At 43.5% G+C, this 144,179-nt stretch overlaps 1 protein-coding gene across 1 annotated transcript; it reads right to left on the reverse strand.

Annotated features, from left to right (window-relative positions):
* Positions 1 to 10,871: 10,871 nt before the first annotated feature.
* SLC24A4 (solute carrier family 24 member 4) lies at positions 10,872 to 105,607 on the reverse strand. The gene is made up of 16 exons (XM_056851693.1): positions 105,501 to 105,607; positions 41,988 to 42,064; positions 39,276 to 39,350; positions 38,554 to 38,638; positions 37,219 to 37,322; positions 34,625 to 34,699; positions 32,071 to 32,096; positions 30,657 to 30,710; positions 27,391 to 27,533; positions 20,717 to 20,886; positions 19,496 to 19,634; positions 16,457 to 16,623; positions 14,233 to 14,347; positions 13,673 to 13,785; positions 12,781 to 12,846; positions 10,872 to 11,024 (listed from the first exon to the last, which is right to left on the reverse strand). Exons 1-16 carry the CDS (start codon positions 105,547 to 105,549, stop codon positions 10,872 to 10,874), a joined length of 1,611 nt encoding a protein of 536 aa, XP_056707671.1. The 5' UTR covers positions 105,550 to 105,607.
* Positions 105,608 to 144,179: the final 38,572 nt, after the last annotated feature.

Genomic DNA, 144,179 nt, shown 5'->3' on the forward strand with positions numbered 1-144,179 from the left:
CTCCCCCCCTCCCCAGGCAGGAGCAAAAAAGTATCACAAAAATGCTTCTCTACTGAGAGGAGTTTATGCTGCAAGAGCCAGCCAGTATAAGATTTCAAGGGCCATCTTGGGGGGGGGGGCAGCCTCATTCATACAGTACTGGTAGGACTCACTTTAGTTCCAGTATCACCACAGCATAGGGTTGCCAACATCTAGGTAATAGCTGGAGATCTCCTGCTATTACAACTGATCTCCAGCCAATAAAGATCAGTTTACCTGGAGAAAATGGCCACTTTGGCAATTGGACTCTATGGCAATGAAGTCTCATTCTCCCCAAACCCCGCCTTCCTCAGGCTCTGCCCCAAAAACCTCCTGCTGTTGACGAAGAGGGACCTGACAGCAGTTACTTGTTCATCTTTTTTCCTTTGGGAGCTTAAAGCAGCCTGATAATGCCATTTACATTCAAGCAAACAGTGCAAAGGCACAGTTAAACCATTCTTTACGACTCTTTTTGAGTACTGTGGTAGTGCTTCGATGTGGATACAGATTGAAACACATACATGTAATTTGTCTGTGTTGATGTCAATAGCCAGTCTGATGACAACAGCTAGTCTGTGAGAGGCAGGCTTTCCACACTGTGTCATCATGGCCAATCTGTGTGTGGAGGTTTTCCACACAAAGAGAGCAATGGATCTGATATTTCCGTACACAACAGGCTCCCAAGGGATTTTGTAAATCTGGACAATTTCTTCTTCTTCTTGCAGACGTGAACACTTCTACCACATGCAAAAGAGGATTGCGGGGTTGGGTGGATTGTTTTTATTTGTATCCCTAGTATTACGGTAACTATTTCCATCTTCTTTCTGAGGAAGGGAGCTTTGACACTCAAAAGTTTATACCCTGGAAATCTTGTTTGTCTCTAAGGTGCTGCTGGACTCGAACCTAGATGTTCTACTGCAGATCAACACAGTAACTCTCTGAAACCATCTTCTTTCTGCCATTCTTATAAATATATACAGACTGGCTGTGGATCTCATCTATTTCAGCCTTCCGTCTAGGTTACACATATCCACTTCCTTCCTCTTTTCCTTATATAACTAGCAAAGTGCTCTGATATGCAGGAGGGGTTGTACTTTGATGACATCCATGAGGGGTGAAGCCATATTGCATTTCCACCAGAAGCTTCTGTGGTATCCCTGTCAGAAAAGACATAGGCTACCTGGTTTCACAGGTGGCAGGCTGGTTTTGGCCTCAACATAACAGCATCCTTTCATTGAAGTGCTTTATTTCCCCCCTTAGAAGCAAATTATAACCACCCACTTAGATGGGAGCACTAAGGGGGTGTTCTCAGAGACATCATTGGGATGGGCGTTAAACCTGCTCCCTGCCCTTTGTGACCCCCCCAATCAATTAAGAATCAAATCTTCCCCAGTCTGCATAGCACTGTCCCCCCACCCCCCGGTTACATTTCTTGGCCATGCAGCAATGCAACGGAAGATTGGAGAGAGATGGGATGGAATGTTGGGGGCTTTTTTGTAAAAGGGCTGTACCAGTATTCCAAAGCATGGACAGCACACATGCAGAGGGAAGCAAGATTGCACCTGCAGGCCCCAACCTCCACACATGCAGTCAAGAGACTGCAGAGAGCCCTACGCATATACAAATGCATGGAGGTAAGTTCTGTCTATGTGGTCAGGTTCCTTCTTTTTGCAGTATTTCTGATTGTGTAGAGAAGCATATGCATCTACACACTCAGGGCTTTCTGCAGATAGTTGGTTGAATACATATTCTACATGCCGATCCCTTCTATACGCATACACCATGTGCATTTTTGATGCCTAAAAATAGAAGATTTTGTCCTTACCCTCTATTAACGTCTCTGTTTTCGTCTGAATCAATTCTAGCTCACGAACACATTTGTGATGCACAATGCTTATTCTTGATTTTTTAAAAATATTAAAATTCAAAGGCCCGACTCACTCCAAACATCACAATCTCCTTTCCAAACCTGTGGACATGTTTTTCCTGAGAAAGACTTCATCACTGCATTGTCTGGTTGTCCCTATATATTTTATTAAGCGTGTACATATGTTGGTATATAGTACTTTACAATACTGACTGCTAGGTTTATTTTAAATATAAATCTTCAGTTCATATTAACTATTTTTTTCTTTTCCACAATAAAAATAATCAAAAGTCATGCCAAGATCATGTAACAAATTATCACATTTGGATTTTTTTTTTAAATGACATACAGATCTGTACAAAGAACCCCATATCACAAAAGCATTCACAGTGCATAAGGTCACGGTCATTGAAAAAATAAATAACATGATAAATAGATCTGTGTAAATGTACATTTTACAAAGTTCTCGCTTTCCAATCTCTGAGCAGCACTATAAAAAGCGTACCATCGGGGGTTTTTTTTGGAAGAGGTCCCCACCACATCTCATTGTGCGGGATGTACATCTCATGCACCGGGTGAGAGAGGATCGAAAGGAAACAGACATAGACCAAAGGTTAGTTCTGTGCTCAGACTGTCCCTGAGTCACTTCACCCAACAAAGTCAAGCTTTACTGGAGAGCTTTAGCCACTGGGAACGTTAACTGCTGCTTTTTGAAAAGTTATGTTTTTGTGTTTTGTTTTGTTTTGTTACACATAGCTAATGAATAAAAGGCCATGATCCTGCTGCAGTGAAATAGTTCCCAACGGGCATTGGTCTCCTCTCGTTTGGAGACCTTGCCTACCCTGTTATGTCAGCTTCTGATATTTTCAGCTTTCACCTAAATTCAAAGTTACCAAACATCTCAGCAAGCGCTGAGAATAAGCCTTATACAACAATAGTTAAGTGCGTCAAACTTTAACCCAAATTTACAAGGCCCTGGCACTTCCTGTAGTCAATCAGACTTGCACTCATTGGTGTTTTAGGGCAGTGGTTTCAAACCAAAGAAACCTTTGGGGTTCCCCCCAAAAGCCAATCAATGGTTCCTTAACAAGACCAGTAACAGCACTTGTTAAACAGAACTTGCCTGCCACTATCCATCTTCCCCTTCAATGTGCAGCCACAGGGAATTGTTGGCTGGGTTTTTGGTCAGCGGTCTTCAACCTTTAATGATCTGGAACCCACTTTGAGCCTCAGATGGCAGCATGGGACCCGTTAAAATGCAACCACATGTCAGGAAGTCACATGGTATTGTAATCATGGGACAGGAAGGAGGAGCAGCCAGAGAGACAGGGCCATCTTAGGCAGCATTACGCCCTTCAAAGTCTATTGAAAGTGAATAGATTTAGAAGGGTGTAACTGCTTAGGATGGCATTGCCACTGTACTAGTGCTAAAGAGGAGTCCTCTCCACTGGGTTGCCAGCTCCAGGTTGGGAAATACCTGGAGATTTTGGGGATGGAGGCTGAGGAAGGTGGGGTTTGGGGAGGGGAGGGGATTTTGATGGGGCATAATGCCATAGAGTCTACCTTCCAAAGCTGCCATTTCCTCCAGGTGAATTGACCTCTGTCACCTGGAGATCAGTTGTAATCCCAGGAGATCTGCAGCTACCACCCAGAGGTTGGCAACCCTACATTCATGCTAGCAGCAGGTTGTTCCAAAAAGTAGCAAAAATCGGCAGCTCTGAAGGGGAGCTCATGCCCCAGCATGTGGGACTCTATAGCCATCTGAGAGTCCTGACATATGGGCTGAAGATCACTGTTTTAGGTCACACTTGTTGAAGAGTGGTGATAGGAATGTTTAGCAGGCCTGGCCAATATCCTGCCCCCCCCCCAATTCACCTTACAACACTCTCATCCCCACAACCCTCTAGTGTGTGCTGGAGTTCCTTGGCAGACAAATTAATGGGGAAAGAAGACCCTGTTGGTAGATTTAACAATCATTGCTTTAGGGAAGTATACATTCAAAGAAGCTAGGAGGGAGATGTAGAGCTGACATGCATCTAATCCCTAGCACAGCCTTTCAGTGCTACTTGTGTGCAGGGTCAATGGCTTTTTAAGTGAGTAGCAAGTGAGGCCTGCTTGCTTTGTTCAAGTTAAACTATACATATAGCCAACAGGCAGACTACTTCTGGTATAGGGCACTGGGAGGTTTCTAACCCCTACCAAAAACTATATCTATCAAGCAGAACTGAAAAATAGAGGCATATAACCTGGGACTGTGTATACCAAGCAGCAAGGAAAGTCTGCCTCTGAAGAATTGGGGGCTTTTAAGGTGCTGTAATGTTACCTAGAAAAAGTCTTTGGTTCCACAAAGGTACAAACATTATTAATTTTTTTTGTTTGAAATTGACCTTGGATTTGACTTTTTCTTTCCTGCATCAGCGCAAACATTCAGGTAGCGTTTATGATAAACTCAGTCAAAAGTCCATCGAAACAACCTACTCTTTAATATTTGACATCCAATTTCAATCAATCAAGGAAGAACTTTTGAATGGAAAATGACACAAAATCTGGGAGTCCTGAAGGATGAAAAAAAGAGGAGAAGAATGCTGATTGCTACAGACATTCACAACAAAACCTGGAGAGGTGAATGCAACTTTCTATCCAACTGTCTGTAAAAACGACTACCAAAAAAAAAAAATTGCACTCTTTTCTTTTTGCCAACTTACGAGTGACCAAAAAGTAATAAACAAAAACCAATATCTGCAAAAGTATTTACTGGTTACAACTGGGTTGAATATAAGAAACCTTATAGAAAAAGAAAATAAACTTGGCACAATGAGGATGAGCGAGCACGGAGGTGGTGAGGGGGAGTCACCAGGAAAGATGTGGGTGGGTGCCATGGTGCCCATTGGCGCCATGTTGGAGACCCCTAGTTTATTTTTTGGAAACAAAAGGAGATGATGTGTTTGAGAATTTGGGAGGGTCATCAAAATGTTCCCAAAACGTTTCCTTGCTCGCCTTGTTTACAGCCTTGGCACTTCCTTCCCCAATTGACTGCTTTCCTTTTGTTTTTATCTTTCTGGTAACAACTAGGGATCATATTATGAAATTGAGGGTATTAAGACACTGTTTAAGATGCTGCTTAGCCAATTACATTTGGCTATGTTTATGAAGTTACATTAATTCGCTAGTTCAGAGCCTTGCAGGTTTGGTATGTAAATTGACTTAAATGCAAAGTAGTACAGGTTTATTGGTTTGTGAATCATTATTTTGAGGATTTCAGTGCCATACGTCAAAAGTCATCCATCTTATACACACACAAACACCTGAAATAAAGCAAATTTCAATCTTTATTCTATTGGCCACTTTGGTATCTCAGCAGAAAGCCTTCTGTCTCATTCTGTTTAAAAAAAACTATGCAATACCTATACAATCAACAGAACTTAACTGTCTTGGCTAATTTCCCCTAAGAAACATACAATTTACATAAATGGATTTAATGGATGTGAACATCTTACCAGTTTGTAAGGGAAAGTGCACATACGTCCCTGGAAGTACAATTTTATTGGAACCCTCCCCCAGTTGTATTTTCCCCTCCAGATAACAGGATCAAGCTTTTTGTGAGCAAAGGCAAGGCACAAGTTTGATATCAACCAGGAGATTCTTGGCAAAATATTACAAAATTATAGGAACTTCTGGGACTGGCAACGTGGCAACCAGTTGAATTATAAGGGGATTTTTGTTTGGTAGCTCAACTTGTCTACATGGCTTGGATACTGTAGGCTTTTGCATATGGATTAAGTATTATGGAAATTTTCAGCATTGAATGCTCTATATGATTGTTCATCATGGCCCTCTCATAAAGTGTATACATTCTTTGGCAAGTCATTTATTTCTCTCTGTGTGTGCGCACGACAGACAGACAGACACCCCTATTTATCAGACCAATTGTTTTTGGCATCTGTCAAAAAGTAACCAGCAATAAAACAAGCTTAGGTGCAAGTCCAGATTTCGTTGTTTTTTTTTGGTGTCTCAATCCAGACTCCTTTAAAGTGCAGGCAATTTGCATTCTATTTTGTCATGAGAATGATGACAAAATGACTATTGTGTTTACAGAGTTTTGGTTTGGGTCATGAATTAGGCCCTGAAGCAAAGGACGAGCAGGGAAAGGAGCTCTGATACAATCGTATGCATTTCCCTCCTCTGGGAGGATAAGAGAATAGTGAAAAAACAAAGTGCCTCTTTTTACAATTTGAATCTTTGCAGTCTCAGTCTTAGTCTAAAATGTGGTGTTCTCAGAATATGAGGAACGTGGTTTTAAATCCCCCCCCCCAGGGTATAGATCATCCGGAAGTTCTCTCTCGTGTCATCTTACAAAGATACCTACTGTCTACAAGGTTATATACCCAGTTAAGAAATAACCAAACCCTCCCTGGTACTACTGGAATTGTACACCATCCTTATGATTGGCTCATTCAGCCATAGAAATGGGTGGAGACTTACCTATGGGTGGAGTCTTTGCACTGAGGCCCAAAGCAGGTGTGAGGGCATCCTCGTGGCTGCCATAAAGATGCCATTGCCATTTTAAAGTTATTTTAAAATTTCGCCAGGGCCTCACTGGGCCTGGGGTGGGCTGAGAGACTCTTGTTCCCTCCCCCTGAACATTATCAAGTGCCAAAATGGCTGCACCCTGAGGCTGTTTTAGCGGTTGAGAAGGAGTGCGTGTGAGAGAACAAGAGCACCATGCTGTAGGCCCGCAAGACATTCTACAATCACTTACAAATGCTGACAGTGCCCTCATAGCAGCCACAATGATGCTGTCTAGTTTGGACCTAATTAGTTGGTACCAGCCCCATGGAGCCAGGTTGTGGGGACAATGTTCTGCAAAAAGAACACAATCCCAGCCCAAGTGCTGGCACAGTGGCAGCAATCTCCACCGCGTCACCAAAACCTGCCTACTTCCTCTTTGCAATGATAGGATTAGTCCAGAGAATGGAGAAAGGGCCAGCAAACCATCTTGAGCTGCAAGTCCAGAGCCAGGGAGAGGGACACAAACTCTCTCTCTCTCTCTCTCTCTCAGGAATAGCATGATATCTCTGCCCAACCCTCCCCAAGTGCCAAGTGCAGGACGAGGGAGGTTTCAGCTTTTATGACACAAACCACCGTTGGCGATATGGTCGCTAAAGCTGATTCGTGGGATCAGGTTACCTGCTTAGTTAATACTGATATTTGTTACCAAGAGCAAAAGGAGATCAACTGGTGAATTTCTCCCTTTGCATAAAACTCTTGAAACAGAGCAGAATTACTCACACTAACAGCAAAGCAAACTGTGAAAAAATAGATTCTCATTTACAGTACACTGTCCAATATAATGAATTGTCTGTGTACAATTTTGCTTTGAAAGGGCTCAGCGGTTCTGCACAACTGAAATGAATAATACATTGCTAAAACATAGGCTGCAAGGATGTTTACACAAGCAGTTCTAAAAGTTTCCCCGCTGCCTGCATAAGATGCACATCATTTGATTACTTTGTATTTAAATATAAGCCAATTTGTACATTATATTTGTAGGTACACACCTCACATCACAAAAGAGTGAATGAAACCGCTATGCGCAGAGGCAAGCACGTTTATCATACAGGGACACTCAATACTCATCAGGGAGCAAAGGTGAGCTGCGGCTATCCGTAAAGGTAACCTACATTCATTAGCAAAATTGGGTTTGTCACCATGTAATGTGTGACTAGTCACCCTGGAGTCTAGATCTCAAAGGATTCCCTTGAGAAATCATGACTAAGGTGAGGAGATATGAAAGTTCTGAGATGGCGTGGTGTAGTGGTTAAGAGCGGCGGCCCCTAATCTGGAGAACTGGGTTTGATTCCCTGCTCTTCCACATGAGCGGTGGACTCTTTATCTGGAGAACCATGTTTGATTCCCCACACCTCCAAATGCAGCCTGTTGGGTAACCTTGGGCTAGTCTCAGAACTCCCTCAGCCTCACCTACCTCACAAGGTGCCTGTTGTGAGGGGGAGAAGGGCAGGCGACTGTAAGCCGCTTTGAGACTCCTTCCGGTAGAGAAAAGTGGTGTATAAAAACCAACTCCTCTTCTTCATTTGGACCTGATGGTGTGAAGTGATGGAACATGCTTTTATGAACCAGTCATTACACAGCTCTGTAGGTTCAGGCATCCCCACGGCAACGTGGGAAGGAGGGCTAAAATTTGCACCTCAACCTAAATGACCTTCATATGTCCCCTATGAGCAAGTGCTCTATCTGAAGCATGCTATCAGCCCTCCGTCCATCATTTTAATCATAGGGATAGATAATGAGGTGAGTTTTTTTTCTTTTTCTTTTTGGTATTATTGCCTCATCTCCCATTCTAGAACAGCCTCTATGGTGAGCACAACCAGGCACTTCTGTGGGCATGGGGAATAGGGCGTGATGGCCTAAAAGAGACTTGGAGAAGGGTTGGAAAGCTCTACTTTGTACCAGCTTGAGTGGGGAGCAGCATCTGCATCAGGAGAAGATGAATTTGTGAGTGGTGCTGTTAATCAGCATGAGTGTGAACTTTGGAATAAAGGATGTGCAGGTGATAATTAAAGTGAAGTTCAAGTTGCTTGGGAAAGGGCCTGTTGGCTTCTGTATAATATCCTGTTGTTGCTGTGTTTATTGTTTATCTGCTGGACAGTTTTGCATGCAAAAATATATTTAACATTTTTTAAAATCCACCCAATATATTTGTTTTTTCTCTTATCAGTGTTAAAAAAATAAAGCGTTAACTTGTGCTTTTGTAAAAACTCTGCGTTCATAAGCAACTTTACAATACATTATTTTGGAATTAAGGGAAAACTGTTTCAACGTGCTGAATGTGTGCGGAGAATTTTGTTAGGATCACCATTTGAGCCTGTCATGGGACAGGAACCACTCTGGAGGTTACAAAGTGCTGGGGGGACAGAAAGGACCAGTGACTTGCGCTCCCTGGTTTTGACCTCCTTTCTAAAAGAGAGTCTCTTATGCTTCCTTCTCTTGTGAGAGGCACATGCAGGCACAGCCTGACCATAGCCAAGCATGGGAGATGCACAAGCACTTCCTTTAGGAATTAAACGCGAAAACCAAACCCAGGCGAGGCACTTGTGCTTCCTCTCCCCCAATCTGTTGTAACATCCAAAGCCACCCATGAACTGTTTTACAGGTCAGGTTATCTTCTCAGCAGTATAGCTATAAAATTCCAGACCTATTTCATTCAATTATATATGCTGGTGAAATGGAAACCAGATTGTGGCACTAGGAGTGTTAAGAGCCCGGGGCTGCAAACCAAAGCCCATTTGCTAGGGAGTAAGCCCCGCTGAGCTCAACAGGCCTTACTTCTGAGTAAACAAGCTTAGGCTTGCTTTTGTAACTCTGCTGCAAAGTCATAAAAATATCTTGCATGTCAATCAAGCTAACAATAATTCTCAATGTACACCTGAAACACAGCAATGTACCCTGCAAAATGCTAAGCTGTCTAGGGCAGCAAAGACCTTGTTTTCCTCCAGGTAACTGCCCATATGCTTCTCAACTGCTTTACTGGACCAAAGATGGGAGAACTTTGGGGTCTTATAGATCTCCAATTATAATGATCTTCACAGTGCTGGCTGGGCAGACCTAGCTTTTGGCCAGAAAGCAGGCTCAAATTTGTTACGTAGTAACAAGTGTGCATCTGCAATACACCATGCAGTGTTATGTGATTCATTTGATATATGTGGAGATTCCAGTTTCGCAAAAGAAGTTAACGGTGCTACTACTGAGCAGCTCACAAAAACCTTTGCTAAAACGTGAGCCTGCTTTGAAAAGTGGGAGCTAGGGCGCATGGCGAAGCGATCGCACAACAGTTTCACCATCATCTCACGTCAGCACACATCCTTCTTTCGGGACGGGACAGAGTGGCCCTCAATCTGGAACAATCTCCCTTGGGATTGTGCAGCATTTTTTGAAGCACATATATCAATTATGAAAAGTAAAGTACCCCCAAAGCCATAGTGCATCCACTAAGACTGGAAGGCGACTGGATTGAAGACTCACATTTTCCCCACCAGGTGATAACTCACACTTAGTTACTGAGTACCCAGGATTTCAGTCTTTCCGCTTTCCTCTAAAATCACAAAGTATGCTTATGGGTGCTGGCACAAGTTTTGACTTGCAAGCTTAATGTTTCATATATAACCATGCTTGATATTTGCAATTGTTCCTCATCAACGGTAAAACAATGTTTTTTTCCTTCAAGTATGGTTATCCAGTTTGCAGTTATTTCAGGTTCCATAATGTACAGTGATAGCGTACATCATCCGAAGTGCTGTGCCATCCATCTTCCTTGGTCTTGGTGCAATTGTTCTTGTGTCTTTCGTATTTTCTTTCCTTTCTTTTTTTAAGTAAAAAAGAGTAACAAAGTACTATCAAACACCACCAAAGACTCCTCAGCGTCACTGGAAGTTGTCTATAAACAGAGCACTTGAAAGGGGAAGGAGAGTCCTTAGCAGTGCACGCCAAAGCTCACTGTAGCTCATTGCTAAGATGCTTTAAATGAGACAAGACAAAAATCTGCATCCACTTGCTTTTCCTAGTATTTGGAAAGCTAAATGTCAAAAAAAAGAGGATTTCCCCCCCTCTAGTCTTCATATTAAACCTGGTGCTGATGAATGATTGTCTGCCTAAAAAAAGAGAGAGATACTTGAAAACCACCACAGGAGATAGTGCTGAAACTGCACTTTTGCAAGTTCTGCATGAGATCCAAAGAGCTCCACGATGCAGCAGTAATATCCCAAAAGAGAGAAGATGAAGAAAATGCTTTGGTTGCCTTGAGCTTGTATGTTGAAATGTCTGTTTTCCTTGCCGGCGGAGGAAATGTGCTCGCAAGGTGACGAAGCAGGAAAGACACTCAGATTTTGGATAAGAAGCAGGCAGAGATGCAAATGGCTCCTGTCGTTTGTAGCACACGTAGGCCCAGGTGACATCCGCCCCTTGTTTTGTTTCAGTCATCTTCTCGGCACATTGGAATGTTCACAAAAGTGAAGATGTTAAATTCAATCATTATCGAGAAGCACAGGAAGATGACGTAAAGAAAGAGGACACAGAAGCCCAGTTTCTTGTCAAGTTTCCATTTATTTAAGTGGATCCCACCCACCTGTAAGAACAGAAAATATGAGTCAATTAACATACAAGCTAAAAGAAAGCTTCCGATTCCAATTGCAATAACTGCTCCAGGAAATAGGCTTCTGTGGTGCAGTTCTTCTGCTGTGTGGACAACTCTCACCATTCCCTATATAATAAGGGTCTTTGGAAGATGGGGGGGAAATGTGATTTGATGGCTTAGGACTGACAAGCTTGTGAGAATGTGACGTGAAGCATCAAGTAAGCTCCACTGAGGCTTGACAAGACACACCTGAAGTTGCCTTAGACTGGATCAGACACTTGGCCCAGCCAGCTCAATACTAATTATGCTGTGTTTCCCAACACCTTCTACCCGAGTTCTTTTAGCAGACACGTCAGGGTTTGAGCCTGAGAACTTTGGCATGCAAAGCAAGTGCTCCGCTACTGAGCTACAGTGCCTCTCTAAAAGATGGCATCCCTAGCTTCAAGGCTGTCCTTGAACAGGACTGGGAACCTTCAGTTGGTGCAAAATGCAACAGGCTGTTTGTTATAGGGCTCTGTCCATTGCAACTACATTACACTGGTCCTGAAGCCACTAGCTGCCTACATCCACTGGTCCAATTTAAGGCGCTGGTGCTCACATCTAAAGCCCTTCGTACTCTGGAGCCCACATACTTAAAAGGAAGCCTCTCCCGACACGAAGATTTGTGGCAATTCTGTTTCTCACAACATGGTCTTCTAATTCTGTTTCTTCACAACATGTCAAAATCAACTGTTACGAGGACCAGATAATGACATAAGTGTCACTTGGTCAGGCCGGGCAATGCCTCGCCAGCCCAGATCAAGAGTGGGGTGTGTGCCTTGGCTGTCTCGCAGGCCGCATAAGAGCTCTCAAGGAGCCAGATCCGGCCCATGGGCCTTACGTTTGACACCCCTGCTCTAGAGGATAGGATTATGCCCAGGTCTTTTCTGTTGCTTCCTGGCTGCTATGGAACAGCCTCCCAGAAGGGGTAAGGCAGGCACCTACCCTCAAGACTTTCTGGTGTGGCTGTGAGACAGAAATATTCAGAAGAGCTTGCGGGGCAGCTGGAATGGACTCTGGCTTACCTGATTTAATGATCTCTTCTAAATTATGCATTCTGTGTTTTAATTATATTAATAGATGGTTCTTTTTAATAGAGGGCAATGCATTGGTGGTTGTCACCTGCCTGAGGTCCTGACGGTATCAGGAGAAAGGCAGTGTACTTAAATATTCTAAACAAACTGGCAAATAAATAAAAGGAAGCCAGTTTTTAAAAAATTATATCATTTTTTTTAATTGTGTTTTTCTTTCAAAGAACTTCGAGAAGCATCTTGATGATTGTCTGCCCATCTGTGTCCCCTACTCTGTGAGGCGGGTTAGACTGTGAGAGAGTGGCTGGCCACAAAGTTGGCGGGAAATAACATTAATAGTTCATCAAAGGAAGCCTTGGGGAGGGAAGTGAAGACGACCCTTCAGTGATAGTAAAGCACACAAAGACCTGAGCGAACGGAAGCGCTCACTCCCATAAGCTTTCAGCTAAAATTAACTGTCCTTTATGTTCTAATAATGGAAAGTTTGACTGTTGGTTTTAGAGCTGCTTAAAATGTCAAGGAAATACATCTCTTGGGAGGCTTCACATATTTCAATGAAGCTCTGGCACCTAAAAATACCTGAATCGGTAACATCTCTAGAGAGCACACCTTGAAATATCATCCTATTAACCTGACTGGATGCAGATACTTGCTAACATAACAAAAAGTGCACTTACAGTGAGAGCGACTGATCCTAGGAGGAGCACAACAGAGTAGACTAGGCCTTTGCTGTTGATCTGAACCTGTGAAAAATCAAAATGGAATATAATTTTAATCTAACCTAATGCTTGTCTGCACATCTGTGTCCCCTACTCTGTGAGGCGGGTTAGACTGTGAGAGAGTGGCTGGCCACAAAGTTGGCGGGAAATAATGTTAACATTTCATCAAAAGAAGCCTTGGGGAGGGAAGTGAAGAGTGTAATTTTAATCTAACCTAATCAAGGAAGCATTAACTAGCACATTGCTGTTTGCCATGTAATATTTCTACACTTGCAAATAATTAACAACAAAGTTCTACACTGACTAAACATATTGCGTGGGAAACGCACAGGTTATTTATAGCCAATGGGATTTCCCCTCCTTTGCTATGTACTTCCAGTAGCAAAAGATTTGATTAGGGAACCAAAGAATCATTGAGAACCCGATGGGAGGCTTCTGGCTGCTAGACAGAGGGACTAACACAACAGCAGAAGCAGCAATCTTTATCCAAGCCTGTCTTTCTTTGTTTCTTATCCTGCCATACACATGTTTCCATATTCCTCTCTGTTCTAGTTCCCAGATAATACTACTTAGGTATTTATTTACTTGTTTGGGGGGAAATGATTTAAAAATGAATAAATAAACTCATCCTACAGGGGATCCTCCCAGTAACAGAGACTAGGGTATTGCTGATGGCCCCCAGACAGCTTGGTCAAAGAAGATCCAGCCCCCAAGTTGATTTTGAGAAGATTCACATGAATTTAGTTTTCTGAGGATTGTGCACACAAGGAATTTGAACACCCAGGAAATTCAGCCTCTCCCCTGTAATAAAGAGGTCTACAAAGAAATTTCTAAGTGTATATATACATACAGCTGTGCCGTAATTGACCACCATAGTCTGCATGCCCCATGGTATTCCGAGGCCCACCAGAATGTCAAACACATTGCTGCCGATGGTATTGGACACAGCCATATCACCAAGTCCTGAAACACAAACATTGAACAATTAAAAGCCAGCATTTGCCACTAATATAATGATTGTCTTCATAACAAACAAGGAATATGAAGCATAAAGAGGAGGAATGTCTGGACAACCGTCCTACACAGGCTTAGCTGTTGTGATCTCGGGCATCGTAGGCTTGTGAACTGGGTAGAGATGCCTAGTGAGAAATCTCCACACCCTCACAAAACTAAAATCCTCAAGGTTTCTGGAGGAAGAGAGGAGATCCAAACGATCTGAATTAGTTTAAAAACTAGAATATATTCTATAGTGCTGAACTGCTGTGTCAACAATGTCTGGAATGTCAGGAATGTAAAAAGACACATCATCATTAGCAAAGAAGTATTTGTTTCTTAACTAGTTCCACTCCCATAATAAATATTAATGTAAAGGCCACCCCACCGTCTTTCTGAATGCAATGCAGATGATACCTTGTTTTGCTACGATTAAACTGGCCATGCAGTCTGGTACGCTGGTTCCTGCCGCTAGGAAGGTAATGCCCATGATAACATCTGGGATCCCCAGAGTGTATCCAATTATCGTAACCTATGCAACAAGCGGAAAACAAAGTAGGTTGAAAACAATAAAGGGGCCTCTTCTCGCTACTGTATTCCTGCTTAGCATCGTGATTCTTGATTTACTTGTAGCTTCTTGAACATGTGGGTGGTAACATGAATCAACAGCATAAACATGAGCATTTCAGTAACGAAACTAAATTGCAGTGACAATCTGACTAACCACCTAAAAAAAGGGAAAAACAAAAAAAGCACTTGCAGATAGCAGTGGTAATCGCAGAGAGGAGAGTGGTCTGGTACAAACTTCTGGCATATTTTCTGTTCATTTAAGAGTAATTGCATAGGAATTTCCCACTGGACTGTTCCTGTGAGAGCTGCCAAACAATGTACGAGGCAACAGGTGGTACTAAGGTTATGTTTGGCTCACTTTCACGGCACTATTCCTTTCCTAAGCACATAAACACTTCTCCTTCAACTTGCACACTTCCCTTCTGCCGACCAGAGAAAATGGAGAGTACAAAGCAGGAACAAAGAAAAGGGCCGGATGCTAACATTACTGGTTACTGGGCTATCATAGCACTATCATAATCATTGACCTCCTGTGTGTCGTCTACACTGTTGCCTTGGGTCAAGCAAGTTTTGTTTGTGTGAAAAAGAAAAATAACAGAGCAAGTGTGCACTACGGCACCTTCAACACTCTGAGAGAACACTCACTTGTGTCCTGCCCAGGAGAGAGATTCCTTTGCCGCATGCAGGCCTAGGCGTCTTCCAGTATACCTGTCATGGCCCCCATTGAGCTGCATCTGGACTCTGATTCAGAAGCCTCAGATGAGGAGCCTGGGGGAGAGCAGGAAACTTGGGGAGATCCTCGCCCGGTACCCCATCTGTTCTAGAGTCCCTGAGGAGCCTGCAGTTGAGGCTCTTCCACCAAAACTTCCCTCTGTCCCCTCACATCCTGGGGAAACTAAGCACCAGCCCAGGACCCAGCCCACCAGCTCCATCCACTAAGAGCATCAGAGGCTGTGGGCTCCTGCTGAGATAGCTGAGAGGAGGCGCAGTGCCTGCTTAGCAGCCCGTGTCCCGTCTGTGGAATCAGACTAGACCTAGTTCTCTGCAGGATTCTGGCCTACTTGAGACCTCACCAGGGGAGTTCTGGAAACTGCCCACAGAACAGGTGGGGCTGCTTTTCCTCAATCAATTTAAGCAGAAGGCAAGGCAGGGAGCATCAAAGGAAATGTTAACAAGACTGTGTTTTAGCAGAAGCTAGTTTAGAAAAAAAATTAGGTCATTAAAAGTTGTGCCTCAGAACAGGTGTGGAACACTTGCTGCCATTCTCTGACAGTGGACCCTAGAGATAATATTATCTCCTGAGCATTAAGGCAGATATAACATTTTAAAAAGGAAGTTGCAGGAAGTTCATCTCCTTTTTTCATTCATTCACTTACTCATGAGCCTAGCTTCATCCTGGCTTCTGCCAGAAATCGAATATTGGCTCAGTCAAGAGATGAAAGATTCGGTACAGCTGGAGTCATGTTTGGAGTGTGTCTGTCTAGGATCTGGGAAACCCAGGTTCAAGCTCTCACACTCTTCTGAAATTCACGGGGTGATTTTGGGCCAGTCACTTTCTCTCGTGGAATTAAATCATAGACAGACAGACAGACAGAGCACACTTTTAATGCCCACCTGAACGTGGCCCTATGTGGGAGTCCTTTCATAGTCTTTTAGCAGTGTTTAAATGTAAACCAGAAGTGTATGTATCTCATATATTTCTTGCTCAATGGGTTCTCAAGGACTGGTACACCATCATATTTCCCACTCGGCCAACCAGAAGACCAGAAGCAGGATATAAAAAAAACACTGTCCTCACTGTTGCCTCCCCCAGCAACTAAAGTACACAATGAACTTTTCATTTCGTAAGACAAATATCCTTGCATTTTAATACAGATTAATGCTGCCAGTTTGATGACGATGATGTTTTATACTCTTTTAAAGCTGATTGTGCTGCTCAATTTATATTGTCTGTCTGTGTTGCTTTGTTGTGCATTGTAATTTAATCTGCTTTTACTGGAAACTGCCTTGAACAATTTTGGGGAGGTGGCATATAAACATTTTAAACCAATAAATACATGAATTCACTCACCAACCACACCATGAAGTAAGAAAACAAAGCAATCCACAGAGTAGATAAAAGGAAGGTCAGCATGAAAAATTTCTCCCACCGTGGTTTGCTGCAGTTGGGGACGGTGAAAAAAAGGAGGACTATCAACGGCCAAGTCACAATCCATCTGGCTTTGTTCATTTTTCCATCTGGATAAAGAGAAAGGAGTGATTTTGCTTTTGAGGTTTACTGTGCAAAATCATATTTATACTGAGACACAATCCGGTAAAACTTAGAAGGAATGTCGAGGTTGGTTATGGTTGTACATTTTAAAGGAGAGGGATCGGAGGGGGGTGGGGTTCATACCCAAGGCTCAAAGTAATGTTATTCAACCAGCACCTTTCCAGGTTATGTTTTGTCTTTTGATGACGCTGATTTATGCTAAGTTGGCATGGCTCTGTTTCTCAGAATAGCAAAGCCACTAGAAGCTTCAGCAAGAAGTACTAACATGAAATTGATTGCCTCCCATTTGGTGACTGTTACAGAACATCCCTTTCCTGACAGACAGATATTCCTTCCCCTACCCATTTGTTTTTAGTAATTAACACATCCAGCCAACAGAAAAATTAGCTTGAAGCTGGATTTTTTTCTGGTGTTAAAGACCAGATTCTAAGTTAAGGTCCTTATTTCTTAGTGCCAAATTTTCCAGTGATGCGACACACCGGGAAATAGCTGGCCAAGACTCCCAAGGCAAAATTCCGTTTTCAAAAGTATCCTTTTGAAAAAGAGGGGCTTTTCCTACAAGGATTTATTCACATATGCCAGAGATTGCCCATCTGGGGTAACTCAAATGACCGCTTTGTCATAATTTTGACTCAGATGTAAGTAACCGGATGTTGACTTTTGGCTTAGCAATAAAGCAACAGTCAGCAATAAAGCAATGCAAGCCTCAGTTTGTTTGGGATGAGAACAAGCCACAGTCTTTAGGCTAGCAATCTCTCTTCCTCATCTCCTTCCTTGCAGAATCAGAATTGTAAACTACGGAGTCTTTCATAAACTACAGTTTGGTATGACATTCCAGTTGGATGCTTTCACCAATTACATCATTTCTTTCTAGCTTACAAAATGGGATTCTAAACTGGAATTCAATTGAGTTGAAGGTTTGTTTGTAACATCTGAACACAGCCTTATATTTGGCTTAGGAAACTTAAATGGGTGCAGAAACACAGCGGAGAGGTTTCCTTTTGGCTTCTTTCTTCAATTTGCACCTTAATAATTTTATCAGTGTTTAGATTTAAATGTTGTAAAGTGATACAGCACTACACACTTGGTAATAAGGTAATAAAAAGGACTGCCACACTTTCTCAGGTGAGCAGGTTCATGGCACTATGAAAAACGGTGCCTTTCCTTTACTGAGATATTACAAGAAGAAAAACAAAAGAAAAATATGTCAGCTAAGTAATGAATGTAGACCTGAATTATACAATATTAGCATCAGACAACAGAGGAGGAATAGATGTTAAATGTGGCTGGGGATTTTAAACTCCTGAAGTCTTATCTGAGCCACTGGCCTATTGCAGTATGAAGCATGACAATTGCTATCCTTTTCACCTGAGCGTCAAATATCCTAAGGGATATTCTTCCAAAAATCCTGCATAAACAAATCAAAATTATGCTAGCAGTATAACCAACGCCCCATCTTCTTAGTTCAAACTATTGGGCCTCCTGTACAAAGCAGTGGGTACGAACAGTTCTATTTAATTTCTCTCTCTTTCAGTTTGTATTTCTAAATCAAAACTTCTCAAGGAAACCCATAACTGGGGGGCTGCGGGAGAGCGGGAAGCAGACTCCACCAATGTAATTCACTGGAGGTACTTATTTCATATTGTCGCATATATCTAAAGGCTGGACGTTTCGCCAAGTAACTCAGTAAGTAGGGCTGGCATTTGGAGCTCAGATGAATCAGCAGCCAAAACAGTTTGACTTTAAGCTTTTGTAAGGAATTTCTTTCAGCCTCAAAGCACCTAAAACACCTTATGTCTTTTTTCCCGACACGGCAGTTTTTATACTTGCAGCTGGCAACCCAGCATTATGTTGGGAAAATCCTGGAGATTTCAGGGTGATGCCTGAGGAGGGAGGGGGTAGGGGTGGGACGTATGTGGGGTATAATGCCATAGATTCTGCCCTCCAAAGCAACCTCTCTGTAGTCTGGATATCAGTGGTAATTCCAGGAGATCTCCAGAGCCCACCTATAAGTTGGCAGCCCTAAACACAGGTTAGTGATAGTTGGCCCCATCATGAAGCAAAGATAAGTACCCTTCACAGGTGGGCAGATTTTGGGTTCTACTTTAGATGGCAGAGTAGGATACAGACGTGCCATTAGGAAGTTCTTAAGTGAACCTTCCTGAAATCAACAGGAGTTGCTCAAGCATAACAATATTCTCATGCATCTGGAATTTCTTTCAGTGAGGTCTTTGCAGGCCCTTGTCGGTTCTGTTTCATATTAAGGAGAAGAAGGAGGGAGAGGGTTGCATTCAGGACTGCTCCCTTTCATTCCTTGTTCTGTCATCAGCTTGAAGCTACCATTCTTCTCCCCTCAAAAAAGGGATGTTGCTTATCTATTCTAAAGTAGAAACAACTAATTTTCAGCAGTGGAGCAAGCAGCCTCTATGGTTCTAATTTAGTTTTGCTGCAAAAGAGTATTTCTATATATCAGAACCGCCTCACAACACTTCCCCCCTCATATACTTGTTATGCATACACCATATCAGTGATAGTCTGCCAAAACCACATTTGTACGCAAGTTCCTTTTACACGGGAAACTGATAATTTGCCTTGGATACCTGCCCTGAGTGGAGGCATAACTCTGAATACTGCTGTCGGGAGCCTTCACTAACTGGCAATGTGCTTATTCCCTCACCTCCTGGACCAAGCAGACAAGACAGGCTAGAGCAAAAGAAAAGGAAGTGATACAATAACGGCAGAATTAGAGGCAGTCTAAAGACTTGGTGGTACCCTTAGGACTTTGGCAAACTAACCTTGCTCTCTCATTCATACTCTAAAACAACGTTCTATGTTTACCTGGTGGTGAAAATGGAGACAGGTTGTTATGTTCATGTCCCTCTTCTTCGTTATCAACATGGATGGCCCCATTTTCGATATTCTCATGCTTCCCATTCTGGAGCACTTTGCCGTTGGCAGAGTGGATCAGTCGCTGGCGCTAGAAGATGTAAACCATCATTTTAGGAAAGTTTTCCAGTCTTTTGGGAAAGTCTCCAGGCAAAACATCACCTGGTAAATGACACCCCTCCGTTAAAGCAACAAGACATTTTTCTCCAGGCATGTTGGCAACCCTACTGCTGAAAGAAAAGCCTGAAACAAAGCAACTCCCCCCCCACACACACACACATTCTCTATGGGAAACAGGGCACTAATTGCCTATGCTTAAAAAAAGGTGATTTTAACACCTGATCACCCCGTCACCCTCTTCTGACATTACTCCAGTTCTGTTTGCAAGCCTTTCCTGCTAGAGGTCCCCAACCTTTTTTAGCTTGGGGGCACCTTTGGGATTCTGACAGAGTGTGGTGGGCGCATCCACGAAATGGCTGCCACAAAACAACTGCTGCAGGAGGCGAAGCCAGCCACAATACAGCCACTGCGGCTTGCCTTCAGTCGTACTGTGAAGACCCTTGTGCTGTGCTGGCAGCTGTTGCCAAAGTAACCTTTTTAAAAAAATCTACACAGCCAATCAAATCTCCAATAGCCAATCAGAATCCTTTCTGAGCAAAAGCCTCATCTGGCCCCACCCACTTTCTAAAAACACTTGAAGGGCACCAGGAACAGTGTCGGTGGGGCACTACGTCAGGGACCCCCGTGCTAGGGGCTCTCCTTTAGCCATGCAAGATTAGTGCATCCCTTCCAAAGCATGCCCCTGAAAAAGGTAGCTGGGACATTTGTTGGGCTGATAAACATAACAAATCTGATCTACTAATATGCTTATGATAACACATGAAGAGACCCCGATTGCTTACTTAAGTATCACCCCTCCCTCCAAAAGGCTGAGCAACTTTTCCTTTTGTCCTTATCTCTCCCACCCTTCACCTTTTCTCTCTGTTAAACATCAGACTGAAAGTTCCTTCAGGCAACAGCCTGTTTGGTTTGATTTTTTCCCCCTTGATGGTGCTGCAAGCACTGGATACATTTGTGGCACAGTGTAAACAGTACATAACAATAATTGAAACACTGCAAAAATTAAAAAAACAACCTGAATTAGTTGTTCAGCTCTCTCACTTGCAGGCTCACCTCATTAATAATCAGCCGGCTAGCCATCCGTAGCCTGGTCCTTGGTCCAAATTTATTCGTTATCATTATTCGTAAGCCAGCTTCAGGAAAACGGAATTTCGGAGGACTGGAACAAATTATCTCGTCGACCATCACCACGGAGTTTCGGCCATATTGTTGCGTTCCCTTTACTATTGACCACAATGCCAATGGTTAGCTATAAAGTGTGCTTCTTTCTTTATGACCCTCTTTGCCCATATTTACCTTGGAATGGCTCCTCCCATTTGCTTAAATTAAACAACTTTACTGGATTTCTATCTGCATGCAAACTAAACTGGATATCGATGGAAATCTATTGCTTTTAGATTGTTATGACTTCTGATTACATTTTAGATTGGACAATTGCATCAAGTTGCGGTTGTGTCGAAACAGTTTCCTACTAATTCTTCACTCTAGTCAATCATTCTCCTTGTTTGCATCATATTGAGGTTAGCATTATCATTTTATTATTGTACACCTCTAGTATATTTTAGGCAAATCAATAATACTTAATCATGGAGTTGAATCCTATGAATCACTATCACAAGGAATTTGCTGAGGCAGATCTTTCCTGTCTTCTCTCAAGATCCTTCTGTACCCCCACACACACTCGGTTGCTGAGGGTCATAAGACTCTCATGTTAAAAAAACCACTTGGCACCCATGAGAAGAGGAAGTGGGTGCAATCATCCTTCCTCCTTTGCGCTAGCATACAGCACAAAAGAGAGAGGACAATTTCTGCCAATTCCCCCTCTTCACTGCAGCCCACTGCGCTGCATGACTTTTTGTCCTTGAGGCTCCTTTGAACGTCAATATTAGCTTTTTGGAAGTCAGAGAGGAATTTATTGGGGGGAGGAGATGCCTATGCTTATAAATACTAATAATGAGCCAAAAACTGATCCCAAGAAAGCTTCTTAACAATTAGTGCTATTTGACAAAAGCACCAATTTTAGAAGAATGCTATCACAGTATTTATTATTCAATTCCAGGCTACTGCACAGCTTAATAAAAACAAGTTTTCTGACAACTTGTATAAATTGGGAGTCTTGCTGTTCTAACGTTCTGTTACTAAACCAAGAGAGACAAAACATGCAGTCCTGATAATTAATAAAAAGAAAACACAATAAATGCATGCAAGTATTTTCTTTTAACAAATGCTACCATTTATGTAGCACGTAGTAAGGCTTAGCAGACAGGAGACGTTTGTTGTTAGAATACACACTGCAACGAAGTAAATATTAACTCCAGAGAAAAAGAGGGGTTGGTGGCAGGGGACAGATGGGGGAATGAGGGGCAATATCATTCTTTATTGCCTCGGTTATTAGATAGGATATACACGTATATATCTACAGCAGATTACATACATTAAGAGGAACAGAAATGTTTAGTGGGGTGGAAGAAGAAAAAATAATTAATGCATCATTTCAGCCTGAAATAGTCTGAAATCTGGGGAAATGTTTAGCTTAAGCAAAAAGAATCAGAGGCGATCCCCTGTGACACATGATGACAACATGCCTGTTATTTAAACAGATAGAAGAAATAGAACTGGAAGAGGTTGAAAACAATATGTTGTTTCAGACTGGATCATGGACGGCAGCTTTGTCATGGACAACATCTTCCAAGGCAGAGTCCAGATGGCAGGTTTCTGTCTCCACTAGTTGTGCAAATCAGTGCTAAACTGGGCATACAGGAAGCAATACCAGAAAAAAAAGGAAATGCAAAGTTCTGTTGTGCTGGGACAATCATCTGCCTGGTCTACACATGTGGAACAGATTGCTGGACTTGATGGACCTTGGTCTGATCCAGCATGGCCTTTCTTATATTCTTATGAAGAATGTGATGGCAGCCCCCCCGCCACCTCAGACTGTAGGTAGGTTTTTCAGTGTTCTTATTTAAAAACTCCCTGCTAATAGAAAATTAGCCTAATTGGGAGAAGGCTAGGCTGGAATCTTCCTTCCTAGTGTACTCACCTTCTACTTGCAAGGAGTTGTTGTTTTTAACATAGAGAGCACTCAAAAGTGACGCCTCCACTTTCGCCCTCACAGTCTACTCTATGATGCCAAGATTCTGTTAACTCATTCTGATGCATTTAGACACATGGCCATCCTTGGCCAATCCCTAGTCTGAATTGTATTGATCCCCACACTCACTGTACACCATGTGTTCCAGGATAATTAGTGTTATCAGTTTGGATTGCTACATTCAATTATTTATTTCTGCTGTCCTAAAAAAATATTCTTTTACAAGCAGCCTAATATATGTTTGAGAACCAATTTCAACAGATCTCAGGCTGCAACTGAACTCTGACGGTCCTCCAATCCCTAAAAGGCCAAAAGGTATTTTGAGTACTTCCCTCTTCTTGAAGGGATAAAAGAAAGTGCAAGAGTTACTAGCTAGGTTTTCCCCTTCCCATCTTCAGAGGACAAAGACTGAACCAGGCAACACCTATTCTCAACTTGGCAATACCTATTATGTACAACACTGGTGACCCTCCAGACTATGTGGATGTCACCAGTTCAAGTATCAGCTCAGTCACAAACTCACTTGAATGGCCTTAGGTGTGCCACACTCTCTCAGCCACCAGTAAAGGTAAAGGTAGTTCCCTGTGCAATCACTGGGTTATCACTCACCCATGGGGTGATGTCACATCCTGACACTTACTAGGCAGACTATGTTTACAGGGTGGTTTGCCATCGCCTTCCCCAGTCGTCTACACTTTACCTCCAGCAAGCTTCAGGCTGGGGAGTGCAAGGTAAAAATGCAATAAAATAAATAAAATAAACAAATGGAAGGCTGAGTCAACCTTGAGCCGGCTACCTGAAATCGACTTTGTCAGGATCGAACTCAGGTCGTGAGAAGAGCTTTTGACTGCAGTACAGCAACTCACTACTCAATAATAATAGTCACTGGTCTTATAAGACTGTTGAGGGCACTGCTGAAACGATCTGTGTGGAATCACTTCAGTGAAAGCTTGACTGAAAATACTAAATGTCATTAAATATGATGATGATGATTAACAGGACCTTAACATGGGGCTTCAGCAGGAGCAGAAGGGAGATAAACTTCTCTCCAGTGAATTACTTCTGCCAAATCTCTAAAGTGCAGCATGTCAGTGAAAGCAACACAGAAGCATCAAGGCAGTTGCTATGGAACTTATTCCTGGAGTCCTAATGAGAGTGGGGAGGGGGAACAGAAGAGCTTGGGAGGATGTATGAGGGTGGAAACAGCATCTTAACTGCATAAAAGGTCTTGGGTTAGAGGCAATAAAATCTAACTGCAGGTTTGCTGCAAAGTACAGCTCATTACCACTCTGTTTTAGCAAGTTGCCTTCTTTCATTGCGCTGCTTCAATCGGTTTCTCTGCACCTTGAGGGTTATCATCTGCGGAGCGGATAACCTGGAACAGAGGATACTGAAGGTACAAGTAAATAGGATCAGAATTAAATGGGAGAAAGTGGGCAGGGCTGGCAACAGGCTGGGAAGGCAGGTAGACAGAGAGCTTGGGGAGGGAATATGGCGCAGTGGTAGAGCATCTGCTTCGCATGCAGAAGGTCTTAAATTCAACCCCCTCCATCTCCAGTTAAAGGATAAATTAAAAAAAAAAACAGCTTCATGTGGTGAACACACAGTCAAGCTGGGAAGTGCAATGACTTGGAAAGCATCTGGGGAGCTTTACAAACAGTGCCAGAAATTGTCTGGTACCCACGACATAAAATCCAGGGCTGGGGTGACTGGAGAATCATTTTCAGCCAATCCAGGTCAGAGGAACCAATGTCTTGCCTGGGTAATTCAAGCTATGGTGGAACCTGGAAGGACAACACAAACTGTTTCAGGCTTCTCTCTCCAGCCTCAAGTAGTTTGCCCCAAAACAGTGTAACACAGATCAGGAGGCCCCCAGAAGATAGCCCAGTCCTTTCTGACACTATTGCCCCAGGTCCAGTTTTACAAACTGCCTGAAGGAGTTTGAGAAAGAAAAAAAATGAGCCACTTCTTCTGTCCGCCTCCGATTCAAAGGTTTTATCCAGGCATTAAAAACACAAACGAGTAAGCTCCAGTGCACCAATGACATTTGTGCATATGTACCCTGACTTAACCAAACGACACATATCAGTGCATGTACTGAGTGCCCCACAAAAGTGAGTTTGTCTTTACTTGGGAGATTATTTACCAAGGAAGATGCAGGAATCTAACATGAACCCCATAGGGGTGGGGCTGTGGCTCAGTGGTAGAGCACCTGCTTTGCATACAGAAGGCCCCAATTATAATCTCTGGCATCTCCAGTTAAAAGACTCAGGTAGCAGGTGATGTGAGTGACCATGGAGGGCCACTGCCAGTCAAGTAGACCAACACTCCTCAACGTGGTACCCAATGGTGCCATGGCACCTGCCAAGTGTTTTTAGAAAGTGGGGGGGGCAGGTGGGGGGGACCCCTGGACTAGACAATACTGACCTTGATAAACCTGATTCAGTATTAGACAGCTTCATGTGTTCAACACGCTGCTAATTCAAAGAGGGCGGGGAGGAGGCAATACAAGAACTGCCTCTATACAAGTGCTACAGGAATACACTTGGAATACAAGCATTATAGGCAGGTGTCTGGTACTCTGATACCCTGGATTGTGTTGCTTTGAAATCCTTTGATAAAAAGTAGGCTAGAAATTTGGCTAAATCTAATCAATTTTAAGAGTTAGAACAAGTTAGGGGTGTAGTGCAAAGAGGGCTGTCCTGCAAAAGTATGCAAAAAATTCAGAACCCAAAACCAATGATGAAAATGTCTGCTAGATTTCAGTTGAGATTTGGAGCTCCTATAACTTGCATATTTGCGTAGAGGAAGGAATTTCAGAAGATGAACATTTTTTTCTCATTGCACATCAGCCAGCATGATGTAGTTGTTGGGAGTGTGAGACTAGCATCTGGTAGACCCAGGTTTAAATCTACACTCTGCTATGGAGGCTTGCTGGGTGACCTTGGGCCAACACACTTTTAGCCTAACTTTGCTTCACAGGATTGCTGTGAGAATAATACAGAGGAGAGGCTAATGTTGTAAGTCACTCTGAGTCCCCATTGAGCAGAAGCTAAAATTCCTTAATTTGCATAGCAGTTAAAGATACAGGAACCCCCATTCTTTTTTTGTTCTGGTCACCCTGGCTTCCTTGGGATCTGTTATATCTGATGATCCAGGCTCCAGTACTTTAAATCTTATGCCACAATAAACGTATGAGGACTTTGGGTTTTCCATTGTGTTTTTTTGCTGCAACAGATGAACACGACTACTGCTCTGGAATCTGGAGAAGCTGTTAGAGCTACCAGCTTCTATTCTGCCTAGGCTCACTTTATACACTGAACTTCTAATGACCGCACAGGCAACAGAGCCGTTAGGCACGTGGGGTCAGCACAATAAAAGACAGAGGTGCCCCACCGATATACTTTTACTGTTAAAACATGAAGATTAGCTGCAAAAAGTACAAATCTTCACTTTGGCTTGTGAGACTTGTTTTTGAAATTGGATTTTCCTCCGTGTGAAAAGCTGTGTGTGTAGATATATATATAAGAGAATCCAGTAATAGAAGCTTTTATGTTTTGCCAGTTGAAGCTCTTGAAAGCAATAAAAGTTACAAGCTTCAAAGGCAACTTGGCAGTCTGTGAACCTCCCTTTTATCTGCACCCACGGTAATAGCATTTTTGCTGTGGCGCTGTAGAATGCAGTAGGGAGAGCGCAGGTGTTCTGTTTTTGAAAACAATCAGACTCAGCAGTCATATACCAGAGAAGATTAAAGGTGAGATCTAAGCCCCACTGACCCAGGGAAGGTGTTAACTGAGGAGCCAGGTATCTTTGGCCTCAACTTAGAGTCAGGCAGAAAGCAGAGCTGAGAAAAATGAAATTTTGCTCCAAGAATCTGTGAACAGACCATCAGGACAACCAAAAGAGGGAGCATAATCTGGCCATCTGAGAAAAAAATAAATAAATCCAAGAATAAAATAAAAAGAATAAATTCGCCATCCTGCTTTAAAAGTGAGGAGATTATGTATCCGTTTCAGATTAAAAGAAATCTGGCAGGATTAAAGAATCAGACAGAGAGAGAGAGAGACATACAGATTCTTCCATGCAGAGTTAGTAAAAAGGAGACTATTCTTTCCCTGACCTTTTTGGGGAAACTTCAGGGCTCTCCGGAACACAGTTTTGAAATCAATGTCTTAATATGTCCTAAGATGACACTACATACTAAAATGTAATATTTTAGGAATATATGACAATTGAGAGCATGTGGTACTATGGATGACCCAAATGGTCACAGGGGTGTGACAATCCAACACACACAAAATCCAAGATTCCAAGAGAAGCTGAGAAGATCAAATGGGAATGCAGAAATACATCACTGCAAGTGTGATCCTCCCCAGATGGGCAAGAAATTCATGTTACAGGCACAGACATTATTATTATTAGCACATTAACACATGCGCTAGAACAGTGTAATAATGCCCCAAAGGCTCGGTTGCACTGAATTTGTCTGGAAGTAGTTGAACAATAGGGGCTATTGGGGGAAAATGTACTTATGCTGGTTAAGACTGTACAAGTAGGTCATCAATGCCTGAGCCACTATTAGGGTAATGGTACTTCAGCTCAATCTTTGGTCCAGCTCCTGTCTGCTTAGCCTTACCTTTCCACAGCAATGGCACTGATGGGTCATCACAGCTATTGTCATAAGATTCATTACCATCTTTCAGTTCACTATTGACAGTGTTGCCATTCCCAACATTCATGCTTTTGATCGTGAAGAACTTCTGCATCTTCACATTGAACCTAGAAGCATAAAGTAAAAAGAGAAAAAAATGAGAGTTGCTTAAAGCTTGAAGTTAGGCATTTACATTGAGTTATCTTTCTTCTGTGTGTGTGTGAATTCTCATTGCTCTGATCCTCACAACATACCTCAATGAAGTTGGCTAGACTGGGAGACAACATGGATGGCATTCCCTCGATCCAATAAGCTCTCACTTGATCGAATAAGGAAAGGAGGTTGGTCCGGCAGGACCTGTTGGGCACAAATTTGCCCCTAGCAGGTCCTGCCCGACCAACCTCATTCCTTCTTTGATACAAGTGACGAGCTTACTGGACCGTGGGAACATCATCGATGCTGTTTACCTGAATTTCAGTAAAGCTTTTATCAGGTTTCCCATGATGTTCTGAAGGGTAAACTGGAGGACTGCAGACTGGACTCTAGGACAGTTGGGAGGATAGGGAACTGGTTGGAGAACTGCACCCAAAGAGTAGTTGTCAATGACATTTCATCTAATTGGAGGGAGGTGCCCAGTGGGGTGCCAAGGGGCCTAGTTCTGGGCCTGGAACATTTCAATATTTTTATAAATGATCTGGATGAGGGTGTGGAGGGACTATTCATTAAATTTGCAGATGACACCACATTGGGAGGAATAGTGAACACAGTGGAAAATAGAGATAGAAATCAACGAGATCTGAACACACTGGAAAAGTGGGCATATGGGAACAAGATGCAATTCAACAAGGATAAATGCAGAGTTCTACATCTGGGTTACAAAAATGAGAAACATACATACTGGATGGGGGATTCAGTTCTGGGTAGCAGTGTGTTTGAACAAGATTTTGGGGTATGGGTGGACTGTAAACTAAATATGAGCAATCAGTGGGATGCAGTGGCAAAAAAGGCTAATGAGGTCTTGTGATGTATCAACAGAGGCATAACATCCAAAAAGCAAGATGTCATAATCCCACTGTACACTGCATTGGTCAGGCTGTACCTGGAGTACGGTGTGCAGTTCTGGAGGCCTCATTTCAAAAAGGATGTGGACAGAATCAAGCGGGTGCAGAGGAGAGTGACAAGGGTGATCAGGAGCCTGGAGACCAAGCCCTACGAGGAAAGGCTGAGGGACTTGGGAATGTTCAGTTGGGAGAAGAGGAGGTTGAGAGGGAACACAAAAGGTACAATATACCACTAGAGTGACTGTGAAAAGTCCTTAAACTGGAAGAGATAAAAACAAGACTGACAGAATATGAAGGTTCCCCCTCCTTCTGTGCAGTGGGTAAGAGCTGACTAGGGACTGATATCATGGCTGACACTTTAAATTGTGCCACATGGTGGCTATAGTCCTGCAGCAACCCTTCTTTATATAGCTGCTTAGCAAACGGGGCAGGTTTTATTGTGCAAACATCTCAAATCAACATCTTATCCTACTTTGGTAAAAACTGCCCACCCCACATAGTAAACCACTGTACAGCATGCAACATATAACGTTATTTTCTTCCAGCAGTTCATTGTTTTAGTAACTCTCAGAGACACCAACCTCATTTTAATTCTCATCCTTTGCACATTTTCTTTTGCTTTAAACCCTATGTGTTGCCTACCTTTATCTAGATTGCCGAGCTAGGGATCACAATACACACACCCCCATCTCCTGAGAGAGAACCTACAAAATTATGTATTTTACACTGACAAGCCATCAAATGTACACTAATTTCCTGAATACAGGAGTATGTGGGACAAGGAATCAGGGCATTCAGCCCCACATCTACAGACCCTATCTGCATAGGGTATTTTTAAGAATCTGCCACGAAGAATCGCCGAGGGCAATGTGTTGGTTCTGGCTTGCATAATGGCTTTCCTGAGCTTAGGATTGTCAAGGTGTTCCAGGTATTTTGGACCAAAGTTTGGTGGGATTCCGAGTACTCCTGGAATTCCATCTATACGACACTTCAAGAGACAACTTAATAAAACCTTTAATTCCGAATTCCTACTCAAACAGGGAAACACTTCAGAAACTATTAGCTGATCGGGACCCAGAAATTACAGAAAGCGTGGCGAAATTCCTGATGACAGCAATCAACCAATGGGAACTCAGTCAGAAAGAGGATCTCAACACTAAAGAATAAACTGTATTTAAACTAGCTTTTAACATTCAAATTTTAATTTCAGCTTTTGTATATTCCTTTAAACATATTATGCCAATAAAGGTATTTGTATTTGAATACAGGGGGAAAACAGGTTGGTAAGTGAGTTGTGGAATTCACTGCCACAGGATATAGTGATGGCCACTAATTAAGATGACTTTAAACAGGGACTAAATTCATGGAAGATGGGGGCATTTACAGGTAGAATACCACTATTAGGATAGGGAAGGCAGGTCCCTAGAATACTCCTTTTAATTTATGACTTTTTAATTTATTTAGGAGGTTTTTAAACATAGCCTCTTCTAAGTCCTGCTACTTTTAACATTGCACTAGGAAAAAGAAAGGTAAGAGAATGGAGCATCCTTTATCCATATCAGCTCTCTGGTCTTCCTCAGAGGAAAAGATTCCCTCCACTAGTCCCTCAGAGCAAAATATGCATATTTGTTGACACTTCATGAAAACCCAACTTCTGTAAAGGTTATCAACTAACCAAACAGTTCCAGGATATTCATCAATTAAAGCTGTACATGTTTACATATGAAAAATAGTTCCAAATAAAAAAGCATATTTTCTTTGTTTTTAAATGATATACACATGTTGAAAGTTTTTTTTCCAGACAGCAGAGAATGCCTCTTCTACAATAGCTGTTTGCCATTCACTGTTTTTATAAGGAATTGTATTTTTAAAATTTTAATTTTCTAAAACAACACAAATAAGCAAAAAGCTGCCCAATTAATCAGGATTTCTAGTCTATCAAAACACTTTCAACCAATTCACCAATTAATGTTGAAGCCTCAATTTTCCTAAGCAGTACTGCAGATTCCACAGATATTAAAATGCACAAATGTCTCTCTACTGGCTATTGTACCTATTCAGAGGGGGGAGTGAGCAATACTGATAAAACAGGAAAGCAAAATTTTCTGAGTTACAGGCTGCCAGAGCAATACTAAAGGAATGATAGTCAAACATAATTAAAGAAAAGAAGGATAAGAAAAAAGCACTTACTTCATGATAAGTATATAGAAAAAGTACATAATGATGAGTATGAGGCTTTCCCACCTCAAAGGAAGAAAAGGAAGGAAATTAGTCATGTACTGAGCATATTTAGAGATGCTTTTACAAAGCCAAAACCTATATTTTCTGCAGATAATTATCACTGGCACTACTGTGAGCAGTATTTGTTACCTTTTCTACAGTCAAGACAGGGAGGAGGAAAATGGATAGTTATTTTGTAAAAAAACGTTGATATTTTGTTGTTTTGATATATATTAAATGTCATAAGTTTCTTTTTAAAAACAGCCTAGTTAAAATTAAATCTCTTAAAACCTAGCCAATAACTATTTAAAAAATAGAGGCTGCTTTTCTGTTTTAATAAAACACAATAAGAAAAATAGCTTTTTGGAAGTCAAGCATTATAAATACATATTACTGTTGTTTTGGGTGAACCTGGGGGTCAGGCATTTGCAAGTCACCATAGGGACTGAAGTCCATCCCTTGGTTCCAGAAGATGGTGGATGGATTAGGCAATATGTATATCCATATTGTTATGTCCTTTAACTACCTGAGTTCTGCATCTGGCTTAGTTTTCAACTTAGAGACATTTGCTGTGTACAAATAAATAAGCATATTCCTTTTCTCCTTTTGAAAATTGCCAGCTCCTATTTTCATCTACCATAATTAGCAAAGTTCTCCTTTAAATATGCAGTGTAAACACATTTTAAATTTATTTAGCTACAAATTAACATGTTTTAGCGGGGTAGATAAATCAGTTAGTAGGTACAGGTGTTCAGGAAAATATATGAAGTACAAATGGAAACTTTTTTATTTAAATGATTGCTTTAAATCTGGCCTTTTGTCTTGTAAATTTAAATTGTGATTCAAGAATCTCTGACTTATAACGTCTTCATGCAGTCCTCCTATTTTTTTTTAATACAAAAGGCATCACACTGGCAAAAGGTCTTCTCTTTTCTACCTGCGCACTTCTTTTCAATCCCTTGTTCCTGTTGTTAGCCTTATCTTCTACCCAATACTGCTTGCTGTAAGGGTGGTGTTTAGGATGGGAGTGCCTTGCTATCGCTCTTTGATAAGCCATTTCATCCCTGCCCAAGCCCTCCTCAATACTCATTTCTTTCACCAAGGCTAATCTGAACCACCTTCCCCTTTCCCTCTGGCGCCACCTGATCTTCCCCTACCCCACACCTGCTGTTTATCACAACCGACTGTGCCAAATTCAGAGCTCTCTCATGACACCTGAAATAAAGTCCTTACAGCCCAATCTTACATATGCTTACTCAGAAGTAAGCCCCTCCCCCACGCTCAACAGGGTCAACAAGAAACCATGTATACACCCTTGCAGCCTAAATCAAAGCTGGACTCTAATCATTAAGTTACATGGAAAAAATTAACAAGCAGAGCTTACCATACAATTTTCTCATCATATATAAACTAAAAGGGAGGAAAAAGAGAGAGAGAAAAGGGTGTTTCTCAATGCCAATTGAAGAACTTCCATTATATCACACAAAATGGGGGTGCCATAGGGATTCAAACCCAGAACTTTAAATTGGTGCTGTAGAACCTTTCTCTGTGTGCCAGCTGAGATGTCTGCTTTAAGGAAGTCCTGCTAGCCCGACCCCCATTGTACCACAGCACCCTCTTCACAATGGCCTGCAAAGGAAGCACATCCTGCCAGGGGGATTCCAATGACAGCTAACTGAAGGGTCAGGTAAGACTTACGTATGTTTGTGTCATCGTGTCACAGCCAACTTCGGTGGCCCCAACAAGGGGCTTTCGGGGCAATTGAGGAGCAGAGGTGGCTTGCCATTGCCTTCCTCTGCAGAGCCTTCCTCGGTGGCCTCCCATCCAACTACCAACCCTACTTAGCTTCTGTGATCTGACAAGATCAGGCTATACCATGCCACCCTCCCAACCAATTAAGACCTAGCCTAAAAGTATAAAGCTGCTGCCCCCAGGCTGGGTCCTTCAGTATGGTGTGGTATAATGGTTAAGAGCAGTAGGTTGAAGCGGTGGAGTCTGATCTGGAGAACCGGGTTTGATTCCCCACTCCTCCACACGAGCGGCGGAGGCTAATCTGGTGAACTGGATTTGTTTCCCCACTCCTACACATGAAGCCAGCTGGGTAACCTTGGGCTAGTCACACTCTCTCAGCCCCACCTACCTCACAGGGTGTCTGTTGTGGGGAAGGGAAGGTTATTGTAAGCTGGTTTGATTCTCCCTTAAGTGGTAGAGAAAGTCGGCATGTAAAAACCAACTATTCTTCTTCTTGGTAATGTAAAGCCTGTAATGCTGTTATGTCCTGAGTGTGTTTGACCTTCTCTTTAGCTGGCCTTACTGGTTCTGTTTTTCTGCTTGATCTTGCCAATGATGCCTGCTTAACTTTAGATCCCGACTTCCAGCCTGACCAGACATTGTTTCTATCATATCTACAGATTGTCATCTGCATCTGATCCTTGGTTTGTTGGTCTTTTGGCCTGACTTGCTCTTCTCTTCTGTGTCTGTGATACCCCAGCGTTTGATACAATGGCACACACAAAATGTTTGAAATTAAATTATTTGCCGCATTTAAGGACTTCCACCCTTGGCTAGCATAACGGTTTTGCACTGAGTCATTGTTGCTGTTGTCCTAGCTGCACGCATTGCCACACTGAAATTGTGTGTTTACGGCAGAATATGTTTACGGCAGAATATACAACACATAGTATTGAGTAGACCTCTGTTTAGGATTGCACTGTAAGATAGAATGCAGCAATGTTAGCTCCTCCTACAGTGTAAAGGTAAAGTGTGCTGTCAAGTCCCAGCCAACTTATGGCAACTCCATCCTGTGGTTGAGGCAACAGATGAGGCAGAGGTGGTTTGCTATTGCCTACCTCTGCATAGCAATTCCAGACTTCCTTGGTGGTCTCCCATACAAGCACTGACCGTGGCCAATTCTGCTTAGCTTTTGAGCTCTGATGAGATTGGGCTAGTCAGAGCTATTCAGGCAGAGGTCTTCACATCACCTACTACACCTGATCCTTTAACAGGAGATGTCTGACATCAAACCTAGTAGATGTTCTACTACTGAGCCCTGACACTAGTCTCCAGTCTGAATGTGTGATCTGTACAGTGTAATTCTGTAAAGCTGTAATGGTACCACACTGAATCCTGGGTAGAACATTAACAGTGAAATCCTAAGCAAAGTTATACCATTCTGTTAAAGTCAATGGGCTTATTAGAAGGGTGTAATTGTGTTTAGGATAGTACCACAAGATATATTTCTATGGACGTTTTTAACGAGGACTTTTTTTTTACATGTATGCATATATAAAACTAGATATAGTACTATCCCTCTAGTTGTGATTTTTCCCTCCCATGAATTAAATAAAAATAAGATGCTTTGACATTACCTCTAATTACATGTATGAAATAACACAGCTGGCATGGAGAGCAATCATAAGCATGTCTACCTAGATGTAAATCACATTATTCAATGGTGCTTACTTCCAGAAAGTGTTCTTAGGGTTGCAGCCATGGCCATGTTTATGTAGACAAAACATAGCAATTATTCCTAATGAACCCACATTTTTGACCAGCATATGCCAACAAGGGGAAATAAAACATGATATCTAATATTCATTAGTAAGCAACATAAACTCTTGAAAAAGGGTGATTGGGAACAGATTGGGAAAGCTGTCTCTCTGATGTGAATTTGCCCACGTCAAAAAGCATGCAGAGACTCATGGTTTATAGGTCCTCCCATGCATCATCACATTTCAGCTTTCTTTAAACCGTCTGCTGTTTGGGTATGTGGTTAACTGCTGTGGTAGATAGTTCCTTGGGAATACAGCTATAATGGAATTCACTTCCTATCTTGAGGAAAGAGCTCTAGTGATTTTTCAGAACTCCTAAATATGAACAAACGAACTAGGTCCTTCCGAATTAACTGGAAAAGAATACATGGCAAATTAGAAACTTACCACAATAAGTACAATCACAGACAGTGTGTAGTAGACTGAATCCCTGCACACGGACCACCAGGTTAGACGGACCACCTGAAAAGAAAAAAACAATTGCTTCATGCAAAGGGCTCAGCTTTGGCAAATATTTAGGGCTTACTCTTGTGAGGGTTTAATATAGCAGAATCAAAAGGCTGGTTTCACACACAGACGTTCATCACTATGCTTTCTCATCACTTGCAAATATGTCTCATTGAGATGTGTACACCCCGTTTCCTCCGTGAAAAACATTCTCTTTGGACCAAATCAGACAAGATAAGGGTACAACCAAAATGGCATCATTTTTGCAACGTAGTTTTAATCCTTTCCTTGTTTTTTTAACATGAAAGAAACCAAAAAGGAGTAACAATGCTGACTTTCCTGGAGACATTTGCCCAGCAGATAGAACACGGATGAAGCAGTCCAGGACTTTAATAGAAAAAGATCTGCTGAAAAGTACAGCAAGAATCTTTTTTAAGCATGTGTTTAATTCAAAAACACCTTAAAGTCTAACTTAGAAACTCCTGTCAGCTACAATTCTGTCCCGTTCATCAGATCATTGAAATGAATGAGATTTTGATTGTGTAAATTCATAACAACTGTTATTTGGAAACAGGGGTTTCAGAAGGGAATTCTTCTAAACTGAAGGAGCAAGGGAAAATGCATGAGCATACCTAAAGGTAAAGGTCCCCCATGCAAGCACCGGGTCATTTCTGACCCATGGGGTGACGTCACATCCCAACATTTACTAGGCAGACTTCATTTATGGGGTGCTTCACCAGTGCCTTCCCCAGTCATCTTCCCTTTACCCCCAGCAAGCTGGGTACTCATTTTACCAACCTCGGAAGGATGGAAGGCTGAGTCAACCTTGAGCTGGCTACCTGAAACCAACTTCTGTCGGGATTGAACTCAGGTTGCGAGCAGAGCTTGGACTGCAGTACTGCAGCTTAACACTCTGCGCCACGGGGCTCCTCAGTGAGAATACCTACAGACCTATTAAAAAGAGTTCAAGGTTGTGAAAGGGTGAGAATTACAGAGCTTATTAAAATGCAAGTGTGTAACCCACCTGACACATCATTTGGAAACAGAAAATTAACTGAAATAATAGTCTATTTCTGGACTGTGGTCAAATGGAAACCAGAACTAAATTTTCGCTGGGCACAATGCAGTCAACATTGTGGGAGAATTCAGCACATTCCCATTGACAGCATCAGGATTGCAGCACTCAGCCTGGAGTGGACTGCATCAATTATTTATTACACTTTACCAGCACAGGGGAGATATTCAGCCTGCCCACATGAAAAGGGATCATGTTCAAACTGAGTATAAGGCAAACAGCTTCAGGTACTGTTATTCAGACGAGTCTGCTTTATTCCCCTAAGGTTTGTATAGGGTTGAAAAACATTATTTTCCTCTAAGGGGAGTCAGGGTTAGTAAAAACACAAGGGAATGTCCCAGAGTTCTTGGCTCAGTTTCCTATAGTGCAAGTAACCACATTGTCTGTGATGGACTGAGGCATCCTGGAAAGGGATATAGTAGTTCCTACTCCTGTAATGTTCAAATAAATAAAAACTTCTGGAGGTAGGGGTACTGGTTCTCTCCTTCTCCTGAGAGTAACTGAGGAGCTAAATAAATCACTCTGATTAATGAGGCTGAAGAACATTGAGTGGTATCCTATCAGCTTTTCCACTTAATTTTGTCCAATTCCTTTCCTCACCAAAACTCTGTCCCTGTGTAGTTTTTGTCCACATGGACCCCATGATCCTGGTATAACCTTTTTGGTGATCAAAAGAAACCTCTCCTCACTCTTTCTTGTTAGTGGAAAATTGGGTTACCAGCCAGGATCTGGTAACCAGTGGGAGTTTGGGCACGACAACATTATGTCACTCCCAGGTTTTTCCAAAAAGTGACATAACGCCATCACACCAAAGGCTATTTTTCACTTTATTTTTCTCTTGTCAGCTTGTGGAGTGGTGGCAGGCAACAGGAATTGGGGGCAGAGGGATCTCTTGCCCCACTGGGAAATGAAACGGATGGTGAAAAGGCTGGTAGGATACAACCCACTGATTCCTGCCATGAACTGTGGCTCAGAATTGCGGGAAGTAAAGAGTATGTTTTCTCAAGCCAACATTTATACTCATGAATATGTGCATTTTTGCACATACTCTGCAATGCTGTTTCTCACTGGCCATTTATGAATGGCTGTTTCCTTGTGGTCACTCCCACCACGTTTTCCCCACGTTTCTGGATGCTGGCTAAACATGAATCCAGAAAACACGGGCAAAATGCGTGGCAACATGTGGGGAGAGCGAGGCAACCTCTGACAGTGGGAAAATGAAAGCATCATCAAAGCAAAGCCCCCAAGTAGTCAGTGAGGTGACCACGAGGAAACAGCCATGCATAAATGGCCACTGAGTAATTACTGCGACAATAGGACCTGAACCAGAAATCTAGCACAATATGTCCACAATACAATGGTGACCTTTGCATTCAGATACAATTTATTCTTGATTACCTTCCCTTGTTGTCCTATGTTGCTGTAACTAGAAGGCGAGAACACGAGAAACTCAACTAACCTGTCCAGCAAAGATCCCGCAGACTCCAATTATGCAGAGGATATTGAAAACTGCCGAACCAACAATGGTTCCAACTCCTACATCACCATGAGTGATGAACACACCTGAAGGGAGAGCAAGAGAAACATTTGTGTACATGTCTGTGAGAGTGATATATATATTTAAAGTAAACTGTACAAAATACTCTTTGGCCTGAGAAAGCATAGCTCCAGACTCAGAGATCATGCCAGAGGAAGACTTGAGCTGGGCAGCATTAACAGCCACCAAACTCTTCAAGAAAAGGAGGGAAGGATATTTCCCTGAGGAAATAACACACCTGCACCTCAGAGTAAGCAAAGGCTGCTTAGAGCACTGGGGAAACCGGAGAAGGTAACTGTGCAGTGTGGAGAGAAGGAACAAGAGAGGAATTTGGGGAAAGGATGAAGGGGAAGAGAAAAGGAACTACAATACGAGCAGGAGAAGCAAGAGTAGCCATTGTCCACAGACTGGCCAGTGGGACCAGTGAGGAGAGCAAAAACACTAGTAAGCAAGGAGGAGACTGAGTATCCATCACTGCTGGTTGCCCTGGCATATCATGCTCCTGCCTTCTTTTGCAACCAAATGGTAGCAGCTTTGCAGCAAGTCTGCTTACAAAAGGATGGGAAGTAATCTTCATTTGCATTTTAACCTTATATAATAAGGTCATATAATTAGGGCAGGAACCTTTCCTTCCAGGTTGTTTGTTTATTAAAACATTTGTATCCTGCCTTTCTACTCAATTTGGGCCCTTAAGGTGGTGAATATTAAAAATCAAACAATACTTAGCAATTAAAACATAAACAGGAAAGAGGACGGGAACACCAAATGAAACAAAAATCTTCACCCTCTGGCAGGAAGGAATTCCTCAGTTTTGGCACCACAACTGAAAAGGTCCTTTCTCAGGTTGCCACATATTTAGCCTCAGATGACAAGGACTCCTGAAGCAGGGTCCCCAAAGATGACTGTGATGGTTGAGTAGATTTGTATGGTTACCACCACATAGATTTGCACATGATGCAGCCTGTATTGTTACCAGTCACCCTCATTACACACAATCATAGACAGAGGACTAAAACAAGTTGGACTATAGTGAGGTAGGGCTGCGTGAGTACAACTGATCTCTTAAGAAGGTATTGGGCAGACATGCCCTTAGTGGAAGATCACTAATGACAAATAGAGTTCAATATCAAACATTTATTGGAACATTTACCTTGAACATCAGTGGTACATGCAGAGACAATTGTATAGTAGCCGTTCTCGTACTTTAATCTGAAAAAAACAATTTCACATTTTCCACTTTTGTCGGTAGATCCTTACCTATGACTGAAGCGAACAATTCTGGGGTCGAGCTTCCTGCAGCCATAAATGTGGCTCCCGCAACATCTTCGCTTAAATGTAGTTTCTGAAAGAAAAAAACCAGGACTGGTTATGTCAGTGCGCTATACCAGTTTAAGATGTGAGAGGAGCAAGGAGGCCAAGCTTTAAAATGCTCTCTTCAGATGACATGATCTTCAGAACTAGGCTGAGGAACAGCTTAAGCAGGAACACACCCTGAGAAAAGTTATGAAAGATGCACTAACAGAGGGCTGGTTTGGTATGGGATCTCACAGGCAATGTGTGCTAGCAGAAGGGTGGGTGATTTTCACCATCTCCACCCTCCTGCTTTAGACCTCTGACTTCCCCAGGATCTGTCCCCAGCACCTCCAGTTACAGGCTTTGGCAACAAGTAATGAGAAAGGCCTGTGCCTGAGACCCTGGAGAGCCACTGCCAGTCTGAGTAGACAATACTGACCTTAATGGACCAGGGCAGTTTCATGTGTTCATGTTCCTGGAGGTTCCCTATCCCCCAGGAACAACATTTAAGGGATTATGTTGGGCTTCAGCAGGAGCATCCTTCAATCCCTTCTGTCAGTAGAGATTTACCTCAGGATCCAAGCATTTGACTGGTACACCTGATGTTACTTCCCTTTAGTATGCAGATTACAAATTCATATAATGAGCAAATTTATAAAGGTGAGAGAAAATTCTGTTGTACATACCTCACAAATTTTCTCTAAAGATGGAACAAAGAAGTCATCACATACAATAGCCAAGGCATAGAACATATACAGAGTCTGTGAGAGGGAAAACCAAACAAACATTACAAAGTAAGTTGGGCACACTTGAGATATAAAAAGAACATCATGTTCTTGACATACATTGGGATGTGCGAATGTATGTGCGCACTAGACACTCTCTGCTGCGGAGCACACTTCTTCTTCCTCTAAAACCTCAATTTGTGCAAGGGCCTACTGGAAACCACTGACCTTGCACAAACAAATTTTAGTGGAAGACCAAGTGTGCTCTGCAGCAAACACTATCCAGGGTGCATGGATCTCAGTCACAGGTTCCAAACCTATGTTTATGTTTGCTATTATTATTTATAAAGTACCAAAAAGGTATGTTAGGTGCCGCACAATAAATGAAATAGATACATCCTTGACAAATATTTGTTTGCCTCAGAATTACCCTGATATATAATCCCTACTTTGCCATGGAGACTTATTGGGTGGTCTTGGGGCTGTGGCACACAGCCTAACCTTCCTTTCAGAGTTGTTGTGAGGATGAACTAGAGAAGAGGAAACAATTTAAGTCGTTTTGGTTCCCCATTTGAGAGAAAGTTGGGGTATAAAGTCTTTAGACCTCTTGGTAGGACCCATCCCACAACCTTGGACAATGTATCTGTATGGTCTTCTACCATTTATCTCATTTAGGGGAGCTTGAAATTATGGAACGTTGCCCTTTATATCAAGAGGTTCGTTCTAAGTGTATTCTTCCCTTGCTTAGTAGGTATCCCGGTCGATCAGTTTATGCTTGTATGTTACTTATGATGAAAATCCACTGGTTTCGGCATGTTCTGCAAAGTTCTGAGTGGCACTTGGTAAGAACATAAGAAAAGCTCTGCTGGATCGGACCAAGGCCCATTAAGTCCAGCAGTCTGAATGACCTGGTGCTTGCACAGGGGACCTTTGCCTTTTTAAAGGTAAAGGGTAAAGGTCCCCTGTGCAAGCACGGGGTCATTTCTGACCCATGGGATGACATCACATCCCGAAGTTTCCCAGGCAGACTTTGTTTACTGGGTGGTTTGCCAGTGCCTTCCCCAGTCATTTTTACCTTTACCCCCAGCAAGCTGGGTACTCATTTTACCTACCTCAGAAGGATGGAAGGGTGAGTCAACCTTGAGCCGGCTACCTGAAACCAATGTCCGTTGGGATCGAACTCAGGTCGTGAGCAGAGCTTGGACTGCAGTACGGCAGCTTACCACTCTGTGCCACAGGGCTCCTTGTGCTGGTCTATGACCGTATTATTAAAGACTGATTGATACAATTTATCTCATTTCTTTGGCATATACAAATCTGCACTGCCCTGTGAAATCTATACGGGGGCCTGCATGTTTAGGAACTCTGTGTTGTATCGCTATCCACAAGGGGCTCTGGATTCATATAAGGCTGTTTATTCATTGTACAAAGCAACATTAAGTCGCAATCCTATACACACTTTTCTGGGAATAAGCTCCACTGAACAGAATGGAACATTTCTGAAAAACAGGCTTTCTGGTGAGACCCATTTACAAAGAAAACAGAATTAATTAGAGCTCATGAACCATACAGCTTGGGATCATATCTGAGTAGCTTGGGGGAGAGGGAGGGCCGCTATTACCTGTCTCAGAGATTTTGGCATTTGCCTTAAAGGAACACAACCATTTAAAATATGCAGCTATATTTAACTTCATCAGCAGGTACAAGTGGGCACACAGCATTTTTTTTTCAAATCTATGAAAAGTTTGCAACTGAAACCTGTTTTTATGGAAACAGACTTGGGGAATCATAAAAATATACTTGTGAGGAGATTGTTATTGTTATCTCTGTGGCCGCGCTAAACTATGCATTGTGTGCAAACATTTGCAAGCATGCCTTTTAAACTCTGTGGTGACAGAAGCCATTCGGGTTTGTGTGTGTGTGTGTGTGTGTGTGTGTACTCGGTTTCAAGCAGTAATGGCCAGAGAAAGGGTTCAACATCCCCTCCCCTTGGAATGGGGAACGATAGAGCAAAGGCCAAGAAAGGACCTTGGTTTCACATTGTCTGATGTCTGGACGGTCTTCCTGCCCCTGCTCCATTTGTTTGTCTGCTGCTTCTCGGGGCAGGGTGTAGGGTGGCCAGCTCTGGGTTGCAAAATACCTGATTTTGGAGGTGGAGCCTGAGGAAGGCAGGGTTTGGGGAGGGGAGGGACTTCAATGGGATACAACATACAGTCCACCTTCCAAAGAGGCCATTTTCTCCAGGTGAACTGATCTGTTGCCTGGAAATCAGTTGTCATCCCAGGAGATCTCCAGCCACCACCTGGAGGATGGCCGCTAGCAGGGTGAGATGATTTCATGTTATATGATTTATATTACTAGCCATCACCTCAGTTGGGAAAGAACTTACACAGCTGCTGTTCTTAGCAACAGTCATGTGTTCTCCATAATGCCTAGTTATGAAATTTAGCAACAGCCATGTGTTCTCCATAATGTCCAGTTATGAAATTTGCCTAGTTAGGCACCAGACAGCTCTGTCAACTCAGGCAGATTTCCATTAAAAAACTGTTATTCTCTCCAAACCTTTAGGCTGTGTTAGGTCAAAATATGTATGTTAAGGAATAAGTCTTGGCTGAGCTTTTTGTGCTACAACAACATATTCTGTTGAAAAGTGAGCATATTAATATAACTTACACCAATGATATGAAGCAGCACGCCTCCTTGCTGTCTTTGCTTGTTTGTGAATATATCATCAGGAAATTCATGAATGGCTGAAAGACAAATGATGAACAGGAACGGTTGGCTGAGATAGACCAAAACAGTCAAATTGAAACGGAAGAAAACAGCTTAAACAGTCAAGGAAGACCAGGGTCAACTGAGGGCACGGCAGAGAGTTACACATCCCTGTTTCTCTGGGAAAACGCCCCCTAGTAAATGCAAATAAATAAGGCCCAATCCAATTAATATTCCTCCTGAGGTAGAGACTGTGGCCTCAATACTCCAAGGAGCAGCGTGCATGCAGAAACCTGTTTCTGAGTAGATATCTAACTGAATAATGCATAAGAAGCCTCAGGAGTGAGGGGAAACTCTTCACAAAAAACATGACTGAAGGGCCCAGTGCAGACCTCAACAAACATCTCAAGATACGGGGGCATAAATGACAGCTGCTGCTGGAAAGATGTGCCCTGAAGAGACGGAGAATGGCAGGGAACTCATATAGCTGGAACAAATCAAAATGGCAACTGCTATCCTGAGATGGTGCAAGAGGGACAACTGATTAAGAGCTAGTGGTGAAATGGATTCACTTCCATTTAAAACAGAGGGTTCCTTAATGAAATCTACAAGCTCCAACAATTTGTGCCCCCCCACAGTGTCTAAAAACATTAGCTGGATGGGTTGTTCCTCCATCCCCTGTAATTCGAGCCCAAACATCATTGCAAATATAAGCACGTCTGAGAATACCCTGGTGGTATTTTCAAATCACTCCTCTGCAGCTATTCAGAGTACTAATGACATTGACTGAACAGCTTAGTCAGAGGTGACAGGGGATGATCTCCAAATGTGGCTACAAAACAACACAGTAAATGCTTAAATTCTGCCTTGCAAATAAGCCCACCCAAATTACCAATCACAAAAATTGTATTAGCTTTTCTGAGCACTATTTATGTTAGCCATTTCTGGCCTGAAATAAGATTACACGCACAAAGTCCTGCAGCATTATAAAGTTTCCGTATGGTCACCTGGCAACTACATTTACTCACCATAGGTAACCAAGTTAATGAGCTGCCCCAAAGTCATTCACTGAGACAAGTGAGAACACAGAGCTGTTAATTTCTTATATTTTAAAAAACAGATTGCCACAAGAGGACACACATTCATCACACAAAGCATAATAAAAATGCCAGAACACTCTCTGTTCATACCAACATAGCTAAATTGCTAGTGTAATAATGTCAGGGGATGCAACCTAAAACATATTGGTGTTTTCAAGGCAAGAGACATTCAGAGGTGGTTTGCCATTACCTGCCTCTGCGTAGCAGCCCTGGGATTCCGTGGCGGTCTTCCATCCAAGTACTAACCAGGACCAACTCTGCTTGTTATAATCTTGACATGATTCACAAAGAAGCCAAACCTTATGTTGTAAATCAGACCTGTTTTTAAATGGCTTAAGTGAAGCCCCCCCCAGCCCCCCCCAATCAGGCTCTTTTGGAATTATAGCTGAAAGGTATTAAATAAAAAGGAATGAAATAATGGAATATGCAAAAGGTTGATTTAGGAGGTGGTGGAGGAAACAGGAAGCATGAGTCAGGACATCCTTGTTTCTCCTGCATATCTTGTCATCTCTGAAGCTGCTTCAAACGGTATCCAAGAGAGGGATGGTGAAAGTCACAAACAGGCCACCAGTAACTTGCTTGCATCTCCCCCCCCCCACCCCCGCTTGCTATGAGAACAGTGTCTGCGGCACTGCGATGCTTAGAACATGCCATATATTTACACTGCAGCAAAAATGATGTTATTAATCTTCTGGGATGCAGAAGAGGATAATCCATAAAATGGCTGTTAAGCGCTCCATAATCTTTTGTGGCTGTTGTCAGTTTTTCCAGAGGCCAGGGAGGCTTTGCATTATGTTAAACTGATGCTACAAAGTCAAACAAGCTACCTACAGCCACTTGCATTAACACAAGAATCACTCCTCTGGCGCACTTGTTGCCAACTTAGGGTTGCCAACCTCCATGTGGGGCCCAGAGAGCTCTCAGAATTATAACTGATCTCCAGACTATAGTGCTCAGTTCCCCTGGAGAAAATTGCTGGAGAAAATTGCTGGTGTGGTACATGGATTCGATGGCACTATACTCTGCTGAGGTTCCTCCAGTCCCCAAATCCTGCCCCCCCCGGCTCTACCCCAAATCTCCAGGAATTTCCCAACTCAGAGCTTTTTTTTGCCACCAGGTCACCTATTATAATAGCCAGTGTAAAGAAATAGAAGAGAACAACAAAAAAGGAAGAACAAGAGATCTGTTCCACAAGATCCAAGAAATCAAAGGGAAATTTAAAGCACGGTTAGGCATGCTGAAAGATCAGCATGGAAATACATTAACTGAACAGGACAAAATAAAGAAAAGGTGGGAACAATACACTGAAGAACTATACAGATGAAAGGATAAAAGATTCTTTCCAAGAAGAATCTTTTGAAGAAGAACCTACAGTTTTAGAAAGTGAAGTGAAAGCTGCATTGAGAGCAATCGGGAGAAACAAATCACCAGGAGCAGATGGGATATCAATAGAGCTATTCCAAGCCACAGAAACGGAGTCCATCAAAATCTTGACAAGAATATGCCAACAGATATGGAAAACAAAACAATGGCCCACAGACTGGAAACAATCCATTTACATTCCAATTCCCAAGAAAGGAGACATCAAAGATTGCAACAACTATCGGACCATTGCATTAATTTCTCATGCAAGTAAAGTGATGCTCAAAATCTTACAGCAAAGGCTGCTACCATATATGGAACGAGAAATGCCTGATGTTCAAGCTGGTTTCAGAAAAGGAAGAGGCACTAGAGATCATATTGCAAATATACGCTGGTTACTGGAGCGTACGAGAGAATTTCAGAAGAAAATCAGCTTGTGTTTCATAGATTACAGCAAAGCTTTTGACTGTGTGGATCATGAAAAGCTATGGCTGGTTTTAAAGGAAATGGGTGTGCCACAACATCTGATCGTTTTGATGCGCAACCTGTACTCTGGACAAGAGGCCTCAGTTAGAACAGAATGTGGAGAAACGGAATGGTTTCCAATTGGCAAAGGTGTCAGACAAGGATGTATTTTATCTTCCTATCTCTTCAATCTATATGCAGAACATATAATTAGGAAAGCTGGATTAGATTTAGATGAAGGTGGAGTGAAAATTGGAGGGAGGAACATTAATAATTTGAGATATGCTGATGACACTACATTATTGGCAGAAAATACAGCTGAACATCAAGAAAACAAAAGTAATGACTACAGGAGAATTACACAACTTTAAGGTTGACAATGAGGAAATTGAAATTGTTCAAGACTTTCTATTCCTTGGCTCCACCATCAACCAAAAGACTGGGAAGGGCAGCCATGAAGGAGCTAGAAAATATTCTGAAGTGTAAGGATGTGACTCTGGCCACCAAGACTAGATTAATTCATGCCATCATATTCCCTATTACTATGTATGGGTGTGAAAGCTGGACAGTGAAGAAAGCTGATAGGAAGAAAATAGATTCCTTTGAAATGTGGTGTTGGAGGAGAATGTTACGGATTCCGTGGACTGCCAAAAAAACAAATCAATGGGTTATAGATCAAATCAAGCCTGAACTGACCCTAGAAGCTAAAATGACTAAACGGAGGCTGTCGTATTTTGGTCACGTCATGAGACGACAAGAGTCACTGGAAAAGACCGTCATGTTAGGAAAAGTAAAGGGCAGCAGGAAAAGAGGAAGACCCAACAAGAGATGGATTGACTCAATAAAGGAAGCCACAACCTTCAATTTGCAAGATCTGAGCAAGGCTGTCAAAGATAGGACATTTTGGACGACTTTCATTCATAGGGTCGCCATGAGTCGGAAGCGACTTGACGGCACTTAACACACACACACTGCTGACTTATGGAACCCACAGGGTTTTTAAGGCAAGAGACATTTGGAGGTGGTTTGCCATTGCCTGCCTCTTCACAACCCTGGTATTCCTTGGAGGTCTCCCATCCAAATACTAGCCAGGGTCAGGGCTGAGCATATGAGACTGGTCCAAGGTCACCCAGCAAGCTTCCATGGAATGAATTAGGATTTGAACCTGTGTTTCTCAGATCCTAGTGTGACACCTTAACCACTAGACCACACTGGCTCCCAGTCCAGAGCTGGCAACCCTAAATTGTCCTCCGTGGTACACTGCCATTCTGTTGCATCAGAGTAGCCAGGATGCATCCGTCCCTTCTTATTCTTAACTAATGGGGATATGTGCTGTGTTGCTTGGCAATGAATGCAGCAATAAGGGGGAGGGGGGAAGCTAGTTATGTTGTAGTTCTGGGAGAAGCCAGGACTTCGGAAAGAGTAACACCCACTGACTGAATAATATCAATCAGACTTCAGGGAAAGCCTATCAACATAACCATCATTCAAGTTTATACCCCAACTACAGATGCTGATGAGGAATAAATTGAAAGTTTTTATGCAAGTATCCAGGAAAAAATAAATATACAGAATATTTTTTAAATTAATTTTAAAATATATTTTTATTTATTTATTCAGAACACAATGTACCTGCAGCCATAAAGATTTTTAGAAAGTTATGAATATTTGTAGTCTGAAATTGTGATACTTTTGACCACTGAAGAAGGCCATTTGGCCAAAAAGCATTTGGTCTGGTCAGAGTCTAATTTTGTGATTTTTTGTCTATTTGTGTGGTATGTGTACATGAGCCTGTTGGTTTGGCAGGCTATTGCAGGGCCTTATATATGTTATTGATTTTAGCCTGTAATCAATATAAACATATTTTGTATTGACATAACCTTTATGACATAGTCTTGAATGTTGATTTTTTCTTGACCTTTGGTTACTTAATTCTGTTGTTTTTAGGGTTAAGGTATTTTCCCCCATTGTTGTTGTTGGGGCCTGGGGATCCCCTGGAATTACAGCTCATCTCCAGACTACAGAGATCAGGTCCCTGGGAGAAAATGAATGTTTTGGTAGGTGGACTGTATGGCATTGTACACCACTGAGGTCCCTGCCCTCCCCAGGCTCCATCTCTAATCTCCAGGAGTTTCCCAAACTGAATCTGGCAACCCTACCCCTCCCATCCCCCACTGGTGGCCAGGGATGACCTGGTAACCCTAGATAGAAATAAAATAATTATGATTGTACTGCAATTGTGGGCTTCTAAACATAGCTCGCTACTCTAACACCGAAACGGCACCCCATTTGTTTCTCCCCCTTCCCCCGCCCTTTCACCTACTTCAGGTTGAGACCCATGTGTTTGTTTGTTTGGCCATCAAGTTGCAGCTGACTTATGTTGACCCCTCATGGAGTTTTCAAGGCAAGAGACGTTCAGAGGTGGTTTGCCATTGCCTGCCTCCGTGTAGCCACCCTGGTATTCCCCGGTGGTCTCTCATCCAAGTACTGACCAGGGCCAACCCTGCTTAGCTTCCGAGATGTGGCAGGGTATTTTCCCAAACAACTACCTGTTTATTTTTCAGTTCTTAATGGAAGGCAGATTGGACACTAACAACTTTCTGTCTCTAATCACTGGTGAATGTTTCCGGAAATGAATTATGGACCAATTAATTCAAAGCAACGCATGACCAGGATCGACACTAAAAGGAGAGTACTCAATGCGGCTCTTCTGGAAGCCACTCACCACCCAGGTCGAACTGACTAGCCTGCTGAGACAATGAAAATTGATTGCAAAGGAGCCTGGGATGAAACAGCATTAACATGCTTGCAGTGGTTTGGGGGAGGGATGAGTAATCAATTTGATTTGATGAGAAGGCAAAGATCAAACTCTCTTTCACAAGCAGAGCACCATATGGCAAGACAGGATGTAAATGTTTTGTTCACTGAAGCCTCCTTGCTTTCTCTCTTCGTGATTCTGCAAGCCACGGCAAATTGCTAAAACATTTAATCTCTGCAGTATATTAATTCAATTTGCGTGGCTCAACCAAGAGAGGGCCTGCCAAATACGATTATCTTTGTCATGGCAAGTGGCAGTTTATAAAGCAAAGAGACTACAGACTATTAAACCTATTTAAATATCTGCACGTGAAAGGAAGTTGTATTAAAGAAACTCATTCCAATAGGGTTGCCAGCTGCCAGGTGGAGTCTAGAGATGTCCTGGAATTACAACCAATCCAATATCCAGACGACACAGATCAGTTCCCCTGGAGAAAATGGCTACTCTGGAGGGTGGACTCTATGGCATTGTACATCTCCGAGGTCCCTCCCCTCCCCAAACCCTGCCTTCCCCAAACTCCAACCCCATTATCTCCAAGTATTTCCCAACCCAGACTTGGCAACCTTTTATTCCAACAGCACTCCTTCACTATGAAATTACCAAGAAAACTTACTTTGTGAAAATCAGGATTAGCCTAAAATACATGCAGCACTAATTCCTTGTTTAAAATGTAGGTTTATATGTAATTATTTTATAGAAACTGTTAATTGTAGAAATAGTTACATATTTTTTAAAAGGTAAAAGCACTACTGTGAAGCCCCCAGTGCCGGGGCCACATCCTCTGGTGGGGGTGGCCACTTTTTATCAGCGTTGTCAGAGATGAGTCAGCATGCAAGAACTGTGAAGTCTGCACTTTAATTATTTAGTTTCTTTTTAATGCTAACTCCAGAGGTTCACTGCCACCCTGTAGTCCAGCCAGTTCACCACTCCTCACCTCCACCTGTTTACACCAAGATGCTAGGACAGCTTTTCCAACCTCAGTGCTTCTCCCAGCTCCCTAAGTACCTGTCCTGGCTGCTGCGGCCTTCCTGCAGGGTTAAGCCAAGGGACAGCCTGTCGGCCTGGGCCAGGTGGGAAAAGTTCTTCCTGGCTTCCCTTGGTGCCAGGAGTGCCACCATCCGTGGCTCCAAGAGACCTGGTACTCTCTGGCCTGCAAAGGCCCCAAGCCTGTCTGACCACAGCTTGAACACAACATACAAACTTAACCACAAACTGCAGAGGTTTGTGTAATGAAAAGCCTGGCAACAGCTTGCAAAATGCAAATGTCCTTAGAACAGGCTGACTGAATTCTCTCAAGGTCTGAATTCTTTCAAGAGCTAGCTAACTTACCCTGGTCTTGTCCTTGAAGGAAGAAGAACAGAGTCATTCTTCACTATCTGCCAGAAAGGTGTATCTGAAATTACCCTTCCTGATTCAGCTGCCAGCTGCTCATATCTCAGGAGCAGAAAAGTCCTGCTATCCTCAAACCTTGAGCAGGTCTACTCAAAGACCTCAAGGCTATAAGTGCAGTAAGCTTCTTGCTTTCTATAACCTTGTTGAAAGCTATGTTTCCTACTGACCAGATGGTTACATGTTACAATGTGAGCAATAATTGTGTTTTATTATTTATATAGTTATATATTGTATTGTAGATTTCTAAATAGTCTCATTTAATGTGTATTGTACTGAAGATGAGAATGGTATGAAAATTGAGTATATGGAGTGATCATGGAGCTCAGAAATGATTGTTATTACTTTAAGCAAAATAGACTGAAAGGAAAGGAAGCCCATATTTGGTCATGGGGAGAAGCTAATAACCTGAACAGCTGCAACTAAGACATTATTGAACTGCTCATGTTATCTGAAAGTGGGGAGGAAGATATCCCTCCTGATGGTAAAATCAATACTCTTAATGAGTCTGAAACAGTATAAATATAGCCACAGTAAGCCCAGAGAGAGAGAACCTTCCAAAGGCTCTCAAGAAAAGGCTGACTGGTATGTATGGCTTAAATACATTACTCTAGACTTTATGAATTAGATACTTTGAACTGAATCAGAATAATTTGACTGTTATATTTTAGAAGTTGGATTTTGAAACTGAATAGTATGTAAGACTTGCTTGCTTTTACTTCATACATTGTAAATACATACATTGTACTTTGACAAGAGTTTTTATAGAAGTGTTAAAGACTTGATAATCTGCATTTACACATATTTTACTAGAAGTATATCAATAAAAAGACTTGCTTTTTAAAAGTAGGTAAAGTTGTTGAGTCCTGTTTACTCGATGACTGGCTGAATAAGATAACTTCACTTCTCAGTAAGTGATACATTCTAAGAGCCTGTCATCTGAACAGCACGACCCGTTTCAGTATAGTGGTTAAGAACCACTGGTTTGGAATGGGGGACTGTGATGTGGAAAACCGGGTTTGATTCCCCGCTCCTCCACAAGAGTGGCGGACGCTAATCTGGTGAACCAGGTTGGTTTCCCCACCACATGAAGCCAGCTGGGTGACCTTGGGCTAGTTACAGCTCTGATAGAGCTCTCTCAGTCCCACCTACCTCACAGGGTGTCTGTTGTAAGGAGAGGAAGGGGATGGTAAACCGGTTTGATTCTTCCTAAGTGGTAGAGAAAGTCGACATATAAAAACCAACTCTTCTTCTGCAAAGTAAAAATATCTACTGTTGGCTCCCAGTTGCTTTGAGAGTCTGAAATACCTGGAGAGTATTCATGTTTCTTTCCATTCTATGCTCTTGCTGACCAATTTTGCATCCCTCATGGAATTTGTATTTAAAGACATTGTACAACATTTGATGACTCAGCACTGTGCAAAGATTCCCTGTTATATACTGGATGTTCCGTGTACAAAAACCCTATTATCCATAAGTGCATTCTTATAATTCTGCAACAGATTTAAAAGGGAGGGACCCTTACCAATTTAAGCACACCTAATATTTTATACTTCTTTCTAGAGAAAGAAGAAACACATGTACACACTAAAGTAAGGCAGTTAAGACTCTTTCCTCACCACCTCCAGCAATAAACACAATTAAAATAGTGTTTTTTAAAACCTATTAACACCATTTTAACTATGTTTATTACCAGACAATAGGAACAAGGCAACTGATTTATGCCCCATCTCTGCAAGGGGTTCTTCTCTGTTGTTTTAACTACATTGCTATGATACAGCACAGAACAAGGCCTGGGAAATTTCCCTGTGGAAATTCCCAACTGGCAATTGAGAAGGAAATGTTGTTTCCAAGCTATATGTATCACTTCCATGGGATTATGCTGCTCCTGAGAGACTGAAAGGGGACAAATTTGTATACTCTAGGCCAGGGAGACATAGGCACATTTCTAAATATTTTCTAGGTAACCACACAGAAGAAAACAGGGAATTGTGAGGAGGTATCAGAAGACTGCTTTCCAAAACATAGGGGGGAAAGTTTTAAGTACTGAGGACAGCTGCTTAACAAGGAAGAAATAGCAGCTGTTTGAAACCTACCAGGGAAGCTGAAGAACAAACATTACAGATACTGTAAGTCAGGAGGGCTCTATATATACTATCATGAATGTGCTAGGCTTTGTAAAAACCCCAGGAGATTACATTAAAAAAGGAATTTGCCTGTGAAATAACAAGCTGCTGAAACAGTAAAAACAAGCAAAGACATTTTTACTAGTCTTGCAACAACATGATTTGCAAGCACTCTGATAACAGAAGCCTTTTGGAATTATTCATTTGGGTACGTATAAATGTGTCATCCTTGAAGAAGTGGCAAGATGGAAGTGCACATTCTAGAAAAAGGGTGTATGTGTTGGGGGTTGGCACAGTTTGCATCTGCCATGGTGTCAATTATGAGGAACTGTTGCAAACACATACTATGCCCTTCAAAATATAACTGTGAATCTGCCCTGAGGTTCAAATGGGATTGCTGATACTACCTGATTTATCAAAAGCAAATGTATTTAAAATATTTTTATACTCCCTCACAGCATAATGTATGAAATAACTAACAGAATACACTTTCCCATGTATTCCCCTCTACATACTACTTCCCCTTTCTTTCCTCCTGGTAGACCCAATAACCTCAACCTTCCTTGCTTTCTTCTCTCCTTCCCACCCACCAACCAACCTGCCTTTTATATGTTCCCCATTTATTTCATTTACACCCCATACCTCTCCACAATGGGGACCCAAAACAGCTTATGGTAGGTCATTCTCCTTTCTTCCATTTTAGCCTTACAACAAACCTGTGAGGTAGATTAGGCTGAGAGTTTGTGACTGGCATGAGCTTCCACAGCAGAGTTCGGATTTGATCCTGATTCATCCAGATGGTAGTCTGAAACTATGAGCCATACTAGTTTTTGTTGCTGTTGAGCAATAATGAGCAGCCAGGGCAAGTAAGTCTTGCAAGTCACCTGGTGATTGCTGCTGGCCCTGGCCCCGGTGAATCCTCCCTCAAAGGCCAAAACAGCCATGGAAAGGCCCCTGTTACCTCCCCCTGCCTTTTACTGACTTAAACCAAGGCATGAAGACCAGTAATGCTGTTGAAGTTGCATAGCACCCCCAAAGCAGCAATTATTTCTTAATTATACAAGCATTGCTTCTGTTGTTGTTGTTGTTTTTTGGAGGGGGGCTTTGCTCAGAAATATTTGCAGAAAGATTTTACTTGTCTGTTCATGGTTCCAGTCTCTGGATTTAAGTATCCACAAACTGAGCCATGTTGAGAATTACACTGACATGAAGAACTTGCAGGTAATGGACATTTAATTTCCTCCACCTTTGCTTCCTCCCCTCTTGCCCTCATTCTCTCCCAGTCAGTGTTTCTATATCTTTCCCTCTCCTCCCCATCCCTTTTCTCTCTCTCTCTCTCTCTCTCTCTCTCTCTCTCTCTCTCTCTCTCTCGTACCCCTTTTCTCAGTCAGTATGACTCTCTTGCTCTTCCTCCCCTCCTTTTCTCAGTGTCTCTCTCTGGCCATCAGGCCACACATTTACTAGGCAGGCTGCCCTCCCTACCACTTCTCCTCACTCACCTTCTCCTCACACACCTGTCCACCTCCAGTGGCTGTGCCTCGGTAGTGGAAGGAGACAGGGAGCATGGGGAGGGTCAGTGACAGAGGCTCCCTTCTGCTCACATGTCTGCTTCCAACACAGTGCCCCGCTGTGCACTGCATTGGTGAGGCCATACCTGGCGTACCGTGTGCAGTTCTGGAGTCCTCACTTCAAAAAGGATGTGGACAGAAAGAGTTGTTCAACAATGGAATCGGCTACCTAGGGAGGTGGTGAGCTCCCCCTCTCTGACAGTCTTCAAGAATGTCTGGACAAACACTTGCCAGAGATGCTCTAGGCTGATCCTGCATTGAGCAGGGGGTTGGACTAGATCGCTTGTATGGCCCCTTCCAACTCTATGATTCTATGATCTAGTTTGGCCCTTAGTCATGAGAAGTGAACACTTGCTGCAATTTAATGAGCCAACATGTGGGGGAGGCCCTTATCTAAGTAATGCAATAGTCTGCAGTATGTTTACAACAAATCCAGTCATAGATGCTATGACCCAAATATAATGACCTATATCTTTTCTTCCATTGTAAACGCCTCATTTTGTGTGTGTGTGTGTGTAAAGGTCCTTCCAGCCATTAAAAGCATTAAGAGAATTAGCAAGCTTATGACTAACCCTGCAACAAGTCCTGATTCACTCACAGTGGTCTACTTGATGCTATTGTGTCTAAAGTACGCTAACAAACAAAAAATGCTTTGCTGCAAATTTTTTGCCAAAGGAGTGTGTCCTAAAGGAGTCTGCTTGAGGGTTCAAGAGTCCTTTGCTGGTCGACACTGAGCCACTCTCATGACCATTCACTTAACGCAAAAACAGAGCCCTCTCAGTTTTCTGGGAGTCGGGGCATGAACTCGTCACTTCTTTCAAAGGGCAGCAGCTCTTAGCACTGTGACCACCTTTGGTCTCCTCATTCCTGATCATCTCAGAGTATAGCCCCTCAAATGTGCTTTTTAGGTGCCAGTATCCAATAGCTCGCCCTGACCTGGATGGCCCAGGCTAGCCTGATCTCGTCAGATCTCGTTAGAAGCTAAGCAGGGTCAGGCCTGGTTAGAATTTGGATGGGAGACCACCAAGGAATACCAGAGTTGCTGTGCAGAGGAAGGCACTGGCAAACCACCTCTGTGAGTCTCTTGCCATGAAAACCCCCCAAAAAGTTGGCTGTGACTTGACGGGACTTTACACAAACACACATCCAATAGCTCAGTCCTGGGCACTCCAACTGGAAGAAAGGCACCAGGAAGTACTGTCAAACAGCAGTCACTGTAGTTACCTCAGATATAAAATTTAACTTTTCACTCTTTCCCAAGGCAAAGGATTTCACTATAAAGACAAAGACAGAGAAATGCCACTCTACACCCAGAGATGATAGCAGGGAAGGAGAGTTTTCAGTTGAATCACACTGATCCTTTTCTGTTTCCATGAGCAGCTCTGAAATTTTTTTTCCAGGCTCCTTCCCCTGATCAACCAGTCTCTGGGTAGAAGTTATTAACTAACAAGGACGTTTCTTGCAGCATCAGGCAAAGTCATGTTGAATCAAGGGGTGGGACTGATTAGAACTTGGGACAGGGCCTTCTGAATCGTGGTCTTATAGAAGAAGTGATCCTGATACTTAACCCTGTAGGCCATGCACAGACAATAAAAACACTGTTCTTAAACTTGCTTTTAAGGAGTAGCTGATGCAACTATCACTGTATTGGCCTGTGGAAGCTAGACAATGGAGCCCTTCATGGGGCACGCATGGCTTGCCACACACTTTGCAAGGGGACTATACGGCATGTGGCAGGTGCCATTGAGGGAGGAAGGGAAGGCTTGGTATCCATGACCATTTAAAAATCAAAGCGGAGGTCCTCAGGTTGCTAAACTCTGAGAACTGCTAATCTGTGAAAGCTTCTTCATGAGGTTGATGGATTTCCTCATCATATAGCTATGAAAACAGATAGCCAAAATACTCCAAAAGATGCTAAACGAACTGGGGGATAAAAACTAAACATATATGTTATACATCAAAATCAAAGAGGCAATTATTTTGTAAATAAATCAAGGCTCAGTGAAATCCGTAAGCCTAAACGACTAGTCAAAAATAACAACTCTTTTCCCCATACAATTCAAATAGCTGAGAAACCCATTTCCCACCCACCACTTTCGCCTGTGGGTTTCCAAGTGAGTGTTATCCTTGTAAACAGTTGTCTGGAACTCTGAAAAGCCAGGGTCCCTAGCTCCCAGTTCCCCATCCTGGACTCCCTCTAGCTGCTGCCTACGATTACACCCTTGAAAATTTCTTGCAAATATGGTTGATACCAGGCAGTCGGAATGCATTGAAATGCCCATGCTGCAAACTGCACTTAGCAATTGTGCAAGCAGGAAATCCCCTTCTCAATGCAAGAAATTCACAACTACCTCCCCCCTTCACACCCCCAGTGACCCCTGCTCCATGCCCAGAAGATCATAAAAACCTTCCAGGATCCCTGGCCAAACTGGCCTGGAGGAAAATTGCTTCCTGGCTCCAAAGTGGCGAACAGCCTTACCCTGGGCATGTAAAGCAAGGACTATGAGAGCCAAACACTGACACAACCCTTCCTGCCCTCCCTGTCATAATCTGCCTAAGTTCACAGAATCAGCATTGCTGTCAGATGGCCATCTAGCCTTTGCTTAAAAACCTCCAAAGAAGGAGAGCCCACCACCTCCTGAGGAAACCTGTTCCACTGAGGAACTGCTCTGTCAGAAAGTTCTTCCTAATGTTTAGCCAAAAACTCTTTTGATTTAATTTCAAACCATTGGTTCTGGTCTGACCTTCTGGGGCGACAGAAAACAACTCAGCTCCATCCTTCAAATACTTGAAGATGGTTATTGTATCACCTCTCAGTCGTCTCCTCTCCAGGCTAAACATACCCAGCTCCTTCAACCTTATTTCATTTTGTGCTATGGGGGGGGGGAGTATGTGGAGGTGAGGAAATCATGTTTCCTGCTGTCCAGGGACGACCACCCCAGACTTCCCTGGCCAACCAATCCCTTGCTTACCAGGGGGAGAAAGGGGAGGTCCCAGCGGGGCCCACGAATGGCCGACAGGTCTGCAGTGGCAAGAGGGATCGCTGCCACAGGCCAGTTCAAACAGTGCTGCTATTGTTTTCCTGCCTTTTTTGGCGGCACGTTCTTTTCTGGCTTTTTTCTTTAACATTCTAAGATGTGCTATAGCACCATAGTAATCCAATACATCCAATTGGTGGTGATATAGCAATTCAGTGCGATATCACCAGCATTATGATTCAATGAATTGCTATAGCACTATAGTGCTCATCTTAGAACATTTTTTTAAAGCCGGAAAAGAACGTGCCACCAATAAAGACAGGAAACCAATAGCGGTCCTTTAGGAAGCACTCCAGACAGTTCAAACAGCACACTGTTGTGATTCAGAAGCGCAAGGAAGAAAGTGAAACTGGGAGAAAACAGTTTTCATAAAAAGCGGCAGAGCCCCGTGGTGCCGATTGGGTGCAAGTGGCGTTTTCTAACATCCGTTAGCAGTTGGGAGCCAAAATAGTTGTGTCTGAATTGACACAAGAAATCCATTAACAAACCACTGCTTAACTGGATTATAAGGGCAGTTTGAAAGGGGCCTACAAGAAGGCAGACGCCCAGATGGCCAAGGAGGAAGCCGGCTGGCTGGTTCAGGCAAGGCAGGAACAGAGCCACCAGGGGTGGAAGGATGTCCAGTTGGGAGTCTGACTTCATTCTAATACTAAAGGAAGAGCAGGTAAAACCGTGGCCTAGGGCAAGGGGACCAGGGCGACACCCTCGGGGAGCCACACCTGCTGACAGATATTCTTTCATCAGCTGAAACAGTTGCTGTGCCTCTGGCTATACTTGCACCAAATTTTAGCTTTCTGGACATCTTGGGAAAAACCTTAGTCACTACTAATGTATTTTAAGGGACAGAAATACAAATGCCCTATTTTCAGATTTTTCCCCCCCTAGTAATGGACTAGTAATGGACAAGACTTAAGGGTCTTGTGCATCTTCATAAAATGCACGCACAGACACAGCCAATTCAGGTCTAGGTGTCAAATTCAAACCCTGCTTTAAACTACTTCATCTCTCAGTACCAACAAACGAATGCTTTCAGGCTTCTGCCTTGCCCTTAACGAAACTGCAATACAAGGGGAAAGTCATCAACTGTAATACGAAGGGATGCTGTGCCCAGAAACCTAACAGCCATTTTGCAATTGGGGACAATAGAAAATTGACTGAAACGAGGCTGGATATTTTGTGCTTCCAGGAGAGTTACATGAGCTTTGAGAGCACCATCTCATCTTGTTAATGTCTGAGGGAGAGAAAAAAAGTTCTTTGCTGCCAGCACGGAAGGGATGGTTCCCTACGAAAAACTGCTCACTTCTAAAGCGTGCAAATACTTTTTAAAAAATCTGTATATACACAATATTACAGGACTTCAGCAATTCCCTCTGCACCACCTTATCTGGAGGGTGCTGTGACATCTAAAGACGTTTCTCACATTGTCTTTTTAAGAAGTCACCAATTTGTTGGTGCTGCCTCTGATAATAAGGCTTACAGGCAACACATTTGCCATCAGACATAGCTGCGACTTGTGTGAGACATTCCATGTCTTTAAAAGAGAAGATGAAGAATTGGTTTTTATACACCGCTTTTCTCTACCGTAAGGAGTCTCAAAGCTTCTTACAATCACATTCCCTTCCCCACCCCCCATACACCCAACAGGCGCCTTGTGATGTAGGTGGGGCTGAGAGAATTCTGAGAGAACTGTGACTGGCCCAAGGTCACCCAGAAGGCTTCATGTGGAGGAGTGGGGAATCAAACCCAGTTCTCCAGATTAGAGTCTACTGCTCTTAATTACTCCACGCTGGCCCTGTTAGACATAACATGGGCATTGGCTCTGAGCAACTTACAGTGAAACTGAAGCAGAGAAATATCCTTTTAAGCTCACTGGCATATCTAAAGTACAAATGATGCATCTGAAAAAAGGTGGCATTTTTTTTTTTAAAAAATGGAGACATCTTCTGGTAAGGTCCAGTATCAGCAACAGCAGCAGATCATTTGGAGGTTTTCAAGTGAAACTTTTGCTGGCAGAAAATCTAGTGATTTTAGTACCATCCAGCATGAATTTCCAGCTTACCCTATCAGGAGACCAGTCCAGAACTGACCTGGCAAAGCTGTTCTTCATCCCAGCTTTTTTTGTGTGCCATCAAGTCACAGGTGACTTTTGGTGAACCTGTAGGGTTTTCAAGGCAAGAAACATTCGGAGGTGGTTTGCCATTTCCTGCCTCCACGTCACAACCCTAGTGTTCCTTGGAGGTTGCCCATCCAAATACTCACCAAGGGCTACTCTGCTTAGCTTCTGAGATCTGATGAGGTCAGGCTAGGCTGGGGCTATCCAGGTCAGGGCTCTTCATCCCTACTCCTGGGCTTTTCATCTATGCAAAATCAAGCACTTCCTGAGATCTATCAAGCATATTTTTATTCTGCCCTTTCTCCAAGGAGCTCAGGGTGGCATACAGGACTATCCCTTCCTCATTTTATCTTTGCAACAAGATAGGCTAGGCTGAGAAAAAGTGGCCCAAGGTCATGTACCATGCCATTCTATGTTGAGTTACACCCTTCAATGGGTTTAGAAGGGTATCACTCTGTTTAGGATGGTGCTGCTAGTGAACTTTGTAGCAGAGGGGAAATTTGAACTCAGGTCTCCCAGAACCTAGTTGGACACTCTAATCACTACACCACACTGCTTCTCAGTATACTTTTTATTAAATATTATTTTGTTAAAAGTTTGGCAATGTGTGCAAAAGTAGATCGAGTTCTTCTACACTGAAGATATATTTTTGACTAACTCAAAGGTGTTTACAAAAGAGTAGCAGTGCACAAATATTACTTTTATATACAATTAATGCAGACAGCAGGCAAGCACACACTCCCATCTGTACAGGAAGTTGGATAAGAAGATGCCATTTGCACTGTATATCTTCATCCATCCATTTAGTAGTACCAACAGAGATTGTATTGGCTGGATGATAAGTACATTTGTATTACAATGTACACATGTAATCCCTGTCAATTTGCTCCCCTTTCTGCATATCTGTATGCCAACCAACACATGTAGAAAGGAGATCACTATGTTTATTTTTCTTTGCTGCCCACAGTTCCTCCCAGATGCATGAAATACTTGCAAGATCATGGCTTCTCAAGCAAAATGACTGATAAAATATTACTCTACTTCCAAAGAAATTTGACATGGGGGCAGAGCTGATGGGAACACATAAGCATCAACCTCTGGACCTTTTGCACTTCAAACAAAAATAATTACCACTCAAACCTTGCATCTAACCTGGTTTTAGGTGGCTTCAATCTAATTTCATGTAACACTTGCATGGCTTGTTTGTGTCTTTAGGGCCTTTCTCAGTATATTTGATTACAAAATAAAAATTGTTGGGGGCAATCAGAGAAGTCTAATCTACCCAGCAACTGTATTTTGTCACTGGGGAGGTGTGATTTTATTCTGTGTTAACACTAGGGTTGCTACCCTCCAGACCGATCTGCAGACTGCAGAGATCAGATCCACTGGAGAAATTGGCGGCTTTGGGGGGTGGACTCTATGGCATTTCAAACTGCTGAGGTCCCTCCCCAGGCTCCACCCCCAAATCTCCAGGAATTTCCCAACCCAAAGTTTGCAACTCCAGGTAGCACATTAATTAATTTCTTAATGCTGTGTGTGCTATGCTTGCCTGAGCATCATGAGTATTGACCAGCTAACATCCAAGATATCTGACTCATAAAACATTTCTGCATCTCCCCCAGCATGTGTTATTTTGAAAGCTTCTGAGTGCTCATTCCACTGGGAGTATTCATATTAAAATATGCTAACAGACCCCAAAACCTGATGTATACAAGCAAACTAAATTCCTCTCCTGTCTTGCTGTTTTTCTCCCTCCACTACCCTCTCTTATCTTTCTTTTTAGAAGGAGTTCTATGCTGTGTACTCTTCTCTTTAGCACTGGAACTGAAATGAAACCTGGGTGTCCATGGAAGCAGGGGGGTGATCTTGGACCAGTCACTCTCTCTCAGCCTAATCTACCTCACATGATTGTTGTAAGGATAAAATGGGGGGGGGGGAGAAAAATTCTTAAACCACTTTGGTTCCCCATTGGGGAGAAAAGTAGGGTATAAATATCTAAATTAATAAGATCAGCCTATTGCTTTATATGCACATGGTCCCAGATTCAGTTATCAAGCTCAGTTATAATGCCAGAAAGTCCACCTTCTAAGCCCGACTCCAGCATGCGTAGCCCTCTCTGCCGGCACGCGCGTCTCAGCTGGGCGGCGGGGCCCCCGGCCCCTTTCCCTGGACTCCCCGCCGCCGGCTTTGAACTGCTCAGGCAGAGCGGAGCCCCAGCCCCCTTCCCTTTCTCCCTCCATACCTTCCGTGGGCAAAAAACCTTTTCCTGGGCGCGCAAGGCGGCTGCCCTGCAGCCCCCTTTCCCCTCTCCCTCCAAAACCCCTTTCCTGGGCGTGCGAGGTGGCAGCGCGCCGGCCCAGAAGCCCCATTCTCTCCCCCCCTTCCAGAAGCCCCTTTCCTCAGCTTGCGAGGCTGCAGCTGCCTCTCATGCTGGCCCAGAAGCCCCCTTCCCCACCAAAAAACCCTTTCCTTGGCCCGCGAAAATATGCTAACAGACCCCAAAACCTGATGTATACAAGCAAACTAAATTCCTCTCCTGTCTTGCTGTTTTTCTCCCTCCACTACCCTCTCTTATCTTTCTTTTTAGAAGGAGTTCTATGCTGTGTACTCTTCTCTTTAGCACTGGAACTGAAATGAAACCTGGGTGTCCATGGAAGCAGGGGGGTGATCTTGGACCAGTCACTCTCTCTCAGCCTAATCTACCTCACATGATTGTTGTAAGGATAAAATGGGGGGGGGAGAAAAATTCTTAAACCACTTTGGTTCCCCATTGGGGAGAAAAGTAGGGTATAAATATCTAAATTAATAAGATCAGCCTATTGCTTTATATGCACATGGTCCCAGATTCAGTTATCAAGCTCAGTTATAATGCCAGAAAGTCCACCTTCTAAGCCCGACTCCAGCATGCGTAGCCCTCTCTGCCGGCACGCGCGTCTCAGCTGGGCGGCGGGGCCCCCGGCCCCTTTCCCTGGACTCCCCGCCGCCGGCTTTGAACTGCTCAGGCAGCGCGGAGCCCCAGCCCCCTTCCCTTTCTCCCTCCATACCTTCCGTGGGCAAAAAACCTTTTCCTGGGCGCGCAAGGCGGCTGCCCTGCAGCCCCCTTTCCCCTCTCCCTCCAAAACCCCTTTCCTGGGCGTGCGAGGTGGCAGCGCGCCGGCCCAGAAGCCCCATTCTCTCCCCCCCTTCCAGAAGCCCCTTTCCTCAGCTTGCGAGGCTGCAGCTGCCTCTCATGCTGGCCCAGAAGCCCCCTTCCCCACCAAAAACCCCTTTCCTTGGCCCGCGAAGTGGCTGCTGCCTCGCTCACCAGCCCAGAAGCCCCCTTCCTTCGCTGGCCAGAAAACTCTTCCTTCCTTTCCTTTCCCTCCCTCCCTCCCTGAAAACTTTCCTGATTCCAGCAAATGCCTGATAAGTCTCTCCAGGACTTCCTCAAGAATGGAGAATACAGCCCTCCCACAACTGGTAGACTGCCTCTGAATGTGAAGGTACCACTATGAATGTCTGGTTCCCAGCTATATTCGTTCTAATGCAGTTTTTGCAGGCACTGCGGAGCAGTTCAAAGGCCCCACCCCCTTCCATGGACTCCCCGCCACCCAGCTGGGAGTCCAGGGAAGTTGTTTTTTCTAAACTAAAACCTCAGTATTCAGGTTAAATTGACGTGTTGGCACTTTGAAATAAATAAGTGGGTTTTGGGTTGCAGTTTGGGCACTCGGTCTCTAAAAGGTTCGCCATCACTGTTCTAAGCATTTTCTGCTTTTCATTTTCTGCAGGGGAACTGATCTCTCTACTCAGGAGATCAGTTGTAATTCCAAGAGATCTCGAGCCCCTACCTAGAGACAGGCAAACCCTATAATCATCGTAGAAATTAAAAAATAACGTAGCTATCCTGTCATAAAATACAGCTTCCCCGTCATCCGCTTACAGCATGGGGACACGATACTGAGAGCAAAAAAGAATCAGGAGCTTTTCTCCCTGTGGTCTGGAATAGCCCTGTTTGCCTTCCCCAGGTGCTCACTTTTCACTCTTCCTGCTGACGGCATTACTTCTTTGCCGCCACTTTGCACATCTGGTTAAGACTCCACTTTGATCTTAGTGATTTCTGCCTTCATTGTGTTGTTGAAGCTCTTGATTCTGGCAAAGCACTCAAGGTCATGTTTTTGCCTCAAAAAAAAAAAAAGAAGATGATGAAGAAGAAGAAGAGGACTTAAGTCACACTAGCATTAATAAACGCTGAATAAGTCAATATTTAAAAGGTCACAATGGCATTTTGAATCGTAGCTTCTGCTGGAATTCAATCAAAGAGAGGCACCCAAGTGTGAACCTAACCTTTGAAAAAGCTAACCTTAGGTCCTACATTCAACTTAAGATTTGCATGTATCTGCCTTGTTAAACAGAGAACTCCTTCAAGCCAGGCGCCTTACTTCATACAGTACCACAATGAGTGCTTTACACCAGAATCTAAGAGCTGGGGGAGATGGAAGATGAACAGAAGACTAATCCAAAACTGGACAATGCCATCCCCTCACCCAGTTCTTCCAGCATACACAGAGGGCTCAGGGGAAAAGCTAGGAATTTGTGTTGCAGTTTGGAGAAAGAAAGAAACAACAAGGGTCCCCCCTGCGGCTTATCTTCTCCAAACTGCAGTACAAGTGAGAGCTCAGGGGAAGAATTCTGCACTGCTGAGGTGGCTCCTTCTTGCCGGAGGCACTCTCCGCCAGTGAGCCAGTTTGCGGATGCATGCCCCAACTCCTACAATGTTTATCCGCCCACTGGAGAGAATGGCTATTAGCTCAGTTGGAAGCACGGCCCAAAAGAACTCTGGAATATCCTTATTTACCTTCACCACAACCAATCCTAAGGAGAGTAGAACTGCCAGATCATGGAAAGCACAAACCTGGCAAGGATGGGATCTATCCCAGGACAGGGGTCCACCCAGGGACCACCCACCATGCACCTGTTAAAAAGCGGAGGGGAAGAAAGGGCAAGGATGCAGGAAAGGCTGAGCAAGGACAAAGACTTGTAAAAGCCCACCCACATGACACCCTCCCCACTTTCACCCGTCATGACCTGAACAACTCAAAATTTATGTGAATGAATGCCCACTGAACTCAATGGACTTTATGCCCTTAACTCTATGCTTAAGCTTCATTGATATCAAAGGGACATGGGGCCAGTTAACCCTACTAAACTGTACACACAACCATGTGGAGAACATCTTGTGTGAATGAGGCTGTACATGAGGGGATCCAGAAACCATTTTGTGATCATGTCTGCTGTGAAAACCTCAATCAATAATCACCAGAAAGAATACCTTTCCCCATGAAGCTGAAGAGGAATTTCACAGTGCAAATTAACCCTTGGGCTAGGCCCAACATTCTGGTTTATGCCTCATTTACCCAAGGCGACAACAATGTCCCCTTAGTGATCATTTAAAGTTTCTTCGACAGTAGACTTCAGCTCTTGGGGCAGAACCCTCAGGTGGGTCTTGGATAGGGTTGCCAGTTTTGAGCTGGGAAATACCTGGAGATTTTGGGGGTGGAACCTGAGGAGGGTAGGGTTTGGAGAGAGGAGGGACTTCAATGCCACAGAGTCCAATTGTCAAAGCAGCCATTTTCTCCAGGTGAACTGATCTTTGTCACCTGGAGATGAATTGTAATAGCGGGAGATTTCCAGCCACCACCTGGAGGTTGGCAACCCTACTCTTGGAGCCCTCCTACTGAGTCATGAGCTCCTTTAAGCTGCCAGTTTGTCTGTTTGTTTTTGCTGCCTTTTGGAATGAAAGATCCAGCTGCATAGAGAGCTGCCTTTTGCCTCTCTTTGCATGCACACCAAGAAGAGCAGCAGGACGGTGAGGTAAAATCATACAGAGGTGGAAAGGATTCCTCCATAGCTGTCCCTGTGTCCCTTTGATATCAGTGAAGCTTAAGCATAGAGTTAAAGGCTTAAAGTCCATTGAGTTTACAGAATGACAGGCCATTCCACAAGACTGACAGCCACAACAGAGAATGCACATGAATGGGCAGTAGTCATTCTCACTCATTTACACGATGGCATGTTTGGAAGGTTTTGCTCAGATGAGTGAAGGTGTCACATTTTTAGCATAGTAAGAGAGGTGGTCCTGCAGGGTATGAGGGACCAAGGCCATGTAAGGCTTTTTATGTGATAACAAGTACCTTGAAGTGAGGCTGGTCTCTTCTCAGGCCCTCATAACGTAGCACCAGGTCCTTGGGACTGAAATGTCTGAAGGCCATTTCTCAGAATATGGTGCAGAACAATAAACTAGTAAAAGGCATTCTAAAAGCACATTTCCACAGGACATATCTTGGAAATTCAGATGTGAAATTTCATTACAAAATGCATCGTTTGAGGCTGGGAGGGAAGAATTGTTTTGCTTGCAATACAGTGAAGAACATGTTAGAATCTGTTTAAAATGTCAGTTTTGCCATTTAGAGATGTAATAAAATGCTAAAACACTTTGCTGGTGCTTTTTATCTCAACACCTGATTACAAAATTACATGAAATAGAGAAATTGCTATCTTGATAGCATAATGCAGCCATACAAACACGGCTGTTTGTTTTATTTAAAATATTTACATGCCTTTTATCTACAAACATGTATCTTTGGCAGTTCACAACATAACAGAATAGCCCATAAAAATAAAGCGATCCCATTATCAAGTAAAATCAGCAATAATAATAAAACCTAAAACAACCCCCCTTCTCCTTGCATGTAACCCATAACAATCACATAGAGCAAATAAAGAATGACAGTTGCAAACAGATTACTGAAGCCAGAATCCTGTGCATACTTATTTTTGAGAAAACCACACTGAACTCAGTGGGGCTTCATTCCACGTAAGCATGTATACCAGTACTGCCAATATTCTTGGATATCAATCCAGATTCTGAATATAGCTGAAAAATACTGATAAGGTATTTTTCCGGTATATATTTGGACCAGATATATCTGAGTGCACATCCCTAGTTGCCACCCATACATGTCGAAAGCGCAAGAGATAATTGAAGATGCATGACTGACAGTGTCTAGTTCATCTCTGATTTTCTGACTACGGAAGTCAATACCCGTTAATATCTGAGTCAAAAGCCATTTTTCATCTTCCTTTGTACCTTTTCGCCAAGACAGGCAGCCCACATGGGCAAAACATCGTTATCTTTTTGCAGCCAAATTAATAAACTATATTAAGTGGTTCCAAAAAGCCTTTCTATAAGAAATTAAACCTGCACAACAATTTTAACCTTCTTACAAAATTGTGAAAAAATAATTGGTTTTAGGCCTTTGATACAGAAAGCTGACTAGCACCTTTAACCTCCCTTGTAAGATCCAATTTGCTTTGGAAGATTGTTCACCGAGTGTCAGATGAGACACTCAGCTGAATCCAAGGCAGGAAAATATATTTCAAAACTCCCTAAAGCACTAGCACTAATAAATAATGTATTATCAGAATTCCTTCTTTGCTGTAAGTTATTTCAGCCCAAACGTTCTGCATAAATAACCCATTTTTCCTGAGTCACATAAGGATAAGGGAAAAGAGCTCAGTAAAAAAAATAAAAAAATAAAAAAAATTGCTTTTTGAAATGTTTGGGCCACCAAATATATCAACCAATCCAGATTGCAATAAAATAAAATACAAATTTAAAAAATGTTATAACCTTCAATAGTGAAACTAATTTCTCAGATGTTTTCCAAAATGCATCCAGTATGTTATTAAAGTCACATAAACTAAGACTACTCTGTTCAAACAATACACACCCTATTTCCAGCCATTGTGAAGCCCTTCCCACCACACCACTGAAATCTCAAACTTTTAAAAAACATCACTCCAATTTAAAAAGCTAATGCAGCACAGGAGGTCACAGAAGTACTACTTGGTGGAGGGGTGGGGACTGCACTGCAACTTGCAAAACCTAAGGCCAGTTTGTACATCTGACCTGATGTTTAATCTGGTATACATGGAGAACAGTGGGTCCATGCTTTGAGAACACATGAACTGTGCAAGTTACAGAATATATAAGTCAGGTGTTTTTACCTGTAATGTGTGTGCCTGATTCTCACAGTTCATCATATTTTGGGGGAAGCTTAAGTTTCAGGCGCACATGCCTTCCTTCTATCTAGAGAGCCAGCGTGGTGTAGTGCTTAACAGCAGTGGTTTGGAGGGTTTGGCTTTGATCTGGAGAACCGGGTTTGATTCCCCACTCCTCCACATGAGTGACAGAGGCTAATCTGGGGAACTGGATTTGTTTCCCCACTCCTACACATGAAGCCTCCTGGGTGACCTTGGGCTAGTCACAACTCTCTTAGAGTGCTCTCAGCCCCACCTACCTCACAGGGTGTCTGTTGTGGGGAGGGGAAGGGAAGGTGATTGTAAGCCAGTTTGATTCTGCCTTAAGTGGTAGAGAAAGTCGGCATATAAAAACCAACTCTTCTTCTATCCTCCCCCAGCCTTCAATAACTGCCTATTCAAATAGACAAAATTGCTGCATGTATCTGAATCTCAGTTATTCCAGAAGTACAACCAGATCCACTGAGAGATTTAACATTCTTAAATGTAAATTGCCTAGAGAGTGAAAAATGCAGATTATAAACCTATAATTGAACCAAATAAGAATTTAAAACTTTTCTAAACCATTTGCTATGACAGCTGTCTGTAATTATGGCATCTAAAAGATACCCAGGGGCTGTGATGGAAGAGGGGCCACAGCTCAGTGGTAAACCATCAGCTTTGCCTGCAGGTCCCACGTTCAATCCCTGGCATCTCCAGTTAAAAAGGATCAGGTTAGCAGGTGATATGAATCACCTCGGTCTGAGATCCCAGAGAGCTGCTGCCAATCAGTGGAGGCAATACTGATCTTGACAGACCAATTGTCTGACTATATAAGGCAAATTCACGTGAGGGAATAGCACGGTTCCCTTTATGACAGGTGACTGTTACACTGCTTCAAACAGCTTATTATACACAAACCATGCATTCAGGCATGGGGGAGGGGGAAGGTGCCAATCTGCTATGATCAGTACTCCCATGAAGGCATAAGGTTGTTGACCAATCAGATTTTGTCCCAGATAGCCAACTCTTGAGTTGTCTGAACCCCAGATACTAAGGGAGAGAGGGGAGAGTTCTCCTGCCCACAATTATGTGAATGTTTTTACTAATCTTGTCAATCTGTATGTTGTTCATGCACGCCTAGGGGGCAGAAGGAAATAGAAACATGTGTTTGTGTACCTGGAGCTCCAGCATGCCCACACAAATTTGGAAATGTCCATCACACCAGTGGCTATTATTGTGATATTGTCAACTGAGTGGCATGATGATATAAAAACTGTATGACTACCTGCTCACTCAGAAGCCCTGCCTACATATGTCTGCGCCATGTATGTACATACATTCTGTTTGTAAGAAAGAGCCAATATGCATTCACTTTACAAATTAAAAATGGGAACTGGAATCTGGATAAACATGGGGTTTAAATCTCATGTTGAATTGTGCATGTGTTGAATGTAACATGAGAATTACTCACATGACAGACGTATAAAGAAAAATCAAGTGTACATGGATTGTTATGTGAGTTTACTGTAACTTGTGAACAGTGATACAGATGCTCGATGTAGAAGCTAGACATGAAGCTGCCTTATACCCAGATGAACAATTCATCCATCTAGCTCAACACAAACCAAAAGGAGGTTTGTGGCACTTTAAAGGTTAATACATTTTCATTCTAACATAAGCTCATTCTCTCAGCTACTTGCAGTGGAACAAGAGTACCTGAAGCAATGGGCTTTAGTTCACAAATGCTGATACCAGCATTAAAATGTGTTATTTTTTAATGCTAACAAGACTGTTTTTGCTGCTACAGACTAACATGGCTACCCCTTGGGTACTAGGTCAGTGAGTCTAGAGAAGACCTGTCCAATGCCTATCACCTAAAAACCTTTAACTGGAGAAACCATAGACAGACCCTAGAACTTCTGCATGCGAAGCAGGGGTTCTATCACTAAGCCACTGGCCCCTCCTCTATAGCATGTTCATGCCCCAGGATGGCTCAGACTTCAGGGGCTGGATGTGGGTCCAAATTTTTGCTTTTCAAGAGTTCACACTTAAGTAGAATTGGTGGCACGGGGTGGGTGGGGAGGGCACCATTGGTGGTGCATTCCACTCTCCCTTGCTCCCTGCTCAGGGACACACCCTCGTGGTGATCTTGATCTTCTGCAATCAACTTCTACAGCACAACACTTTTCATGTGAGTAGATATTTTAAATATGTTCTTACATGAACCGGCTCTCATACCGTTTATGTGCCATCGCTTCCCCCGTTCCCCTGAGAATCCTGGGAATTATAATTTTGGTAAGAGTGCTAAAAGTTCTTTGTTAAAACTCACACAGAGAGAACTATTGCCAGGATTCCCTGAGGCGAGGGGGATGGATGTGAAACCGGTTGAAGTCTGCAGGGGATCCAGGTACACAGTGTCTTTGTGTGGCATCAAATGAGATGAAAGCCATAGGACTGTGGACAGCTTCCATGAAAAAGATTGAGTTTGTTTACCACCAAAATCCCTGGCAGAGTGAAGGTTTAATGGCAAACCGCCACCGAAACGCCCACGCACGAGAATGCTCAGCAACTTGTCCTACTGTGAATCCCTACAGAATAACAGCGGAGAAAGCAGCCAGTATCAACCTAGCATCTCGACAGAGTCTCCACGTTGCTTAGGGTTCCATTATGCCAAAAGCACTTAAGATCTGTTTATGTTTTCAAAAGAGGTCAGATCCCGCTGTCAAACATATGCACATTATCCCTGCTGGGAACAAAATTTAATTTGGCTGTAAGGATGGAAAATAAAGTGACAAAAAACCCACACTAGATGATGCCATTAACAGCTTCATTTTAATTGACAAGAATGATTTCTTTTTTAATGCCGAGTACTTGAGAGGTTTAGAAAAACCCTGGGAAAGCTCCCTATTTTACAGAAAGGATTTGGCCTATTTTAACCATATCCCTTCTATATTTTTAATCCCTTTCTGCATTTCTCAGGTACCCAAAGCACTGCTTAGTTTAATGTTATCTTGAAATCAGGAATTGCAGGAGAATGAACTCCATGTCCCCCTTTTTTAATTCCCTAAAATATATTCATGGCAATCAGCTGTCCCCTGTTTGGCGGGTGGGGAAGGAAAGCATACGGAGGGATTACACAGAAAAGTATGTAAAGCTGAACAGCTCTTGGAAGACTTACTGTTCAGCTTAAAATTCTTGAAATTTTTACTTTTCAAAGTCTGAGTGTTGGATACCGACAATATGCACAGTAAATCCATTCATTACGCTGACCAAATGCAGCAGAGGCAAGACTTGGGCTGCAGCCACACACGGCACTGTCATAGCTCGACAGCAATCATGGGCTTCCTGAAGTATATTGCCTACACAAGAAAAACCAGTGGTAAATTAATGCTATAGTGCAGGGGTCCCCAACCGTGGTGCCCACTGGCGCCATCATGCCCACCAACACCGTCCTTGGTGCTGGCCAAGTGTTTTTAGAAAGTGAGGCGGCCAGTTGGGGCTTTTGCCCAACAGGGTGTCTGATTGGCTGTGCAGACTAAAAACAATTGCTTCAGCAGCAGCTGTCTGCTCTGCATGACTGAAGGTAAGATGTGTAAGCAAGAAAATACTTTTAAACAATGTGTCCATTTAAAAGGCACCGTGTTAAACTGGGCTTCTGCCTGAAATGCTGAAGAGCTACTATAAGAGTTGTGCATGATTTCATTGCCTGACATTTTCTGGTTGGCTCGGCTTCTTGTGGCAGCCATGTTATCATTGGCTCCACCTCCTGCAGCAGCCATTTTGTGGTTGCGCCTACCACTGAATGTCACAATCCCAATGGTGCCTGCAGGCTCGAAAAGGTTGGGAACCCCTGCTATAGTGCAATACCCAATGATACATCAATGCAGCCTCAATTTGTGGCAAGAAAAGGCAGGTATTATGGGGCAGGGAAACCCACTCATTTCCATTTGCCAAATGGCAGCAGAAGGAGAAGGAGGAGAGTTGGTTTTTATATGCTGACTTTCTCTAACACTTAAGAATCAAACCAGCTTACAATCACCTTCCTTTTCCCTCCCCACAACAGACACCCTGTGAGGTAGGTGGGGCTGAGAAAGCTCTAACAGAGTTGTGACTAGCCCAAGGTCACCCAGCAGGTTTCATGTGTAGGAGTGGGGAAACCAACCTGGTTCACCAGATTAGCATCCGCCGCTCATGTGGAGGAGTGGGGAATCAAACCCAGCTCTCCAGATTAGAGTCCACTGCTCCAAACCACAGCTCTTAACCATTACACCACGCTGTGAACCTTCCCTTCCCCTCCCAACAGATACCCTGTGAGGTAGGTGGGGCTGAGAGTGTGACTAGCCCAAGATCACCCAGCTGGCTTCATGTGTAGGAGTATCAATTGCTCATGGTGAAAGATGCCAGTGTGGGACACAGCTTGTCATCTGTTGGAAACCCCACACAGACATGAAGTTCGTGGTATGGCTTTGGTCGTCACTGTCTCTTGTTGCCACCTCCCCTACCTCATGGGGTTAAAATGCTGCTATCAGCTCCTTCAGGGAATTGTAGCTCAAAGACGTAATAAATAATGTGCCAGGCACCATAAAATATGACTTCCTTCCTGGAGAGCCAGAATGGTGTAGTGGTTAAGAGCGGTGGTTTGGAGCAGTGGAGTCTGATCTAGAGAACTGGGTTAGATTCCCCGCTCCTCCACACGAGCGGCAGACGCTAATCTGGTGAACCGGGTTGGTTTCCTCACTCCCACACACGAAGCCAGCTGAGTGACCTTGGGCTAGTCACACTCTCTCAGCCTCACCTACCTCATAGGGTATCTGTTGTAGGGAGAGGAAGGGAAGGTGATTTTAAGTTGGTTTGATTCCTCCTTAAGTGGTGGAGAAAGTAGACATATAAAAACCAACTCTTCTTCTTTCACCACTTACGTGTCAATTTCACTTCTACTTCTAATTTAGAGTTGGCTCATGTTCACTCCCCTATGAGCTTTTCTGCTCTAAACGCTTTTCTTCTTCACATCACCAAAGGCACGGCTTTGCTGTAGCACCTTAGTTATGGAATTCTGTCTCCATGGAGGTTTACTTGGTGGCATGCAAAAACAGTTTGGTTTTCCTGGGGTATCTGTTCATTTGATATTTCTTTTCCTTCTCTTACTCTCTTATTGAGTTTTATTCTATGGTTTAGTTTTTAGGAAAAATTATCAGATTGTGGTTTTTATTATAGCCCATGATTTTATTGCTGATCTTTGGCCTTTTTATTGCTTATATTGCAATGTTTATGTTTATTCTCTTTATTTATACTTCGCCTTCCTTGTGAGACTCGAGGTAAACAAATCAGGCTGCATAAAACAACCAAAGAACAATGTAATTGGGCTAGGATTACAGAACAAACAATTAACGGTCAAAGGCGTGACATACCATAAGAGTTAAAAGGCAGAAGACAATGCAGTATGAGCAAGGTGATACATAAAATAAAAACTGCAACAGACAATCCTATTCCCTTATAAAAGCAACCTCCTGAGCTGTTCCAGTATACTAAAGTTCCGATCCCTTTATAAAAAAAAAATGCCCTCCTGGATATTTCTGTGCTGCACATTTTGTGAAATGACAGAAGTATGAGAGCCGCCTTGGGAACCATGCCGGTGAGTCTAAGGTATAAAATAAATAGATTAACAAATAAGGTATAAAATAAATAGACTAAAAATTAAGTTACCTTGGATGAGGTAAGGTGGGCTGGGGAACATTTTGACCCTCCCAGAAGTACCATTTTTTAAAAAGGGCAAATGCTTTGTGCAACTCTAATGCAACACCAGCCATCTGCAGAAAGAAAGGCTTGAAGAAGAAGCATAACCCAGAGGCTCAGAATGTAAAAGGCAAAAAACTCAGCATTGATTAGCTGAAACTTCTAAAGCGGTTCTGATTTATAGCCCAGCTTTGTAGTTTTGGAAGAACCAACTGACCATGAGAGGCTAACAGGAGCTGACTACTGCCCAGCTGTTGAGGTGCATGCTATATTGCCAAGCCAGGCTTTGGGGACTTACTACCTGCCATCACCACAGAGGCAACCAAAACATATAGACTGTAATATTCCAGCTATTATATTTTGTTTCATGTCAGAGAAAACACAGAGACTTCTAGGACACAACAGAGTCCATCATCCAGTCTCTCTAAGACACATGAACACATGAAGCTGCCTTATACTGAATCAGACCCTTGGTACATCAAAGTCAGTATTGTCTACTCAGACCGGCAGCAGCTCTCCAGGGTCTCAGGTAGAGGCCTTTCACATCACCTACTTGCCTAGTCCCTTTAACTGGAGATGAACCTGGGACCTTCTGCATGCCAAGCAGATGCTCTACCACTTGGCCATAGCCCCTTCATAGGACACAGGAAGCTGCCTTATACTTACACCATTGGTCCATCAAGATCATTATTGTCTCCTCTGACTGGCAGAGGCTCTCTGGGATCCCAGGTCAAGGTTCTTAAGACCATAGGGACATAAGAAAAGCCATGCTAGATCAGACCAAGGCCCATCAAGTCCACCGTTCTGTTCACAAAGTGGCCAACTAGGTGCCTCTATGAAGCCCACAAGCAAGAAGACAGCAGCAGCATAATCCTGCCTGTGTTCCACAGCGCCTACTATTCAATCCTTTTTTTTTTAAGTGCACAGGTAGGGGATTGAAGCTGGGACCTTCTGTGTGCAAAGGAAGTGCTTTACCACTGAGCCACGGATGTCTCTTTCTCCAAAGCAACTGCTTGGGGTAGCCTTACATGGTATCTATGGGACCGCCTCTCCTGGTATGCTCCTCAGAGAATGTTAAGATCATCAAATACTAATTTACTGGTGGTCCCCGGCCCAAAGAGTGTCCGGCTGGCCTTGACCAGGGCAGAGGCCAGGGCCTTTTCTGTCCTGGCCCTGCCTGGTGGAATAGTCTCTCTAATGAGACCAGGGCCCTGCAGAACCTTATGGAGTTCCGCGGGGCCTGTAAGACAGAACTATTCCACCAGCTATGGTGGAACTATTCCACCAGCTACGGTTTCCTTCATCAGTGCTGGCCTCCCTACCCTACTCCACCCTGCCTGAATGCTTCCATCTCGTCTGCAGGCTCTGCATCTTATTTGAACTACCTACATGCCCTTCTGTGGCCTTATGTCACATTCAAAGGCGCTATTGCAGATACGTGATCTCTATTATTTTTATACGGCTGTTTTTAATTCATTGTTTATATGTTTATGAAGTTTTATTTTATATTTATTATTACATGAGCCGCCCTGAGCCCAGCTTTTGCCGGGGAGGACGGGCTATAAGACCAATAAAATAGATAGATAGATAGATAGATAGATAGATAGATAGATAGATAGATAGATAGATAGATAGATAGATAGATAGATAGATAGATAGATAGATAGATAGATAGATAGTTCTAATTGCCTGTTCCCCTTTGATGAGTGATGTGCATGAGGTTGCTTCATGATTTCACCTTATGCCCCTGTTCAGAAATTCCAGCAGTGACAGCTTACATCCAGCAAAAGTGAAGCCACATACAGTAACTTAACTGTGACAGGAGAGGGTCGAAGCCTTCCAGCAAGAAGAGAAGGGCAGGAGGTGTCTGCATCTATGGGAACAAGAGGCCCTCACTCCTGCCTTTACTATCATATGACCCCATGATCCAGTCTGAAAAGGGTGCTCATTGTTTACATAAAGGCATTCTTGTTTTGATGGAATGTTTGGCAGCAGTCAGGCGACAGTCAATTGACAATACAGAATACAGGACTAGTCAATTGATCTATCCAAGCATCCAAAATCGATTGAGCTATCCAAGCATCCAAAATCTTTCTTATTAAGCCAAACAAAGCCCTGGGGCTATTAATTTGCCTAAATGTGTGCTTGTGCATTCCACTGACCCAACACTGGAAACATTTCTACAAAGCATGTCAAATCAAGCATCTCTATGTTGTTGATGTTTTTAAAAGATAAACTCTGGTAAACATCTCCAGACCAGAAAAGACATAGAATCATAGAGTTGGAAGGGGACATACAGACCATCTAGTCCAACACCCTGCCAAAGGATTTGACAGCACTGAAGGATTTCTGCCCATAGTGTGACATAGTTGCCTTCCCACTCTCAAGGCAGCCCCAAAAGTCCTGTTCTTCCCCAAAAATAAGGCTCCTGGGTGATGGGACCATGTTTCCCCACATGCCCGTGTGTTTCAACTGCTGGCTTCTGGATGCTAACCTGTTGCCATTCCCCTGCTTAAGGTAGACCACTTGGCATCTTTCAGAGCCCATGCCTTCTCTATAGTGGCCTCCACTGTGTGGTATGGGATTCATGAAGAGGTGGGGGGGGGGGGCTCTGACCTTAGAATTTTTTAGGGGGTGCTGTAGGCCATTTAATTTGTGAGGATGTTAAAAGAATGTACACAGAAGGCGCCTTCTTGGGGAGAGTGGATAAGAGGTTTGCTTTGTATTTTGTATGTTTTTAATCGTGGAATTGTACTCTGCCTTGAGCCAAAAAGGAAAGCAGGGTATAAATATTTTAATTAATAATCAGAGGACTGCTCCTCTGCATGAACGGTGGATACTAATCTGGTGGACTGGATTTGTTTCCCCACTCCTCCACATGAAGCCAACTGGGTGACCTTGGGCTAGTCACAGCTCTTAGAGCTCTCTCAGCCCCACCTACCTCACAGGGTGTCTGTCTGTTGGGGAGGGGGAAGGGAAGGTGATTGTAATCCAGTTTGATTCTTCCTTAAGTGGTAGAGAAAGTAGGCATATAAAAACCAACTCTTCTTCTTCTTCTTCCAATGTTTATCTCAAACCAATTTAAAAATGAGGTATGATAAAAACCACTAAAAGCAATGCACAAAAGAGTCTCAACACGGTGCTTTGCGTGTCTCTCTGTATGTAGCCATCTGTTACTACTTCCAAACCAGGATGCACCTTACTTGTGGCAAACAGGTTGTCTGTCATGTGTTACAGGCTGAAAGTGCAATTTGCACAGAAGTGCTTGAACCCATATTTCAACCATGTGTGACTGTGACACACAGAGGCAGCCTCATGCAGGTCTACCCACATTGTTTTCTCTGGGCAGGTCTACCCACATTGTTCTCTCTGGGCAGAAAACAAAGTGGCCAGAAAGGTCAAGTGACCTTAAGCCTATAAAGATGGTACTAAGGAACTATTGGATCTTCCCCTGGGTATCACACTGTTATCTCACAGTTCTGCCCATGAGCTCAGGGTGGCATCCACAGCACTTCCATTTTATCCTCACGATAGCCCTGCGAGACAGGTTGTGTGTAAGAGAGTGTGACTGACCCAAGGTCATTTTTAGTGAGCTTTCACAAGTAGGGATTTCAACCTGAGTCTTTGCAGTCTAACCACTTCATCACACAGGGTTCTGTGGAACTCTTGTGGGAGCAAAATGGGAAAATTCCAAGGTGAATTATAGTTAATTTGCCTCCTGCTATTTTCTGAGAGAGGCTGAACAGGTTGTGATTAGACATCCAAATGTCTTTGGCTTTCTTCAAAAGCAGCTGCTGAGGGGGAGGCTTTTGAATACTGCATTTATTTTCCTCTTCCAGGGCTAATTCACAACCTGAAAGTTAATCGCTACTGTGGGGGGAGGCAATTCTCTCAGGGAAATAGTGCAATGGGAAAGAGTTAAATCCCCCCTACTTCCCCAGCCCCTCCAATGAAAAGAAAGCTTGTTAGGAAGGTGGGTTGCTGAAATATACGACTGGGCCTCATCCAGTCAATGTTGTGTGTGTGTATGAGTAAAAGTTCAATTGGCTCCTTCCATCAGAAGAAGAAAAAGAGTTGGTTTTTATATGCCAACTTCCTCTACCACTTAAGAATCAAACCAGCTTCCAATCACCTTCCCTTCCCCTCCCCACAACAGACACCCTGTGAGGTAGGTGAGGCTGAGAGAGACCTAAGAGAACTGTGACTAGCTCAAGGTCACCCAGCTGGCTTCATGTGTAGGAGTGATTCACCAGATTAGAGGAATCTAATCTCCGCTCATGTGGAGGAATGGGGAATCAAACCCGGTTCTCCAGATTAGAGTCCACCGCTCCTAACCACGGGTCTTAACCACACCACCACGCTGGCTCTCAGCCTCCCTGACCAACCTTGATCAGCCTCCCTGACAAACCACAATCTGACCTTCTTCCTCTCGGTCTCTATCCACAACCAGCTATTATGCAAAGGAGAAGAGAGAGACCAAGGTTGCTCCCACACAACATTTTTGATCTGCTTTGGCCTCCAAACCAGAGTGGAGTATTTTTGGAGCATCTACACAAGACTGTCTTCAGTTCATTCATGTCATGGGTTTCCCCTGCTCTGCAATGATCTTTCCCTAGCCTGGTTTGATAACCTTTTTGGGAAGCCTGCAGTCAAAGTGTGCTTGCATGCTGTGTGGATGAGAAGAAGCAAATTTTTAAAGGTCCAGCTTACCTCAGCTCCTCCTTCCCACTGTCATTTCCCCTCACAGCACTAAAAGGCTTTTATGGAAATTGGTAAGTGCTCTATTGCTATCGCGCTATAACATTAAAAGGATACACTGCCATAAGCTACTCATTCCTCGGACTTCTCAACTTTCTCTTTTTTTAAAAAAAGTATTCAACAACAGTTATACATTGCTTCTATCTTGTTAAATCTTAATAGCATTGCTTTATTTTATTTTTTTTACTGTTGCCTTTCCTTTTTTTTTCCTTTTATCCCTTAGAAGCTCCTTGATCCATTGATCTTGAGCAGCATATATCTAGTGTTTGAGGGATATAAGGACTGAAACAAATCTTGCCACTGACAAAGTAGCCTTGGGATCCCTATCACTTAGTAGAAAAGGCATTATGTCAGACACAGAAGCATTAGATTTGTATGTTAAAAGGGGGAGATATAATGTGATCGAAGTTCCTCGTAAAAGCGGCATTCCAAAAGGGCATGAGTTAGTGAATTGAGAGCTAGAAGAGTAAGGACAGGTCCTGTCTGAATATGGTATCAAAATTCTGCCCTGCATAACCATAGAGGGGTTAGCATTCTATCTAGCTAAACAAAAAGCTCTAGAAAGAAGAGTTGTCAAATAATATGTATAAGCAGGCAAACCACGTGGTGGTGGTATTCCAAAGAACTGGGATGAGCAAACGCGGTGAGCACAAAAAGTAGTGCTGCTATAATCAAGCTTTTTAATGCGCTTTTTAATTTTGGTGAAAGCTTCAGTTTTGCCAAGACCTAATAACATATCCTGCGAGAAGCCCAACAATGACAGTTTCTCATCTAAGATTTCTTGCCATGAGGATTTAAAAGGGTCGTGCTTCAGAGAAGCTAGGAACCCCTCAGTGCTAAAGCACAGTTTAAGGTGTAGTTTAAAGGCGGCCAACCATGCCCTAGCTTGGAGTGACATTTGGCCAAACTTGGAACGAAGAGTAACGCCAGCAACACATCGAGGTTTTTTTTTACTGTTGCAAGCCACCCCATGAGATTTTTTTCCTAATGAGAATGCAAAATATATAAATATCTTAAACAGACTAGGTTCTTGTAGGTTATCCGGCCTGTGTAACCGTGGTCTTGGTATTTTCTTTCCTGATGTTTCGCCAGCAGCTGTGGCCGGCATCTTCAGAGGAGTAACACTGAAGGGCAGTGTCTCTCAGTGTCAAGTGTGTAGGAAGAGTAATACATAGTCAGAAGGGGGGTTGGGTTTGAGCTGAGTCATTGTCCTGCAAAGTATTAAAGGTAATGTGCAAATCATTGTCCTGTAGGTATCAAGATAATGTGCTAATGAGGGTGTGGTATGTTAATGTGGAACCATTGTATCCTGAAGTGATCTGGTTCCACATTAACATACCACACCCTCGTTAGCACATTATCTTGATACTTACAGGACAATGATTTGCACATTACCTTTAATACTTTGCAGGACAATGACTCAACTCAAACCCAACCCCCCTTCTGACTATATATTACTCTTACTACACACTTGACACTGAGAGACACTGTCCTTCAGTGTTACTCCTCTGAAGATGCCTGCCACAGCTGCGGGCGAAACGTCAGGAAAGAAAATACCAAGACCACAGTTACACAGCCCGGATAACCTACAAGAACCAATGAACTCTGACCGTGAAAGCCTTTGACAAGACAGACTAGGGTTACTGCATCTTTAAATCTCAAGGAGGTGGTTTTTTAAAACACCAATTTAAACCCCACCTCTCAAAAAAATTGAGGGAAATTCATAAAAGAAATCTTAATCCCCTGAAAAACTCAGAAGAGGCTAAATTTGGTAGAATTCTTGCTCATGCTGTTGCTGCTACTGACCGAGGACTTCATCTGAAAGTCCAGGTAAGATTGTGGGAGCGTTCTGACCTATCATGGAGAAAATGAATCTCCAGAAGATGCTCATTTACAGTGCTAAGGGCAATAGCTATTGATGACTCTCAATCTTAAATCAACAAATGATACTTCATGTAGTCCATTTGCACTTCAAAAGGCCCCAGTTTTCCTGTCTACAGGTTCAGAATTTTTTTTAATTCCATATTACACAGCTCAGTGAGTGCTTTCATATGCATACCGTTTGTTTTTTCCAGCCTAACAAGAAGGGATGATAAGTTCCCCCAAAGGATACTCAAGTTATATTCTAATAGGAAACAGTTTTATTTTAGAAGAACATACTGCATTGTCCTTTTAGAGTGGCATAATTTCACTGATCTCTGACAACTGCAAAATGCAAGAATGCCAGGCCCAGTCCATACAGAGAGAATACAGAAATGATTACTCCTGCTGCTCCAATAATGGTTCTTTTTCTTCATGTACTGTTACATAATGACAGCTCAAAAGAAGTGAAGAAAGAAAATGTCTTGCCTCTTAATTTCCAGTACCTTTCCTTTTTGCAAAAGTAAACGCAAAAATTGAGTGTGACTGCTCTAATCTCAGAGCCTCACCAATTTTCTAATGTAATGGTAGACAATACAGCAGTCTGTGGGTCAGATTCTCTTAAGTAGTTTTGCATGTCCTGGGTTCAAAGTATCAATGTCTCTCTCTCTCTCTCTCTATATATATATATATATATGTGTGTGTTTAAAAAAACAAGTTTCTAGACCTCGGTGAAATGTCACAACAATTACTCTTCGACAAGGCAGCTGGCTAAGGGAGGGAAACCATGTAAAGAAGTTCTTGTTCAAAAAACTAACACTGCAGAATAAAGGCAATCTGGGAACTAAGGGTATGGTTCATGGGTAGGGTTCATCTAATTCTGCTGAGAGCCAGTTAAGAGTGGCGGACTCTAATCTAGAGAACTAAGTTTGATTCCTTCACATGAGCGGCAGACTCTTCTCTGGAGAACCAGGCCTGTTTCCCTGCTCCTTCACAAGAAGCCTGCTGGATGACCTTGGGCCAGTCACAGTTCTCTCCAAACTCTCTCAGCCCCACCTACCTCACAAGGTGCCTGTTTTGGGGAGGGGAAAGGAAGGTAATTGCAAGCCGCTATAAGACTCCTGAAGGTAGAGAAAAGTGGGGTATAAAAATCAACTCTTCTTCTTCTTGCAAATCCTGGCAGTCTGATTTGCATACTGCGTACACTGCTACTCATGGGGAGAGGCCATGGTTTGGTAGCAGATCCTGACAACTGACGTGTAACAAGAAAGGGGAGGCCTCTCTCATAAATTCTGCTTACTTTCCTTCTCAGAGACTGAGAACCCACAAAAGTATGTTTGAGAAAGATGAAGGAAATTACTCTATATTACTGCCCTGCAGTAATACATGACTGCCTACACCTGCTCTGCAATTATGTGAAGGTGGAAATTCCAAGTTTAAGCAGAGCTCGGAGTGTCGGTTCCCCCCCCCCCCACATTGTGTACCCCTGGCAGTTGTGTACTAAAAACAACGCATCCTTCCTTTAACTTGTAAAGTCTTGGACAGAAGGAAAATGGAATGGCTTTATAAATCTCCAGAAGATTTACAGCGGGAATTCTAAGTACACCTACTCAGGGGTAAGTCGCACTGTTTTGAAATCCCACTGAAATCAATTACAGACCAAATCATCCCGATTTAGATTTTTAAATGAGCCGAGTTCCTCCTTTTTTAACTTCACTTGGGACAGCAAAGTTCCACACCAAACTGGCAGTAACCCAGCTCAGCAGTGCCTTTCTCCCTTAATTGTCCACATCCCAGGTGATCACACAACAGGACTGCAGAGCAGCCATAAACACTGTAAACAAGTCTCACTGTCCACCCAGATCCAAATAATTGCTCCACTCACCCCACAGCTAAACAACCATCTACAATTTCCAGAGAAATAAATTTTGTACAAAAAAAGAGACAAGGATTAGTCTCAGCCAATATCACAAAGGCTTTAAAGCTCGTTGATGAACAAAGGTGGTCTGCCACAGCATGCCTCTGCGTAGCAACCCTGGATTTCCTTGGTGGTCTCCCATCCAAGTACTAAACAGGGCTGCCCTTCCTTAGCTTCTGATCTAACCAAATCGGGTTAGCCTGGGCCATCCAGGTCAGGGTTATGTCCCAAGATCTTGAAATGCACAATGTACTTCTAAATATATTTGAAATGCTAGAGGGATATGAAGAAGGCTCACCCTACTGGCTTGATTTCATAGACCCCCTCTCTCTCTGTGTACACATATTACCGTCAAGTCACAGCTGAATTATGGTGACCCTGTAGGGTTTTCAAGGCAAGAGACGTTTGGAGATGGTTTGCCATTGCCTGCCTCCACGTCATGACCCTGGTATTCCTTGGAGGTTGCCCATTCAAATACTGGCCAAGGCTGACCCTACTTAGCTTCTGAGATCTGACGAGATCAGGCATAAAGTAAATACTGCCCAACAAAAAGCCGGCCAAGCTCATCAGGTCCATTGAAACACTTCCTGGACCAGAGTTCATGGGTTGGATCCAACTAGCTTTTCTGCTGCTGAAAAACAGAGAAGGGGGTCCCCTTTGACCACCATAAATGCTATGTTAGAGGTCATGGGAAATGCATGGACAAAAGGAATGTGGGACAGAGGCTAGAGTAAGGAGAGGAAACAAGTCTGGAAAAGCGCATTTACACTGCAATCCCATGCAGAGTTACTTCAGTCTCAGGCCACTGAAATAAATGGGCTTAGAATGGAGTACCTCTGTGTAGCATCACACTGTTAGAGCATTAACCTTAGGCAGCAAAACACTACCTGACTGCAAAAAAATTAGAGAACTGGGATTGCCAAATTGTCTTCCAATAGGGTTCCTGTGCCTTTAACAGTTTCCTGTTTTGGAGAAGATGAGAAAAGCTTACTTTCTAATTTTAAAAGTTGCCTGATATGCAGAAAATTAAAAAGAATAGGAAACCTGCTGGAAAAAGAAGCTGGTACCCTGTAATGACCACACACACCCCAGGAAATATTTCCACTCTATACAGTGAAATCTCACCAGCAATTATTTTCCTGTATTCCTGAAGGTGTATGACATCAGAAAGTTGCTATTAAAAGTCAGAAGCTTGGATTCTATGAATGAGTTCTGTGCACCCTATATACTCCTATTATTTGCCGTGAAGGGTGCTTCCTCTTCCTCTAATACTTCTGTTGGCGCACATTACATGGTTTTCAATGCAAATTAAAGTTTAAGAGGAAGAGGAATCATGCTCCACTACAGCAACTCTGTAATGCACACAGAACTCATTCATAGGATCCAAGGGACTGAAATTCTGAGGCATACCTCACCATGGTGGCCCACAGAATCATGTGCAGCACATCCTCTGATCTGGAATCTTTCTTTAATGACACTGTTCATTTACCCTACGGGCTTTGAGCAATGTCGCACTCGATAAAACAAAAAATAAATAATGTATATAACCAACCAGTTACCGCGCTTGAAGTCCTTCGAATTTAATTACATGAGCAAAAAATATCTGGCTACAGCCAATGTAACTTCTAAAGCTTCTTCAGAACCAGGCCAAGCTTCAGTGAGAAGAACAAGACAACAAGAGAGAAATAAATGCCAGTGCCAAGATTAGTGCAAACATGCGTATTTTATTTTGATATTTATACCTCTTTCAGCTCTTTAATGAGGACCCAAAGAAGCTGACAATATTATTCTCCCCTCCTCTATGTTATCATCACAATAATAACCCTGTGGAGTAAGCTAAACAGAGGGTGAAAATGCATGGTCGCTTTAGCCTCCTTTATTCCCTGTTCCAGCCAGGATTCAGCCAGGATCGAATGCTCGCATTTCGCTGAACTCTGACTAGCCATCTTCTGGGCACTGGGGTGTGTGGGGGAGGTAGTTGTGAATTTCCTGAATTGTGCAGGGGGGTAGACTAGATGACCCTGGTGGTCCCTTCCAACTCTATGATTCTATTAATTAATAAGTGCTAACTATAGGCTGCATGGAACTAAACGTGCAAGGAGAAAACAGAACAAACGCAACAAGGGGGGGTATAAAGTGTAGATAACACCACAATCTTGGCTGCTCGGCTAGGGTCGTTTATGCATGGGTACTTTCACTCACGTTCGCCCCCAGTCTGTCTTGGTTGTTCCTTGGAGTTATGCATGAGTTTTCCATCCAGGTCTTCCCATTCCTCTGTTAACCCGACTCTTCCATCTTCCCTGAGCAAAGCCCAGGTGAAATCCCCATGTATGAGGCAAAGTGCGGAGCATGCAAGCTTGGTTTCTCTCACAGCCAATTACAAAGCAGCATTCCAGAGGTGGGGACTGAAATACTTCCTGCTTCCTCAGAGCTCTTTTTGAGCAGAAGAAAATCTTTTTAAAACCGAGGCTTGGATTTCTCCTCCCCCCTTTCTCCCCCCCCCTTTCAGACTGCTCCATTTTTTATGTTGTTGTTCTTGAGGTTCGTTTTTTATGTTGAGGTTCTAAATTTGTTTGTTGACCTCTCTGCTGAGGCTCAGATCCTACTACCTACAGTCCTTTCCACTACATGGTGACAAAATCCACCACTACTACTTTCATGGCCTTAGCTCAACCTGTCGTGACAGATTCAGAGCCACTTCCCTTCCATCTTGGCTTTCCACTTCTTATCAATTAGGTTGGTAGGACTGAAGAGAAGCCAAAAGCTTTTCTCAACCCAAGCTCACCTTTACATGGCCTTAGGCCTCTCCTACCGTTTTCCCTCTAGGGTCATTTGCTCTGTTTGGGGGGAAGTTTGTAACAACCTATCAGAAAAAACTGCTGTGATTGCTGGTGACAAGCACAGATAACAGAAGCAGAACATTCCCAAGGGAGCTTCCAATATTCTCGGTCTGACACTTTAATGCAAATGCAGAAATGTGGGAAGCAGCTAATGACAAAAGAAGGCACAGCGTACTGAAGAGTTTCATGCACCGGCACTACAAGCTTTTTCATGGGTTATATGAAATAGGTGGGGGGGAATGAGACAGAAAACGCACTGTCCAGTTAGATGGAAATTTTGCACTGGTTGTGTACACATCGCCATGAGGTTTGCTGGGTTCAGAACTTCAGAATTTAGCACACGCGGCTGCCACAATCCAGTGCAGACATTTCCAGGTGCTACATTTCTGCTTTTTGAGTGATATCTTCTTAAAGAAAACAACACAACCTCACCTTTTTATGTATTTACTAAATCCCAGCTGCTCTGAATATTTATAGAGATTAAGAAGAAGAAGTGTTGGTTTTTATATGCCGATTTTCTCTACCTTTTTAAGGAGAATCAAACCGGCTTGCAATCTCCTTCCCTTCCCCTCCCCACAACAGAAACCTTGTGAGGTAGGTGGGACTGAGTTTCAAGAGAACTGTAACTAGCCCAAGGTCACCCAGCTGGCTTCACATGGAGGAGTGGGGAAACCAACCCGGTTCACCAGATTAGAGTCCGCTGCTCATGCAGAGGAGTGGGGAATCAAACCTGGTTTGATTCCCACCGCCCTTAACCACTACACCACGCTGGCTCTCACCAACCTGACAAAGGATTCCAGATCACATTTCCAAATCAAAACATCCTCCTCACAGGCCTATCACCGATTATCTCATTCTGATCAACAGCAGCATCCTAATATCCCAGTGCTGGATGTGACACTGACACTGTTAGTTGGTATCCTATGCCCACTATTCAGAGGAGATAAAAATAAATAAAAGTCAAGGAGCAGACAGCTTGCACCGTGCTAATGATGCCCTTGTGACAGGCAGAGACAAAGGAACCCTCCACTGTAAGGAGGACTGTGGTATGTCTGAGAGGAGCCCCTGAATCAACACTCACCATGGAGCTCCACAGATGCAGGTTCGAATCCCCTCCTGCCATCACCTTCCATCTTGCCCAGCACACACACCTATGGACACTCCAGCCACACCTTGCTTGAAAAGATGCACAAGAACAGACGCCGAATGAAGTGTGTGGTGCTAGCCATATAGAACATTTTATTTTAGGCCATATCCTATCCCAGGGCTTGACAAATTTTCTTTGGCTCTAGGAGCCAACCCAAATTAGCTGCTTGCAGAGGACACACAAACTTTTATCTGGCTGCTAGAGGCTGGGAAAGAAGTTTGAATGCTACAGGGCAAACTAAGAAAACTGTTACATCTGTTTCTCTAAAATTTTCGTTCCTGCCTCTTGGTTCTAGACCAATTCCTGCCCCTTCTAGATCAATTCCAGCCAGCGTGGTGTAGTGGTTAACAGCGGTGGTTTGGAGCGGTGGACTTTAATCTGGAGAACCGGATTTGATTCCCCAATCCTCCACATGAGTGGCGGATTCTAATTTGGTGAACCAGGTTGGTTTCCCCACTCCAACACATGAAGCCAGCTGGATGACCTTGGGCCAGTCACAGTTCTCTCAGCCCTGCCTGCCTCACAGGGTGTCTGTTGTGGGGAGGGGAAGAGAAGGTGGTTGTAAGCTGGTATGATTCTGCCTTAAGTGGTAGAGAAAGTCAGCATATAAAAACCAGCTCTTCTTGCTCTTGGCTTACTCACTGCTTCCTTAGGTACCTTGACCTGACTGGTTACTTTCTTATGTCTCTGTGAGCATTACACTAGACCTCTACCCTTAGCCTCACAGTTCAGTCTGATGCTTGCCTTGAGTCATAGTTGGGATCTTGCCAAGGCTTATCTATAAGAGGTACCCTTGGCAGAACCTCCCACACGCTGAAAGGTGCCAAGCGGTGACAAAAGCTGAGAAAACAGCATGCTATAACAGATAATTCTGTCCTCATCTGCTCTTGAAATATGTATGTGAGGTAGGGAGAGGAAGAGTGTACATAACTGACTCTGTGTACATAAACACAAGAAGGGTCAATGTTTGAACCATAGCAGGGGATGGGTACTTTCAGTAGTTGTATAGAAAAGTGAACTTTAGTAGATACTATTTATCAGGAGGAGGTGAAATGCTGTATATGCTGACACAGGACACTGCTTTACACTGAGTCACAGCATTGGTCTATCAAAGTCAGTCTTGTTTACTCTGACTGGCCGTGGCTCTTCAGGGTCTCAGGCGGAGGTCTTTCACATCACCCACTGTCTTACCCTTTTTAGAAAGGAGATGCCAGAGTCTGAACTTGGGACCATCCACATGCAAAGCAGATGCTATACTACTGAGTCCACATTCCCTCTTCTGCAAAGGTATTTAAATGGACAGGAGTCTGGCCACCCAACCACCACCAACAGGGATGTAAAGGGTAGGCGGTAGTTGGCCAACTGACCTAGAGGCAAAATCCTTCCTCGGGACTGGCCTTGCGTCTTTATCAGACATCTGGTATGCGGACATCATCTGGTGATGCTTTTCATGGATCACCTGCTAGCTGCTGGCAAATGGAACTGCTGATGAAGAGACAGCTAATGGAGCTGGTTCACATGTTAAGAACCCAAAACCACTGGGGTCAGTGGAAAAGGCAGCACAGAATTGTTTTAATTAATAAATAATAGAGGGAAGAGACTGTCCCCTTTTGAAACGGACTGTTGCTGCCTATAGCTTTTATCTCAAATAATTTATGAAAAGCAAGCTAAAAATATCACAGCTGTCTCTGACCAGCTCACTGGGCAGCATCAGTGTTCGGCTACTGACAGCAGCCTGATCTTATGAATGTCTGCATGGAAATAAATCCCTAATAAAATCTGGTCTGAAACACTGGGTTAGAAACGAGCTGGGCTAGTATGCTCAATCCAAAGGGAAGGGTCTGATTGAACCTGAGGGAATTCGGGTTGCAGTCAGGCTAAGGAGAGTACAGGGTGCCGCTGGCCAGGAAAACTACCCTAGCCTGCTCACCTACACTTAAGCATAGTTTGATTTGCAGAAATTAGCAAGCGAAGCTCTGCTGTTGAAGGCACACGAGCAGGGATCAGCAAAAACAAAAAATGGCAAGCCTAGAGGGCAAAGGTGCTCTGGCTAGGGCTGCCCTCTCTGTTCTGAGGAACATTATCATTATTAATTTTAACCATCATACTTTGATTTTTTTAAAAGCAAAAAATATATTTTTGCATCTCGGGATGTCAGTTGTGGATTGCTTATGTTTTTTACATGTAACATTTGCACTGAACATGATGAAGTGGCCCCCATTAAGGTTTGGTCATAAACATGAGGCTCTGCTGTTGTCAGAGGAAATATTAACGTACACACAACACTAAACCACAGTTCAGCGCTACGTGAACTGACAACGTGCATCCTCTTTCCCTGGTGCGCTGTGGATCCCTCCATTCCTCCCTATCTGTCTTCGCAGAAAATTATAGTGGGCTGTTACATCTAAACTGGCAAACTATGGTTCAAGCTGCTGCTTGCCCTCAAAAACCAGAACTAGAAACCACAACTAATTTGTGGATTTGTTCATGCAAGGAGAATGAGCTTAGGGTGTGCTATACAAAGGAGAATGACAAGTTGCCTCACAGGGGGTGAGGCCTGAAACAGGCACATATTCTAAACTTTTCAGAATTGCCAGAAAACTCTCACTTTTCACATTTTAAATAGCATCATTTATTTCAACTATACATCCTTACTGGCCTAGCACCAAATTGAGAAGCGTCTTGGAGCCAGCTACTGACTGCAGCCCCCGACCCTGGCCACCCTTGGCATGCAAGTACCACCCCTGGACCTTTTTACTATGATGACCTTAGCATACAATTAAACATGGGGAGACAGTGGCTGGAATGGAAATGGCCACAACTTTTATTGGTTACAGCATCAGGCATTTGGCATAGGGGCTGGGTACTAGGCATCGGCCTGACCTCCTTGCCGACCGATGCATCCTACTACCAGCCCGCCTGCTGGGAGTGGCCTGAGATAGCAGTATGTGGGACCCACCTGGGCAGAAGGCTGCTCTGTGGTCCCCTGTCATTTGGCAGGAGGCCACCACCCTGACAGCCCCCGACTGGGTATGTCCCTATTCCAGGCCTCCCCCAAAACCCCTTATTAGGGTCCCCAGAATGGGGGAAAGGGGGCACATTTTCCCCAAACTAGATCCAGACCCATGCCAAAATTGCCAAAAGTTGTGACAAATTAACATGAAATTGACATAACAAATAAAAAGCCCAAGTATAGGGGGAGAGGGAGAACAGGACAAATCAGGAAGCAGAGTCAGCTTGGCGCAGGGAGAGGGCTTCTTAAATACCTGGCTGGTGGATCCGAGTACAAAAGCTCAGGTCTGTAGACTGCCGGCCAGGTCAGCCCCTATTGAACCAGAGCCTGATTGGCCTGTTTGAAATATAGGGAAGACCGGGAAGGTGTGCAGCAGGGCAGGAAAAGCTCCAGCTGGAGTTAGAAATGCCATGGCTCCTTCCCCAGCTTCCCCACCGGCCACCATTTTGTGGCGGCGTGTGCTGGCTGCCCAGCTGAGCCCCCGGCACTCCCCATGACCCACGCCTCACCAGACAAGCCCCTGAACCTTGTGCCAGTTCCCAACTCTCCCCAGCACAGTTCAGCAAACTGGGCTCGTAGGTGAGTCTGAGCGTCAAAACAAATAATCTAAAGCTAGATAACCCTTTTAAAAATGGGATGCCATGAAAGGGGATTTTTCAAAATGTTCTTCAGTGAACCAACCATTTCACACTCTTATTACAATGAGGAGATGTTATCAAATACAAATCGATACACACAGGAAGTATATAGTGATGCTCTTTTAAATGCCCTCCAAAAGAACAGCTTTTTTCTTTCCAGCATGTTGGAGAATTCAGGGCATTCTGCAATTGTTTGTTTATTTGTTTAATTAATATGAATGTTGAATAGGGCTGAATTTAGGCATTGCTTTTTCTGAATGTAACATTCATCCATTTATAAAAAACCTCATTGTTGGGATTAAAATTTAAATAGAAATTTATTAAAAGCTCTCTGTGAAGACTTATTTTTGTAGAACGGGGAAGGGATATTGCAGTCTCAATCCAAAACTGCTTCCACACGATAACTCTCCATGTAGCTTCCTTGCAAGGGAGCATCAATTTATTTATTTGTTAAATTTATAACCCGCCCTCCCCAGCCAAAGGTCAGGCTGAGGGTGGGTAATTTGCCAGTTTCCCCCTTGACTTTCCTTGCCTCGGTCCCCAATGGCCACCAATTCCCTCCACACACAAGACTGGAGTACCTCTGGGGCTCTTTGTAAAAAATCAGCATTTGACATATCACCAGGGCCTTATAACATCATAATGATATATCTGTTAGGTGCTCTGACTCACCAGCTTCTATTTTATCTCTAGCCCCTTTTGTCAAACCATTGGTCCATCAAAGTTAGTCTTATCCACTCAAGCTGGCAGCAGCGCTCCGGGGTCTCAGGCAGAGGTCTTTCACATCACTTACTGCCTGATTCTTTTAGCTGGAGATGCCAGGGATTGAACCCGAGGCCTTCCACGTGCCAAGCAGAGGTTCTTTCACCCGAGCCACAGCCCCTCCCCAATATCTATTGCAATATCTGTTGCTCAGATATAAGAGGAAAGGTGAATCTCTGCAATGAAAGGAGCTAAATACTTGCTTCAAAAAAGATAGCTGGGAATTCAGAGGACCTAGTAGATAGTCATACCATTATTATGTCACAGTGCTATGTCATTTGCCAACTGTTTTTAAGCCTGAAAAAATCCCTTGGTGGCTTTGTGGAAGGAAAACTGTGTTGATGTGGGCAGGACCTCAGAAATGTTTACCTTCCCCTCCACACAGTGTGCAAACTGCAATTTTTTCCAAAGAAGATTATACCAAAGTAAGTATGGGAAAGGTCAGAACAAAGCAAAGGAAAATAAAAAAAAACCCAGAATGATTAGATGGAGTCGTGTGGATGCTAAAAAAAAACAAAAAACACTCCTCTGTGTGGAATCAGCTCAATTATACCCTCCCACACATATGCAATTCTATTATAATATTAAAGAAAACTGTGTGTGTCTAAAGTGCTGTCAAGACACAGCTGACTTATGGTGACCTCAGCAAGGGGCATTCAAGGCAAGTGAAAAGCAGAGGTGGTTTGCCATTGCCTTTCTCTGCAGGGTCTTCCTTGGTGGTCTCCCTTTCAAGCACCAACCCTGCTTAGCTATACCATGCTGCCTTCCTCCAAAGAAAGGGAGGAAATCACTAGGAGACCAGTAATGGATCTCACACATAACATGCAGCTTGACCTCCAGATATCATTTGGCAGAAGTTCCAATAGGCAATTAATAGAACACTGAGAACTTTCGGGGGACTTTGGGCAAACTCCAATGCAAAGAACAACTTGTCCATCCCCACCTACCTTTCCAGCTGATTCTAAATGAAAAGCCATCCAACTACAATTATCCAATGCCTGAAGCAGCTTGCTGGGGAAGGACTTTGTGACGATTTGCTAGTTGCTCAGAAACTGATCTAAAAGATAGCATCACTTCTCTCCTCCAACACCTGCTGTTGAGCAAGGATAAAGGTGATCTGAGAGAAATCCACAAGATGAGATGGGAAAATGGTCAAGAAATTCAAGCTGGGAGTTTAGTCTTTTCCCATTTTCTGTGGCTTGTTTCAGCCAGTCTTCCCAAGGTTGTAGCCCCCAACTAGGGTTGCCAACCTCCTGGTGGTGGCTGGAGATTTCCTGCTATTACAACTCATCTCCAGGCGACGGAGGTCAGTTCACCTGGAGAAAATGGCTGCTTTGGCAATCGGACTCTATGGCATTGAAGTCCCTCCCCTCTCCAAACTCTGTCCTGCTCAGGCTCCACCCTCAAAATCTCCAGGTATTTCCCAACCCGAAGCTGGCAACCCTACCCCCAACACTCTTACACAGAATGCTTTGAGCATTGAGCCCAAATGTATTTCTCAGGAATGACAGCGGGTGCCACCTTATCACAGGACAGATGTAAAAATGGCTAAGGAAGGGATCAATTCAAGATGCTGGGTAAAATGGGAGGGGCCCCCTACAGATTATGCACCATGGTGCAGACTTTACCAATTCCTCGCGTGACTTTCTGTAGCACATCTGCCAGGCTGGAACGACTCTCACTCTCCTAGTAATTATTTCTGCACTTCTGGGGCTATCCGGAATCACATCCAGAGCAGCATATGAAATATCCACAACTTTGCTTTACGATCAAGGCTCTCGGGGGGGGGGGGGTCTTGCTCACTATTTTGCCTTGTTTATTTAGAATACTTCCACACTGCAGAGTGCTGCTTGAGGCAGCTTAAAACTGAAAACCACGGCATAAAACACAAGCCATTAAAAACACAAGCAGCATAAAACTATCCATAAAACAGAGCTGACCATTGAAAAGACAATAATATAAACCCCTAATTAAAATTAACTGTTGTTGTTCTAGAATCAAGTTTAATAGGATGCTGAAAAACAGTCATAATCAGGCTAGAGATATACTATTCCCGGATTTGGCTTTTTAAAAATACCTCCCTTTTTTGTTAGAGATAAGATCAAAACTTACAAATATATTAACACTTTTGTTCCTGTTGACAGCTAACCGCTTTGACTGCCCCCTTTTGCAAAGTTCACATTGTTGGAATATGCAAGGCTGTCATATTAGCTGTGACACATGGGATGCCATAATTGATTGACAGCACAGTATCACACACAGTATTGTCTGGAAGCAAATCCCAGCTACGTATTTGGAAGGGTCACATAATAACATCTCCCTGCTAAACACTGGTTAGCTCTATCAACAAGCCTACATAAGAGGCCTTTACAGAACTGCTGTTAATCATTTCTATACCCTGTGCATGGTCTTAATTCTACCCTGCCTTCTCCCAGGCAAGGAGAAAAATTGTTACGGACTTTTCTGAGTCTTACTGCAGACATTCAGCGTTTTCACTGCTCAGATAAACTGCACCTGCTCAAAACATTTTTTTAAAAAATATGCCAGCTGGTGCTGCCAATGTTATTTGTTCTCAATTTTCTCCTACTTTGCCAATAAGTAGTCTATGGCTGAATGTGCCATTCTGTGTAAGGATGTAGGCAGCAGAAGCTGCAAATAGTGTTATTCTGCTAGCCCCACTGTCCTCACCAAGCTTCTGAACATACCCATATCTGACTTTCATCTACCGTCCTGAAAACATGCTTACTTATCCCACATTCAAAAGAGGACACTACATAATCATGTAACATTTGGGTTTTCCATCTACCTTCTTAAAAATATGCTTACTTGTTCCACAGTGAAAAGAGGGCATTACATAGTCATGTCATATTTGCATCACATAACTTTTTATGTCCATTTTGTGTCTTGGTCCAGACTGTGCCCAAGGCGAGGGAGTATATTGGCTAGCCCCAATTCTACTTCTGTGCTTTTAAATCCCCTGAGACCCCTTTCCTCTAGAAAGTAGAAACAATCTACCACCACACTGGATAAAATTCAGCACTCGGTTTCTGGGAACACAGAAGACAGTCGATAATTCTACATCAAGGTATTAAGGATCAACTTCTGAAACAAGTCATACACTTGCTGACTTGTAAATCTTTCGAGTGGGATATGTTTATTCTTTCCAGTCAATATTTTCTTTTTATTCTGAAGTCAAGAAACCTTGAGTGGTGACATTTTCTTATTTTCTTTTAGCTTGGGTGACTTCCACAGCGTGTGTGTGTGTGTATGAAGTTTTCAAGCACCTTGTTGAAGTTCCAAAGTAGCTTTTCATTAAATCAACCTCTCATGAAAACATAAAGCCTATTGTAGCCTGAAATGTGCAAATTATTTCTCTCCTACATTCTGTATACTGCTATGATTCACACATGGTACAACTAGTGGTACATAAGCTTGAAGGTGCTCTAACATTTGCAGGATGCGCCTAAAGAGAAGGCAGAAGTAATATTTTAAGAGTGCTTGGGAGGTGACTTGATAAGGTGGTCATAATTCTCCAGATAAGCATACTCTTTTATGCTATGAAATAAACAAACAAAAAACATTTTGCATGGCTACTAGCCACAGTGACTAAACTGAAGTTCCATATTCAGAGGCAGCAAACCTCTGAATCCCAGTACCAGGAAGAAGCATCAGGAGAAGGCCTTACTTTCCATATTCTGTTTGTTTGGCCTTTCACAGTAACTGGTTGGCTGCTGTATGAAACTGGTTGCTGAACTAAATGAAGCACATCTGATCTAGAAGGGCTCTTATGATCTTCTTAGGCTTCCCTTTAGCATAGTTCTGTTTGAACCATGGAAAAGCAGACTATGGGCAAACTGTATTTGAAAGGGTGTCAGGCCTGCTCGCTGTGTCTGGGGCAGAGTTTGGGACCGAGTTTGTACAGCCAAAACTGGTAGAGCATCCCTTTGCGCCGGGGTGAATAAGGAGACCGTTGGACGGTCGATTTTCACCGGGTACTGGGGAAGCCTGGAAAGGGCATCAGCCAGTACGTTCTGCTTTCCAGGCACATGCTTGAGCACAAAACAGAATTGAGCAAAGAAGTCAGCCCAACGCTGTTGTTTTGCGGACAGTTTGTGGGCCCCCGTGAGGGCCTCTAGATTTTTGTGATCAGTCCAGACCTCAAAGGGGGTCCTGGAACCCTCCAGAAATTGCCTCCACGTAGTGAGAGCATGGTGGACTGCTGCAGCTTCCTTCTCCCAAATTGGCCAGTTCAGTTGGGAGTGCGCAAACGTCTTTGAAAAATAAGCACAGGGGCGAAGAAGACGGTCTGGCCCCCGTTGCAAAAGAGCCCCCCCCCATAGCTACGTCAGATGCATCCACTTGTACAATGAACATATGGTCAGGATCAGGATGCTGCAGTACGGGTTCAGAAGTGAAAAGCTGCTTGAGAGTTGTAAAGGCAGTTTGACATTGATCTGTCCAATGAATCTTGGCGGTGGGCAACGTGGCAGAGACCCCCTTACCCTTAGTCTTTAGGAGGTCGGTGAGCGGCAGTGCCACTTGCGCAAAGTTGGGAATGAAACCACGGTAAAAATTGGCAAAGCCGAGAAACTGCTGCACTTGCTTGCGGGTGGAGGGAGGAGCCCAATCAAGTCTGTACTTGATTATATGTGGCATACAGATACAGTCTGTACTTGATTATATGAGAACACCAGAAAAGCAGCAGCAATACAGTCTCATGAGATAATCCCAAACAGTCTAGAAACACCAAGGCTCCCACGGGCACCCGCTAGTTTCAAAGGGAACAGGAACGCGAGCGTTTAGAGAAACAGTCCTTGAATGGGAGTCTGTGAGAAAACGAAACCATCTCAGACACAGCGAGCAGGCCTGACATTGGGTCAGTTAAGGCTGCCAACTCCAAGGCTGTTGTGTGTGTGTGTAAAGTGCTGTCAAGTCGCAGCCGACTTATGGCGACCCCTTTTTGGGGTTTTCATGGCAAGAGACTAACAGAGGTGGTTTGCCAGTGCCTTCCTCTGCACAGCAACCCTGGACTTCCTTGGTGGTCTCCCATCCAAATACTAACCAGGGCCGACCCTGCTTAGCTTCTGAGATCTGATGAGATCAGGCTAGCCTGGGCCATACCGCACTAGGTATTCCCAGCGATGTATCAAGAGTTTGGAAATGTTATAAAAAACATTGCTTTAAAAGGGTTTTTGGATACTACGGCTAAAAATGGTTGGAAGACGTCTTCACAGCTAAAGGGGCCAAACAAAGTGCAAACAGTATTTTTTATAATAGTTTCAAACTCTTAATACACCTGTGGGAATACATAGAAAGTGCGAACAGTATTTTTTATAACATTTCCAAACTCTTAATACATCATTGGGAATACCTAGTGGGTTACCGTACTTTGTATTCCCAGCGATGTATCAAGAGTTTGGAAATGTTGTAAAAAACATCGCTTTAAAAGGGTTTTTGGATACTACAGCTAAAAAATGGTTGGAGGATGTCTTCACAGCTAAAGGGGCCAAACAAAGTGCGAACAGTATTTTTTTATAACGTTTTCAAACTCTTAATACATCAGTGGGAATACACAGAAAGTGCGAACAGTATTTTTTATAACATTTTCAAACTCTTAATACATCGCTGGGAATACAAGTGTGGTAACAGCCCTAGTGCGGTAACAGCCCAAGCTGGGAAATTTCTGTACATTTGGGGGTAGAACATAGAGAGGTACCTCAGTGGGGTATAATGCCACATAGTCTACCCTCCAAAGCAGCCATTCTCTCCAGGAGAACTGATCTCTGTCAACTGGAGATCAGTGGCAATTCCAGGAGATCTCCAGGCTCCATCCAGAGGTTGGCAACATACCCTCTCCATGTCTTTAGATTCCTGGAGAAATGTCACAGCTACTTTAAAATTGCTTCTGATTTTATTTTTCTGGCAAGGTGACAGATGAGTGTATATATACATACATAGATCAGGTGGGTGGCCATGTTGGTCTGCAGTAGAAGAGCTAGATTTGAGTCAATTAGCACCTTAGAGACCTACAAGATTTTCGTAGCATAGGCTTTTGAGAGTCAAAAGCTCCTTTAGGCGGATACCATCATCAGATATCTGACAAAGGGAGCTTCGACTCCCAAGAGCCTATTCTCCAAAAATCTTGTTGGTATCTAGGGTGCTATATACATACACCTTGCTTTGAAAGAAAGAAAAACACACCGTCTGCTGGATACACAAAGTGGTAAGGCATGATGGAGGGATGACATGCCTCCTTGGCCTGGGAAGCAACTTGCTGATCCTCCACCTGACTTGTCAGCACGGATGCCTACAATGCAAGCTGTGAAGCGGAGTTCATGAGGTGGGTGAAAAAGCCTCTGTGACATACCCAGAGAAAGCTAAACCAGTTTTTTACCTTCACGGAAGGCCCGCTGTACACATGCAGAGCAATGAGAAGTTTGACCCCAGGGTTCCTGCTAATTCTCAGCTAAAGCGTATGCCGTGGGCATTGCTATTTTGGAACTCAGCTGAACTCAAATCCTGGTCAGTGAAACAGCCGCCTGGGCAGGGAGCTCTCCCGAGACCTACAGAACTCACCCTCTTCCTGCTTTTGGGATCTACCAATCTAAATACCCTCCGATAGCCCCATTCAGGCTGGTACGAGACAGTCATTTGTGATGCACTTTGGGAAGGCTGCAACAATATGAGAGAACCAGGAGGGGGGAATACACAGCAACAGAGCTGTCTGATGACATCTTGAGCCAAACACTGGCAACATCCGTTTCTGCGGCTTTTCAAACAGCTGGACAAATAACCCAACGCATACTGTCAGGATGAAATCCTTACATCTGAGGAATTTAGAAATCATCTAACCTATGAAATTTGCACAAGGCATGTTCCATCGTACATATCCTCTTCGGGCCTGGTAAATATTGGAGGGGCAAATCTCACCTGTATCCGAGGGAGTGAGCTCTAGTCCAAGACAATTTATACTAGGATAAGGATTAGTCAGCCGTAATATTCTAGCCCTCAGGGGAAAGTACGCCTGTAATGTGGTCTTCCAACAATACAGGCAAAATACTTTGGAAGGGTCATTTTTCAGCACATCTAAAGGTGCCAATGAATAACCAGTCATGTACATTTTGGGCAGAGCACATGACAGGCTTGCCTTGAGCTTCAGTGTGCAAGGGGCCAATGCAGGAAGGCTTTTTCCCATGGCCTAGGTGTGAGATTAGGCATGTGTGTGTGTGAAGTGCTGTCAAGTTGCAGCCAACTTATGGTAACCCCTTAAGGGGTTTTCAAGGCAAGAGACTAACAGAGGTGGTTTGCCAGTGCCTTCCTCTGCACAGCAACCCTGGTATTCCTTGGTGGTCTCCCACCCAAATACTAACCAGGGCTGGCCCTGCTTTTGCTTCTGAGATCTGACGAGATCAGGCTAGCCTGGGCCATCCAGGTCAGGGCGAGATTAGGCATGTAGGGTATTCACTTGCATGATCTCCTGTGCCTCCTTTTATATGCCATAATTTATTATTATTATAATACAGCACCATCAGTCTAGATGGCATCTTCCAGAGATTGATAACTCAAAAACAGCCAGGCCCCTGCCTCCAAGGAGTTTACAATCTCAAATCAACACTAGGCAAATGATTTGTAATGGAACAAGTTGCAGTTAATCAAATGTTAGTGGGTGTCAAACTGTTCTCTAGTCCCTCCCTGTCCCTTTTACCAATAATAAAGAATAAGTAGACCCATGTACTTTTTTGACTTCCCTGCCTTCACAGCCTCAATCTATTTAAAAAAAGAGTTTGATGTACTGCTAGAACTTTATAATGTTTTCTGTTCCCGTACAGAAACTACAGAAGCATTAATAGTAGGCTGAAAAGAACACCGTGTAAAATGATGTACTCTTATTTCATATTTTCTGCTTTCCTATAGTTGGAGAGTTCTTTCTGCACCATTCTCTCAAACTGCTGGGCCAAGGAACAAGTTACTTAGGATAGTCTTTAGTGCTGCTTTCCCCAGAGGGTGTTAAGCGGAGTCAAAATTTACATATGACAAATGTAACTGAGACACAGTGGAGAAGGGCCTGGTTATCTAGATTCATCAACAGTTGTAAGAAAATATTAAAACCTCTTACTGATTTTGAGAACACCGATGTAGGGAAACACTGGAGGCAGCCTGACAATGGCACGTTTTATGGCTGTGATAAAATGACAGATTCTGATTGTAATGATGAAATTCTCAATGGACCAGCTGTATTGTCTGATCTCGCTGCTTGTAAAATAATACACACAGTAAATAAATAGAATACAACTCTTTCTCCAGTTGTTCTGCAGATATTGCTGGCAACAATGGGCATGACACGCACATCTTGATCCGATGTACGTTTAATCAGAAGTAAGCCTTTCCGAGTTGCTTCCAAGATTACAGCATTAATGTATTAGTGGTCTGATCTCATGGGGGTGATGGCGGACTTTAGGCTGCAGGTGACTGAATGCCCTTTCAGTCTTCCAACATTTTTTATATGTAGACAATGTGATCAGACAAAAGTGTTCTAGCTTAGAAAACTAGTAAGCAAGGTAGAAGGCTACGTGCAGAGGCTTTTTTTTTTTTTTTTAGATAAGGAATCATGTGGGCCTCCATTCTACAGTCTGAAGTAGTATAGCCCAAACACAGGATCACAACCTCAGTGAGAACTGGGTCTGCGATTATACAGGGATTTGCCATATTTCTTTATCTCAAAAGGATAACTAAAGCTGTTACTCATGGACTCTTTCCTGCAGATTAGAACGAACTCATGATTTCACACCACTCTGTAAGAAGAGATTACTTGCAAGCAAAAGAGAAGGGGTAATAGCTGGTTTCAGCTTAGCCCTTTTAGAGCCAGTAATGGATGTAAGCTAAGTTAGTACAAAATCTCTGTCTGTTGCACATGGAGCTCAGTGGAAAGTCTGCTGACAGGCACTGGAAAGTCAAAAGAACAGAAGCAAACCTGGATCACATTGCACAGGTATGAAGGAAGAATTATTCATTGCGCAACTGTTAACATGCAAGAAATGGCACCAACTATTTTTGCCCAATTTGTAGCCTCCCTTCCCATTTAAGCACTTAAAAATATATTACTCCTTTAAAATGCATAGTTTTAGGGATGCAATCCTGTGAGCACTCACTGGGGAAATATATCCTGTGAGCACTCACTGGGGAACATATATCCTGTGCACACTCACTGGGGAATATGTCTCACTGAAATCAAGTGGGACTGTTCCAAGCAAGCATTGAGCTACCTATCTCTTACATAGCTTTCTTCTGTAAAGGCATCCCTCCAATTTTGCAAAAAGGACACATTTTCAGCATTTCATTTTTATCTTGCATATTTATTGTGTTTATTGTCTAACTAGTCTTTCTACCGGCACCTCCTCTTCACCCTGCTGTACATATAACGCAGAGAAATAAGCTACATGCCGGTTACAGCACGGCATGAAATGACTCAGCTGTGTCATTTCAACGTTCTTGTCGCACAATTTGCTGAAAACATTTTTATGCATTAAATTCCGGGTACAGCGGTACCACATTTCTAGGAAGCAGATCATTCCATACGTGCTGTGTTTATTTAGGCAATTTATGATTGCTGTTAGTCTTTTCCCTGGTAGGAGCCCAAAGCGATTTACAAGCATACCTAAGTACAATTCAAATAAAGAAAATAAAACGCACACAATGACATTCTAGACAGGTTCTGGATCCAGTGTGCTGGTACACTCAAGAGGCACAGGCTGCGAGACATGGGCTTAGAGCCAAAGACCAAGCGCCCATTGTCTCTTGCCAAAAGGTCTGTGTGCCCACTGGGGCTTTATAACTGCAGAAAGGAAAGGAACAGAAAAGCTCAGCCTCTGTTTTATAGCTAGCAGCCTTGTTCCCTAGGGTTGCCACCCTCCAGGTAATAGCTGGAGATCTCTTGCTATTACAACTGATCTCCAGCCAATAGAGATCAGTTCACCTGGAGAAAATGGCCACTTTGGCAATTGGACTCTATGGCATTGAAGTCCCTCCCCTCCCCAAACCCCGCCCTCCTCAGGCTCCACCCCAAAAACCTCCCACTGGTGGCAAAGAGGGATCTGGCAACCCTATTGTTCCCGGATTCTCCTCCCTGCTGCTATAGGTAGTGATCTGAGCCATGTTCTTTTCCCTAAAAGTATTTATAACATCATATATATGCAAATGTTTTAGACTTGAACTTCATGAGAGTATGAACTATTATTTCTTTTATGTTTGTATTGAATGTATTACCTTCACTGAGTACCTCAAAACAAATATAAAATAATTAGATAAACCCTACCGAAGTCTGAAAGAATTTTGCTCTCTCTTTTTATTGGGGATAATATGCTTGTAATCATAATCAGTCAATTCCTTGACCAGTTCTCTGCCCACAAGTTATCTAAATAGTTATGCTGTAAATATGTACTTATCTAATGTTCAATTATGACCATGTTTTCTGGTTCTCTTTATCAACCAACTGCCTTCCTGTTTTGTTTTATTTTTCCAAATCACAGGTTCTCTTAAAGTTGCCCTTGGAACCTGACATCTTTGGTGTTCCCCCAGCCTTCCTAATCAAATGACTTTATATGATTCCTAATCAAATGACTTTGCCCGGCACAGCCCAGCCCAGATCCTGCACAATGTTGTGCTTTGGTTCCAGACTTCTTATGTATCCTCTTACAGAATGGATACACCTTTTGCATCCTCTAAAAAATCTATGCTGACTGATGCTGGTGCTATTTATAGCTATCTGGAGTTAAGGAAGAACAATGAGACAGCCACATTTATGGATAATGCCAAATTATTCAGAATATCAAACTGAGCAACAGAACAACAGACGCCTTTTATGCAGGGACCTTTCCCCGCGGTCACCCCCGCCGACTGCTTCGGGGCTTCCTTTTGATTATGAATGCCTTTTCCACCCGTCAGAGGTCACCTCGCTCACCCTGCGCATTTTACCCATGTTTTCTGGATGCTGTTTTAGCCAGAATCTGGAAAAGGTGGGAAAAATGCGCAGGGAGAGTGAGACCTCTGACAGGCGGAAAAGACATGCATAATCAAAAGGAAACCCCGAAGCAGTCAGTGGGGTGACCGCGGGGAAACGTGCATAAAAGGCCACAATGAACAAGTGTGCACACAACACCATATTGAGACAGTTGTAAGGCAAAATGAGTGCACCGTAAGTATAAGTATAATGCACATGTTTCAGCAAATGACCCAACTTTGATGAATGTTGACATGCAAATATGAATGCTAGTCATCTGACAGTTTTGGTGAATGCTCAATAAGAATTAGTTATCTCTCTCTATGAACAAACTACAGAAATTAAGGTAACCATCGCCATTCATTGTATCTCTAAGTTTTAGGGCATTCACAAAATTAATGTGAGATTGCTGTCATTTACCAGATTTCGGACATTTACTGAACTATATGCACATTAATGTCCACTAATAGTAACGATCCAGTGATACCCATATGTAAAAATATATGCTGCTCATGACTAGTACCATGTGCAGTAAGTTGACAGAACAGCACATTCACTTCCAGATCCAGAACTGAACAACCATTTGTGGTCAACTGCAGAGCTAATCTGTCATCCCAACAACACTGGTTCCCTTGTTAGCCTAAATGCAGCTACAACCTGTGACAGTTTACAGGTCGACTTCTGGACTGGTTTTCCCTCCCCATATACAACAAGAATCAGTGCAGGACATGAACCTGGAACTGTTGTTCTGCTCAAGTAAAGCCCAATGGTATGTATTATCCAATATAAAGGAAACCAAAGAGGCTGACAAAAAGCCTAATAAATAGGATAAAGGCTAATAAATAAATGATAAAAAGAATTTATAAATAATAAAAAATATATTGAAAACAAATGTGTTTGGTTTGAATGGCTTTTTATTATTTGTAACACATTAAAGCTTTGTCAATTTAACATATTGTTAATTTAACCCATTAGACTTTATTTTATTATTAGACTTTCTCAGCCCATTCTTGGGGGGGGGGGGGATTCAGTGACAGCTGGAGCGACTCGCTGCCAGTGCAGCAAGCTGAAAAAGAGAATAAAAAAGGATTTTCTGAAGAAAAAAACCCATGAAACTTCCCATAGAGTTCCCGAGGCTGTGCCACAATTTTGTATCTTGATGCCTGCAAAATGGTGTGTTTTCAGCCTCAAAGGGCTTAGGATGCTGCCTAAAGGCAGCTCCACCCCAGGGAATGCCCCCACCCCCCCAGCCACAGCCTCTTACACTGGGACAATGCTGCCGGGGAAGCAGCATGGGTGCCCAAGGCCTGCACCGCTGCATCTTTCCCGGGGGCCGGCACAAGTCTCCCTGCACCAGCGTCCATGCCACTCTGGACGATCCAGAGTGGACGATCCAGAGTGGCACTTACACCTGCATAGGGGTCATGCCAGTTCCTATGCAGCTCCACCCCCCTTCAGGATCACACGGTTTGTCAACCTCTTTGGTTACTTGGTTTTTCTGAGCTGAAGTTTTTTTCTTCCCCTTTCTTTTTTTGGTTTTGCCACCCAATGCATAGATCAGTGCTAGTGTATTTATAAAACACAGGCTGTTACCATCACTATGACTAGTGTTATCCAACTTTAAAAAGTAGATAATGGATAACTTCTGATCTCACTTCACCTCTACCACTGCAGTCCCCTCACCAATATTATCCCCAGGATACAGGGAACCCCAAGAACAATGATGGTCATGAGGCCAAGTGTCTTGTCTTATATCATCAGCTCTTAATTTTCACAAGGCGGAAGTAGTAGAATCATCGGACTTAATACTGGCCGTTTTGATACAACTACCCAGGTTCAATGTTGTAATAACATCCGTATATGTACCCCCCCACACTCAACACAAAAATATTCTACTCTCCTATTGGACTTCTTTATCAACAATTTATGACAACTTAACCGCTCAGTACCCTAACCTCCCAATCCTGATTCCAGGCGATCTAAATGCCAGAATTGGCCCAAATGATGAACAACTGATCAAGAAGTGGTTGGGAAATAATCTTGAAGAATTCATGACTCCTTATTTATACAACAGAGATTCCAAAGATGAGACTATCAATACTGCAGGTCTGAAATTGTTTGACTTTTCTATCCAAAGAGGGTTATCTTGAATGGTCAAAGAGGAATAAATGGAAAGGGGACTTAACTTTCTTCGGACTTAGGGGAGCCAGCTTGATTATTTTATTATAGCTGCAGATTATTTCAATCTAATTGGGAAAAGTGGAAGACTATTTGGGAGGGGACCACCTTCCAATCTCCCTAAATCTCTTTACTCCCATAAATAACCATTTACAAGATAAATATTCATACAAACTGAATGACAATTTAACAACTAAATGTCGTAATGTGTGTGTGTGTAAAGAGCCATCAAGTCGCAGCTGACTTATGGTGACCCCTTTTTGGGGGGGTTTCATGGCAAGAGACTAACAGAGGTGGTTTGCCAGTGCCTTCCTCTGCACAGCAACCCTGGTATTCCTTGGTAGTCTCCCATCCAAATACTAACCAGGGCTGACCCTGCTTAGCTTCTGAGATCTGACGAGATCGGGCTGTACCATGCTGCCTTCCCTCCTAAATGTCATAATAGATGGTCTTTAACCATCGAGGAGGCAGTAATAATGTTGAGCATGATGTGGGGAGGTCTGTAGTGAGAGAGGGGAAATCAGCAAAAAAAATCACCCCCTCCACCAGTGGGAATATCCTTCTGCTGGCAAAAAAACCCCAGCACTGGATACACAGGCTTGGATCCTATTACACAGTTTTCTTCATAGTTTTCTATGGCCTCAGGAGAGGCATTCCTCCGCTGCCGGGCTCACTTCCTCTTCCGCTAGCACGGGCTCAGACTTACCTGCAGAGCCCCTGTTTGCAGGCATGTGGCGGGGGATGCACCTGAGCCTGTGGAGGAATGTCGGGTGGTGAGGCATGGAGCAGCAGAGCCCACCGGGACCCAGGGCAGTCGACCCAGGAAGGTGGTGCCAGCACATGGCAGGCGGAGCGAGGCTTGCCATGCTCCTGCAGCTGTACGGCCACTAACAGCCTGCCCCCTGGTTCAAATAGGCCAATCAGGGCTCAGGGACGGGCACGATGTGAGGGCAGACCTATGTGTTTCCACCAAAGTCCACCTTCCCAGCAGAAAAAGAAACCTCTCCTCGCCCCATTCTGCAGTCTGCTTCAACACTTCCACATACAAAAGGGCTCCTTGAAAAGCATTTATCTTGCTCATACAGAAGTGCCGTGGGCAGAGGAAACAAGTGCTACAGTGGTAGAACACCTCCACAGCAGCTGTAGAGAAGCACAAGGGGGAATATCTTAGGATCCAAGCCCAAACATTTAAATAAATAAAATACTGACAGAACTCAAGAGTTCTCCCAGTGAAACTGACTGGCAGTGGATTTAGGACAGTCAAAAAGAAAGTACTTCTTCACCCAATACATAAATAACTTGCTGCATTCTCTGCCACAAGACCAATGATGGCGAGAAGCTTATTAAAAAGGGATTCGACAAATTCTGGGGAAATATCTTTATCAACAGCTGTTATCCACAGTAGCTATATCAAACCTTCACGTTCAAGGGTGGTCTACCACTGAATATCAGACCAAACTGTAGAGGAGGTCCCTGCCTCGTGTCCCATCTGGGGGCTTCCTGAAAGCATCCTGCTGTCCACTGAAGGAAACAGGATACAACTGATAAGCCCGTAGTCGAGCAGTGCTGTTCTTATGCTACATTTTTTACACGTGGAGGTGCATAAAAGCACACCTCTCTCTCTCTGTTTCCCCCTCGATATCTGATCTACACAGGAATACAGGGAAATCAGGATGAATGAAGATTTATGCCAGTTAAGCTTTTTAGATTGCCCTCCTCATAAACACACGTGCAGACGAAAATGAACAGTGAATGTGAGGAAACGTTCAAGTACCTATGGCTGGCAAAAACCCAGACTCGTAATCTCTGCTTGGTAGCATTAGTGGAATTGATGTTGTCAGCTTCTGGGAATCGATCCCATTCCCACTCAGTAGGTGACCACAAACTGTATTTTTAGTTTAGGAGAAAAGCATCAGGATCCATTCCACGATGAATCCAAGAGACGACATGGGAAGATTGAACGACTGATCAGAAGGACAGCCAGTGGGCAAATGTGTCAAATATCTAGCTGAAGGAAGCCAGTATTATTTTCAGTCACAAGGAGCAGCTAATACTGACATTAGGGGCCCTGTGAAATAATAATACTAGCCTTACTGATATGATCTGTTGGTGTCCAAGAGCAAAGAGTGAGTTCCCCCTGCACTATTAAAATAGCTCCCTGTGGCTCAGGACTAAGGTTAGCAACATCTTCTGTGAATGCAGACTCGCAAAAGAGAAAGTGAGATTTAAGGATAAGAGATATCTGTGGCCCCAGAATATAGATCAATGTAATCTTTTAATTTGGTCGTGGCCTGTACTCTCAAAATGCTTAAAGAAGAGGTGCTCAGAATCTCTCCCCGCCCCCATTTTCCTTAAGTTTATCAATAGGATATTTGCAGCACGTATCAAAGAAACCTGAAAGTCAAAATTATATTTCCATACCTGTTTAAGTGACACGACGCTTGTGCACTTCCAACGCTGTGAACACATGAGGTCACAGTGAAACATAACATCCATGGAATTCTCATGGCAGCATGGCTTTTCCTACGCTAACAGTGCAATCCTAAAGAGAGTTACTCTGGTCTAAGCCCATTCATTTCAATGGGGATTAGACTGGAGTAACACTGTATAGGATTGCACTGTAAAAGTGGTAGGTGTAGCGCAAATGTGTGCGCAAACTCGCTAGCATTTGGAAATGCACAATCTGATTCAGTGTAACAATATCACCACAAAATCAGGGGACACGCCAAGCAAGCAATTCAAGGGCCACTTGCTGCACAGTCCAAGGAAAGGACTGGAAGGCAGAAGGGACCGCAAACTGGGGAATCAAGCAGGAGCCAAGTGCGGCCTCTAATTGGCCACCATGGAAGGAGGAGAGCAGTCACCTATTCTCTACTGCACTTGGGCGCCACCATTGCAGGTGGCCACAAGGCAGTATTATAGCTAGAAACTCAGCACGGATTAGGTAACACAAGGGGCAAAGAGGGTAAAATTTTATGAAGGGCTGATTCTGGACTGGCTCCTCAGTCTGACTAACTCATTGCCTGACTGCAGAATAAACTGCTTTCAGACTCTCAGCATAACCCACCTAACGACAGACTTGACTGCCTGATTGCTCCCTGGTTTGACCACTGACCATGTGATCGCAGCCTTCTAGATCACCTCACTATCAACACAGTCATATTTTGGCTTTTCCTGCCTCCCCTTCCTTCCTCAACACTCCGCATATATCAATACAACCCAATAAGTGGACGCTTCGTTTTTAAACACAACATGCCAGATCTTTAAGTATTAAAGCCACAATCAAAAACAGAACAATAACACTCAAATAATTGTTTCGTTGCATTAATTGTGTCTTCGCACAGAGGCGCACATATAACGAGGGCAGCTGCAGGTCACGAGCATCTCCAGGACAAGTCCCCAATGAAAGCTTAGGCAAGTATCTTATGACTAGGAAAAAAGCATTACCTTCCCATTTTCGCTGGCAAGCCCTCGAGTGCCTGCGTTAGCTGTCTCACGCTCACCAACATTTGTGCTCATTAAATCTCCTTCCTGCACAATAAAGCAGGACTGAAAGGCTGGCAAGATTTCTTCAAGCTCCCCATTTCTTACCTGGCCGCGTGCAGTTCTCTTCTTCAAGCGACATGTTATCTGATGCCATCAATCTTCGATTTCTCCATACTTCTGACACGACACTTTTGTCGACAATAGCTGACTCTTGTCCTGCATCAAAGAAAGACACAGCATTTGTACTGGCAAAAACTGCTGCTTATAGATGTTGAGATAAATGCGTATTTTACTAGATTAATGTTAGAGGAAACTAAAATAAAGGTGGCATCTTCCGTTGGCACACACTATTATAAAAGGATGCAGAATGAGAGCCAAATAAGAACATAAGAAAAAGAGCCAAATAAGAACCTAGGTCCATCATGTCCAGCGGTCTGTTCACACAGTGGCCAACCAGGTGCCTCTAGGAAGCCCACAAACAAGATGACTATAGCAGCATCCTACCTGTGTTCCAAAGCACCTAATATAATAGGCATACTCCTCTGATCCTGGAGAGAATAGGTGTGCATCATGACTAGTAACCATTTTTACTAGTAGCCATGAATAGCCCTCTCCTCCATGAACACGTCCACACCCCTCCTAAAGCCTTCCAAGTTGGCAGCCATCACCACATCCTAGAGCAGGGAGTTCCACGATTTAACTATGCGTTGTGTGAAGAAGAGTTTATTTTTATATGCTGACTTTCTCTACCACTTAAGGAAGAATCAAACTAGCTTACAATCACCTTCCCCTCTCAACAACTGTCACCCTGTGAGGTAGGTGGAGCTGAGAGAGTGTGACTAGCCCAAGGTCACCCAGCTGGCTTAATGTGGAGGAGTGGGGAAACAAATCCAGTTCACCAGATTAGCCTCCATCGTTAAGTGGAGGAGTGGGGAATCAAACCCGGTTCTTCAGAACAGAGTCCACCGCCCCAAACGACCATTCTTAACCACTACACCATGCTGGCATACTAAAAAAAAACACAACCACATCCTGATTGCATGGGTGTTAAACACAGGGGTTGTAATCAGATGTCCAGTTTAAGTATGATTTTTTAAAAATGTGCACAAATGCAGTTTGCACCAGGCCTGGATGATCCAGGCTAGCCTGATTTCATCAGATCTCAGAAGCTAAGCAGGGTCAGCCCTGGTTAGTATTTGGATGGGAGACCACCAAGGAAGACCAGGGTTGCTGTGCAGAGGAAGGCACTGGCAAACCACCTCTGTTAGTCTCTTGCCATGAAAACCCTACTGGGCTGTCATAAGACAGGTGCAACTTGACGGCACTTTACACAAATATGCATATGTTCACCTAGTACCTCCCCTTCTCATGTAGAGCATGAAAGAATGATAGTTTAAGATAATTCCAGTTACCCAGGATGTATGAATGCAGGCACACAGCTTAACTGGACTTAAGTTTCCCTTAAACCCAAGGGGGTTACCGCACTTTGTATTCCCAGCGATGTATTAAGAGTTTGAAAATGTTATAAAAAACATCGCTTTAAAGGGGTTTTTGGATACCACGGCTTATAAATGGTTGGAAGACGTCTTCACAGCTAAAGTGGCCAAACAAAGTGCGAACAGTATTTTTTATAATGTTTGCAAACTCTTAATACATCACTGGGAATAGTTAAGAATCCTGGTCTTTTTGTGGGGAGGGGCATATGCTTGAATTCCCACATCACAGATAACCAGAATTAGTCTCAAACCACTGTTCCTTGATCAAGCCATGTGTGAGACAGGAAGGAGGAACAGGGACATGCCTGGTGCAGATGCGAGTCCAGCACAAGCCATTTGTATTTAAGCACAGTTAAATTGGACATCTGAACATTGTTAACAGATACTCGCTTGTTTACCTGTGTTAAGAATCACACGCACCCCCAATCGCACATCCTGGGAATTTTTTCGATAGGTGCAGATGTTCCCCTGCTTTTTGAGTCACAAGTAGATGTGCGGAAATAGGCTACAATCTTATTTGCAAGGCTGTGTTACATACCACAGAAATAGTGCAAAGAGGACTTTGGTGGGCTTACTTCCCACATTGGTATAAGATGGATACAGTGTATAATACCCAAATCATCAGTATGCATTTTTCCACACCGGAAGTAACTTTATCTCAGCGTCTTACCTTCCTCTATTCTGCATTGCTATTCAGCCTACAGTCTTTGTATAGTATACTCCCCACATTTTATCATGCAACTGAGTTGTCATCTGCAGTTATTCACGCTTTAGAGACCAGTAGTCTCTAAAGTGGCACCACACAACACCACAGCAGTTGTGCTATCCATACTATAATGGGTGGTGACAGCAGCAGAACTGGAGACCAAGCCCTATGAGGAAAGGCTGAGGGACTTGGGAATGTTCAGTCTGGAAAAGAAGAGGTTGAGGGAGGACATGAGACTCTGGAGAGCCGCTGCCAGTCTAAGTAGACAATACTGACTTTGATGGACCAATGGTCTAATTCAGTGCAAGGGCCAAAGAAATATGATCAGGCCAAAGAAAGCAAGGGGTCTAGGGCAGCAAAAAGAAGCTGTCTGGAGGATTATGGGAAGAAAAATAGAAAACACAGAAGAGGATGAGAGGATGCAGAGAGAGGAGTGAATGGCAACGAGAATGGGTTGAAAGGAGAAATGCACACAACCAGGAAGTGACCTGGAATCGTAGAGGTTAGCAAGGCTGAGGTTCCCAAAGTCTAAGCAGTTTACGTCTGGGTTTTCTCAACTCATGTTCTCATTCAAGCAAAAATTGCTCAGGTATATCAAAGGGAACTCAGTTCGCTTCCAAAAGAAGTCCATGAATTGGTGCTTAATACAGTAACATCAGCAAGTTTAACACTTGCTCAAAACTGGTAGAAAAATATAACCCCAAAGGAGGAATGGCTGGAGAAGCTGACAGGGTGTATTGGTCTGAGAAAACTAACCTGTCTGCTACACAGCCAAAAGTCCAAAAAGTTTGAAAAATTGAGTTTTTTTCTAAAATGTGCGGTTAGTTCAAGCTTGTATATTTTGATGTTGATGTATTTATTAATTTGTGCTTTAGATCCGATTTTATTGGGTTTGTTTTAATAAAGTATTTTTAAAGGGACTCAGTTCAAACAATGCAGTTCTACAGGCTTTTGTGAGAACAGGAGGAGCAAGTCCCACATTTGGGCGAACTTACAATAATATAATCAGCAAGCTTGGTTGCAAGGAAAACTAAACACAAATGCTGCAACTACTGATACTGACTAGGGTCACGACAATGAAAGGAAAAGGTCGACAGCAAGCATCCCTCGAGGAAGAGAAATAAGCCTGAAAAGAAGACTACATTTGCTTGTTGATCAGTTCAGACAATCAGAGCACACACAGAATAACGTGTACAGAACTTAACACTTGTCTCAATTAACACTTCATGGGTTCTTGTCAAGAACCTGTTTTAAGCGCACCACACAGGAGCAAATTAAAAGAATCCTTCATTCTAAAGAAGCCCAGTAAGTACTTGCAGTTTGAACACTCACAGAAATTCTAGCCAGTCAAGTGGAGACAACTGGGCAATGATCTTACAACTGGCATCCTGGCTTCAGCAAAACGAGGTAAGGGAACTGAGTAGATTGCTGGGTTGGGGACTGAAGCTATATTTAAAAAAATACTAACACAGTCCAAAGAGCAAAAGGCAACAAAAAATAAACTATTATAATTTGTATGCTGCAATTAATTCAAATACCTAGATTCTGTTTACTAGGAATACCTCTGGAATAATTTCTTCTTCTCAAAGGGCAGAAATATGCATGAGAAAGCAAAATCCACATGGATTTTGTAAAACCAGCAGGCGTCAGACTAGATTCCTGTCCAAAAGCTGCTGCTCATTAGAACATAAGAAAAGCCATGCTGGATCAGACCAAGGTCCATCAAGTCCAGCGGTCCATTCACACAATGGCCAACTAGGTGCCTCTAGGAAGCCGATTTTACATTCCAACAAATGTGTTTCTCCACAGGTATTCTTGCACACAGTTGAAACAGGCACTGCGTGTGCATAGATGACTGATAGATTCACTCACATGGTTATCAAAATTGTTAAGGTAATTCCTTACCAGCTAGACTGTACATATACAGTCCAACTCAGATTACTACGAACATCTGAACACATAACATTTGTATATCTGTCCCTTGATATAGGGCTCATGAAGTAAGTCTAAAAGCGGTTAGGCTGCTAGGAGGAATGTCAAAAAATTGGGGCACACAGAGTCATTCTGATAATTTAAAAACACTGAAAAATACTAATATTGTTATATCTGATGGTCAAAATTTGAGATGTGAACATGTACTTCCTACCAGAGGATAGTACTCCAGCACAGAACAAACCAAGTCATATGTGGGATTTATCTGTTGTGGTGTGGCAATTCTATAAGCCATGGGACTTCTGTGGGAGGGGCAGTGGCTCAGTGGTAGAGCATCTGCCTGGCATGCAGGTCTCAGGTTCAATCCCCGGCATCTCCAGTTAAAGGGACTGGCAAGTAGGTGATGTGAAAGACCTCTGCCTGAGACCCTGGAGAGCCGCTGCCGGTCTGAGTAGACAATACTGACTTTGCTAGACCACGGGTCTGATTCAGTATAAGGCAGCTTCATGTGTATGCCACTACTGAATCAGTTTTAAATTGGGAGACCGCAACTTTCCATTGGTAACCAGAAACCTGTGAGCCATGATGCACATGCAACAGAATGAAATGATAAATTCAAGTTTAGTAGCAATTTAGAGACCACAAGATTTTTGGGCTATAAGTTTTCGCGAGTCAAAGCTCCCTTCATCAGATATATGATGCTTGTATCTGATGAAGAAAGCTTTGACTCTTGAAAGCTTATACCCCATAAATCTTGTTGGTTTCTAAGGTGCTACTGGACTTGAATCTAGCTCTTCTCCTAAAGACCAAAGTGGCTACTCTCTGAAACTATCAGAATGAAATGATGCAAAAATTCATTTTTTTACACACTACAATAGTCCTAGGGGATTCGGAAAGATGAATTTTCATTGGGAAACAGGAACATTGCTATGTTTGCATAATGCTAGCTTAAATTTATTAATACATACTACTTAAAATTCACAGCTTATAACAGGAGAGGCTTGGAACGAAATGTGTCACATGAGCTATACAGATTATAAACTACCAGATCACGATTATAAAAAACAAGGGTATAAACCACAACATTTAGCAAGCATCACCAGTCACCTCAACCAGGCAATCATCATAGAACTTCCCTCTTTACTGGTAATAATTAATAAAGTTTTACAATCCAAAGATTATCTCATCTAATCACTCCATTTCAGAGAAATATACAGATAAAGGCTGAACAAAGAGTTCAGAATCTAGTCAGATGAAACAGGAAGTTAGCATTCCTATTTCAGTCGCAGGAATTAATTTGAAGATATGGTCCTGGGCAAGTTGAAGAGATGACCTTTATGTTATAGCTAAAAGAGAGACACAATTTACAACAGGCTTCCCCACCTATGTCTGGTAAATTGCTGCCCATGCCAAAGAAGTGACTTTTGCCCTTTCTTCTCATATATCACACTATCAGAGGTCTTGTTGCTCTCTGTTTTTTAAAGGGGTACATAACAATTGATCTATGTATGTATGTCCTGACCTGGATAGCCCAGGCTAACCCGATCTCATCAGATCTTGGAAGCTAAGCCAAGTTGGCCCTGGTCAGTGTTTGGATAAGAGACCACCAAGGAAATCCAGGGTTGCTATGCAGAGGCAGGCAATGGCAAACCACCTCTGAATGTCTCTTGCCTTGAAACCCCATGAGGTCACCATAAGTCAGCTGCAACCCAATGGCAAATAATATTATATTATATTATATTATATTATATATATATATATATATATATATATATATATATATATATATATATATATATATATATACACACACACACCTTCATCTTTAAAAAAAAACCTAAAATGGATTTTAAAACCAGATGCAGAATTGGAGGTGTGGTAGTGATGGCACAGGTGCTAACAATAAGGTACCCAGTACAACCAGCCATTTCTCAATTCAACCTGAATCACACTTAAAATTACCGGACTGGGTTTTTGAGATCTCTCCTCATAAAGGTAAAAAATGAATGTGTGACTAGAGGGCAAGGTACCACCTCACTTGTATTTGTTTTCATTCTCATTTTCTTCAGTACAATGCTGGGTAGGATCTGATGTAATTCTACTTTCTGGAGGGTGGGTCACATCTTTAGATTATAAAGGTATGGTAGGAAGTTTCATGATTAATTGCATGGTTCAACTTACCGTTTCTCCCCACAGGGAAGCTGTCTGCTGAAATAACAAAACAAGAGATGCTTCAACAGATCCGAGTAGAAGCTTGAAGCCAGCATTTCTCCCATTTTTACAGGAAGCTGTCTTTGATAACTACCCTATTTGCTAGTATACAATATGATGGTCTGTGTACTCTTTCTGTGTGGGAGAATATAATCCCGCCAGTACAAAATCTACATATTGTCTCTGAAGATAAAGTCAAAAACTGCTTCTTTCTTGCATGGCTTGGACCATATATAGCTTAGGCATTACCAATTCCATCATAAAAATCTCTAAAACCAATCAATAGCAGCCTCTTGACAATCACATTTGTTCAAAACTAGAGCAGCAAGAGCATGCAGAAAGAAGTTCTTGGTGAAACTGTAGAAACTGTATCCCAACCACTTCAAGTCTCTTTACTCAAAAACCCAGCAACATATCCTCAACAGAATTATACCCTTCCAAGTCCACCGAAGTCAACAGGCTTAGAAGAGTGTAACTTTGGTAAGAGTGGACCATCGCTCACTTACCTTTCAGAATGACTTGCTACCTGCACTTAAGTGGTCAAGATGGAATTTTTAGCATGTTGGTTTGGTCTGATTTAACTGGACCACTGCTAGAATGCTAAATGTACCTTAACTCATGAAATAAAGGTAGTTCAGAACGGTAAGGTGCAGGGTCATAATTGCTTTAATCCCTTGGTTTGAAACAGAAATGATGTGTTTTTTCTTTTCTAACTAGACTCAGTCTTTGTCTACATATTTCTCTGGAAGATCAGATGAGTCAAATTGGTAATGTCTACTAAATCTTGTGGTATGTAATAAATACAAGTAATGATCTGGTGGTTTATAATCTCAATAGCTCATGTGACGTGTTTAGTTCAGGAATTTAATACAGTAAGTTCTGAACTTTATGTAGCCTGTGCACGTGTCCATATGTGCATGAGAAATTCCTGCTTGTGCTCTACAATAATAGATATGCTTCTTTTGGCCAATAAAACCCTTTCTTTCCCAATGCAAGGATTCCTGCAGTGAGTCAAAAGGGAAGACGAGGGGGAGAAGATCTGAAGAAACAAGACAAAGCTTTCAAAGACAGGCATTACAAAGCCTTTACTATTCCCTTCATTTTAAGGGCTACTGAGTAATTAAAGGGTAGCTGTAGAGAATCATATAGCTGCCTTTTACTTGCCACTGAGGGCTGAAAGGTGAGTTTTTGGTTTGCTTACCTGACTCACCTATCAGAGGACTGTGGGGGCGAGGTCCTCCTATCTCCCTTACTAGCCAAGGAGTCTATTAATGACCTGGTGGTGGAAAATGCCATCAGGTTGCTGCCTACTTTGATGACCCTATAGGGTTTTCAAGGCAAGAGACAAACAGAAGTGGTTTGCTATTGCCTGCCACTGCCTAACAGCTCTGGACTTTCTTGGAGGGCTCCCATCTAAGTACTAACCAGGGCTGATCTTGCTTAGCTCTTGAGATCTGATGAGATCAGGCTAGCCTGTGCCATCCAGGTCAGGGAACGGATGACCTAATGCCCACCAAAAATCCTGAATTTCTTCATGACCAACTTGAGGTCTTTCTAGCATATCGCCTACACCTTAGCCAGCACACTATGCCAACTCTTATTATACCCACATGCCAGTTTAGTGCAGCTCAGTGCCTTCTCTTAGAGGTTCCCTGTTTTTGGATGGAACATCAGTTCTCTGTAATCACCATATCCCTCTGAGTACCAGCCCCTAGCCTTTGGAACACTTACCAGAGTAAGTCACAGAGCATCTTCTCTTGCAATATTTAAGAAATCAGACCATCCTGTTCCAGAAAATCTTTGGGCAGTAATGCACTGTTTGCTGAATTACATAGCCTGGAATTCTAGCCTTAAGGGCTTATGAGTTAATTTGTGGGGCTTGTGTGTTTGACAGATCCTGGAGGCATAATATTCTTTGCATTTGGGGGGCATGAATTCTGGATTGAGAGGATGTATGAGGAAAGCTACTGAAGGAACTTTTCATCTTGTCCAAAGATCACACATCCCATAACCTCAATCTGGCTTTTAAGATTGTATTTCCCCAACACCTGCTATTAGAATCATGATTGACAACACAACCTCTGAACCCAGCTACAGACAGCTGCCACTTTCTGGCCTCAGAGTTCCCATGCACCTTCAGTAATATATAGTAACTACCTTTAGAGGAAGGAAACTAGCAGCCATCTAAGAAAAACTGTAAAATGCCCATTTATTTAAGCATCTGGCTGACTTCATAGAGGCCTTTTATGCAGGGATGTTTACCCACGGTCACTCCCGCCAACTGCTTCAGGGCTTCCTTTTGATTTTGCATGCCTTTCCTGCCAGTCAGAGGTCGCTTTGCTCTCCTTGCAGGTTTTGCCTGCATTTTCCAGATTCTGGCTAAAACAGCATCTGGAAAATGCAGGCAAAACGCGCAGGGAGAGCGAGGTGACCTCTGAGGGGCGGAAAAGGCATGCACAGTCAAAAGGAAGCCCCGAAGCAGTCGGCGGGGGTGACCTCAGGGAAGCATCCCCGCATAAAATGCCAGGGTTTTCTGTTGTCCTGGAATAGAACAGAGCCACGTATCAGGTCCATAATTTTTTATTTCCCACACTGCTACCAAACTCCACAGAAGAGACAGTAAAACGCAATGAGTGCTTGCTTGCTTGTTTGTTTTTAAACTTTAATCTGGCGATCTGGACTATTTTGTAATCATAGTTATAAGCCCATACATAGGATAAATTTTCAGCTGATGGGTTTTGCACAAATCAACTTGCAGAGGGTTCTTCATAAGGCAGAAATGAACCCTGTTAGATGGTAATCATCGTTTTCTAGCAAAATCCATCCCTACTGAAAGCTCAGGCAATGGGAGCCATACACTGGATCTATAGACTTCTCACTTATCAGATTTTCTCCTTTGAACACATGAAGTCTTCCATATACTGAATCAGACCCTTGATCCATCGAAGACTCACACTGGCAGCAGCTCTCTAGAATCTCAGGCAGAGGTCTTTCACATACCCTACTGCCAGATCTTTTAACTAGAGGTGCCAGGGATTGAACCTGGGACTTTCTGCATGCCAAGCAGATGCTGTACACAGAGCCACAACCCCTTTCCAAATGCATTAGCCAATCACTCACACATTACTTTCCTCAATCTAGGAGATGTATCCATTTAGAAAATGTGTGCGATGCCTCTCCACAGAACTTCCATTAAGTACTGCTCCTGCGTCCCTTGAAAATATACTGTTTTTCCTAAAAAATTGTTGCTCATACTCATGGTCCAACTCCTTAAGAGTTCATTGTGGGTTAGTATGGAATCAATTCACCTGCACAAGTCACATGATTTTCACATGTGACAGTGCACACGAGCTACTCATTTTCCCCCCCTGCACAAAGGTTCTCCCCCACTTAAGAAAAAAAATGCATTAATCAGCTCTGAGTAATCCACTGTTTTATATGTAGCCCGAGACCTGGGAGTACCAGTTTAAGCCATCTCCTGAAGCATCCATAAAGAATCCCGCACTGATGCCCCATTCAAATCAAACCTGTCTCACATGTATGACTGGCACCCCTGTAAGTCAAGAAGAGTAATCCCAATGGTGGCTATTAAGAAATGGCACTGTTTTTCTCAAGACCCAGGTGTGAGGAAGGAACAATGCAGGTGTGAATAGGAGCCTGGGGGTGGGGAGGACTGTTGCACTGGACAAAAACATACTGACAGGATGGGAAAGTGAGAACGAGTTGCAATCTTTTTTAATATAATTTTTTATTAATTTTATAACATAACACATAAAACAAAAACAAACAAATACAATAAAAATAATATAAAAAATAACAAAAGAAAATACAAAAGAGTATCTGTATATGCTAGGAAAAGTTGAGGGCAGCAGGAAAAGAGGAAGACCCAACGAGAGATGGATGGACTCAATAAAGGAAGCCACAGCCTTCAGTTTGCAAGATCTGAGCCAGGCTGTCAAAGATAGGGCATTTTGGAGGACTTTCATTCAAAGGGTCGCCATGAGTCGGAAGCGACTTGACGGCACTTAACACACGCACCCAAACATCCGTATATACTTATTAGTGACATTCGTAGTTACAAAATTATAAAGGCCATAAAGATACCCCCCAAAAGAGTTGCACTCTTTTTCTGCCCCTGCAGCACAGATCCCGGGGCCCCGGGATGGGATGCTGCCCCACCCAGCCACCCCTCCCTTCCCCTCCCGCCACCTACCTAGCTTGGAGAGCAGGGCCGACAGGCCCCACACGAAGAAGAGGATCGCGCAGACGAAGCCCAGCTGCTGCAGGAGCATCTCCCGCCTCTTGCGAACTTTCCTCCGCTTGCCGAGGAGGGGCGGCGGCGGGGCGGGGGCGCCGGGCTCCGCTGCCAGCCCCATGGCCGGCCGGCCAGCCAGCCCCCCACCCGGGGCCCGCTCGGGAAGGGCGCGAGGAGGCGACCTGGGCGGCTCGGGCAGCGGGGCTCACTGGGCCGGGCGGCTCCCCGCGCGGGGCTCCATCCTCCGCCGCACGGAGGCAGACGCCAGAAGCAGGCAGGAGCCGGCGAGGGAGGGGGCGGAGGCAGGAGGGCGAGGGGGCGGGCGGCGCCGCAGCAGCAGCAGCAGCAGCAGCAGGTGGCGAGCGGGTCCTCCTCCCCCGCTGTCCCCTCAGGGCGAGCCGGCCATGGCCCGGGCAGCCCCGAGCCTGACGCTGGAGGGGAGGGAAAGTGGCCTTTGGGCGCTCGGGGGGGGGGGCGGGGGGGGGGCTCAGTTGGAGAGCGGCCGAGCGGCGCGCAGCATCCCCGGCGAAACTTTGACGCTCCCCAGCCGCGCTGCTTCCCGCGGCGGCGCCAAGGCAAAAGCAGCCCTCGCCTCCCTCCTCCTCCTCCTCCTCCTCGGGGCAGGCAGCATCCCTCCGGCGGGGCTGCGGGGGCCGCGCTCACGCTCGCGCCTGGCCTCTGGAAGGCGGCAGGGCCAGCTCCTGCGGGACGGCCAGCGGGCAACCCTGCCCTTCCCCACCCCCCGCCGCCCCCCTTTCCCCCCCACCTCCCTTTTCCCCCCACCTCCCGCGCAACTTTCTCCCTCGAAGCACCTGAGCCTTTCTCCCCCCCCCCGACCCAGCAGGCAAGGCGCATGCGCTGCTGCCCCCTCCCCCCCAAGCCCCCAGCCCCCTCCCAGCGATCTCCACTTCGGGATGGGTTTTCCCGCGCCCGCTCTCCCAAGGCGGGCAGGGAGGGAGGGGAAGGTGTGGGATTAACCGGCCCAATTAATCCGTTTCCCCCTAAACGGCGCAGGAATTATCCGGGCTGCATTTAGCACTTGGCCGGGCGGCGCGCCCAGGGGGCAGCCTGCGAGGACATGTGCCGGCACGCGCCCGGCCTTCGCCCGCGAGGCGGCGCCGCACCGCCCCAGCCTCCGGGATTCAGGAGGGCGGCTGGGCTGCCCGCCCCCGCCGCCTTTTAGAAACGGCGGTGGGTGGGAAAGGGGGCTGGGGGGGAAAAAAGTGACCCATCCCCCCACTCCTGAAGAAGTGTTTTAAAGATATCTATTAACAGTAAAATATAAAAGTATGGGTCACTTTTTTAAGGGAGGGTCGAAGGGGTCTCTTTTGGAACTTTATAATTTTGTAACCGTGAATGTATTAATAAGTATATATAGATACTCTTTTGCATTTTCTTTTTTAATTTTCTTTTTTTTAATTTACTTTATACTATTATTATTGTGTTTGTTTTATGTTATAAAATTTAATAAAAATTTATATATATAAAAAAGAAGCCCTGTCCTGGATGGCCCAGGCTAGCCTGATCTCGTCAGACCTCAGAAGCTAAGCGGGGTCAGCCCTGGTTAGTCTTTGGATGGGAGACCACCAAGGAAGACCAGGGTTGCTGTGCAGAGGAAGGCACTGGCAAAACCACCTCTGTGAGTCTCTTGCCATGAAAACCCCCAAAAAGGGGTCGCCATAAGTCGGCTGCGACTTGACGGCACTTTACCCACACGCATAAAAAAAAGAAAAGTGGGCTGGAGCGGAGGAAGAAGCTGGGCGGCAATAAAAGTGGGACTGGACGTGGAGGGAAATGGTCGAGCGTCAACGCAACCTTCCGTCACGCTGGTGCCTTTTGCAAGCCCTTTCAAACGTTGCTCGGAGAGGTTCGCCTGAAGTCTTGGGCACCCCATGCATTTATGCGGTCGAGAAAGTTAGGACGAAAAATCATCGGAAATGTTCACACGTACACCCCCCCAAAAAGAAAACTTTCACAAACGGTCTTGCTCGGGAAAGTGGTTGTGTGGAGGCTTGTGAATTGGCTCTTCCGTACAAGATGCTTGTGCTGTTCTTTGTACGTAGGGTTGCCAGGTCCCTCTTCGCCAGCAGCGGGAGGCTTTGAGGGCGGAGCCTGAGGAGGGCGGGGTTTGGGGAAGGGAGGGACTTCAATGCCATGGAGTCCCGTGGCCATAGGGACCATTTTCTCCAGATGAACTGATCACTATCGGCTGGAGGTCAGTTGTAAGAGCAGATCTGCAGCTATTACCTGGAAGTTGGTAAGAAAGATCACCAGTACTGTAAAGTCGTTGCTACAAAAAGCCAGTACACAGCCAATGATCAGTATATCAAAAATGCTGTTAAATAAGTTACAACATAAACGTGTCAGTGTCACCTTACATACATATGGTGAATATAAGTGAGCAAACAACATACAACATACATTGGACACTTATATATACATGAGCAAATCAGTCCAAAGCTGAAACAAGATATTTCAGAATAGACTAACAAATCTCCATGAAGATAATTCACAGTGGGTAGCCGTGTTAGTCTGTTTGTAGTAGTCAAAAAGGGCAAGAGTCCAGTAGCACCTTAAAGACTAACAAAAATATTTTCTGGTAGGGTATGAGCTTTCGTGAGCCACAGAAGAAGAAGTGAGCTGTGGCTCACGAAAGCTCATACCCTACCAGAAAATATTTTTGTTAGTCTTTAAGGTGCTACTGGACTCTTGCCCTTTTTGAAATCTCCATGAAATTGACCAGAGTAAGCAATTGCAACAAGGGCTAAATTCACTTCTATACAAAATGTTGGATGATGAGAAAAGCCCAGACGAAGCACAGGAACGCCTTCCAGATAAGTTGCGTTTTCGCTAAAAAGGATTTGGCTTCTTCAGCCAGCACTTTTTGTTGAAGTGCTTGGTATGGGTCCTAGAGACTCAATGAGCTGGAACAAGCTTCTCAGAGCATGTCTCTTGCAGTCTCTCCAAAAAGAAAGTGGTCCCATCATGCTTGGGCACGCGTTACAACATTTTGTATAGAAGTGAATTTAGCCCTTGTTGCAATTGCTTACTCTGGTCAATTTCATGGAGACTTGTTAGTCTATTCTGAAATATCTTGTTTCAGCTTTTGGACTGATTTGCTCATGTATATATAAGTGTTCATTGTTTGTTTGTATGTTGTTTGCTCACTTATATTCACCATATGTATGTAGGGTGACACTGACACGTTTATGTTGTAATTTATTTAATAGCATTTTTGATATATTGATCATTGGCTGTGTGCTGGTTTTTTGTAGCAGCATTACCTGGAAGTTGGCAACCCTATTTGTACATGAATACCTTTCTTTAATCTGAAAATTAATCTCCAAAGCAGTGGTCATGGTCAATCCAAAAATACTTAAGGGGGCCAAAAATTTAATGTAGGGAGTTTGGTATGTTAAGGGGGCCCATGAGGGCCCAGGTCTGCAGGGCCTTTGCCCCACGGGAAGTCATTTGAATTTGTTAAACTAGCCTCCTGTTAATGGAGTTGGGCCCAATTTTAACTGTCATTCAAACTCCCTTTGATAGACTTGTACTTTGCCATTAATCTCTAACCCAGATTCAAAATCAGAAATATTGGTTCACCTTAAAGAGGACCAGCATGATGTAGCAGTCAGAGTATTGGACTATGATCTGGGAGACCCTGGTTCAAATCCCCACTCTGCCATGGAAGCTTGCTGGGTGACCTTGGGCCAGTGATACCCTCTCAGCCTAACCTACCTCACAGGGTTGTTGTGAGGATAAAAATGGATAAGAGGAGAACAATTTAATCTGCTTTGGGTCCCTGTTGAGGAGAAAGGCAAGGTATAAATGAAGTCAATAAAATAAAAGTACAGTGTTACAACTTCAGCACTGGGAATAATTTAAATTAACATTGTTTCCAAAAGATATTGTACCTATGTCCTGGACCTTTCTGTTACTATCTCCTCAGATTCTGATCTTGTGTCAGGAGTATTGCGCTAGAAGATCTCCTGAATCAGTTATAATGTGACCCCTGAATCTGTCAGACCTGGGGAGGGGGGTAGCCCTTGAACCCAAAGAGGATGACATTACCAGGCTCTAAACCAGGGAGTTCAGGGTTGCCAACCTCCAGGTAGTATTTGGACATCTCCTACTATTACAACTGATCTCCAGCCAATACAGATCAGTTCCCCTGGAGAAAATGGACACTTTGGCAATTGGACTCTATGGCATTGAAGTCCCCTCCCATACCCAAACCCCACCCTCCTCAGGCTCCACCCCCTAAACCTCCCACCAGTAGCGAAGAGGGACCTGGCAACCCTAAGGGAGGTGCAGCTTATACTTTTTAAGTCTGATTTGGCCATTCAAGGCAATTTACCTTGAAGGGAGAAAGCAGGGGAGCACAATCTGATTGCATTTGACAGCTCCACAATGAGGCTTCAAGCCATCCCTGTAAACACCCTGAAATTTTGCTTGAAAGATAGTGTTCTGGTAGCTGGCTTGCTAGAAACCTTGCTAGATTGTATACAGGTTTAACTGGAGATGCCGTGGATTGAACCTGGGACCTTCTGCATGCCAAGCAGGTGCTCTGCCACTGAGCCACAACCCAGGATGCAGTGCGGATGGGAGGAGGTTTTGCTCATTCAATGCAGAGTTAGGCCTGTTGACTTCAGCTGACACAGAGTGGAATTGCACTGCTCAATGGCTCTGGCTGAAGAAAAGCGCCTACCAGTTTGGGTTAGTATCCATTATCACCACCACCATCATCACCTTTATTAGGCATTTACTACACCATAGTTATAAGCATCCAGCGTGGTGTAGTGGTTAAGAGCGGTGGTTTGAAGCAGTAGAGTCTGATCTGGAGAACTGGGTTTGATTCCCCACTCCTCCACATGAGCGGCGGATGCTAATCTGGTGTACTGGATTTGTTTCCCCACTCCTACACACGAAGCCAGCTGGGTGGCCTTGGGCTAGTCATGCTCTCTCATCCCCACCTACCTCACAGGGTGTCTGTTGTGGGGAGGGGAAGGCAAGGTGATTGTAAGCTGGTTTGAGTCTCCCTTAAGTGGTAGAGAAAGTCGGCATATAAAAACCAACTCTTATTATTATTATCTCATACTCTGGATAGAGAAAGACAGGAGGCATGCGAGCTCTATTGTCTGTGTAACTACATATTTTACTTTCAACTTCATTTGATACTTGCAATTGACATTTGTAATTTACTTGGGTGCATCTAATGGTAACCAGTATTTTATATTTTTCCAAGTCTACACATAATTTGCAGAATATCTTCTGAGCAAGTACCATTGAAATGACATTTAATTAATCATTTGCAAACTTGAGTTCTGGACTTCCTCTTAATTTGATGGCCTCAATCCAAAGTTCACCAAAATGAATCTTGTTTCAAAACAAATAGTTAACAAGCCGATCAGCAGAACTAAGTCACAACCCTTTGCTCAGCCAGAAGCAGAGGCATCACCATAATAGATGTTGATACAAAAGCCACTGTAGCACCTCTGACAAACACACCTGTAGCATCCTGGAAATTCCATCACCATCTACAAGGTTAGGATGGATAAATTAGGGTGGTAGTAAAATGGAAATGATTAGTAGTGTTCAAGAAGGGGCTTTTATAAAAGGAACAAATTGTAGTTTTCATGTCTGAAAAATTAGATACCGTAGTCCCCCCTTTGTATTGTTTATTAAGTAAAGGTCCCCTGTGCAAGCACCGGGTCATTCCTGACCCATGGGGTGACATCACATCCCGACATTTACTAGGCAGACTATGTTGACAAGGTGGCAGTGCCTTCCCCAGTGATCTTCCCTTTACCCCCGGCTAGCTGGGTACTCATTTTACCGACCTCGGAAGGATGGAAGGCTGAGTCAACCTTGAGCCGGCTACCTGAAACCAACTTCCATCGGGATCGAACTCAGGTAGTGAACAGAGCTTGGACTGCAGGACTGCAGCTTACCGCTCTGCGCCACGGGGCTCTTATTGTTTATTGGATGTATGTTATTTTGATGTTTTCTAATTTTGTAATCCAGTTTTGTTGCACTGAGTGCTTTATGTACCGCGCTGGTCAATAGTGCATTGTTTTGTAATTCGATAATTGATACTGAGTCTCAATAAGAAAGGCAAACTATGTTTACGCCATCAGGGTGGGTAGATAAATAAATAATAAATGATTAAAAAACACCATCTCTGTTATCCATACATGGGAAGCAGATTAGGAATCCACGGCAGGGCAGGCAGAAAGAGACCACTGTTCTTTTGCAGAGCAGATATCATTGGCACAGCAGGTAAGGAGGCTAGCAACTGGGTTTGACAGCCACAAGCTGCAAGGCTCCTTGAAGAGAAGAATTTGAATTCCCTGCAAAAAACCACCTGTTTGCTGGACAGGTAGGGCTAATCGAGAAGGTAGGGCTGCCATTCTGTTCACAACACCCCCGGTCCAGTAGATAGGACTCATCTAAAGCCCCACTCCTCAGAACACTCCACAAAGGACAATTTTATCATTGCTTGTGTTTAGGAGGAAAAGGCTTTCTGCAAAGAAGAGGGCCACGGGGGAAAGATGAGTAGAAACCACAACTGAAAATTCATAGGTCCAGTATTAGGGACTGTTTGATAGTTTACTGGGATGGATCACAGTGCAGGGGACGAGGGGGAAATGATGGTGTTGAAATGGCCAAACTATAGCTTACAAGCCACATACAACCCTTTGATAGGAAAATTGCTGCTTGCTGCCAACACACATTGTAGCTCCTATGACCCTTGAGTGCCTCTTCTTTTCCTCCTGTGATGAGTTGTTTCCCTTTCCTCGTGCAACAGCCATTAATTTATTTTTCTCTATAAGCATCTAGGTAGATTCAGAGGAATAAAAAGCACAACAAAAGTCCTGCTTTGTAGATAGTTGTCACACTATCTTCTATTTGCTGCAGCATACTAAGATACTAGACCCATCCTCTCCAACACGGGTGAAGTATGGTTTGTTGTATGTTTTGCTGTACTTTCTTTCCAGATCTTAATCTTTAAATCGGTACTTTGTTAGGGTAATAAAGTAACTTGTAGATTGAGTACTTTGTCTCCATTCCATTTCTTTTTAACTTCGGATCACTGGGTCAATGCTGGGAGTCGCATATACATTGGACTGGAATGGTTCCACTTAGAGTATTGACTTGTGCCAAGTTTGTACAGATGTGCTGACAGGACAGACCCAGCTCGGGGGGCTTTGCAGGTGAGCCTGTAGGTAAGCCCGCAAAGAGAAGATAGATGTGGGGTGAAGTGAACAGAGAAACCAGAATAGCCATAGTGCTAGCCTTTGTTGGCCTAACTCTGCTCTCCTGATTAGTTGATAGCTACCACTGCCAGTTACAGCCCTAAGTGGCAAAAAAAAGAAGAGTGCAGACTTCCCTACCAGATCCGCTCCCCTCACCCATTTCTGCTTGCTTTTCTTGTGTATCCAACTGGCCTATTTTCTGAGAGGGGAGAGCTCATCCTATCCTTCTGTTCATCTCTCAGGTGGAAACCCAACAGCTGTCACTACCTGTGAAAGAGGAAGAACACCCATTCTCACAGCCTGATTATATTCCCTGCGCATGTTTTCTTGGAAGAAAATTCCACTGAGTTCAATGGGTCTTACTCCCCATTCATCATACTTATCTTATGATGGCAGACTGTGAGCCTGATGGTGTGGAAGTTACTCCCAACAAGCTTCATTACAAAAAAGAAACACAATACATTATAATATACATACCTAAACTAACAGAAAAAAGCAAAACAACTTTTTTTTTGATTGGGTGAACATATACAATTTTACTACCCTCTTACCTTATTATATTATTATAGCTTTCTGTTATGAATTTTACTGTTTTTTGTTAGTAACACTTTTTTCTTTAATCATTCTATCTCATAGTATAAATACTTTAACATTATAAAGCTATCCATTATTAATTCATTTTATGTATCATAAAATCTTATATTGACTTTTTTGTAGATTCTGTTATATTCTATAACTATATATTGGTTTAATTAAACAGTTTCATTTCAGATTATACATGACAGCATGCTGAACTATGAAGCTGTGTGGGTGGTGAATCAGCCAAAAACAGCTTCACCAGGCAGACAACTTTAGGACTGGCTCTGTTTACATGTTGCATGAGACTGGAATTGAGAAGTGTCACCAGCATCTTCTCAATAGAGTTCTATTGAGGGAAACAGCTCCCATACAAGAGAACTTATTCTCAAGTGCAACTTGTGTTTCTAAAAATAAATAACATTTACTTTCCATCCAAATCAATCCCATGATAGTCCTGTTGAAAATAACTACTGTTATTAGGATAGACTAGTAGTATTGTATGGAAGGCAGTGTAATCGAGTAAGAAGATAATTCTCTACACATGTATATGTATTTCTGCATTTCAAATTCCACAGCGAGGAAAGAATTCATAGATTATTTGAAGCCACTTCCTTTTATCCGACATGTGATGTTGGGGATTATCATTAATGCTATCAGATCACATGAAAAATCACAAGGATCTAACACAAGTTACTTAGGTAAATGCAAAATGTATAATTTCATTTCTAACTGAGGCTTTTGATCAGTAATATTCTTCCCTCCCCCCTCAAATGCAACCTTTTAGAGCTTTAAGAACCTGTGGGAAAGGATGAGCCTCTGAAGGTTAATGGAAAGGGATCTTTTGTGAGCTACTTCAACAAAGGAAATCCACTAAATGTAGAAACCATCTTAATTGCAATCATATCCCCACAATAGGGCACGTAAAGCTAGAATTATACTAATCTTCTAAACTCCTAAGGCGGAAAAAAAAACAATTTAATATTTCAAAATAACATTGTTAAACTGTTTAAAGAGCAAGCTAGTGAATATATGTACATTCTGTAGAAGATTTAAACGTAATCTGCTGCACTAATCCAAATGACAGACATAGCTGAGCAGTGCACAAAACTGTACCCAATGGTAATAAGTCATAAAAGGAGCCCCCAAACTTGTTGAACATATGGGCACTTTGGGAACTTTAAGAACTGGTAATGGGTGCCACCGCAAAACGAATACCATGGGATAGAAGAAGAGTTGGTTTTAAGATGTTGACTTTCTCTACCACTTAAGGAAGAATCAAACCAGCTTACAATCACCTCCTCTTCCTCTCCCCACAACAGACACCCTATGAGGTAGGTGGGGCTGAGAGAGCTCTTAATAGAACAGTGACTAGCCCAAGGTCACTCAGCTGGCTTCATGTGTAGGAGTGGGGAAACAAATCCAGTTCACCAGATTAGCGTCCGCCACTCATGTGGAGGAGTGGAGAATCAAACATTGTTCTCCAGATCACCGCTTTTAACCATTACACCACACTGGCTCCCAATGTTTGGAGCCTATGTTTGGAGGTTCCAAGCCAAGCATCTTCCTACCAAGGAGGCAGCTGTTTTTTCCAAATGTTTTTTTTTCTCAGTAGATGTGAAGGTGATACCTCCAGAGCTCTTCTGAAACACCTCCTGTTTGAGTGATGTGTAAGAAAACTAGGGCTGGCTCCTCTGCTCTGTTTCTAGACAGGAAATTTAAGCTAAAAAAAAATCTTCCATGCGGCTGACCTGTGAGAGATTCAGTCCCAATGTGTGCCTGCACAGAAGACAACTCGGTGAACAACAGTTACAGGTAAGTGCAACGCTGTTGTCTTTGAGGTACTCAGAGGTGTCTTATATCATGCACTTAGATTGCATGCATCAGAAGGTTTAGTACAGTCATGTATTGGCCTATGTAATAGCATCTATGAGGAGCCCCATGGCGCAGAGTGGTAAAGCTGCAGTACTGTAGTCCAAGCTCTGCTCATGACCTGAATTCGATCCCGACGGAAGTCGGTTTCAGGTAGCTGGCTCAAGGTTGACTCAGCCTTCCATCCTTCCAAGGTAGGTAAAATGAGTACCCAGCTTGCTGGGGGTAAAGTGTAGATGATTGGGGAAGGCAATGGAAAACCACCCCGTAAGCAAAAGTCTGCTTAGTAAACATCAGATGTGACGTCACCCCATGGGTCACGAATGACCCGGTGGATGCACAGGGGACCTTTGCCTTTAGTAGCATCTATATATGCTGGCCACACTGTATAACCTCTGAATCTCTCAGGTTTGAAATCAGTGAAATTTCATTTTCTTTCTTTTTGGCAAAACAGTGAATAAGAAGCTTTAATACTTAACCCTCCCCCCCTTAAAGTCAACGGAGAATAGGAATGACATGCATACTTAAACAGAATTGATAGTGGTTAAGAGCGGTGGTCTCTAATCTGGTGAACTTGGTTGGTTTCCCCACTCTTCCACATGAAGCCAACTGGGTGACCTTGGGCTAGTCACAGTTCTCTCTGAACTCTCTCAGCCCCACCTACCTCACAAGGTGTCTGTTGTGGGGAGAGGAAGGGAAGGAGATTGTAAGCCCATTTGAGACTCCTTAAAAGGTAGAGAAAATCGACATATAAAAACCAACTCCTCTTTTTCCTCTTCCTCCTTCTATGCCAGTGTTCTGTGTATCTATAGGGTAATCAGGTTATTTTAAAATAGAATACATTAATTGGCTGGAAAATAATAGTTCATTGGCTGGAAAATATAGGGTTTCAACTTTGAACCTGGAACGGATAAACAAACCTCAGTATCTCCCTTAGAGAACGAGGACTTCCCGGCAAAGACTAAATGTTTCAAAGAAGCGTTCAGTTGCAAAGCAGCAGTGTGATTTAGTGGTTAATGCAGTGTTTGAATTCATTCAAAGAGGTTTTAACCTCCATGTGGCTGTTTAAAATAATACCCCCTAGCAACCACCACAGATTCTTAAGACAATCAGGTCCCAATTAATACTTGCATTAACAAAGAACTGCACAATAAGCAACAATAAGTTTTCCGTTCATGGCACTTCTGCTGGCATTTTACTAAAGCTGTTAAGACGCAGGAATCCTCCCCAAACTTTGGTAACCCTAGCTCACAAGATTAAAAGAACCTATGCTTATTAAGCCTTAGTGGCCGGAAGAAGTCAGCTGGAATTAGAGAAGTCTTTATGAATCCACTTTTATTTGAATCACTCAATAACCACCTGCTATGCTCAAGATATACAGCTGCAGTTTTATCTCTAGAAAAAGAAAATCTGTACCTGCTATTAAACACATAAAAATTTCAGTTGGGGAACTCCCTCTGTGGATGGAAGTGAGATAAGTTCATTTGAGGAGAGCACATTGACAATCTAAACTAATTATAATATTGGAGATCTATGGCTGAATCTTACCTTAAGGCAGATGTGGAGGGCTCTGAATTTGATTAGTGAAGTTCTGGGAAAGGTGGAGGGTGAACTTTTCCCAATGGCCCATGGGATGTTTTCTTGATTTACATATAAATATACCAGTAGCATTAAACCAATAGTGGGGGGGGGGAGCACATGGAAACCTGTCCTTTTGCTTCTGCGAATCTGATTTCTTGGGGAGAGGGTATTATTACTATTAAAATCTCAAATTTGTTAATATTAGTAGTAATCAAGAATGTGGCATGGAAAGATTTAAACATACCTCCCTCTGCAACAAGTTTCCTGTCAAATTTAGAGCCCCCCCTCCCTGCTCCCTGTAAGTGACTTCCATTTTTTCAGAGCAGAAGAGCTCAGTGAATTCTTTGCATCTGTGTTCACTGTAGAAAGTGTGTACTCATGGCATAGCCACTATTTTTAGGAAGGGGGCATGAAGAACTGAGTCAAATTGAGGTTTTGAGAGAGAACTTTCTAGTCTTATTGAGGGAATTAAAAAACAATAAGTCTGCAGGTCCTGATGGCATACACACAAGAGTTCCTCAGGAACTCAGATGTGAGATGATGATGATGATGATAAATATTTTTATTAAAATACTTAGAAAGAAAATACAACAGAAAATACAAAAAGAAAGAAAATTAACAGAAATTACAAAAACCCCCACTCAGGCCACATAACCGGTCCCCAGGAGAGACAAAATGGACAGCAAAAGAAAATCTACCGTTAAGTGCTGCAAGGACCATCATAGAACATTTTAAAGTAATTATATGTTTTGAACACAAAATCAAAAATGTAACACACGATAGCCAAGGCAGTTCTAAGGTGGAAATCACTCCCACCTCCCAAACTGCAATTCTGCAGCTCCCATAGCCTAGAACTAAAATGACGTTCCCCAGTTCTGAGTGTAGCTAAGCATCTTCATAAGCAGGCATTAAAGACTGAAGATCCAGGGCACCACATGGGACCCCACAGATAGACCGACCCCCTCGCACCTTCCGCCCAGAGTCACATCAAAGGTGTCCCACAAAGGGCTTTCCATGCTCTCACAACTCTTACCCTGGCTTAACAGGCAAATGTCAAACAGTGCATTGCATAACCCCTGCACAATTTTAACTAACAACACTATGGGTTCTATACCATCATGATTTAAGGGGTCATAATTCAGATATTCAAACATCTGCAGTGCAGACTTCACCCACTGAATCTTTCCTAATTCCCCTTCTGCTGTAGCCCGCAGAGCTCTCTGAAGTTTCATTCCTGGTTAAGGAGGATGTCAGCAGACTTTCCAAAACAGCACAGCGGGGCAAAGTGAGATGTCAGATTGTTGATCTACTAACATCTATATGTAACTTATCACTGAAGTCAGCTGCTGTACCAGAAGACTGCAAATGTTACACTGATTTTTTTAAAAAAGGGGGTCCATAGAGGAACCAGGAAATTACAGTCCACTTAGCCTAATGTCTGTCCCAGGCAAATTAGAACAAACTGTAACCGAAGGGAGAATTATTAGGTACGTAGTGGAACAAAGCCTGCTGAGGGGAAATCAGCGCAGTTTCTGCTAAGTGAAGTGCTTCCTCGCCTACCATTGGGGTTCTTTGAGAAAGTGAATAAGCATGTAGATAATGGTGACCCAGTAGACATCATAGGACTTTGAAAAGGCTTCTGACAAGGTACCCCATCAACGACTCTTGAGTAAGCTAAGCAGTCACGGGATAAGAAGATAGGTCCTCTTATGTATTAAAACTTGGTTAAATGACAGAAAGCAAAGAGTAGGAATAAATAGACAGTGTTACAATGGAGGGAAGTATGTGGTGGATCCCCATTAGGATCGGTATTGGTGCCGGTGCTATTTAATTTGTTCATCAGTGATCTGGAACTGGGTGTGAGCAGTATACTGACTAAGTTTGAAGACAGCTAGGAGGGGGCATGAAATTATGCATGGGGTAGAGAGAGTGTACAGAGAGAACTTTTCCTCCCCTCCCAAAATACCAGAACTCAAGGACATCCAATGAAGTTGGTGGGCAGTAGATGCAGGACAAACAAAAGGAAATACTTCTTTACACAATGAGAGATTAAAATGTGGAATTCACTGCCAGAGGTTGTAGCATATGCACCTTTAAAAAGGGATCAGACAGAGTCGTGGAGGATAGGTCTATCAGGGGCTACTAGCCATGGTGGCTAAAACAAACCTTCCGTATTCAGAGGCAGTAAAGCTCTGAATACCAGTGCCAGGAGGCACAATCAAGGAAAGGCCTTGGCCTCTATGCCCTGTTGTTGGACCTCCAGAGGAACTGGTTGGCCACTATGTGACGGGACACTGGACTAGATGGATCACTGGTCTGATCCAACAGGGCTCCTCTTCATTTTATTCTCACAACAACCCTGTGGGATAGGTTAGGCTGAAAGTATGTGACTGGCCCAAGTTCCCCCAGCTGGCTTCCATGGTAGAGTGGAGATTCAAACATGAGTTGCTCAGATCCTGGTCTGACACTGTAATAACTACACCACACTGGTGGATGCCAATAAACATATTGGTGGGTAGCATGTTGCCCTCAAGTGCCATGTTGGCGATCTACAGCATGTGTAGAATGTCGTCTCCACCCAAATAAGTAACCATCAAAAACCATCCACCCAAATAAGTAACCATCAGTGGGCATGAATTGGAAGGACTTAAATGCTTCCAGGTCAAAAGATGCCCTGATATTTAGTACAAAGTCTTGATCCGATTAAAACTGATCCCTGGCTAAACTTACAGGAGGAAACAAAAATTAAGCAAGGCATGTTCAGTTTCACTCCAGAGGCCCACAATTAGGGAAGGGAGAAGCAGCTGGGGATTTGAGGGGGTGGCTATTGCAATTGAACCACCATTAGCAGCAGCCAGAGCAGCATTTTAAACCTAACAGACTTTCTGAGTATGCAGGTTCAGCAAGGGAATCTTTTACAATAGATGCTGGCATCTATTTTGCTGAATGCAAAGTATCTGCAATAGCTGAGATGCCTTCCAGCATGCTAGGGATTCCACATTCGGGTCTGCTGATTTGTTCCCTGCATCAACCCTTTAAGGCAGAACAACAGACTCTTATGCAGTCTTTCATAAAAGTACTAGTCAGGAGGAACATAGGTGTATTGAAATAGCTATATATTGAGCTGTGGATTGATTGTATCATTCCTTGGCCAGAATGAAGTGATGTTTGAACTACATCACCATGGAAACCGTGATGAGGCATCTCTGTGTAAAAGCCGTTACCTGGCATTGCCAAGATGCTCCAGGGTAACTTTAAATGTAGAATAAATTATTATTTAATTATGTTGTTAACGATGTGCATGTATCCCATTACTTTTCCTTACACAAAACTTCACTTCTTCCATGCACTATACTTTTCCCTACTGTGGAGAATCCTAACTTCATAAAGGCATGCTCAGTGAAACGGACTATAGGAGTCTTTGGGATAAAAGCATGTCAACAATTGTAAGACGGCTGGTCATTCTCTGCTGACAACAGAGTGTATGGTTTTGAAAGGAGGCCTCATTTAAAAAGTGCACTTAGTTGTTTGCTTTTAACAATCCCAAAGGAATTAGAAGGCAAGATTTCCACAACATTTTGGTTGTCTGATGACAAGTTGTCTGCTGTTACATTCTTGGTTCTACTTCCTCAGGTGCTTCATGTACCGGGAGAGCTCACTCCCCACAGTCCCCCCAGTACATGAGATTGCCATTTTGTGTGACTAGGGCAGCACACATATTTTCAAGTTTTGGTATGCACAAATGCACACTCACACCAAAACCAGTTTTCTATGATATCTCATTATATTAAGTAGGAGCACCAATGTCTGATGAGATGGGTCATCATGTTGATCTATCGCTATCTAAAACAAGAGTCCAGTGGCAGAGTCTACTGAAAACTTATTCTGGAATAAATGCTGTTAAGTTTCTAAGATGTCACTGGACTCCTGTTTTATTTTATTAGGACAGTGCTATAGGGCACAGCTGGAAATTCAAAAAGTGGTACCAGAGAAAGACGACAATAAATTGGGTTGTAGAACAGGGAAGGGGGCCTAGTATTCAAAGCCAGATCTAGATAGAGTTACCAATATTTAACTTGTGGTTTATCAAATCTGGCTTTCTTCTGTTTTCTTTATACATATTATATAAACACCACCACTACTCAAGTGTGATATTAAACCAGACATCCCCTGTGCAATTTTCCCAGTAAGTGCTAATCAACTGGCTTTCTTCCTGACACAACCTTAAGCTAATCTGAAAAGTAACTGCAACATAGTTGGATCAAATAAGCTCTCATGACATATGAGTTCACTAACTATACTTGAGTGTCCAATAAAGAAGCATGAAGTTTTCCTTTATGTGAGCATCATGGTTTGTCTGATACCTATTTGAACTCCAGTGGTCTGTAGTTAAGATACACAAAGGATGCTCTCTTCTGGTATGATCGTACTCAAACGAGTAGATCAAGATCTGAAGTCCTCTACATCCCTCTTTCCTCTGAAGTTTAGACATTGTCAGGAAAGGGGATTTTTGGTTACAGAGCCTAGATTCTGGAATGCCCTCACAAGAAAAGCTTGTATAACTACAACTCTTCTTACTTTGGGGTATGCCATAAAAACCTGGTTGTTCAGGAGGGCCTGATTTTTTTTGCTGATGAATTCTGTTGATTTAACCATTCTTGATGTCCGGCTTTGGACTTCTCTCTTTTACTCATTAATTTTCAAAATGTGTTTTATATTATTTCATTGTTAGCTGCCTTGACTGGATCATTTTGCCAGAACAGTGTGATAAAATAATTCTTAAAGCCTGGTAAAAATTTGACAAACATTATACAATAATAATCAAATAGCACTGTACAATAAAAGTCAAACAATACATAAAAGCAGAACAAAAGCATTCTTATTAGACTTTTAATACAGGAAGCAGCATTTCTATTATGTTTGTAATTTCTAATTATAATTTTTTAAAAAAATATTCAAAAATACATAAAAGCAGAACATAATCATTCTAATTAGACCTTAAATACAGGAAGTAGCATTTCTATAGAGCCACTAAAAATAGGGACATAAAAACAGGAAGGCAAGTCAAACAGTGTTTTTGCCTAGTGCCTAAAACTCAAGAAAGTCTGGCACATGGCAAAATATTAAGGAACGGAATTTCACAACTAGGGTGCCACCACTGAAAAGACCCTGTTTCTGGTGCTCAATATCCTTGCCTGCAATGCTGAGGGTGGGAGAAGGTACATGGGGAAGTAGACAAAATTCAAATACTTTGCTTTCAAGCCATTTAGAGCTAGTGAATTCCATCATCCTAGTCAACCTCCTAGTCTGCCAGGTGGATTACTTGGAGAGCACTGAAGCTGTTCTGTAAAACTTGTGTGTACTTAATGAACACACATACATTAAAACTTGCATTATACTGAGTTGGAAACTCAAACAAGGAAGAAGGGAGCCAAACCCAACCCATAAACTAGGTTGGGAACGAAAAAGGTTGAGCTATCATAAAAAAAAAGCCCTGACCTGGATGGCCCAGGCTAGCCTGATCTCGTCAGATCTCAGAAGCTAAGTAGGGTCAGCCCTGGTTAATATTTGAATGGGAGACCACCAAGGAATACCAGGGTTGCTGCGCAGAGGCACTGGCAAACCACCTCTGTTAGTCTCTTGCCATGAAAACCCCCCAAAAGGGGTCGCCATAAGTCGGCTGCGACTTGACAGCACTTTACACACACACACATCATAAAATAAGAAAATAGTAATTTCTTTATTGTGTGTACAAATTCATAAAAAGATTTAAAACCATTGGTTTACACATGGGCACACATTATGAATAGAGCTACAGCCGTGAGTAGTATGGTTGCAGCACTTATACAACAGATAGATGGGAGCTCCTTGATAAGTTTGGGCCTGATATAAACATTTTCTTTTGGAGTTCTTATCATTATAATAATATAAAGTTTTACATGCAACCTGCTCTGACTTGCAAAATAACTGTATATCCTTGTACATGTGTATAAATTTTCCGAGACCACTGACGAGAGCCAGTGTGGTATAGTGGTTAAGAGCAGCGGATTCTAATCTGGAGAACCGGGTTTGATTCCCCACTCCTCCACATGAGCGGCGGACTCTAATCTGGTGAACCAGATTTGTTTCCCCACTGGGTGACCTTGAGCTAGTTACAGTTCTCTCAGAACTCTCCCAGTCCCAGCTACCTCACAAGGTATCTGTTCTGGGGAGGGGAAGGGAAGGCGATCGTAAGCCGGTTTGAGATTCCTTAAATGCGGGCTATAAAAACCAACTCTTCTTCTTTTTAGGGCTGAAATGTGTCTGGTTGCAGTGGTTTATGTGTGTTACCAAACTGTATTTTTAAAACATATGGTGGCTTTTATACCTTGATAACGCTTTGTTTTTAATCTTTTTATGAATGTGTGCACACAATAAAGACATTACTGTTATTTTATGAAAGCTCAGCTTTTTTGGCTCTTATACTGAGTTGGGCCATTGGCCTATCTCGCTTAGGGCCTCGCTTGGGCCTTCTGACCGCCTCACCACATGCAGATGCTGTCTGGCCTGCGCACCGTCAGCAGTGTGTTCTGAGGTGTTTGGCAGTGGCTTGCAAAAACTGACAGCTTCTGCTTGCAGTGAACAACCCGCAGACTTCACTGGCGTTCCACAGAACAGGGAGCTATTGGTTTACAGAAGGGAGCCCTGAACCCTTCGCAAGGCTTCTGCAGCATAGAGTTTAATTTTGTTCCTCTGGCACCGGACTGTGGCCACTGTGTTAAAGAATGAGGCCATCTCCAGGCAGGTGTGTAAGTGCCTGCAACACGACCGGCTGCTCTGCTGCTACCTGAGTGGTTTCACAGCATGGTGCTCCATGGGAGTTGAAATTCTTGCCTACAAGGCAGGCAGAGTGGAGAGAGGATAATGCTTTAGGTTTTGCTTTTATAGGACTGCCAAGTTGAGTGTACTTTGCTCAGGCTGTGGGAATTCTCTGTTGGGTTTTCTTTCTCCCCTCAGATACGTCACTGTTGCAGATTACCTCCCCTTAGTCTTATCTAAGGAGCCATGAAGGAGCTAGAAAAGATTCTTAAGTGTAAGGATGTGTCACTGGCAACCAAGATCAAGTTAATTCATGCCGTCGTATTCCCTATTACTATGTATGTGTGTGAAAGCTGGACAATGAAGAAAGCTGATAGGAAGAAAGTAGATTCCTTTGAAATGTGGTGTTGGAGGAGAGTGTTATGGATACTGTTTACTGCCAAAAGTCACATCTTATCGAAGAGTGTTTTGGATACCGTGGACTGCCAGTGGGTTTTAGATCAAATCAAGCCTGAACTGACCCTAGAATCTAAAGGAGTCACTGATAGGATGGAGAAACTTTTGAAAAAACATAACCTACAAACAGTGTTTAAACCCACCAAGAAAATACAACAGATGCTACGATCAGCAAAAGACAAAAGAGACCCCCTCACCTCTGCAGGAGTATATCATATACCTTGCAGTTGTGGACAAGTTTACATCGGGACCACAAAACGCAGCATACAAACAAGGATAAAAGAACATGAAAGATACTGCAGACTTGGCCAACCTGAGAAATCAGCAGTGGCTGAACATGGACTGACACAAACAGGACACAGGGTCTTATTCCAAGACACTGAAAGACTGGACAATTCTACCAACTAATTTGTCAGATTGCCAGAGAAGCCATTGAAATTCATAAACATCAGCACTTTAACAGAAAAGAAGAGAGTTTAAAAAGGAATAAGGCTTGGCTTCCTGTCCTGAAAACCTCCAGACAAACAAAGACTACAGTCCACAATAGCCATGCAGATTAACTTTGGATTTCACACATTAACAGATCACTTAAGGATACAATGGTTCCATATTAACATACCACACCCTCATTAGCACATTATCTTCATACTTACAGGACAATGATTAGCACATTACCTTTGATACTTTTTGCAGGACAATGATTCAGCTCAAACCCAACCCCTTTCTGACTATATATTACTCTTCCTACACACTTGACACTGAGAGACACTGTCCTTCAGTGTTACTCCTCTGAAGATGCCTGCCACAGCTGCTGGCGAAACGTCAGGAAAGAAAATACCAAGACCACGGTTACACAGCCCGGATAACCTACAAGAACCAACATCTCTTTGGGTTGACAACTGGGGTGGGAAGGCAAATGGGTATTTCTCGGTTGCAGCCAGATTTGACTCTGGGTCCTGTAGCTACTGATCCCTAAAGGTGACATCTGAAGTTACCAGTAAAGGAAGGAAACAAAGGTGTGAATTTTTAGTGAGTTTGGAGAAAAATTATTCAAACTGCCAACAGTGTTCCTACCTTTACATTTGTGTGTGTGTGTGTTGGTGTGGGTTTTGAGGGGGATTTTTGCGTAGGGATTTTTTGGTGTGTTGATAGAGTGACAATCTTGAGTACGAATGAAAGGCACTGAGCAAGGAAAGAGAGAGTGATGAAAGACAAAAGGTGAGATAACGGTGGTGGTTATACTCTTCAAAGGATCTACATGTGTCAGCCACATTTTGAATTTTAAATGAGTGAACAGCGAAGGAATCAATGTTATTTGTGCACCTCTACATGCAATAAAAACTTTGCCGGGGGGGGGGTACAAGAAAGAGGCTAGAGAGATTTACAAAAGAGCTAAAGGAGGCGAAGTGGGTAGAGGGTGCCTGTATTTGAGGAGATTGCTTAAATGGTGCTGGAGCTACAGCTAGAAACGAGAATTCTTGATCCAAAGGGTGCGGAGTGGTTCATGACTCAGTGGTAAAACACATACATTGCATCCAGAAAGTCCCAAGGTCAATTCTTGGCATCTTCTGTTAAAGGATCTCAGGCATTAGGAAAGATATTCCTTTGTCTGCCATCCCTTAAGACCTGCTGGCAGGCAGGAAAGACAGCTGTGAGCTCAGTGGTTCACATGAGAATCTGCACTCACAAGGCTATTTCAAGATTGTTTTGTCGAGGGGGAAGGGAGTACAAAGAATTCCACAGTTGAAAAGGAAGTGTTGACCCTGTGTTTTTTCTCCCCATGATCTGAGAATCATTTTGTCACAGCCACACCAATTATCTGTCTTCTATTCTATCTTTGTAGTGCCTGTCTTCCAGTTGGGAGGGGGGAGTTTATCACTGATAATGATGTTTTTGGGGAAAGCTTGCATCCCATTGGAAAAGCTCATATGTCTCAGAGACTGGTCTGGACAAAAATCTCACATAGACCTCTGACATTTAAGGAACACTGAATCTATACTTTTGCCAGTGCAGTCCTGCATAGAATCACACTCTTTTAACTCTGTTGGTCAGTGGGCTTAGAAAGGTGTAACTCTGTTAAGGATTGTGATGAAAATCTTGCTAATTTCTTTTTGCCTTTTTTTTTTTTTTTTTTTTTTGCAGAAGAGGTATCTGACTGCTTCTGTGTTTTGGATCCTAGTTAATTTGGGAACTTATCACTTTAGGACTTCCACCATTTTATTTCATACTGCATGAAATTTATTGTGTGTGCATTATAAAAAGTGAAAACCCTGGATCACAAATGCAGAAGGAAGCATGAGCAAAAGGGCATGAGGAGGAGTTTCCATGTAAATACAGTTCGGTTCAATCACCATGCCGGGTTGGACCCAGCCAGCTTTTTCATTATGTCTTGCTCTCGTTTTTTACTTCAGCCTCCATCCCACATGGCTTTTGTACTTGCAGGTCCCATGATCCCCAGAATACCCTTGTCGGTGGTCAAAAGGGACCCTTCCTTCCACCGGCAGAAAAGCTGGTTGGATCCAACCCATTATTTGGCTATAGCACAGTTGCAATAATGGGAATAAACACTGCATGAACTAAATGCAATGCTTAGGGCACAAAAATTATGCTTACGTTTTAGTCTAGCCTTCAACTTCACTGCAAAATGCACTCAGTTTTTTATTTTAAAAAGCAAGGGAGAGAAAGCACCATGAACCTCTGTGTTTCAGCAGCAGCCGCCTCAAAGGGAGTTTGTGGTGATTGCCTGGTAAACTGCCTCTCCTTTATATAGTGTGTTGCTAATTAGCACAGCACTCTCAGCTTCATAGGGAGAGCTTCAGTCACATCTTATCGAATGTGCAAGCATAAACAAGCAGCTAGAGAAAAAGTGTAGGTAGCAGTGTAGATCTGTGGAAGAAATTCCAGAAACAACAGCAGTGTAGTGCTTGTTCAGAACAACCTGTGGCATTAAGTGTCTTAGAGTCTCCTTCGCTCCTGGAAACTCTCACTGATTTGATGCAGAAAACGAAACCTACAATATTCATCTATAAATATTGGAAGTCGATTAATAAATATGATATATGCAGAGTCTCAAGAATGAATGGAATAAGGAGCTAGATCACCCTATTCTGCCAAAGCAATGGGACATGGCCTTAAAGTTTATACCTGCTGTCTCTATGGATCTTAAGTTGCAACTTATTCAGCAAAAAGAATTATGTGTAGGATATACACCACAGTGACTAAGGTTGCCAACCTCCAGGTAATAGCAGAAGATCTCCTGCTATTACAACTGATCTCCAGCCAATAGAGATCGGTTCACCTGGAGAAAATGGCCGCTTTGGCAATTGGACTCTATGGCATTGAAGTCCCTCCCTTCCGCAAACCCCTCCCTCCTCAGGCTCCACCCCAAAAACCTCCCGCTGATAGTGAAGAGGGACCTGGCAACCCTTTTTGAAACTAGTCCCCCACCCTCCATGACACCTATATTTTCCCCCACCTCCTGTCTGATTAGGAATAAATTTGCCCCACAGTATTATTTCAAAGGCAAGACATGAACAATGGGAACTAGCACTGTTCTGTCTTAAACCACAGTGATCCAGATTTTAAAAACGAGCCGTAATGCATTCTCTGGTAAACAATATGCAAGAGCTTCCTAAGAGGCAGAGTCAAGAGGGAGCTCCTACCCTCCAGGTGACTTTTGTATATCGCAAGCTGATGTGGGATTTGTGACAGTCTCTGGAGGATTTCTATCCAAAGAAACGATGAATGGGCTTGCTCTGTCACAACATACTTTGGATATGCTGCTATTATAGCATTGGTTAAGTAACAGCCTATCCAGGTGATAGAATATTTCAGCACTGCACACACAAGGGGTTTCTCATTCTAGTCTACATCACAGGGATAACATGAAGGAGGGGAGAACCATATCTCCCCCCCCAAAAAAAATTCCTTAGAATAAAAGAGAGATTAAAATGTGACACTGGCTGTTACCGCACTAGGTATTCCCAGCGATGTATCAAGAGTTTGGAAATGTTATTAAAAACATCGCTTTAAAAGGGTTTTTGGATGCCACGGGTAAAAAATGGTTGGAAGACCTCTTCACAGTTAAAGGGGCCAAACAAAGTGTGAACAGTATTTTTTATAACAGTTTCAAACTCTTAATACATCGGTGGGAATACATAGAAAGTGCGAACAGTATTTTTTATAACAGTTTCAAACTCTTAATACCGTTGCTGGGAATACCTAGTGCGGTAACAGCCATTGTTGGAAAATGGCATTTAAAATATAGTCACTGAAAAAATGCAGTTCTACCCCTACTCTGCAAACAATTCAATCGTGATGATGAGTGCTATGTTAGCCGTGCCAGTTATACAAGCACCTGTTATGTGGCATCAAAGCATATCATAGATCCCCCAATTCTTTTTTTTAAATCAGAATAAATGAAAAGATGCTTTGTGAGGCAGTGGAGAGGACTTATATTGGAACAGTTGTAAGGAGCCATTAGCCCTTCCCCTAAATACAATTTCTCTGCACCAATCTGAACCCAATTCCCTCCCCCCAAATTTCCAATCACCCTTCCAAATATGCAACTGGGAGTATTTAAATGGCATATGATGGAATCCTTTGCTTTAAGTATCCCTCCCAAAATGGCCACTGCTCCTTTTTTTTTTTTTAATGGCATGAGGTTCTCTTAAATGCCTTTATGCGAATAGTGTAGTAGAAAACATGGTGTGATGTGGCACTACTCCTTAGTAAAGACTGAAGCACATGTTGTGTGTGTGTGTTAAGTGCTGTCAAGTCGCTTCCAACTCATGGCGACCTTATGAATCAATGTCCTCCAAAACGTCCTCTCCTTAACATTCTTGCAAACTGAGGGCCGTGGCTTCCTTTATAGAGCCAACCCAACTCTTGTTGGGTCTTCCTCTTTTCCTGCTGCCTTCAACTTTTCCTAGCATGATTGTCTTTTCCAATGAGCACATGTTACCATTGTCTAAAGAATAGTGCTGGAAAACCTCTTCAAAGTGAGCAGACTCCATTAATCATAAGTATGCCCTGCATGATTCACCCTGATGGTGCTCTGAGTCTCTGCACCCTCTACAATAGACGAGAAGGAACGTAGAGTGGGGGTGTGGCGACTCACAGAATGGTGGGGGTGAATCACATGGGGAACGTTGTCAAACATTGTGGCTGGGGATCATCATGGTGGAAGGGCCATTTGGTAGCATCCTATAGCAACCAAAATCCTTTCCAATTTAATTTATTATTTCTGTGCACCCAAAGGCGCCAACTCCAGGGTCATAATGACAGTCCAAACTAACAGGTTACTCTACCTGATCTCACTACATCAATACACCAGTGGGTTTTTTTACTGTCTCAGGTGACCATCTGAAGTTGGAAGCACACACAAGGACTCTAAGAAGGATCTTAACTGACAGGCAAGTTCACAGGGGAGCAAGGGTTCCTCGAAATATTCTCGTCCCAAATGTTTAGGTGGCTTTATAGCTTGCACATTGAATTATGCCCAAAAGCAAGTAGACATAAAAAGCAAAGAGGTGTACTGTCAGGTTGTTATCTCGGTTTTGATGTTTCCTCTGTTCCTTTGCTGAACCGTCCAGACTTCAAGGACGGCTCCACATACCAGAGCCTGGGAACGCTACTCCTGGGAAATAGTGATCTGTTTATGCTTTGTAATCTCCCGCCGTTTCTATGCTTTATATTTCCAACTAACGAGCAAGACACTCATAGCTGTCATCTTATCCTCAATGCACTGTATTGCCTATTTGACCAGTAAAAGCCATCTGCTTGGAATCTAATTGTCTCTGTGGTGATTTCTGGTTCTTTGGGTCAAGAGCTCACATTATGACAGCTATCACCAACTCTTCCTCAACGATCCCCTAGTCAGGCTGGAGCCCTGGAGGGTTCGCCTGCCACTCGGATGGGAGCTAGGAGGTCGCTCTCCGAGTGAACCGTGACTACTACTTCTTGGAACCCTGGAGTCCTCATTTGAGGATCCTACCCTTCTACAGGACATAGTCGCTGAACTCTTTAGGACTAATTTAGAGGTTTGCCGCTTGAGGGGACTGGTACAGACACAGTGGCAATCTCTAGTGAGAGTTCTCTGGATGTTAACGTCGGAGGATACTAATACTCGTTTAGACCTCCAGGATTTTGATCAGTTGCTGGATGATGCCCGCTGGCAACTGAGGACTTACAAGTACTAACCGGATTATTGGACAAGCTTATTGCCCGTGAGACTCCCCCATCCACGGCTCTAACGCGTCCTGTTGCCTTGGGAAAAGGTACCATGGCAGGACCCGCACCGGCAGGTTTTTCCTTGATACCCGATGCAGCTAGCTGTCAAGCTGAAGCCAAGCGGGTCGCTATCCATACGGCTCTCCTCTTTGCGGATTGTACAAAGGATACCACGGTAGCCACCTTGGCACAATGTTTGGCCTCGACGTTTGGGGCCGATGCACCCGCGATTGTGGTTCGTATGCAACCATTGCTAGGCGGGGAACCCGGCCCCATACTCACACTCCTGGAAACGGAACTTTTACCGCACGTTACTGCAGCTGCAGCCCTGAGATTTGAAAACGAAAAAGTTCTCGCGGATAAAGAAGCTGCTGAAGCGGCTAAGGCGGCAGCCGAGGCTCAAGCCGCAAGGGATAAGGAGTTACAGTTGGCTACGGATCGGGCACGGACAGGCGGTCGCCCCAAGGATACTGTAAGGAGCGGTCCTCCGTTAGGTCTGTCTTTTTCCCCGGTATTTGCCCCGTCGCGCACGACCCAACGCGCACGCCGCCTTGCAGACCGACGCCAAGACTCCGGAGAGTCTGAGGAAGAGGACCTATATGGGGATAGTTCTCAATGGGCCACGAGTTTTCGGACAAGTAAATCTCATCGTACTGGTGGCCCAGGTGAGGATGTTACGAGCCCAAAATCGAGAGCTATCTGACCGTGTTGATCAACTCCAGGAGCTAATGGAACGTGTGCTTCAGGACAACAGGCAGTTACAGCAAGCCCTGACAGCCCAGGCACAGCCCGTCCCACAGGGACCCGCAATACCGGATCAGGGGGTGCCAGTCCAGCCACCCGCTAATGTGCCTGCACCACCTCCGCCTCCCGGAGCCCCCATTTTACCTGCACCCAGGGCACCCGTGCACCCGGGTCAGCCTATGCCCGGTCCTTGGAAACAACTCAAATTGAAAACTACGTACGATGGATCTCTCGAAACTCTACCCTGTTTCTTGCATCAGGTGGACAGCTATATGCGAGAGCAAGGACAGTTCTTCCCTACAGAGGACAGCCGGGTTAGCTATGTGGCTTCCCTTTTGACAGGTAAAGCAGCCGACTGGATGGTCCTCCAATTCGACACCCGATCCCGCTCTATCCGTTCCCTCAACAATTTCATGACTGCTTTACGTAGGAGGTTTGAGGACCCCTTTCTGGGGGAACGAGCCAAAGCGGAGCTTTTACAACTAAGACAAGGCTCTACTCCAGTTCGAGAATTTGCCGATGAATTTCAAAGACTGGCAAGCAAAATTGTGGGCTGGCCCAAAGCCACCCTAATTCACCATTTCAGGGAAGCCTTACACCCTGACGTTCTGAACTGGTCGTACATGCGGGGTGATCCCGAAACCCTTGAGGATTGGATTCTATTAGCCGAAGAGGTGGAAAGCCGCCGGCGCTTTATTTCCCTTGTCCGCCAAAAACACAAGGAGAAAAGCGTCCAAAAGCCCCAGCCCAAGGCACCCCCCCAATCCACAGAAACCTGCGCGTCCACCCCAGGATCGCGAAACCCGATTTCAAAGAGGTGCCTGCCTCATTTGTGGGGAAATGGGCCACTTTGCAGCAGTCTGCCCATACCGTCCTGAACCCTTTCGTCCCAGCACGACAACTCGAGCCAGAGGACGACCACAACGCAGAGGCACCGCGGCCACCCGCAGCGCAGCGCCGGGAAGACCCACACCCTCTGCACTTCACGCTGGAGACTCAGCCATCCTACCTACATCGAATGACCCCGCCGGGTCCCGGATTACAAGTGCCCCATTGGGGGACAACTTTCCCTCTTCTGATGAAGAGAACCCATGGAATTCTCCGGCTTTAAACCTGGAATCCCCCCTTGATTTGTCAAAAAACGGCTCCGGTCTGTGGTGAGTGGAGCGTCTCCACAGACCTCTGCAGATTCTCCTGCTAAACCGAATGCTCCCACTAAAGTAAAGGAAGTAGAAACCACCGTTTATGTGGACGCAATTTTACAACACCATGAAGGTGGTCCCCAACTACCCGTTAAGGCACTCATTGACTCCGGTTGCAGTCGCACTCTCATAAACGAAGCCACATTTGCAGCACTCAGAGTCGAGTCCGAAGCTTTACCAGCCCCCGTCCAATTTGCCCAAATGGACGGGAGCCATTTCAAGGGGGGCCCAGTTGATCATCGCACTATAGGGGTAGCGATGGGAATTGGCTCCCACTGGGAGCAAATAGACTTTACCATAGCCCCTATCCGATTTGAAGTGGTCCTGGGGATTAACTGGATTAAAGGTCATAGTCCCAGTATAGACTGGGAGACGAACACAATCTCCTTTGCCAATCCCAAATGCAACCAGCACCGACAGCAAGTTGCGCTGCTGTCTCCACCCGCTTCAGCATTAATCTCCGATGTCCCATCACTGCCATCCCTCCCTCCTGTATACCAGGACTTTGCGGATGTCTTTAACATTAAAGAATGTGATGCATTACCCCCCCACCGGACCACTGACTGTGCAATTGAAGTGGTGAAGGACTGCACATTAACCAAGAGTAAAATTTACCCTATGAGCACTTCCGAGCGCACTATACTACGGGACTTTTTAGACAAAAACCTTGCCAGAGGGTTCATTCGCCCATCGAATGCTCCCAACTCAGCCCCCGCGTTTTTCGTCCAAAAAAAGGAGGGCGATCTACGCCTCTGCATTGACTTCCGAAAACTCAATGCAGTTACTCAAGCCAATGCCTATCCTATACCGCTAATATCAGATATTTTGGGACAACTGCAAGAGGGACGTATTTTCTCTAAATTGGACCTAGTAGAAGCCTACTACCGCGTCCGTATCCGCGAGGGGGACGAACCCCTCACTGCCTTCTCTAGCTGCTTTGGAATGTTTGAATTCCTTGTGATGCCCTTCGGGTTAAAAGGGGCCCCGGGGGTCTTCATGCAACTCATCAACGAAATCCTTCATGATTTACTGTACCGCGAGGTGGTGTTTTATTTAGATGACATTCTTATTTATTCAAAAACCATGGACGAGCACGTCGCATTGGTCCGAGAAGTTCTACACCGCCTACGCAACCACCAACTCTTTGCAAAACTGGCTAAATGCGAATTTCACCAGAGCAAAATAACTTTCTTGGGATATATAATCTCCCACCATGGCCTTAGCATGGACCCGGCCAAGGTCCGTTCTGTCCTCGATTGGACACCTCCCTCCAACCGCAAGCAAGTACAACAGTTTCTGGGCTTTGCTAATTTCTACCGCGGATTTATCCCTAACTTCGCCCAAATAGCACTGCCCATCACCGACCTTCTGAAAACCAAAGGTAAAGAAAACTCTGCCACATTGCTCTCCGCTAAGATACTGTGGACTGATCAATGCCAGACCGCCTTTGTAGCCCTCAAACGCCTTT

This window comes from Euleptes europaea, chromosome 6 (genome assembly GCF_029931775.1).
Source record: "Euleptes europaea isolate rEulEur1 chromosome 6, rEulEur1.hap1, whole genome shotgun sequence".
Taxonomy (NCBI): Eukaryota; Metazoa; Chordata; class Lepidosauria; order Squamata; family Sphaerodactylidae; genus Euleptes; species Euleptes europaea.

Bases quoted from the DNA above. Each gene is read 5' to 3' on its own strand.
- SLC24A4 (XM_056851693.1), bottom strand. From the start codon at position 105,549: ATGGCATCAGATAACATGTCGCTTGAAGAAGAGAACTGCACGCGGCCA. The intron at 20,887-27,390 runs GTAAGGCTAAGC...TGTGGTCAATAG, and splicing joins AGTGCCATTGCTGTGGAAAG to TAAAGGGAACGCAACAATAT. The intron at 12,847-13,672 runs GTATGTATATAT...GATTTTTCACAG, and splicing joins TGGTCAATTACGGCACAGCT to GTTCAGATCAACAGCAAAGG.